Genomic DNA, 144,179 nt, shown 5'->3' with positions numbered 1-144,179 from the left:
GCACCCGGAGAAAACCCACGCAGACACAGGGGGAATGTGCAAACTCCACACAGACAGTCGCCCGAGGCCGGATTTGAACCCGGGTCCCTGGCGCTGTGAGGAAACAGTGCTAACCACTATGCCACCGTTCTGGCCTCTTGCGAATCACTGTTTTCCTTCGCTCCACCACTGGCGGCTGTGCCTTCAGCTGCTTATGACCTAAGCTCTGGAACTCCCTCCCTAAACCTCTCCGCCTCTCTCCCCTCCTTTAAGACGCTCCTTAAAACCTACATCTTTGACCAAGCTTTTCCTGTCCAAATATCTCTATGTGGCTCGGCGTCACATTTTGTCTAATAACACTCCGATGAAGCACCTTGGGATGTTCTACTAAGTTAAAGGTGCTACATAAATGCAAGTTGTTGTTTTTAAAAAGAAACGCAACAGGTTTCCCCAATAGCCCAATGGGTGAATGCAGTGGACAGTGCAGTACTAAGCCACAAAGACCAAGTGGGATCCAATTCGGTCCCCGGTCTGTGCTAAGCTAGCTGATCTCAGCCATGGCAACAATGTTGCAGTACAATTCACGTCAGTGTCCCTCAACTGGGGGTGGGAGGAGAATGTAGGGGTTCAAATTCTTATCTGGTGACATCAACTCAAAAGTGCACACATATGGATGTTGGAAAAGGATAGTTTCAGCCTTGGTCATGAGGTTGCTCACGTCCATTCATTCACCCACCTCCTGCCACCACCAGTTTAACAACTTGTTGACACTCATTGTCCAGGCTCACAAAAGTGGAGGAACTGGAGGGTGCTAGTGCCCGAGTTACCTTAGCCTAAGTTAGAACCTTCAGGAGAAGAGTGTCAAATTATAATAAGTCACCGAATCTTTGAAATAAAACCACCCTTGACAGTAAGATGACTTTGATTCCAAGTGGTGGGGTTGCTAGAATTGGCCTCAGTGCCCCTGGGTTCGGGAGGTGAAACAAAAACCAAGACCACGGTCCCGGACACTCCTGTTGATTGCCATGACCCCTGCTGTAAGTGTGCATGTATTGGACAGAATTGAGTTTGGCTCTGTTCCCACCCCATGGTCAAAAGGCCCATCAATGCTCACTCTCCACTTGCCTGGATGAGTGCAGCTCCAACAAGCTCAACTCAAGAAGCTCGACACCATCCAGGACAAAGCAGCCCGCTTGATTGGCACCCCATCCACCACCTTAAACATTCACTCCCTCCACTACTGGTGTACCGTTGGCTGCAGTGTGTACCATCTACAAGATGCAATGCATCAACTCACCAAGGCTCCTTCGGCAGCACCTCCCAAACCTGCGACCTCTTCCACCTAGAAGGACAAGGGCAGCAGGAGCATGGGAACACCACCACCTCCAAGTTCCACATCATCTTGACTTAGAAGTATATCGCCGATCCTTCATCGTCACTGGGTTAAAATCCTGGAACTCCCTACCTACCTTCACCACACGGGCTGCAGCGGTTCAAAAAGGCGGCTCACCACCACCTTCTCAAGGGCAACTCGGGATGGGCAATAAATGCTGGCCTTGCCAGCGACGCTCACATCCCATAAACTAATAAAAAGTCAATGCCACACAGGCAAGGTACCAGATGACAACCAAGAACTAGTTCCCACGAAACCATACCCCAACAAAGAGTCAATGCCCTTAGGTGAGTGCCAAAATTTCAGAGAAAATGGGCAAGAGAAAAAATCCCAGGTGCCTTATTGTACAGATACAATACACCCTTAGAAATGCATGACCAGCCTCTAATGGATAGAGAGGACCATGTGACATTGTTAAGTAGCAAGCCTGTTGCAAGCACAGAACATGAATTTCTCAATGGTATGGACAGACCCATATACATGGCACTATTATCTGAAAATTATGAAAATACATACATAAGCATCTGGGTTTAAGGTCTTGAACACAGCACCTGGTTAGCACTTTGTGGTTTCTGCAACTATTTATCAGATGCCACAAGAACTTGATCATTTTATAAGGCCCAGAACTTTGGGTCTCCATGGGTGAGTACGCACGGGGTACGCACCCGTAAGCCCAATGGAAGTGCCGGTTTCCTGCATGCGCGGGAAACTGGCACTTCCGTTCCCCTAAAAGCAGGGGTTAAGAGGTCGAACGCGTGCGCGGGAGGCTGCGCGTGCGCATCGAACTTGCGTTTATTTTACAGGTTTTCCCGGGGGGGTAAGTCTGCAGGAGTTGGACATATAAAAAGCAGGCGTAAGGCCTGCTTTTTACAAGGTAAGTGGTGAATTAATTAAAATTAAAACATTTTTCCACAGGTTTATTATTTTTAAATACTTTAAATAAAGGTAAGTTTATTTTTAGCCCCGTTAGAAAATAAAATTATTTTTTTCAAAAATTTAAATTGTTTAAAAGTTATTTCATGTAATTTATAGTTTATTTTAAAAATGTGTTTTTTTTTTATTTATTTGAAGATTTAGTGATGTTTTGGGGCCCATAGTATTTCTAAGTTTTGACAGCTCTTCCTGTCAAACTTATGAATGGGCATTTCCCTGCTCCGATTGGCTCCCCATGGCCCACGTGATCCCAGGGGACGCAGAGAACTAACTGCGCCCCTGGGATACGCAAGCATTGCGCGCCGGCAGTTGGAGCAGGCCCAGGATCGGAATTCCACGGGGGCCCACAGCTCAACAGCCGGCGCGCAAGCTAAGTGCAGGTCAGGGGCTTACACCCGCGGGAAGCCCCCGACCCGAATTTCTGGGCATCTTAAAGCATTATATGGACAATGCACCACATGAACTTATGCATGATCAGTTCTTAGCTCCAAGATATGGTTAAAATGTTTTGCCACCTCTGAATTTTGAGTAGAGGAATATGGGAGTGTAAAAGTCATGTTGAAAACAAGCCAGGATTTTCCTCTCGGCACATGCACGCACTTACCACATTTTCATTATTACACATCTATTACAGTACAGCCCTCAATTTCATCCAAAACGCTAACCTATTTCTCGCTTTCAGATGCTGACTGACCTGCACACTATCAGTAGTCTGTTTTTATTCTGGCACATCCTCCAATACCCACCTTTGGCCCAAAATTTAAAAAGGGATAGTTACTGGTCCATTACACGGCTGGTTTCTAAAACTATACCTGCACCAGAAAGCATGACAGTCATCACACCGCATTTACAAGGTTGTCAGAACAAGCAAGGCTCATCAAATAGTACCTATTACTGTAAATTCATCTAGAAGGGCACATTCTCAGGCTACGAGACTTTCCAGAACTCCCATAATGAGGTATAGTAACAGAATTTCTAAACCAATCAATAGGTATAACTGCAAGATTAAATTTATACATAGTTACCATTGAGGTCTGGACTTAGGAACTGAACCCATGAAGGGTAACTCCACTAAAAGATTTGTAAAACTTCTCGGGGCCGGGGAAGGATTTACATGCAGGTCAGATATTGCAAACAAATGCAGACCTCTTCTCCAAAAACCTGTTCTCCTATAGGGCAGGGAGAAGGGACTGGCAGTGTGTCAGGGCTGCAGAATGTAGGAATTTGTGGACAGTAAGACTGTCCTAGATAGCCAAATCTGTGGGAAATATCTTTGCCTTGAGTCACTCCAGCTCAGAGTCACTGAGCTGGAGCACAGGTTAGAGACACTCCAACAAATATGGGAGGAGAAGGAATATCTGGATAGTTTACTCCAGAAGAGTTAATGAGTGGCTGAAAGACTGGTGTGGGAGGGAGGGGCTCCCTTTCATGGGACACTGGCACCAGTACGGAGAAACGAAAGAGCTGTACTGCTGGGATGGCCTGTACCTGAACCAGGTGAGGATCAAGGTTCTAGCAGAAAGGATAAATAGGGCTTTAAAAAAAGAGGACTTAAAACCAATAAAGGGGAGGGGGGTTGGGTAGAAATAATAACCTAAAGATAAGAAAAAGGGATGAGAGCAAAAGGTCAGCGTACAAAAAGGAATAAAGATAAATACGCCGGCTGCTGAAAAGGTTATAGGGAAAATAATGAAATACCTAGAAGGACATATTAAATTACCTGTTATGGCAAAGTACAGAGCATCAGCAACAAAAAGTGGGAGAAAAACACCTTCAGGGCATAAGGGCAGGGTGGGGACAGTTACCCAAATAAGAGTTTTGTACATGAATGCATGTAGCATAAGGAATAAAACAAGTTAGTTCGAAACAGAAATTCAATTTAAAAGGGTATGACGTAGTAGCCATTTCAGAGACCTGGCTACGAGCTGCATATAACTGGGAGCTAAATATTCCAGACTACAAGATCTTTAGAAAGGACAGGGAAGTTGGGAATGAATAAAAGACACAGTTACTACAGTAGAAAGAAGGGTTATCAGCAAGTGCGAGCAAGCAGTGGAAACACTATGGATAGAATTAAGGAACAGCAAAGGATGCAAGACTCTGGCAGGAGTTGTCTACAGACCTCCTGATAGTACTGTTAACAGTTCAGCCACTTTCTACTGTCATAAATCGCAACTTCTACAAGAAGTAACTCAGGAAGTACTACTGGACGGCCAGCTGAGGGCGCCATCCGAGGAGTATAAATACTCGGGCGTGGGCCCAACTTGGCCAGAGACAATCTGGAAACAGGAAGCTAGTGACTACTAACTAGACCTCCATGTTTTGTTACAAGTTGATTAAAGCCTTGCTTTATGTTCAACCAAGTGCATAGTGCATCTTTATTACGTCAAGTACTACAAACAGTACATAGCTCTAAACCTACAAGAGGCAAAGGAACAGAGTGCTCATGGATGGGTGGGGGAAGAAGAGGAGGATATAGGGATATATCAAGAGGTTGTGGAGTATCCAATGGAAAAGAAAGTCAGGCAGGGTGTAAAGCGGGCTGCCGATTCTCTATTGCCTGTTTTGCGCTACTGTCCATATCCAATTTCACCCCCAATGCCTTTGACCTTCCCAATGTTGAATTGCAATAAGTTTTGACTCATCCAAGACTCGCAGCAGAAAAACAATTGACAGGATGAAGGAGGTAGTGGAGAGGCAGAGCTGGCATTCAGGTGGAACCTGACCCAGTATCTGATATGATGCAAAGAAATAGTTGAATGCCAAAATAGATCATCAAGGGAGTTTTCTGCAGATCTAGATTTAGAGTCATTAAGATAATGTTTTAAAAAAATATATCCAAATTAGTTGAGCTGATATGCAAGTTATTTCATTTTAACATATCTCTACAGACTACTCTACATTTAGTGGGTGCTAAAAGGTGCACAGGTTTGCAACAAACTTGGTAGATTTTACAGTAATGTAACATGTCACCTCTTTACCACTTTGCGCACCTTTGTACTGTCACCGTCTGCCGCAAGGTGGCTTGATGGATAACACATTGGTGTTTTGTTCTCTTCTGGGATGTAGTTATATTCAAAGTAGTTGCATATGAGGTGGCATAACAGGATGCAGCTGCAGACAACTGTAACAAGGCCAGATGTCTCAAGTTTGGCCACACTCTTGACTGGGAGCAGATGTACTGGGGTTCCAGTAAATAAGATATCCCATTTTTCTTGAGGATTGCCACTCTTCGACCAGGTGCTCCAGCCACCTACATCACTTGCTGGATCTCCAATGTAGATCTTGTGTGGTCCATTAATAGTTCAAGAGTGATTTTTACTATGTAAATTTTGACAGTTGTTACATAGCTATACATAAGGCAAAGGCCCAACCAGCAAGACCATCACTGTATAGGCAAGACTGCTGTTATCCCAAACATAGCTGAAAGCCAGTGACCATAGTCAAATTATCTCAACTGCTCCAGCCATGCATTGTTCCACAGCCAGACCTGCTAGTGTATTCTCCTCTTTGCCAAACTGTACAGTGACTTCACACGATACAGTTATGTATTCTCTTTTTAAGGGCAATAAAAAGAACCTATGAAAATCAAATGGAAGACACAGCCTAATTTACCTAAATTATCCTTCAGTTCTCCCTTAGAAATCAACATTGGAAGCAATGCAGCACGTTAGCAGAGAAGTTCCATCTTTCAGTGAAACAGTTTTTCCCAGCTTAGTGGCACATTAATATGGATATGTTAATGGAAGCTTTACTGCTAGGTCACAGTGTGATAATATACAAGCTGAAATACATTCCAGACAGCTCCTGCACATGGATTCTGGCTGACTGTTCCAACAATTTTGTTCCTTATAATACTGTTCCAGTTTCAGAATGCATATTTATTTTGCATTGCTCAAGCGCTAGACTGAATGAGGATTTAAAAATAAACAATCCCAATACAGCAAATTGAAGGTTTAAAAACATATCCTGTTAGGTTTTTGGCCTCCCCAGAACTTGGTATTACTAACAAATAGTAAGGGTGGTGCATGAGATAAATGATAGGATGAGCACTGATGGGTCTTTTCTTAATGAGTTACACCCAGAGAACTAGCCCCAAAAGCTCCAACACGAACTTCCAATTACTGTACAATGGAGAGGCCACCATGCCTCATCAGTTAAGTACCACTGTGGTTATCTCCAGCAGTTCAAACATCTCCCAAACGGTGGAAAATTAAAGATTTATTCCAGCAAGATTACCACAATTCTAAGAAGTGTGAAGGTACAAGGAAACAGAGTCGTGCCATCATGTTTGCCTTTTATCCAGGATTCACCGTGCAGTTGAATGATCTAGAACTAAACAGGACAAGAATGTTGTTCTCATTGAACAATATCTTACAACCAACAGCTTATAATGTTACAATTAACACAAGAGTAGGGAGAGGGGACAGGTTAAAAAACAATTATATGGCTTGTTAACTACAGAGAAAATGTAAACCTTGTATTATTAGACAATGCACCCATTTTAACAGAATACTGCATAAATTACCGCAGTAGTAAATCGGAGGGTCTAACATGGTTACAACAGCAATCCCAAATCACCTGAGGGCTTGATAGCTCAGGCAAATTATATCCCAAGGGGTTGCCCTTGCATGGTTATCTGGGGTAAATAATGAAGAATTAAACACCTTGTTACACTAGATCTATTTATAGATTAGAATCCCCAACTGGCCCAACACACAACTCAACTACATATACTGCTTGTTCAATGATACTGTGGAAATTTGAAAAAAACTGCAACAAGTGTTAAACATTAATGCTAATTAGCTGTTTCCATTTCTTTATGCTGATTTAATACTCTTATGATCCTCATGATCTGAGGAAATATTTTATACCTGAATATCAACTGTCTTATTTTCTCAATGGATGCTGCCCGACATACTGAGTATCTCCAGCGTTTGTTTTTTTTAAACTTTTGCTCTCTCTCTAATGAGAAATCTTAATATTGGAATTCTCCAAGTTTCTCTCTACACTATCTTTTACTCTTGGTCAATATGTATCCCTCAATCAACATCACTAAAACAGATTATTTGGTTATTATCGCAGCGCTGTTTGTGGGACCTTGCTGCGTACAAATTGGCTGCCATGTTTCCCTACATTACACTTCAAAAAGTACTTCATTGGCTGTAAAGCGCCTTGGGACGTCCTGAGGTTGTGAAAGGCACTATATAAATGCAAGTTTTGTTTACTAAAAACAGCCATCTATTTATCTGGTTCTAGGATATTCTCTTTATTTTTCACTGCTTTGCATGTTTTACCTTTCTACATGTGTAATTCTCTGCGAGTTATCCTGTTCCCTTTCTGTTCTCTCATGTTCCTGCAATCTCATTACTGTTGCTATAACTTTGAAGTGTTCAGTCAGCTCACCAACACACAGGAGAATGCAGACTGATAATATTTCTATGACGACTCTCTCAAATCACCACCAGAACTATTCTAATTGCTTATACAGGGCAACTGATAGTGAAACTAGTCTTTGTAATCAAATCATAATCATAATCAACTTTATTGTCATTGTTAGTGCACAAGTGCAGTACAACGAAATGTAGGCTTGCGGCTCCCGAGAGTGTACATTTAGATTAAGACATTTAAACATTCAACATTCATTTGGCTTGTAATACATTAACATAAACATAACCATAATAAAGTGCATTGGCAGGTGTGCAGGCTTTAGAGTTTATTTGTGGAGTTCAGTAGGATGACAGCCCTGGGAAAGAAGCTGTTCCTAAATCTGGTCGTACGGGTGCGAATGCATCTGTAGCGTCTCCCAGATGGCAGGAGGGCGAACAGACTGTGGCTGGGGTGGGTAGGGTCTTTGATGATGGTCCGTGACCTCCGTAAACAGCATTTCTGGTATATGTGCTCTATAGCCGGGTGCCGGTAATGCGTTGGGCAGTTTTGACTACCCGCTGCAGGGCTTTCCGGTCATAGTAGCTACAGCTGCCATACCATACTGTGATACAGTTCGTCAGGATGCTCTCTATTGTGCAGTGGTAAAAGTTAGAGAGGATCAGGGGTGACAGGTTACATCCCTTCAGCCTCCTTAGGAAATATAGGCGCTGCTGGGCCTTCTTCACCAGAGAGAAGGTATTGAGGGACCAGGAGAGGTCTTCCGTGATGTGGACTCCGAGGAACTTAAAGCTGTCCACCCTTTCCACCACAGCCCCATGGATGTGGATGGGGGTGTGACTTCCGCCTTTAGACTTCCTGAAGTCCACAATGATTTCTTTGGTTTTCTTGATGTTAACAGCCAGGTTGTTATCGGCGCACCACTTCACGAGATGCTGGACCTCCTCCCTGTAGGCTGACTCATCGTTGTTGGTGATCTGGCCTACTACCGTGGTATCATCCGCAAACTTGATGATGGTGTTGGAACCATGAACAGCCACACAGTCGTGGGTGAAGAGGGAGTAGAGGAGGGGGCTCAGCACACATCCTTATGGGGCCCCCGTGTTCAGGGTCGGGGGGGGGGGGGTGGAGAGGAGGTGTGGTTACCTAATTTGACAGACTGGGGTCTGTTTGTTAGGAAGTCAAGGGTCCAGTTACAGAGGAAAGTGTTCAGGCCAAGAGTGTGGAGTTTGGTGGCCGGCTTGTTGGGGACAATAGTGTTGAATGCTGAGCTATAGTCTATGAACAGCATTCTGATGTAGGTCTCTTTACCATCTAAGTGATTCAGTGCAGAGTGTAGAGCAGTTGTGATTGCATCCTCCGTTGATCTGTTTGCACGATAGGCAAACTGGTGTTGGTCAAGAGAGGCAGGAACACTGGCTTTGATGTGAGCCAGGACCAGTCTCTCGAAACACTTCATTATGATGGGTGTGAGTGCGACAGGTCGATAGTCGTTCAGGCACGTCACAGCCGTTTGCTTTGGCACAGGAATAATGGTAGCGGTCTTGAAGCATGTAGGGACTACTGCCTGGGCCAATGACAGATTGAAGATGGCGGTGAAAACATCAGCCAGCTGATCAGCACATTCCTTGAGTACCCGTCCAGGGATGCTATCAGGTCCAGCAGCCTTTCGTGTGTTCACTCCGCGTAGAACACCCCTTACGTCGGAGGTCGACAGAGTGAGCACCTGGTCTTCCGGTGGTGGCAAGGCTTTGGTAGCCGGCTCCCTGTTGTCCCTGTCAAAGCGAGCGTAGAAGTTGTTAAGCTCCTCCGGAAGGGAGGCATCGCTAACCTGGGGGCTGGTGTTTTTGCTCTTGTAGTCAGTGATGGACTGGATGCCTTGCCACATGCGCCGGGGGTCCGAGTTGTTGTGGAAATGATCCTCTATCCGCAGTGTCTGTTTCCTTTTGGCAGTCCTGATACCCTTTTTTAGGTTGGTCCTAGCTGCACTGTAAGCCGCCGCGTCGCCAGATTTAAATGCTGCGTCGCGTGCTTTTAACAGCGAGCGGACCTCTCCGTTCATCCAGGGTTTCTGGTTGGGGTATGTCCTGATATTTTTATGGGTCGTGACGACCTCGACGCAACTGTTAATGTAGAATAGCACTGTGGATGCGTATTCCTCGATGTCATTATGGGCAAACATGCCCCAATTAGTGCATTCAAAGCAATCCTGAAGCTCAGAGACTGCCCCCTCTGGCCATACTTTCACTGATCTCACTGATGTTCTCACTCTTTTGATGAGCGGTTTGTATGCCGGGGCTAGAAACAGGGAGAGGTGGTCAGACTTCCCAAGGTGGGAGCAGGGAATGGCCTTATAAGCATCTACAATGCTCGTGTAGACTTGATCCAGTGTGTTCTCCCCTCTTGTGGGGCAGGAAACATTCTGGTGGAATTTCGGTAGTACAGATTTTAGGTTTATGTGATTGAAGTCTCCCGCGACGATAAAAGCTCCATCTGGGTGCGCAGTTTGTTGTTCGCTGATGGCCCTGTAGAGGTCCTTCAGTGCTAGTTTGGCATTAGCGTGTGGTGGGACGTAGTGATGATAACAGCCGTGAATTCCCGAGGCAGGTAGAAGGGTCTGCACCTTACCATGAGGAATTCCAAATCAGCCGAACAGGATCTATCGATTATGTCAGTGTTACTGCACCAGGCATTGTTAGTGTAAATGCACAAACCGCCTCCCTTGCTCTTACTGGAGTCTGCAGTTCTGTCGGCGTGGAAGACCGTGCGTCCTTCTAGCTGGATGGTGGTGTCAGGGATGCCGTTGTTCAACCAGGTCTCTGTGAAGATCATGGCGCAGCATTCCTTTGTTCTTTTCTGTGAGGAGAGATCAAGTTTGATCTCATCCATTTTATTTTCTAGTGACCTGACGTTGGCCAGGAAAATACTTGGGAGGGAGGGTTTGTGTGGGGCCCTCTTCAGCCTATTTTGGATTCCGGCCCTCTTACCCCGCTTCTGCTTGTGTTCCCTGCGCGGTCTGCGCCGACTTCCGACTGGGGAAGGACGCCACGCTGGTCCTGGGGGTCAGGCGATGTCGGGAGGCAGATCGACGGCGCCGAGTGTGAGCCGCACGCAGTCGGCCCCGATATCGAGGAGCGTCTGCCGGCTGTACAGTTGGTCTGCCCTCAATTCCCATATCAGCAGAGTCCAGAAGAGACTCAAAGAGGGTAAAAACGCTCAGTCTCGGGAGAGACAAAGCCGCTGCGTCCATGCGCGCCGCCATTTATTTTTAAATTTATTTTTTTCCATTCCATCATTCCCCCAAATTAGCTTGGCAGCCATTCTAGCGAGTAGTCCACTGGTCTGCCCCATGGATAGTGTCAAACCTGGGCTTCCGGGGGATTTGGGTAGCAGTGGCTAATATGCTGCCATTCTTTCACCTCTGGAACATGTGCTGAATTCTAGCCCAGACTATTTGATAAACACTCTGATTTTGGGCAATCTCAATCATATTCCTACAGATTTGCCAAATAAAACTGCTCACAAAATTGTCACTCTTTCAGAATAGAAATGGCTGGTGTATCAGTGGAAGTGCCAAATGGGTACTGTATGGGGGTGATTTTCTACTTTAGGACTGAAGAGTTATGAAAACTATTTTTAGTTGTAAACAAAGACACAATGTGATGCATTGCTCCATGTCAACACGATTGATGTCATCAACACATGGTTCTCCTCCCTTCTCAAACAGGTTGTCAAATACTCAAAAAGCGAGTTGCCCCTTACACACACTGATTGAAAGAGCAGAGTGGGCTTTACTCTGCATTTGGTCAATACTCTATAGTAAAGCCCACTTTTAAGACGGGTTCCATAGCAAAATGGTCATGCCTATAAGCAGACTGAACATTCAGTGAACCAGAACTTGAACCTTTACATGTACCTTCATTCACTAGGATAGCATGTCACAGGACTAACAATTCCTGGAGACCAACTGAAGTACCCACCATGCTCTCCTGTCTTTGCCAAATTCTTCTCTTTCTGTACCTAACTTGCCCCGTTCCAGCAATATCTGGACCAATAATTCATCAAAAAAAGGTTAAGCAGTTGACACTTAGATGATCCACCATGAGCAGAGTGGTGAAGAATCTCATTAGTTGTCTTGTGCAGCATTAGTGAAACTTTTCCTGATGGGGTCCCTGCTTTTTCACCCCAGTCAACACCATCATAAGTGAATACATGAGGTACAAGGATGGGAAGCAAGAAGCTGTAATTGTATTCAGTGGATCAGATTACATAAAGCACAAGGGCAACCTTCAACCATTTAACAATCTTTTAAATCTGAAGATTAGATATTACCTTCAATTATCTTCCAAATATTTCCTGTTTATGTGATACAGCCTTGTACTTTTGCACAATTAGTATTTTGCAAAGTTCCTTCTGATCCCTCATGTTTCAAGTTAATTTCTCTAGTCTCAAGAGGTTCCAAACACCAGGAGTGATTGACACAAATCTGTAACAACGTTGGTCTGAACTAGACAGAAGATAATTGACAAAAAACAGTCAGCTAAAAAAGAAAATACACACCTATCAGCTTTGGAAAAGAAAATAGACAGGTTAATTGTTTCATGATGACCTTCTTCAGCCCTGATGAAGAGTACAAGGAGGCTCAACGAGAAACACTGATCTGTCTCGTCTCATTTCAGGTGCGGATTTCTGTTTTTATTTCAGATTTCTAGCCTGCTCAGTTTGTCTTTTTATTTCTGCAAAAAAGTGTAATTTATCTCAAGCATTAGATATTTGCTTTGAAGCCTGGCTGTGATCAAGAACTCTATTTGTAAAATTGCAGAGAATAACCTGCATCCAACTATGTCATAGCACAATAAAACTTACAACTCTTTCAATCTTACAAGTGCCTTTGGGTAGCTGACTTGAACCTACCACCAAACTGGTAAAAGCTTACGTTTTCTGACGCCGTTCAATGCAAACGGCAGCTTTTTGGGCACAGTGGAAGTGCAGCAGTTACTTCTTTTCAAATGGATTCATGCCAAGTGCTCTTTAACATAGGATCTGGTGTATTCCTTTCTAAAAGCGATGCAGTGTATACTGCATCACAAGGCAGGACATCTATAATTACAAGGTTTTGCTCATGGCCAATTCCAGGTTTATAACAACAGAGATTATATTTTCCATATACCCTTGGGGTTTTGCTTAAATACACAAAAAGTATTCAAGTTATGTTCTTGCAGTTCGATACGTCAGTCAACTGAAATATTTTCTTGTACAATTTATTATCTAACATAGACTATGGTGTACAATTTATCTTTTTACAGCGATTACTTATTAACTATAAGTACTAAGTTAATGCAGCGTTAAGAGTCAGATAAGTACTGAAGACGGTTTAGATTCCAATACAAGAAGCACAGCCTGACCCACAAACAGTGTACATGAGTAATCCCTAAGTAAATGAACACTAGCAGAACCCTAACTGTTTTGTCATACAGTTAGCAAATTATTCACAAGGCACTCCCTCAAACTTTGCGCTTTACTCTGGTTCAATTGATTTTATCTAGATACAGAAATACTGCTGGAGTGCTTTATACTGGTCAAATGCCAGGCACTTGGGAACGATCCTGATCAGACATATCCACCAGAGAACCACATTTGAAACTTTGCCTCATAAAAGAATCTTCAATTATCTGCATTCATTTTCTGCTTGCCATCACTTCCCACATACCTCATTCCCCAAAGCTGTGTGCAATTTAATGAAAGGAGGGACATGCTGCTTCGGCCCGAGCTTATATCAACAGAAGCTGAAGTTCACATTTTTGCTTATAATTCACTCGAGGAATTTCAGGCTGTGTCTTCATGCTATAAATTGAAAAAACCCTAACAATAAACATGTGAAATAATGTGGAACTGTTTCTGTATACTTTATTAGCTTTACATCTTAGTTAAAAACGCAATACAATGCTGACTTGTAGTTTCATATTTCTATGTCAGCATGTATTCATGAATTAAAAATAGCTTGTCTGGTTCCCCTAATCATTTAATTAGTAAAGTTGCTACCCAACATGGAAATGAGTTGCACACAAACCAGGTGAGGCCCAGTTTCAATTTCTGGTCTTTGTTGAGTTTGTTGATGCCAGTGGCAGTGCTAGGTACAATTGTTGCCCTCAAGCACTCCTGGGATGGCGAGGAGGGGATGGAATTAGTCAGGGTTCTCATTCCAGATCGCTGCCCTATCTCACCTGCCATAAGTGCACACGTGTAGACAATTTACACTCATATAGGGCCTTGTAAAATGTCAGAAGACACTTCACAGAGAGGCTGATCTGACCCAAAGAAGGAGTTGGGAGAAGCATTGGGTGTGGGCAAAGAGATTGGTTTCAGGAGGTTTCTGAAGGTGGGAGGAAATTCAGCTGTGATGCTGCTGTACTCCCCCAACCCCGTGACATAACTGTAGTGTATGTACCTTTAAGAGGAACTATGTTTTTTTGAGGCCCCTGTGTACTGTAGTACCGGTAGTGACCACTCGGGTATATAAGCCTGTATAGCGTCTTGTATAGTTAGTTCACCTCCAGACTTTGTTCAGTAAACATTTGTTAAATCAACTCCTGCATTCCATGTCTCCATTAACACACGGATTCAACAATAACAACATACCGTTACTCACTGCCTTCGGAACCTGTGGAACCAGACCCCAGCTGGAGGCATCACATTCAGGAGAGAAGGAAAGAAAACAAAGCTGGGGGGAAAAAACCCAACAATTCCTTGCCCTATTTTGCTCTCCCACGTTAAAAAATGGAACAGGCAACTCAGTAGCACACAGCAGAATGCGACTCTCCAAACCCAGTCTCAGGCACATGGCCTTGTCTGCCCAGCAGCGTCAAGACTTATTGTAACACCTCTACTGCTACTCTGGCTGGGATCGGTTAACTCACCACAAACCTGCTCTGTGCAGATGATTTCCACAGTAGATAAATAGTAATAATAATGAAATAATTAATAAAAATAGCAAGTGTCAGCCGCGGCTCAGCGGTAACACTCTCGTCTCCGAGTCGCCATCTTTCGGATGAGAAGTTAAACCGAGACCCCATCTGCTCTCAGGTGGACATAAAAGATCCTGGCACTATTTTGAAGAGGAGCAGGAGAGTTCTCTCCAATGTTCTGACCAATATTTATCCCTCAACCAACATCACTGAAACATCTGGTCATTATCTCATTGCTGTTTGTGGGACCTTGTTGTGCACAATTTGGCTACCTCATTTCCTACATTACAACAGTGGTACACTTCAAAAGTACTTCATTGGCTGTAAAGCACTTTGGGGCCTCGTAAGATCGTGAAAGGTGCTATAAAATACAAGTTCTTCTTAATAACAACTTGTATTTATATAGCGCCTTTAACGTAGTTAAATGTCCCAAGGTGCTTCACTGGAGCGTTGTAAAACAAAATTTGACACCGAGCCACATAAGATATTAGGGCAGATGACCAAAAGCTTGGTCAAAGAGGTAGGTTTTAAGGAGCGTCTTAAAGGAGGAAAGAGAGGGAGAGAGGCAGAGAGGTTTAGGGAGGGAATTCCAGAGCTTAGGACCTTGGCAGCTGAAGGCACGGCCACCAATGGTGGAGCGATTGAAATCGGGGGTGCTCAAGAGGCCAGAATTAGAGGAGCACAGATATCTCGGCGGGTTGTGGGGATGGAGAAGATTACAGAGATAGGGAGGGGCAAGGCCATGGAGGGATTTGAAAACAAGGATGAGAATTTTAAAATCGAGACATTGCTTAACCAGGAGCCAATGTAGGTCAGCGAGCACAGGCTTATGGGTGAACGGGACCTCAAGTTTATGGAGGGTAGAATGTGGGAGGCCGGTCAGGAGTGCGTTGGAATAGTCAAGTCTAGAGGTAACACAGGCATGGATGAGGGTTTCAGCAGCAGATGAGCTGAGGCAAGGGCGGAGACGGGCGATGTTACGGAGGTGGAAATAGGCGGTCTTGGTGATGGTGCGGATGTGTGGTTGGAAGCTCATCTCAAAGTCAAATATGACACCAAGATTGCAAACAGTTTGGTTCAGCCTCAGTTGCCAGGGAGCGGGATGGAGTTGGTGGCTAGGAAACAGAGTTTGTGGCAGGGGCAGAAGACAATGGCTTCGGTCTTCCCAATATTTATTTGGAAGAAATTTCTGCTCGTCCAGTACTGGAGTCTGACAAATTAGATACAGTGGAGGGGTCGAGAGAGATGGTGGTGAGGTAGATCTGGGTATCGTCACTCATTTATCACTCCTATCCTCTCAGACCTGCAATTCTCATTCTCAAATTCCAGCATGGCCTCACTCCACCCTACCCCTGCAACCTCCTCCAGACTTACTCTTCCTCCTGCACCCTTAGGTCATCCAAGTCTGGTCTCCTGTGCATCCTACTCTCCCCTCTGTCTTACTATTGGTGGCAAAGCTTTTAGCTGCCTTCGGCCCTGCTCCCTCGAACTCCTTTCCAAGACCCCTCCATCTCTCGCTCCTCCAAAAACCTTCTCAAAACAATCTTTCCTCCGAACCTTCAACAGCCCCATCTAAACTCCCCCTCCTGGCTCGCTGTTTTGTTCCTCTTGCTACGACTCTGAAGTGGTGTGGGACATTTTGGATGTTACATAAATATAATTTGTTGTCGGATAGCAAATTTACCAGTTAAGTTGGGCAAAATATTTTAATTTGTGAATAAATGTTGACATTTAATAAATGAATAAATTAAACAAAGTCTGTACTGTGAAGGTCTGTGGTTTTAAGCAAGGTTGTTGAGCATTCTATAAATTAGTGAGGCCGTTCCACTGTCCTACTGGTCAGATGTGCCTAAACCTACATTAACCCTGGCCATGGAGAAGTCTGTAGATAGACCGTCACATAGCCTTTCAGCTGAAACATTAAATCTAGCAGAAGTTTGGCAGGAGAGAACACAAAGATACCTGGAATGGGAATCCTCCATTCTCCCCATGACCAATTACTTTAACAATGCTTCTTACTAGTATAAAATAAAACCAGAAAATGCTGAAATACTCGGCGGGGTCGGACAGCATATGTGGAGAGAGAAACAGATTAATGTTCCAGGTCAATGGCCTTTCATCAGAACTGGAAAAACTTAGAGACGCAACAGGTTTTAAGCAGAACAGGGGCAGGGAAAGGTGTGGGGCAGGGGAGGGAAGAACAAAAGGGAAGGTTAGCAGTTTAGTTGAAAGATTATTAAACAAATCATGGAGACGTTGCACTGGTCTATTACTTCCAGTGATCTAGCACTAAAGTAAAGAAATAGAAAGTACTTGCATTTACACAGCACCTTTCACAACCTCAGGACATCCCAAAGCGCTTTACAGCCAATGAAGTACTTTTGAAGTGTAGTCACTGTTGTAATGGAAGAAATGGGGGTACTGTGGCATTGTGTTTATGTTACTGAACTAGTAATCCAGATGCCTGGACTAATGATCCAGAGACATGAGTTCAAATCCCACCACAGCAGCTCACCGCCACCTTCTTGAGGGCAATTACGGATGGGCAATAAATGCTGGCCTTGCCGGCGACGTTCACAACCCATGAATGAATTTTAAAAAACACAGCAGCCAATTTGTAAGGTTCCATGAACAGCAATGTGATAATGACCAGATAATCTGTTTTTAAGTGTTGTTTATTGAGGGATACATTTTTTATTAGCCAGGACACCAGTTTAACAGCCTCGGATTAAAGTCTCATCTGAAAGATAGCATCTCCGACAGTGCAGCACTCCCTCAGAACTAAAATGGAGTGTCAGTCTGGAATATGTGCTCAAGTCTCTAGAGTGGGACTTGAACCCACAACCTTCTGGCTCAGGCAAGTGTGCTACCAGCTGAGTTCAATTCCCTTCCTAAAAATAGTTCTAAATACCAATAGACAAACACAAGTATGTTATAAAGGCAGAAAAAAAAGAGTTATTTAAAACAATAACAGGTTACACAAAACATCACTGACAGTTGCCTGTACAAACAATAACTTTTGAAGTTTATCGTCAGTAACAAAACACTGCTCCACGTCACATTACCCAGCATTAAGCAGTATTGTCTACTAAATTCACACAGGGGATTAGCACCAACGTAGAAGTTCCTGGAAGCAAATCAAAACAAATCCAAGATGTTGACTGGGTATTCGAATGGCATACCCTTTTGGAAAGTATACTTTGCATGATTTAAAAAGAGAGACACTCAAAATAGTAATCTAGTCACCGTCCAAATAAAAAGGTTCAATTCAAAAACAAAACTAGTTCAAGAATTCATTCTGTACAAGCCTCTCTTGCAGGCTTTCTACGACCTTTTTCTATAAATATAAGAGCAGTAAATTTCTTTTCTTTAGCATGGGGCAGATATTGCGGGGAGGTGGGAAGGGGGAGGAAAGGGAAGAAGAAGAGTGGCTTCCCAACTGAAGTCAAGATAAGTCTTCCCTCTACTGGCTAGGTTAGTAAAGGCCATGCGTCACCAAACCATATAGACCAGAGGTCCCAGGTTCGATTCCAGATCTGTGCTGAGTTCACTGATATTAGCCAAGGCAAAAGGGTAATTAGATTCAGTGCCCCAGAGCTATAGAGGGACAATCAGCCAGGGTTGCTACTCCTGATCATTAGCCAGTGGCCTGTACTGGAAAATGCATACGTATGGAAGTCAGGCGAAGATGGAGTTGAACTGTGATGCTCCCCATGCCATGGTAAAATAGCCTGCTAGCACTCGACATACGCAGGCATAAGGACTAAATATTTTTTTAATGATTTATCATGGCATATTTTTAATAATATAAATTAAGTGGAAAAATAAAATAACATCCTGTTCTGCCTTTACAATATACTTGTGTTTAAACAAGTGCCAATGACATGATTCAGTCTGGGAGGAAACATGGCGAGTGAAATTCTCATCAACAAAGATACAGTAATCAAGAGTGCTTCAATGAGCAAGAGTTATTTGCTCTGCAAGTACATTCAAACTCACTCACAGTCAGACAACTCCTCCAAAACAGCTCCCAAATGTCATCATCAATAGCCAAATTTAAATGAAAAGCAGAAAGCTGAACCACATTTTAACGCAAATTCACTGATTTTCAGGGGTACAAACTTTGCAACTCTTTACAATGAAAATGCTTATCTAGCTGGTGCTCTGTAGTGTACGTCGCAAGAGAGCAACATCTTAGTGCCTCTCTCCCACTTTTACATTTGCAATGGGCAGTCAGTCGGTGGCTTCACTGGGATAAGCAAGCTGGCCTCGCTCACAGCACAGAGTGTAGCTGACAGCGAGACCAGGTCACAATCACTGAAGCTGCTTTCAGTGTTATTTTAATTTAGATTCTAGGAGCCCATCATCTGTGAACCGGCTCCCGACGTGTATGCTGTTAAATCTGTTTTCCATAGCCTGGAAGGAGACTCCAAGGTAAAACTGGGTCTAATGGCCTGCTGGTGGGCAGATTTAACAGCATAAACACCAGGAGTCAGCTCATGGATAACAGGCTGCCAAAATCCAAATTTCATTAGAGCAGTGAGAAAGAATAGATTCCATATCTCTCAGAAACATCTCAAAGCACTTAGCACACAATGAACTACTTTGAAGTGCAGTGACTATTATGTAAGCAATCCCAAAATCCCAGTTTGACCTCATAATATGGATTGACAATACATGCAAAGGCCTACAAATACTCTACTGAAGTACAATGTACCGTTTTGCAGCAAAACTCTTCCCTCCAAGCCACATAACAAAGGCACACAGCAAAATGTGGCTGCCAGAATGAATACAATCAAACATTTGTGGTAGTGATACAATTAATAGTTCTACAAAAGAAAATAAGTCAACTGGGATTGTGCCTTGACACAATAATAAATCACAAAATGTTGAAACAGAATCCCAATTCCTTCACTGCATCATAGCCTTGTCACACACTCCTAACCATCCTCCGTGGTTCAGAATTTAAGCATACACTTTTCAATTAATTTAAAGTAACCATCAGATCTTGGGGTTCAAGATCCAAGAGTATCATCCAAGATCCTTTTCATAGAATGATACAACACAGGAGGCAGCCATTCAGCCCATCATGCCTGCGCTGGTTTTTTGAAATGGCTACCATTTAGTCCCACTCCCCTGCTCTTTCCCCATAACCCTGAAAATATTTCCTTTAAATATATATCCAATTCCCTTTTGAAAGTTACTATTCTGTCTGCTTCCCTTTTGAAGTAATGCATTCCAGATCATAAAAACTCGCTGAGAAAAAAAATAGGATTATCGCCTTGCAATTCACCAAGCCGTATCCATTATCAGAGGGGCAGCCATAAATGGAGAGCTTGGGCATATCAGACATCAGAGAAATTTCTTTAATTTAGACCTTGTGAAAGTAGAGAATATAACCCATGCAAAGAAGTTTGGTGAGGGGTGGGTGAGAAGACAGAAACATAAGCCACAAGAGGTTGTGCCAATACCCATTATCACTCTACATTAAAGAGTCAATTGAGAGCAGCCAGTTGCAGTAACATTAGATATTATAATCGCAGTAAGTCATCTATTACCACACAATGTTCGACTTTATGTTGCAAAACACCTCTGCACAGGTAATGCCCATGGAATGAAACAGAAAACAACACTTGGCAAGTGCTTGAAGTTTCAGTCTACCCATAGGTAAATGGGCAGAGCTGTTACTGGACTCTTCCCCCGCCCCCCCCCCTATGCAACTTCTCAGCCCATCCCTATCCATAGTCGTTGCATTTATTGTGGACTGTCTCTGTTTGGAACATAATCATTCCTCCATCTCACACATTCATGGGTTTCTCCTTATTTTATTCTTTTAATTCTCTCATTCATTCCCTTCTTCTCCAGCACACTCCCCAGGTCTCCCTGTTTGAGAGGGTGGGGGGAAAGTCTCCTATCCACTGACCCCTTCCCCTTCTCCCCCTTACCTCAGTTTCAGGTTTGCCATGAAATCGGACATGTTGACCGTATCCAGCAGGACAAAGTCTGCTTTCCCGAACTCCAGGCTCTCCTGCTCCGCCATAGCTCCCCTTGTCTCTCGGCAGCGCAGCCGGACCGGCAGGAACAGAAAGAGAGGGAAGGAGACTTTCTTAATCCCGGATCCTCCTCCTGCTGCTGCTGCTCCTGAGACTTTTCCCACAGGTTTCCTGCAAATCCAGTTGCAATTTTTTTTGTTTAAATTGGAATGATTGGCAGAGTTTCAGTCCCGGTTATTTGATTTTTTTTTCCTTCTTTTTTTGCTCTCTCTCCTCCTCTCACAGCTTCTTTCCTTTCTACCAACTCCTCCGGAGCCGCACCTCACCTGGGCGAGAGTGTCAACGCATAACGTGCGCGCGGCCCTGGCAGCTGGGCGGGCGCTCACAACTGTGCGCGCGACTCTGAAACTGGGCGCGCGCTTCTGAAGCTGGCGGGCGCACGGCCCTAACAGTTGGGCGGGCGCGCGCTTCTGAAGCTGGCGGGCGCACGGCCCTAACAGTTGGGCGGGCGCGCGCTCACAGCTGGGCGGGCGGACCTGGCAGTTGGAGCAGACGGGGAGGTGGGTGGGGCTTGTTTGCCCTGTAGCCCCGCCCCCCTGGCCCCTTTGCTCAGGTATGGTAGCTGCTGGGTTTCAGGAGCCTGCAAGGCAAGTGAGGGGGGTGGATTACAGTTTGATTAAGTTACTTGGTTACTTACCCTGTTCCTGGGACTAGGGACAGGGTCACTGGCAAGGCTTGTTGAAGCTAAGCTAGAACCAGGCCTGGTTAATACCTGGAGGGGTGACCATCAGGGAAGACTAGGTGCAGAAGGTCACGGAAGGAGCCCCGGGAGGGGCGGCTGGTGAGCAGGCCCAGGCGTTGGGCTGAAGATTGTCGGACAGGAGGAATGGTGGAAATGGAATGGCGGCGCGCACAGACGCAGCGGCTTTGCTTCTCCCAGGACGGTGCTATTTACGTTTAATGTTAATGTTATTAGTACTGGACTCATGGGAGCTTGCAAGATCACATTTCATTGTTCATGTACTTGTGCACTGTACAATGACAATAAAGTTGAATTATTATTATTACTTAAGTTGGTAGCACACTTCACCTCTGCGTCAGAAGGTTGTGGGTTCCTAGTCCCACTTCAGGGACTTGAGCACATAAAGCTAGGCTGACACTCCAGTGCGGTACTGAGGGAGCGCTGCACTGTCGGAGACATAGGGCTGGATTTTGTCAATGGGGGCGTGATGGAGGCCCGCGGGACTCCCACTTTTTGGGTTGTAGTCCCGCCTCCATCGATTTGTCGCCAACCCACACGATTTTCCCTTGATTGACCTTGTTGAGCTCAGCAGGCCAATTAAGGGACACCCGGTTACAGGTGACATCAGGGATTGACATTTCATCTGTCAAGAGCTTTTGACAGATGAAATATCAGCGTTTGACAGCTCTGTGGAGCTGTCAAACACTGACAATCTGGCTTCTAACTTGAGTCCTTCTCCACAGACTCAGTTAGAAATCTCTCCAGAACAGAAAGCAGAATGCTGCAACTTTTGACAGCTCGCAGCCATTCTGCTTTCTGTGCCGGTGAGATGAGGGTCTCCTGAGACCTGAAGGAAGGAAGCCTGCATTAGTAAGTAAAGGTAAGTAAAACTTACTTAAACACTTTACACACACCAAACACACTTACCTCTGCACTCATGCACCCATCACTCACCTGAACACCAGACATCTCGACCCCTCGGTCCGCCTCGCTAACTTGGCGTGGTTTGGAGCCGTCGGGCAGCCCACACTTCAGGGCTAAAAATAGGGATTGGGCCAAAAACTGCCTGTTAACAGGCAGTTAATTGGCACTAATCCCCTTCCTGCCTCGGGGAGGCGGCTCCCAGCACAGGTCGGATACCCGCCTCCTGGGACATTGGCACAGAGGCGGGTTGGGGGCGGGAAGGGTTCGTGCCCCCCGATTCTGCAATTTTCCCCCCAGTCCCGCCTCCAAACCCGCCTCCACGGGGCTTGGAAATTCGAGCCCATTGTCTTTCGGATGAGACATTAAACCGAGGCCCCGTCTGCTCTCTCAGGTGGACGTAAAAGATCCCATGGCACTATTTCAAAGAAGAGCAGGGGAGATATCCCCGGTCTCCTGGCCAATATTTATCCCTCAACCAACATAACAAAAACAGATTATCTGGGCATTATCACATTGCTGTTTGTGGGAGCTTGCTGTGCGCAAATTGGCTACCGCGTTTCCCACATTACTCCACTTCAAATAGTACTTCATTGGCTTGAGGTGTACAAAATTATATGGGGCATAGATAGGGTAGATAGAAAGGAACTTTTCCCCTTAGTAGAGGGGTCGATAACCAGGGGGCATAGTTTTAAGGTAAGGGGCAGGAGGTTTAGAGGGGATTTGAGGAAAAACCTTTTCACCCAGAGGGTGGTTGGAATCTGGAACTCACTGCCTGAAAGGGTGGTAGAGGCAGGAACCCTCACAACATTCAAGAAGCATTTAGATGAGCACTTGAAACACCATAGCATACAAGGCTACGGACCAAGTGCTGGAAAATGGGATTAGAATAGATAGAGCTTGACGGCCGATGCAGACACGATGGGCCGAAGGGCCTCTTTCTGTGCTGTATAACTCTATGACTCTATGGCTGTAAAGCGCTTTGAGATGTCCGGTTTCGTGAAAGGCGCTATATAAATGCAAGCCTTTCTTTACTTATGTTGCCTGGGCTGGGGAATTTTAGCTATGAGGAAAGATTGGATAGGCTGGGGTTGTTTTCGATGTCCCTAAGGGAAAATCTCCAGAGGAGGCTGAGGGGAGACCTAATTAAGGTGTATAAAATTATGAAGGGCCTAGATAGAGTGGCTAGGAAGGATCTATTTCTCTTAGCAGAAGGGTCAATAACCAGGGGGCATAGATTTAAAGTTTTATTGGTCGGAGGTTTAGCAGGGATTTGAGGAGACATTTTTTCACCCAGAGGGTGGTGGGGGTCTGGAACTCACTGCCTGAAAGGGTGGTAGAGGCAGAAACCCTCATCACATTTAAAAAGTACTTGGATATGCACGAAGTGCCACAAACTACAGGGCTACGGACCAAGTGCTGGAAAGTGGGATTAGGGTGAATAGCTCTTTGTCGGCCGGCACAGACAAGATGGGCTGAATGGCCTCCTTCTGTGCTGTAAATTCCTATGATTCTATGATTATTATAAAAAAACAAACTGGTTCCATTCGTGCAGAAGTGCTTTGTGGTGAGGTTTGGCTTTGGGTTGGGTGATGGAGATTCCTTGGAGATTTTCCCTTAGGGACATCGAATTGTCCAAAAATCCAACGTTTTAAAAATACCATGCACTAAAAGGTATTTTTATTCCAATGCTCTCCCGGCCAGGCGCCCAGCTTCCACCCGCCGTAAACATAAGCTCATCCAAAACTCTTCTGCCTGTATCCTCACTCACACCAAATCTCATTCACCCATCGTCCCATGTGCTCACTGACCTATATTAGCTCCTTGAAGGAACGCTTTGAATTTAAAACTCTTAACTTTGTGTTCTCCATGGCCTCGCTCCCCTCCTATCTCTGTAACCTCCTCCAGCCCTACAACCCCCTGAGAACTCTGCGTTCCTCCAATTCTGGCTTCTTGTACATCCCCCCACTCCCTTCACTCCTCCAGTAGCGGCTGTGCCTTCAGCAACCTAGGCCCTAAGCTCTGGAATTTCCTCCCTAAGCCTCTCCGCCTCCCACTCCTCCTTTAAGATGCTTTTTAATGCCTAACTCTTTGGCCAAGCTTTTGGTCACCTCTCCTAATATCTTCTTTGGGTCAGTGTCAATTTTTGTTTGATAATGCTCCTGTGAAGTGCCTTTGGACGTTTTAGTACGCTAAAAGTGTGATATAAATGCAAAGTGTTGTATTTATAACTCCGTACTGCCAGAGGGGAGACTGGTCCACAGACAATGCATATCGAAAATTCAGGCGCACATTGCCCGAATGTCCAACATACGCTGTGGTAAGGGTGAGGGGAGAAGGCTCCTCACTGGCTGCACAGGCGTATAAAGTTACCTCTTCTCACCCACATGCCTTTTAATTGCTTTATTTTGTAAAATATCTGTTCAGTTCCCACTTGAATTTGCTGACACCATCATTGCAGCCAAGGTATCAGGTGGGTTACCCTCCGCTGTACTCTCTCCAATGCCAGGATGCCCTTGTAACATGGAGCACAGCGGTGTACACAGTCTTCCAGGTGTGGCTGGTCCAGTGTTTTGTATAAGTTAATTAGCACTTCCTGCGATTTATCCTCTACTCCCTTTGACTATACATCCACAAGTTTTGTTCACTTTCTGTACTGCTGATGGTTTCAGCAAGGTAATCTTGAGTACTTCCGGCTACCTCGCCTGTGTTGTGTCCTGTAAACTAATACATTTTAGCTTCTGTTCCTACTTATTCCCCTTGCCCAGTCGCATCAGCTTCCATTCATCCACGTTAAACAACATCTACCACTTGTCAGCCCAATGTCTTAATCGTTCCAATTCCTTCTATTTGATCCATTTGTTTTTATTATTTGCAAGGCTCCAGTTCGATTGTATCAGCAAAGTTAGATATCATTGTCTCTGTCCTCACTTCTGGCCCTAGCACTGATCCCTGTTCATCCCACTTGTCACTTCCTTCCTTACTAATTCAGCTCCATGTGGAACTACCCTCCGTTTCCTCTGATTCACCTAAGTTTTGCTCCATTTCAGAAACTCTCTCATTTTACACCATTCAGTCTTGTAGACCAATTTCCTGTGTTTCTTGTGTTAAACGTTTTCATTAAAATCTAAGGGGGAAAAATTTGGTTGTTTGGCGCTAACGGGGCGCAAAGCAAACAGCGCCCGGGCGCAGCACCGCCAACGCCTCCCGCGAAATTCAGCGGGAGGTTAGCAGCGGCGGTAACCGTTCGCGCCATCACCATGCGCAGCCCCCCGCTCGCGCCCTGGTCGCGATCTTCGGTACCACCCCCTGACTTACCGCCGGACGCTATGTCCGATGGGGCCAGGGGGGCCTACCTGCGGCCGGGGCGGCGCTATTTAAAGGCGAGGTGCCAGGCGGCCATTTTTATTGCTGGCCGCCTGCCCCTGCCTCCGCCACCGTCCCTAGCCTCCTCAGCACCCCCGCGGAGTGCCGGCTGCGCTCCATGAGCCCAACACTTCTCTTGAGTGCCGGGCTCTTTTGCCAGCACTCCAATCCTGGTGGCCCAGCTTAAGAAGAGGAGGAAGGCCTGCAATACTGCGGCATGTAGCACTGTATTGTTCCCTCGCAGCACCCCAATAGGGAGGCGGGGCGCTTCCAGTAGCACCCCGCTTCCCTCTTGGGGCGCTACCAGTCAATTTCGGCTGCGGGGGCGCTAATTTTTTGGGGGCACTAAAAGTAGCGCCCCGGCGAAGTTACCGCCTCAAAGGGGGCGCGACTCAATTTTTCCCCCTAAATATATAATGTCCAGTGAGTTATCTTTTCCCACCAGGTCTATTATTTCTTCAAAAGAACTCCAATAGGTTTCACAGCCATATTGATTCCTTCTTATTAGTCCATATTTATGTTGCTGCTTCCTCCTTCAAGGTGCCCTCAAATGTTTTGCCTCTTACAGGTATGAGGCACACTGTACTGTAGTTTACCTTTTTGCTTCTATTTATGTCTGCTGCCTATAAATTGGTATTAGGTTTGTTCTTATGTAATCTCAGGCAACCTCCCTTATTTCTAATGATTCACTAAAGATCTCCACCAGTACATGACCAATTTCAGCAGCGACTTCCTTAAGTATGCTACCACACAAGCCAGATGATTTTTCTCTGTTAGGTGTTAGCCTTGGTTCACTGGTAGCACGCTCACCTCTGGTCAGATAGATCATGGGTTCAAACCCCACTCCAGGGGCTTGAGTATGTCATCTCAGCTAACACTTCTGTGCAGTACTGAGGGAGTGCTGCACTGTCAGAGGTGCTGCCTTTTAGATGAGATGTTAAACCGAGGCCCTGTCTGCCCTCTCAGGTGAATGTAAAAGATTCCATGGTGCTATTCAAAAAAGAGCAGGAAAACGCCCCTGTTGTCCTGGCCAACATTTAGCCCTCAACCAAGATCACTTGAAAAACAGATTATTTGATAATTTACAGGAAACTTTCGTTTAAACGGAGGTTAAATGTCCGGAACGCTCTATCCACTGGCAAAATTCAGGAGTCGGTTCAGATAAGTTTTTTTACTTTTCGTTGCTTTTTTTCCTCCAGTCATGGCTCTGCAAGCGTCTAGCTGATGCTGTTGCTTAGCTACAGAGACGCTTGCAAGCTGCGCCGACTGTTTTGAAGCTGTTGCTAAGCAACAGGGTTTGTTGCTTCAGACGGAGCTCAGAAGCTCCGTATGTTTTAACATTAGCGCTGGTTTCTCCGGCAGTGTTGATCGACCGGCACCAGCTCGGTCCCGTCAGTGCCGGATACCAGAAAGTTTCCTGTATATTATTTCTGTTTGTGAGACCTTGCTGCGCCCGATTTGACTGCAGCGTTTCCCTACATTACAACAGTGACTACACTTCAAAAGTACATAATTAGACGTTAAGCGATTTGGGACATCCCAAGGTTGTAAAACACACTGTACAAATACAAGTTCTTTCTTTAGTGTATCCAACTTGACCAACATCTTGCTTTATTTGTAATTTCTGTCATTCTTAATATTCCTTTTTTTTGCCCTGGAAATTCTATCTCTGCAATAGGAAGGCAGGCCAAGGCTCCATAAACAGGAAAATGCCATTTAGGATATCTACTATCCCTTAGTTACTCAATATTGTAACACCCTTGGGATTCTTCAATGGTCCTACTGTTTTCTTGACCACATGTTTCTTCAAATGTATATTTGTAATGCCCTGCATATTGTGTTTTATATTCCATGCAATTTTATCTTTTTTTTTATTTTAGCTCGCCTGTCCCATTTCTTAATTTCCTTTACTTTATTCTTATGTTCCCCTCTGTCCTTGGTTCTGCTTGATCACAGTTCATTTTTTTTTTGCCTTTGTCGCTCACATGGGTTTCGACCTTCCTCTGCTGCACTTCTTTCCCAGTGGGATATGGTTACTTTCTTAGTAATGCATTCCTGCAGTACTCCATTTTCCTCCATACTGATCTCTTCTAACATCATGTTCCAGTCCAGTCCTCTAAGCTTTCTCCTCAACCCCTTTAACATCCACCTTTCTAAAGTTGACAGTCTCTTCTGCAGTTCACCCCTTCTCCATTATAAGCATAACACAGCAAAATTGATTAAAGGGGCTGCATAGTCACGCAGAACCATTTCAGCCTTGTAAGAATTGTTTATGACAGATGGGAATGGCTGAACCCCCAGCTAGAAAGAAAAGAAAGACTTGCATTTATATAGCGCCGTTCACGACCAGCGGTCCCAAAGTGTAGTGTAGTCACTGTTGTAATGTAGGAAATGCAAGAGCCAATTTGCGCACAGCAAGCTCCCACAAACAGCAATGTGATAATGACCAGATAATCTGTTTTAGTGATGTTGGTTGAGGGATAAATATTGGCTAGGACACCAGGGATAACTCCCCTGTTCTTCGAAATAGTGCCATGGGACTTTTTACGTCCACCTGAGAGAGCAGACGGGGCCTCGGTTTAACGTCTCATCCAAAAGACGGCACCTCTGACAGTGCAGCGCTCCCTCAGCACTGCACTGGAGTGTCAGCCTAGATTTTTGTGCTCAAGTCTCTGGAGTAGGACTTGAACCCATAACCTTCTGAGCTGAGGCGAGTGTGCTACCAACTGAGCCACAGCTGACACTAAATTTCATTCTTAATATTTAAGCAAAAGATCCAATTTTCATTGGTACTGAAAGAAACTACTAGAGCCAGGAAAATATCTCTCGTATGGGGACATTTTTTGAAGATTGGCTGAACGAATGACTATTTAGTGTCGCGGGTGCATACTGGCTCCCCCTTCTGGTTTGTACTCAACATTGCAGCAAGAAGGGCATGATTTTGAAAACCAGTCTCATCAAGTTCTGTGCTTTTTGTTCAGTCCAGTATTTCTAAGCAGGTTGTCCTGTGGAACTGGAACAGCGGTTAACATTACATGGACAGAGGGGTAGTATGAGAAGGTAAAAGTACCATACTTACGAGAATATAGTCGCCCCTGCATGTAGGCTAGGGTCACCGACTCTGGTTGGATATATTCCTGGAGCTGTCATCACATGACATTCTGCCTCCAACCGCCCCACCCCCACACTCCCGCCATTGGTCACCCAACATGCGTACATCAATTGGAAAGCGATTGGACTCTTCATTACCCGACTGAATGATTCTTGACTCTCAAACTGCATTTTTTCCCCATGTCCAATATTTTTAAAACTAGTGAATCATAGAAATTTATGACACAGGAGGAGGCCATTTGGCCCATCATCTCTGTGCTGGCCGAAAAAGAGCTCTCCAGCCTAATCCCACTTTCCAGCTCTTGGCCCATAGGCTTGTAGGTTACGGCACTTCAAGTGCATATCCAAGTGAGTTCCAGACCTCCACCACCCGCTGGGTGAAAGAAGTTCTCCTCAACTCCCTCTAATCCTTCTACCAATTACTTTAAATCTATGCCCCCTTGTTATTGACCTCTCTGCTAAGGGAAATCAGTCCTTCCTATCCACTCTATCTAGGTCGCTCATAATATTATACACCTCAATTAAGCCTCCCCTCAGCCTCCTCTGTTACAAAGAATACAACCCCAGCCTCTCCAATCTTTCCTCAAAGCTAAAATTCCCCAGTCCGGGCAACATCCTCGTAAATCTCCTCTGAACCCCCTCTAGCACAATCATATCTTTCCTGTAGTGTGGTGACCAGAACTGTACGCAGTCGTCTAGCTGTGGCCTAACTAGTGTTTTATACAGTTCAAACATAACCTCCCTGCTCTTATATTCTATACCTCGGCTAATAAAGGAAAATATCCCGTATCCCGTATGCCTTCAATGAACAAAAGTGTTGAAAGAAAATTAAAAGAAAAACACCATTTTTTTTTTTAATGTGCCAATGGTTTTTCTCCTTGGTTCCTGCAGCAGTCCTGGAGATGAGTCTTTAACTCCTGGCGATCCAGGGCAACCCTGGAGGGTTGGCAGCCCTAATGTAGGCCTCACACTAAGCTTAATTCCGCTTCCCTTGCATGGAAAGAAAGGAGCTTGTACATAGGCCACGTCGAAAACTTAACCTGATTTTATTGTTTTGTAAATGTACAATTTATATGTAAGTTAATCTGTAGCACTAATTCATTTAACTCTGGTGTACAGTTTGACAATTTGTGCTATTTTTCTACATAAAACATAAGGGACAGTAATATAGAAATTGCATTAAGTGAGGTCCTTAATAGCAGATACACCCCATTACTAGATTAATATCCTCTAATATTAATAATGTACAACACCATGCACACCAATTTTCAATCAGAATTTTCACTCAATTAACCCAATTTCAATTGTTCCTGGGTCTTCTTTGCCTTTTGCGCCCCAATATCTCCTTTTATAATATAGATAATCCTGTAACTAGAACATGTAATGACCCTAGAAAGCCATCTTTTCTGCAAAGAACAATAGATTGTGCCTGTGGTTCGATTAGCCAACTTCAGGCTTTCAAGCCCTGTCAGTGCTCCTGACAGACAGCACACGAGTGTCGGGGATGAGCAATTTAACCCGCATTGACTTAATTATGCCAAAAATACTAAAAGCTTACGGGGTGGTGTAAAGATTTTGAAATGACAGTATGATTTAGGTTGACTGGATCCACTACGTAAAGGTCCTATTGATGTTTTTAGTCCAGTAGAGTGAATTTATTTTTCTCTGTGCATTAATTTTCATGAATGGTTAAGGTAATTACATAAATTATTAGTTGCGCTATTCATTGCCATTAAACAGGTTTTAAAATAGCCATAATTGAAGTAAACGTCGACCAATGAGTAAAACCATAATGGAAAAAGCAACATGACATTTAACCTGTCAACAAGCCATTAAGGGGTATCACAGAGGACCCCAACCCCATCTTCATCTGACATTCACGTTCCAGCCACAACCACTGGACAGTGATAAGAAATAGGAAGCCTGTCTGCTTTTCATCCTCCTTTCACTGAGGCAATTCTAGTGCCGTCATCCCTCTAAGATCAGCTAACACAGCACAGGCCAGGTTTATATACCTGGGACCTCACTGCTAAGAATGGCTCAGTAACATACCACACAGTGCATGCATCTACTGAGCCACCAAGGGAGCCCAACAAAATATCTGTGCTAAAAAATGGGTTCTGAAACAATGGTGAGGAAGCTGCCTGGGAAATGTTGGTTAATTCAAAATATTAGCAAAATAACCTTGACGTCAGCACCCCTAACTACAGTAAATGGAATCGCAATGCTACATTTTTTTCAATAGAAACGTTATTTATTGTTGTGAATCCAAGTGATGAACCACAATGATACATGATTTATTTACATATCTCTTGTTCATAGTTTCCTGCCAAGTAACACTCTGAAAAACAGAGGAGGGTAATTTTGACTGTAGATGATTGTGTAAAATGGGTGATTTTGGCTCAGCCACCTGTTAAGTGCCTCTCCTGATTTTAATTTTCATTGAAGTCATGACCTTGTTTGGCAACTATGGCTCCTTTGGTTGAATTAGGAAAAAATCTTCCATAATGAGAACCAGGGAGTGTCGGAAATGGAAATATGTTGTAAGAGCACCAGGGAGGTAAATGTGAATAGGCCTGTTAGACAATCAGCAACCTAACTTTACTCAAAGGAGCCATTCCAATTTGAAAGGTCTGGAATCTTTGTATATTGGAGTGGGGATAAACTAGATGAAGGAAATGATCTTGTAGGCTATCCCTGTAGATAAGGGAGTCGAATGGAAGGACTTATACGTGGCATTTTGTGGCTTGCCAGCCATCTTGATGTCCTAGATACCAACGTCCAGGATCACTTAGCACGCTGCTTAATCCACCTTGGCTCCCTTCTCTTCTGACAGAGATAGGTTCAGTGAGTCTCTCATCTACAGTTACACATTTCTTGGAACTGGCATACGCATCCCATAAAAAATCCAAGATCTCTCGATCTAGTTCCATAGCTTCCAGCTTTTTCATGAGGTTGATTGAGGCACTCGGCCTAAAGTAGGCTGACCATTTTCCGGGAACAGTCCCCTGATTAGGTACTGTGTCCCCAGGCAAACAACGTCCCTGGAAGGGTCCCCAGTTCAGGAAACTTGTTCCCAAATAGAGCCATAATCATTGGTCCGCTGGTCGGCAGGAGTTGAATTTTAACTTTATTTTTGATTGACCTGCTGTGCGTTTTCAGCTTTTCTGTTTTTTTTATTTTCAGATTGCCAGCATTGGCTGTGTTTTGCTTTTAGTTTTGTTCCCAACTGATGGCTGAATGGGTGACTAAGACCATGTGATGGGGTTACTGCGGAATGTGACAGGCATCAGTAGTAGAGTCAATGATGGAAGGAGAGAGCAGAGCGGGTCGCAACCGAATCAGAAAGAAGCACGGTGGAGAGGAAATAAAGTGAGTAGCACAAGAGAGAAAAAGGAATGCTTTCAGAAAGTGAGGCAGAAAGAAAGAGGTGAAAGCAAGGAAGAACAATCTTTGTAGGCCTTTATTCTCTTGTTTGAGGTGCTTATTTTGCCTGAAGTGTTTGGTGTCCTTGGTTTATTCTGCTATCGTGTGTGGTGCGTAGGAACCTGCTGTTTTTCTCATGCTGTGTCCTTTTAGCGTGAGAAAAAGTGGTGTTGCACTAATCTAATTACACTGCTTCACAGGCCATTGCCCAAATATAGATTATGTACCTGCAAACGTGTTACAGGGCATTATTACTTCAAAGGGTTCAGAAGTCATTATGAACAACAAAAATAATACTTGAGTGGCTCCTCAATGCCATTTGAATCCCGAAGTGTGTTACTGCCTGGAAACAGATTCCTTTGTGTAGAATCCTTCGAGCTGCATAGCGATGTAATGAGCTAAGATCCCCCATGGCAGACACTTGTGAGTACAGCCCATAATTCACACTTCAGTGACATTCTACCATCTTACAATTACCATGGGAATTTTTATTTGACCATAGTCACAGAGAAATAACTTACTTTAGCTATATTAGAGTATGGTAGTAACTCTAATTTGTTATTATAATTGATCATTTATATCGAACTATTTAAAAGCCTAGGATCTTGTGCATGTCTATTACACATCACAGAATCATAGGGGGAAAATTGAGTTGCGCCCCCTTTGGGGCACTAACTTCGCCGGGGCGCTACTTTTTGCTACAGCCTCTCCTTATTTACCCTATCAAAACGCTTCATAATTTTGAACACCTCTATTAAACCTTCTCTTAACCTTCTCTGCCCCAAGGAGAATAATTCCAGCTTCTCTAGTCTCACCACGTAACTGAAGTAAAAAATCAAAGGCTCACATGACATGGGGCAAAAATTAGTGATTGTCTGAACTGAGTAACTATCTTTTCAGTCACCATCAACTCTCTAATGACTAACCATGAACCAATCAAAAGCAGTTCAACTGAATCAGTAGGTAACAAATAAGCAGAAAACAGACCAACCAAATTTGTTCAGTTGTTTTTGAAAGCTACCAATCCTGAACTGGCAAATAAAATTGTCAATAAAGTGATTTTGCAATGTTCCTTTGAGCCACCATCTTAAATTTTCAGCCAACCGTAAAAGTAGCATTTATATGACCATACAAAAGAATAAGCAATAAAGTGCTTATTCTTACCCATAGAGTCACCTGTATGTTGGAGCAAAACTGCTTCCTTGGAGAGGTCCACTCCTAGGCCTAGGGCTCAATTTGGAGCACTTGTCTGGAGCTTCTGCCTTTGACTTGGGATTCACTGAGGCCAAAACCAGTCGCATTGTTGCATACACAGCATATTTTAAATTATGCCACCAGTTATGTTTCTACCACTGTGGCCATTATGCCACCGGTTACGTTTCTGCCACTGTGGCCATTTTCTTGTGTCTGTGGCCTTTTCTGAGCCTCAGCGAGCCACTCCAGTGTACCCAGATGAACTGTTTCCTTCCCCCACTGCGGCTAAACACCAGGGCCCCCCTGTCAGTGCGGCCAAATCTGAGGAATCTCCTCCAGTGCTGCCAGTCCCCAAGAGCTCCCCAGGGCTGCCAAATCCTAGGACCCACTTTCCCTGTGCTATGAAATCTCAGGACTCCCACTCAGTGCCACATATCCCCATTGTTGCCAAACCTAGGACTTCTTCCCCAGTGATGCAAAACCATGGGACACCTTCATTGCTGCCAAACTTTGGGACTCCCTCCATTGTTGCTAAACTCTGGAACTTCTCCATTGCTGCCAAGCTCCAATATCCCCCATTGCTCCTACACGTGACTTAGCTGTCCCAAATGTTAAGTTGATCCTGAATGTTCCCAAACCTCAGCACTTCCCAGTGCAAAAGACCTCCCCACAGAGTACTTTACAGTATCGCCTCCTCCATCCCACCCATTGTGTGGTCCCAGATGCTATTCCCCCAGTGCACCCTAGGTGTAATTCCACCCTGTGCTGTCAAACCTTATACTTTAAAGTGTCATCCTTGGCTCAGTGGTAGCACTCTCGCCTCTGAGTCAGAAGGTTGTGGGTTCAAGTCACACTCCAGAGACTTGAACACATAATCTAGGCTGACACTCCCATGCAGCACTGATGGGAGTGCTGCACTGTTGGAGGTGCCATCTTTCAGATGAGACATTAAACCAAGGCCCTGTCTGCCCCCTCAGATGGACGTAAAAGATCCATTGCATTATTTGAAGAAGAACAGTAGAGTTCTCTCCAGTGTCCTGGCCAATATTTATCCCTCAACCAACATCACTGGAACAGATTATCTGGTCATTTGTGGGACTTTGCTGTGCGCAAATGGGCTGTTGTATTTTGTACATTCCAACAGTCAGAATAGTCAGCATGGATTTTGAAAGGGAAAGTCTTGCTTAACCAACCTTATTGAATTTTTTTGAAGACGTAACAGAGAGAGTAGACAATGGTAATGCAGTAGATGTAATGTATCTGGATTTTCAAAAGGCCTTCGATAAGGTACCCCATAATAGACTGATGAACAAGGTCAGAGAATGCGGAGTCAGGGGACAAGTAGCAGAATGGATTGCTGGCTGGCTTCAAGACAGAAAGCAGAGAGTAGGGGTAAAGGGTAGCTATTCACAGTGGCAGAAGGTGGGTAGTGGTGTTCCACAAGGATCAGTGCTGGGACCACTGCTGTTCACAATTTACATTAACGATTTAGACTTTGGAATCAAAAACACAATTTCTAAATTTGCGGTTGACACCAAATTGTGGGGGATAGTCAATACTGAGGAGAACTGCAACAAATTATAGGAGGACATTAATAAACTTGCAGAATAGGCATATAATTGGCAAATGAAGTTCAACACAGATAAATGTGAGGTATTACATTTTGGTAGGAAGAATAGGGAGGTCACTTATCACTTGGAGGGTGCGAGTCTAGGTGGGGTAGAGGAACAAAGGGATCTCGGAGCACAAATACACAAATCACTAAAAGTTGCGACACAGGTTAGGAAGGCCATAAAAAAGGCAAACCAAGCACTCGGGTTTATTTCTAGAGGGACAGAATTGAAAAGTAGGAAAGTTATACTAAACCTGTATTGAACCTTGGTTAGACCACACTTGGAGTACTGCATGCAGTTCTGGTTGCCATATTATAAAAAGGATATAGAGGCACTGGAGAGGGTGCAGAGAAGATTTACAAGGATGATACCAGAAATGCGAGGGTATACATATCAGGAAAGGATGAACAGGCTGGGTCTCTTTTCTCTTGAAAAAAGAAGGCTGAGGGGTGACCTAATAGAGGTCTTTAAAATTATGAAACATTTTGATAGAGTGGATACAGAGAGAATGTTTCCACTTGTGGGGAAGAGCATAACTAGAGGCCATCAATATAAGATAGTCACCAAGAACTCCAATAGGGAATTCAGAAGAAACTTCTTTACCCAAAGAGTGGTGAGAATGTGGAACTCGCTACCACAGGGGGTGGTTGAAGCGAATAGTATAGATGCATTTAAGGGAAGGCTGGACAAGCATATGAGGGAGAAGGGAATAGAGGGTTATGCTGATAGATTTAGATGAGGAAAGATAGGAGGAGACTCGTGTGGAGCATAAACGCCGGCATGGACTGGTTGGGCCGAATGGCCTGTTTCTGTGCCGTATGTCCTATGTAATCCTATGTAGTGACAACATTTAAAAAAAACAGTACTTCATTGGCTGTACAGCGGTTTGGGACGTCCTGAGGTTGTGAAACACGCTGTACAAATGCAAGTTATTTCTTTCTTTCTGTAGATCTTCTAGGTCCCGAGCTCCATGAGTGTTAAATCTCAAGAGTTTAATAACCTTGCTTGTATAACAATGAAAAGAGTACGCAGGAGACAGAGTTCAGTTCACAGCCATCACTTTCCAGAGAATCTTCTCAACTTCATGCACTCTATTTCCCATAGTGCATTGCACATCACAACTACGGTAAGCTATGTGGGACAATTCAACTACAACATTCAAAATACACAACAATGAGTACTTGAAACCAAAGTTTGGAAGTCTGCTTTTGAAAGGCTTGACAGCACATTCTCACCGAGATTTGTTCAAAAGTCTGCTGTTGTTAAAAATGTAATTGAACTTTCTTCTGCACCAATTACACCAGTAAACTCCTGACCAAGAGTTCATGTTGCCCTTTTAAAAAATTTATTTCCATTGATGTTTCGTGCAACGGCTTAAGCACAGCTGTGCCACAGTCTTTTGTGGTGTTTCCAGTCACAGTCCCTCCAGATTTGAGCCTGCGCTTTAAGAGGCACTCACCAGGGAGTGAATCCCCTATGCGTTATGCAGGCTAGTGCACTGTCACTGCTAGCTGCAAGATAATGCATCCCCATCCCCCTCCCCCTCCAGCACCATGGTGGAGCACAAACCTCAACACAGCAACCATCTGGGTGAAAGATCTGTGGAGCTATGGCAGCCAGCGAAGGTGGGAGTACCAGGCAGTCTGGAACCCAATTGTGGACCCCACACAAGACCCAGACAAACGTCCGCAAAAGTAAGAGGGGAGCTGTGGACATACACATGCCTCGCGATGAGCCACAACACACAGTGCACCAATCCTACAAGCGCCATCAGTGGACTCGATAGCAAAACCAAGGAGCCATCACCAAATGATCCAACACAGCACATTGCCCTAGAATGCCGCACCGATCCTTCAGATGTGACCTTCGGCCTCCTGCTGAGGTTAGTGCCGGAAAGAGTGCATTGCACAACAGATTCTCCGCTCCACTCTTGTAAATTAGCAGGCAGCACCAAAATACTGGTGCAGACTGTGTTCTTTTTGCAGGAGGCCGTTAGCCTTGGCCCGCGCTGCTACTGGCAGGTTTCCGACCTACTCGAGTTTCTAGGCCATGGTGTCTAATCATTAAAACCTAGCACTCCTCCCATGGCTCAGCCGATAAAGACAGTGTCCCTGATATTCAGGTTGTCCCGATTTCCCACTGTAAGTGTTGTGTATGTCCCTTTAAGGGAATAACTGGTCTTAGACTGCAGTACCGGCAGTGACCACCCCTGTATAAAAGGCCCTAGCAGGCTTCTGTAGTTTCAGTTTCAAGCTGCCTCTTGTTCAGTAAAGTACCTGTTAACTGTTCTCCCGAAGTCCGTGTATTATTGAGGCGCGGACTTTACAGTGGCGACGAGTAAGTTTGAACTCACCTGCAGTGTGGCATCATCTCACGGGGATCTCGCCTGAAAGGAAGGTCCTGGAAGGTCGTAGTCTGAGCAATGGGCGTCGACTGAGGGCAACTGCCCAAAGAATCCATCGGTGTTTGGAGAATTGCGGGAGAGACTGTGGTTCCAGCGAATCGTGCTGGTAGCAGGTAGCGCGCTGACCCTTCCGGACTGCGGCGGGCTCAAGCTCGATCGAGCGGCTCTACAAATCAGGCCACGCAGTGTCGCCGGGAAAAGAAAACAAGAGAGAGAGGGTGGAGCGCACAGGGCGCGGTCGGTGCTCGAGAACAGGACAGCGGAGAGAAACTAAACGGGGGGGAAGGAAAGCGAGACACGCCGAAGCTGCGGGTCGCCGCCATTACCCCGTAGAACGCTAGGAGCAGCGTGGCAGTAAGGGGAAGAAGCAAAAGCGCGGGAGGCGCCATTTTATCCCGTTGGGGAAGAAGCAAAAGCGCGGGAGGCGCCATTTTATTCCATTGGGGAAGAAGCAAAAGCGCGGGAGGCGCCATTTTAAATCGCCCAAGATGCCGAAAAGTGGCAGCATCACTGCGTTCGACAACGAGGTAGAAGACTGGACCACGTATGTAGAAAGAATCGAAGTGTACTGCAAGGCAAATGAGGTGGCTGATGGAAAGAGGGCGTCGGTATTATTAAATCTGATGGGTGCGAATACGTACGGCCTATTGCGGAATTTAATTACCCCAGCTAAACCAATGGAGAAAAGTTTTGAGGAGATTGTTCATATCTTACAGGAACACCTAAGCCCTACACCACTGCTGATAGCAGAAAGATTCAAGTTCCATAAAAGAAACCAGCACAAAGATGAGAGCAATGCTGACTATCTTACGGAACTACGCAAGTTATCGAAGCACTGCCAGTTCGGAGCAGGACTGGCAGACACCTTATGGGATAAGTTTGTCTGTGGGCTCCAGAGTGAAGGAACCCAGAAACGACTACTTTCGAAAAAGGACCTGACGCTAGAACAGGCTTTCAGCGTGGCAGTATCCTACGAAGCAGCAGCACGGGGAGCTGCGGAAATACAACAGAAACTACAAGAATACAGCGCTAACGAAATGGCGTATGGAGCCGAAAAGTGCTATCGCTGCGGCAGAACAACCCATGAGTAGAAGTACTGCTGGTTTAAAGACAAAATATGCAGGCGATGCGGGAAGATGGGACATATAGCAAGAGTCTGCAGGTCGGGAAAGAAGACCAACACGACAAGAACTACTAAGGAACAGTACAGGAAAGTAAAGAAACTGACAGATAGTAGTTCAGAAGATCAGGAGAGTGATAAGGACTCCGGGAGCAGGCGACTAAGTTGTTTAAAGCTACACAACGTGATCGCAAAAGAAGATCACCGAACCATTTGGGTCACCCTCATGATAGCAGGGTCCCCAGTGAAGATGGAATTGGACACAGGATCAGCCCTAACTGTCATGAATCGATGAGACTACGAGCGGCTATTCTCACACATACCCTTAAAGGACACATCCATTGTATTGAAGACATACACGGGGCAAAAGGTCTACCCCAGAGGAAAAATAAGGGTGCCAGTTGAATATAACGGAAAGGAAACACAGAAACTATACATGCATATACTACGAGATGGAGGACCACCATTATTGGGACGTGAATGGATCCGAAGACTACAATTGGATTGGCATTCCATTCTGGCACTAACTGTGACTGACAAAAAAGATGATGACGTCGCACCTGGACGTCTGTCACAAATTCTATCTGACGAGGAAGAGGTGTTCCAACAAGGACTTGGGACTCTAAAAGGAGTAAAGGCAACCATAAAGATTGAGGATAACGCAACCCCAAAATTTTTCAAGGTCAGACCGGTGCCATACGCGATACGCCCAGCTGTGGAAGCTGAACTGGAGAGTCTGGAGCGTTCGGGGGTGCTGTCTAAGGTGGACTGGAGCGAGTGGGCCACACCCATCGTTCCTGTAATGAAGAAAGCATTGAGCAGCACGCCTGGGGAGCCAAGGAAGGTTCGCATCTGTGGGGACTTCAAGGTGACTGTGAACCCAGCCCTGCACACAGTACAGTATCCGCTTCCGCGGATAGAAGATATTTTCGCCTCACTATCTGGAGGGAAACGTTTTACAAAGATTGACCTGGCTCAAGCGTATCTACAAATGGAGGTGGAAGAAGCATCTTGGAAATACCTCACGATTGTAGGGGGTTTCTCTTGCTCTTTCTGGTCTCCTGCCAGGCTTCGTGCAATAATTACCCTTGAGTGGTTCGACCCACTCCCCCCTACGGTTCTAGACCTTGGACTTAGGTGCAGAGAACAGTAGTGCAGAGAAAGAACTCAATAGACCAGGTTGAATAGCACGAAATGGATGCTTTTATTTTTAAACAGTTTGAAGCATTACAAAATACATGTCATAGGCACAGATTAAAGTTACTACAATCATGCACAAATTTATGAACTTGACTCTATGGAAATGGGGAACACACGGCACATCGAAAAAGGGGAAACACATTACGATTTCCCTTAACTCCCTCCCCTATACCTAAACTAAGTTTCGACCTGGGGAACTTGGGATCATGCTCACCACTCTCGAAATCGCGAGAAAGGGGGTTCGCAGCCTTTTTGGCACCGCTTTCCGTCGTCACGTGGATTTGGAAATTTCTGGCGCAGTCGATATTCTCTCCTCCCTCGAGGCGGTGGGGTAGACCCAGCCTCGATGAGCGCTCGTTAAGGTTGAGATCCACCAAGTCAATTTGGGTTCATGGAGCAGACCCAGATGCAGGCTATGCACTTGGGAGAATCGTGTGGCATCGATCGCCGGTTCTCCAGAGGGTTTCTTCTCCGTCGGCCTGGGTCGTCGATGATCTCCCGACCCCAGTACCCGGGCCACCCTCGTCGTCTTCTCGTCGTGGCCGAGCCTTGTTTGGCTGAACACCGACCACGTTGTCCTTTTACCGAAACCGTCCGTCTTTAAAAAAAAACGAAAACGTTTTCATCGATCTGCCGAAGTGGAAGAGGCGCCGATCCGGGCACCGTCCGCCCTTCGTTCGTTCCTCGTAGAAGAAAGTTCTTGAAGAAATGGAAGCCTGAAGTCGCCCAACAAGAAGCCGTGGCAGTGAAGAAGAAGTTGTTCAAGTAACCCGGAGTCCGAAGTAACTTAGATGGACTTTCAATCCATAGTTATACTCTTTTGGGACAGTCTTATCTCCCGCCAAATCATAGTCCTGTCTTTGTATTAATTTTGGCGGGCAGAAATCTCTGCAGGGGCGCTTTGTCTTGTAACGGAGCCGGTGATAACTTAAACTGGCCTTCCTGGCCGATAATGTCTTTCAATGTCTTTTGCATTGTCACCGTGGCTCGGTTCGCATATTGATCGGTCCGGACATTTTCCTTGATGGCTGCTAAACGGTTTTTCCTTTGTACGATAAATGGGTATAAGTGTTTTTTTTACATTGTCCGCCCATATCTTGATGGGCCCCATCCTGTACTTATAATCCATTGAATATGTATGCTGTTGCTCTGAGTTTCGGTTCCCAGAGACTGGCTTTCGTGGGCTCACTGTCTTCAATCCACAAGCCTGTCTGGCTTGCAGTAACAGAAATAAAATGGTTCATAAACTGATCACGGGGCCTGGCGGCCATTTTGTATGCCCTTTTATCAAAGGTTTTTCTGTGCAAGCTTACTTTGGTCAATAAACAGTCTTAATTTTATCCAGTTTTCTTGCGTGATTTTTGCTGAAAATTGCGAATCTTACACGATAAACACTCACAAAGGCCTTTACCAGTACAATCGACTGGTATTTGGGGTAGCATCGGCCCCGGCTATGTGGCAGGGGGCAATGGAACAAGTCCTGCAAGGGATCCCGGGGACCCAGTGTTATTTGGACGACATCCTGGTTACGGGCGAAAATGACAATGAACACCTTGCCAACCTGGAACAGGTGCTCACGAGATTGCAGGAATATGGGCTACGAGCCAACCATCCCAAATGCGAGTTCTTCGGGAGACAAATCTCGTATTGTGGCCACATGATTGATGAGGAAGGGTTGCATAAGTCGCCGGACAAGATTGAGGCTGTAGTCAAGGCTCCAGCACCAGAAAATGTGTCGCAACTGAGGTTGTTCCTCGGGTTGGTGAACTACTACCATAAGTTCTTGCCGAATTTATCTACAGTTCTGCACCCACTGAACGCCCTCCTTCAAGCTGGTGTAACATGGAAATGGAGTGATGAGTGTAAGCGTGCCTTTCAGGAATGTAAATGCCAAATCACTTCAAAAGAAGTATTGGCCCACTACAACCCAACACTACCGATTCGGTTGGCATGTGATGCGTCACCTTACCGCATTGGAGCGGTGCTGTCGCACAAATTCCGTGACGGTTCAGAGAGGCCAATAGCTTTTGCATCGCGCTCGCTAACCTCAGCCGAGCGTAACTACGCCCAGATGGACAGGGAGGCCCTCAGCCTGGTGTGGGGGGTTAAGAAGTTCAATCACTATCTGCACGGGCAGAAATTCACTCTACTGACTGATCATCAACCCCTGGTCTCAATTTTTAACCCAAAGAAGGGCGTTCCGGTGATGACGGCGCAACGGCTGCAAAGATGGTCACTTTTTCTAGGGGCACATCAGTATGACATAGAGTACAAAGGTACGAAACAACATGGAAATGCTGATGGGCTGTCGCGCCTACCGTTGCCTACGGCGGAAGAAGAACCTGCAGTGGACCCGGTGGAGATATTCCATGCGACCATAGTCGAATGTTTGCCTGTTACAAACGCAAGTATTGAGAAGGAAACCCGAAATGACCCGACACTCTCTCGGGTCTATGATTTGACGGTGAAGGGATGGCCAGCATATGGCGACTCACTGTTGCCAGCATTCTCGCCAAGGAGGGAACAGCTGTCAGTGTGCCGGGGAACCTTGATGTGTGGATCCCGAGTGGTAATTCCACCCAAGTTGAAAGATAGAGTACTCAATGAGCTTCACGAGGGTCATCTGGGAGGGGTAAAAATGAAGAGCCTAGCCAGGGCGTTTGTGTGATGGCCGGGAATCGATAAAGAAATTGAGGATATGACCAAAAGATGCACAGGATGCCAGAAGGTCCAAAACGCTCCACCACAGACCCCGCTACATCCATGGGAGTGGCCCTCATCTCCATGGCAACGGGTACACATTGATTTCGCTGGTCCATTTATGGACTCAATGTTTCTAATTGCTGTGGACGCCCATTCGAAATGGCCAGAGGTCATTAAAATGTCCTCCACCACCACGGAGAAAACTATTGCAGTCCTAAGGACCATCTTCGCCAGGAATGGGTTGCCAGAACAGATCTGTTCTGACAATGGCCCACAGTTTGTGTCTGAGGATTTCCGGAGGTTCCTGAAGAATAATGGGGTGAAACATTACACATCTGCCCCATATCATCCAGCCACAAATGGATTGGCTGAGAGGTTTATTCAGACCTTTAAAAAGGCCATAAAGGCAATGTATAATGACGACATACCACTGCAACACAAGGTGGATAACTTCCTGTTTGCTTACCAGAATGCGACACATGCAGTAACCAACCAAACTCCAGCCGTACTGTTTTTCAACCGGAGACTAAGATGTCGCTTGGATTTACTCAAACCAAACATAAGACGAGATGTGGAGGATAAGCAGTTCCAGCACATAAATGAGAAGCCAACCAGGAGCTTCAAGATAGGGCAATCAGTCTTGGCCCGCGACTACCGAACAGAAAAATGGCAGCCAGGCATGATATGCACACAGCAGGGACCACTAATGTACACAGTGGACGTTGGAGAGAGCATCGTGAGACGCCATGCTGACCAGATTCTAGAGTCACAGGAACAAGCCAAACCTGTACCACAAGCATGTGCACCTGGTAATGAGCCCGAAGTACAGATTGCGTCTACCTCAGAAGCAGGGGTATTGGAAGCTGACGAACCAACCAATGACAATGAGCCAGAATTGACTCCACCGCCAGAACAGGATACTCGAGAAAGGCGCTATCCAGTCTGGATCAGGAAGCCTCCTCAAAGACTGAACTTATAAATGACTATTTCAGTTGATGTATATATTACTGAGAAAATTGTAATTGTAATTAGTTATTATTTAGTTGTTAAATGAATGTTATGTACTGTTTATCTAAAAGGGGAGGAATTGTTGTTTATGTACCTTTAAGGGAATAACTGGTCTTAGACTGCAGTACCGGCAGTGACCACCCCTGTATAAAAGGCCCTAGCAGGCTTCTGTAGTTTCAGTTTCAAGCTGCCTCTTGTTCAGTAAAGTACCTGTTAAACTGTTCTCCCGAAGTCTGTGCATTATTGAGGCGCGGACTTTACAGTAACCTTGTCAGGAGATTGGCGGAACCCTGGTGAAACAACATAAATGGCTGAAAACTACCATTTCCCGCTGAAGTTATGGCAGGAGCTCGGGAGAGCTCCTGTGGAATTTCAGGGCCAGTGTGTAACTGAGCCATCCAAATCATTAAGGAACTAAGTTTGGCTCCTAGTTCTTAATGAGTTAACTGGTCTTAGCCAGGGTGCCAATTAGAGCAGTACACTTGGCCTAAATGCCCCATAGCTAAAACATCGGCCGCAGTCCCTGCTCCTTCTTGCTATCCTGTGACGCTTACTGGAAAGTGTTCATGTGTGTGGAAGTCGTATGAGAACAGGAGTGGGCTAGGCTGTGATGCTCCCTCTCCAAGTCACATAGCTTGCCATTGTCTAGGCCCACATGTGGGGAATGGCCACTTAGCTGAGGGCTGGAACTATCTGTGAAACTGTACGGTGGCACAAGTTAGTGCCTTCAGCATAGGAAAGGGGAAATTGGAAGGAAGGATTAAAAAAAATTGAAGGCAGCCAGAAGGAGGGCGACAAAATGAAGGAGGCAAACTTAATGTACTATCTCCCTCTCTCTAGGTACCCCCAGGCCATACACTATTCTCTAGTCCAAAGACGTGTAGATGACCTACTCCTAGCCTTCTGCTAATGCTACCCTTGAACTAACTGCTGGGAGTTCTAATTTTTGCCTCTTCCTGAGAGGTAACATCTAGTCTCTGCTCACCATCTCCCGCCACAGCATGGCTGAGATTGGCACATCGCCAGGTGAGTAGTCTTAGGGTTTGAGCCTATATTTGAATACTGAGAAGGATCCCCTCCAAGTCACACACCATCCTGACTTGGAAATATATTGCCGTTCCTTCATCGTCGCTGGGTCAAAATCCTGGAACTCCCTCCCTAACAGCACTGTGGGAGTACCTTCACCACACGGACTGCAGCGGTTCAAGAAGACGGCTCAGCACTGTTGAGTCTGTGTGTCCCAGTTATGTTTAGGATCAATCACTGGACACAGGCAACAAGAATAACTTTTAACAGGTCTTTACTATTCGGAGGTCAGGGCTGAGCTGCCCAGCAAATCCTTACACAACACTTATATACCGGTGTGGTCACCGCCGGTATTACAGTATACAGCAGCCAAGAGAAAGTAGTACATCTCTTAAAGTAGTTCTCTTAAGGTGGAACAGGTTACATACACCACAATCCTCCCTTTTTAGCTTAACAGTTATATCCCCATTTAACATAACATAATAACATATATACAACTTCATGCAAAACAGTTCAAAGATTCAGTCTCTGAGGAGGCCTCCTGATTCGAGTTGGATAATGCCTTTCAGGGGTCTCTGATTCTCGTTGTTGGGGTGACTCATCTAGTTGGTCTCTTATGGATTGGACATCATCACCAGGTACATTCACTTCTGAGGTAGATGCTTCAGGTTCACTAACTTCTTCCACGGTTGTCTCTGCCGTAACCATGGGTTCGACCCTTGTTCTCGATTCTACCAGTTGGTCAGCATGACGCCGTATTACATTTTCACCAACATCTACCGTGTACATCAGGGGTCCTTCTCTGGCCCGAATTGTTCCAGATTGCCATTTCTCGTTTTTATAATCCCGGGCTAACACTGGTTGTCCTATTTCGAAACTCCGAGTGGTCTTGTTATTTATATGCTGGAACTGTTTGTTTTCAACTTCCCTCCGCACATTTGGTTTTAACAAGTCCAACCTGGGCCACAACCTCCTGTTATAGAACATCATGGCAGGACTTTGGTTTGTCACTGCATGGGTGGCGTTTCGATATGCCAGTAGGAATTTGTCCACCTTGTGTTGTAGTGGAATCTGATCTTCGCTCATGGCCTTTATCGCTTTTTTGAACGTTTGTACAAATCTCTCGGCCAACCCGTTTGTAGCCGGATGATATGGGGCAGAGGTATAATGTTTCACCCCATTCTTCTTCATGAATCTCTGGAATTCTTCTGACACGAACTGCGGTCCGTTGTCTGAACATATTTGTTCTGGCAATCCATTTCTTGCAAATATCGTTCTTAACACCGCGATCGTCTTTTCCGAGGTAGTGGTAGTCACCTTAATCACTTCTGGCCATTTAGAATGTGCGTCCACCGCAATTAAAAACATGGAGTCCATGAAAGGACCAGCAAAGTCAATATGTACACGTTGCCATAGGGTTGAAGGCCATTCCCATGGATGCAGCGGTGCAATCGGAGGTGCATTTTGCACTTTTTGGCACCCTGAGCAGCTTTTTGTCAGCTCCTCTATCTGTTGGTCAATACCCGGCCACCAAACATAAGCCCTAGCAAGGCTTTTCATCTTGACTCCCCCCAGATGACCTTCATGCAGTTCCTTTAGAACTCTCTCTCTTAACTTAGGAGGAATAATCACCCTTGTTCCATACATCAATGTTCCTTGACAGACGGACAGCTGTTCTCGTCTTGCTGAGAATGCCGGTAACAGTGGATCACCATGTGCTGGCCATTCCTTCACTGTCACTTCGTAGACCCTATCAAAGGTATTAATGCTCCCATGTTTAGGCATCCTTGCAATTTTTTATTTATTTATTTTTAAAAAAAAATTCTTTTTCTCAAAATGGCGGCTTCCCGTGCTTGTCTTCTTCCCCCGCCTACTAAAATGGTGGCTTCCCACGCTTGTCTTCTTCCCCCGCCGACTACAATGGCGGATTCCCGCGTTTGCAATCTTCCCCCGCTGGCTGCAATGGCGATTGCCTTGCTGCTGCCGTTCTCGCCTCCCCAGCGGTTCTCACTCCCCGACGCTGCTTTGCCTCGCAGCCCCGCTTGCAGCCCGGTCCTTTACACCGGCTGCGTTTGAATTCTCCGTGGCTCTCGTGCCTTAAGCTTCTCAACTCCCCGACGCTGCCTTGCCTCGCAGCCCCGCTTGCAGCCCAGTCCTGTACACCGGCTGCGTTTGAGTTCTCCGCGGCTCTCGAGCCTTAAGCTGCCCCAGTCGCTGCGCCTCTCGGCCTCGATTGCAGCCCGGCCCTTTCTACCGGCCGTGGTCGAGCTCTCCACCCTTATTCCTCCGTTTTCCCTCCCCTACTCCACAGCCAACGCGGCCGACTTTCTGCTCGTGTCACTGATCGGCTTACCCACCACCGTGGTAGAAGGGATGATCACTGCCTGTCGCTGATGGAGGGCTTCGTGGTCAGAATTCTTTTTCTTTTTAATCCGGGTTCTCGATGCCTCCTGTGCAATGGTGCTCAGCAGGATGATGAGGGCGGATGCCTCTTCTCGACGCCCGTTCTGAGGACGAAGCTGCCTTGGATGTAAAACTGCCGCAGGGTAAGATCGGACTCGTCGCCACTGTTGAGTCTGTGTGTCCCAGTTATGTTTAGGATCAATCACTGGACACAGACAACAAGAATAACTTTTAACAGGTCTTTACTATTCAGAGGTCAGGGCTGAACTGCCCAGCAAATCCTTACACAACACTTATATACCGGTGTGGTCACCACTGGTATTACAGTATACAGCAGCCAAGAGAAAGTAGTACATCTCTTAAAGTAGTTCTGTTAAGGTGGAACAGGTTACATACACCACAAGCACCACCTTCTGAAAGGGATGGGCAATAAATGCTGGCCTTGCCAGCAACGCCCACATCCCATGAATGAATTTTAAAAATCACATGGAACTCAAGGTAACTGGCAATAGCATTTGCTTTTCACTTGCCACAGTAACATTGAAGCTAAATTCAATACATAGGGGGGACCTAATGCAGTAAAGATTTTGGTGTCCTGCCCCACGGATTCTGAGGGCTAAGTGAGACTTGGAGGTCAGCCTGCCTAAGTGAGCTTCTGCTTTTCTGATCATTCAAATAAATCGCCTGAAAATCAGGAGTGGCACAAATCAGGTGAGCTGAACTTTGTGCCCAATTCTCCGGTCCGCATGTTACACGCCTTGCAAAATGTAATCTTGAAAGCCAACAGTCGGAGTCCCAGGCTTGGTTACGTTTACACTCTGGTTTCAAACAAATGGGAAGTTGGAGTGTCAGGCACAGCACTGGGTCTGTAATTAAGTTTGCAAAGTCTGCAGGTATGGTAGTGTAGTGGTTATGTTACTGGCCTAATAATCCAGACAGCATGAGTTCAAATCCCACTATGAATTTGAATTTAGTTTAAAAAAGCTGGTGAACTATGAAGCTGTCAGATTGTTGTAAAAACCCAACTGCTTCACCAATGTCCTTTAGGAAAGGAAACCTGCCGTCCTTACCCGTTCTGGCCTATTTATGAGTCCAAAATCACACCAACGTGGTTGACTCTTAACTGCCCTCAGAAGTGGCCTAGTAAGCCACTCAGTTGTATCAAACCGCTACCAGTGGTTCAAGAAGAAGGCCCACCACTTTCTCAAGGGCAACTCGGGCTGGGCAATAAAAGTTGACATTTCCAGCAACACCCAAATCTCATAAATAAATAAAAATAAAGTTAATTGGACAGAGGGATAATAGGGTAGGAGAGGATCTATCTCAGGTCATATGTCCTACTTTCTGGTGACACTGGTAGAAACCATGTGAATGGCTGATTGCCTGCCTGCACAGCAGAAGTTCAGGCCTGCAGCAGTGGCTCAATTTCCACCCCCAATTTTGGCCACAGACCTCTGCCAAGTGGTAGGCCTACGCCTGAAGCACACCAGTACTGGTAATGACCTGAACGCAGAAGTACAGGTGGGTTTAGGTCATGTCAGGCAGACATGTACTTCAGGTACACTCCACCTGATCGTCGTCGTACGTATCTTCATACTGTTCCCTTTGGGGAACTGTATGAAGTGGTGGAAGGATTTCTGGCCGCGATTAACGCTCCTTCCATGACCGTAACCATCTTCATACCAGCCATTAGTGTAGTGTCCGTGTGTAGATAAAGACACTGAAGACAGGAGTTGGTTCATAGGTATTTACTAAGCAAGTCTGGGGGGGGTTCTAAAGGATATACACAATACACAGGCTTATATAGCCCAAGTGGCAATTACCGGCATTACGCACACCTGGGGCTCTTAAAGGCACATACACCACAATTGCTCTGAAAGGCACATACACCACAATTCCTCCCCTTCTAGCTAACTAGTACATCATATTTTAAGTAATTATTAATTACATGTTATATGCAAAATAATATACATTGCTGTATTAATTAATTATAAGTTAGTCTCTCAGGAGGCTTCCTGACTCGGTCCGGATAATGCCTCGGGGGTGTAGTAGTTTCTGGTGGTGTAGTAGGTTCTTCTGGCAAGGCTGATTCGGCTTGAAGGCCAGTGTCGGGTTCATCGGGTTCCAGTATCACCGGATCGGAGGTAGATATGGGTATCTCTACTTCATCGTTAGATGTATAGCGTGGTGGTGTAGGTTGTCCTTTTTCGGATGACTTGATGATTTGGTCAGCATGGCGCCTTATTATGCTTTCTCCGATGTCCACGGTATACATCAGTGGTCCTAGTCGTGTGCAGATAGTTCCAGGCTGCCATTTCTCGGTACGGTAGTCCCGGGCCAAAACCGGTTGGCCTATCTGGAAGGCCCTAGTTGGCCTTTCATTCATGCCCTGAAACTGCCGGTTCTCCACGTCCCTTCGGATGTTGGGCTTGACCAAATCCAGCCGGCATCTTAGGTTTCTATTGTAGAACATCATGGCGGGAGTTTGGTTTGTAACCATATGTGTTGCATTCCTATATGCAAATAAGAAGTTATCCACCTTGTGCTGAAGTTTTATGTCTTCATTACCCATGGCCTTTATGGCCTTCTTAAAGGTCTGGACAAACCTTTCAGCCAATCCATTGGTGGCGGGATGGTATGGGGCGGACGTGTAGTGCTTTACCCCATTGTTCTTTAAGGACTTTCTGAATTCTTCGGACACAAATTGCGGTCCATTATCAGAACATATCTGTTCCGGCAGCCCATTCCTGGCAAATATGGTCCTTAATACTGTGATGGTTTTTTCCGTGGTGGTGGAGGACATCTTTATTACCTCCGGCCACTTGGAGTGTGCATCAACTGCGATTAAGAACATTGAGTCCATAAATGGACCAGCAAAGTCGATGTGCACCCTTTGCCAGGGAGATGAGGGCCACTCCCATGGATGTAGAGGGGCCTGTGGCGGAGCATTTTGGACCTTCTGGCATCCTAGGCAGCTCTTGGTCATGTCTTCGATGTCTCCATCGATACCTGGCCACCATACAAACGCCCTAGCTAGGTTCTTCATTTTCACTCCACCCAGATGCCCCTCGTGAAGCTCCTTTAGCACTTTATCCTGGAGTTTGGGTGGAATCACCACTCTGGATCCACACATCAAGGTTCCTCGGCACACTGACAGCTGTTCTCTTCTTTGTGAGAATGCTGGCAACAGTTGTTCTCCATGTGCTGGCCATCCATTCATTGTTAAATCGTAGACCCGTGAGAGAGTAGGGTCATTTCTGGTCTCCCTTTCAATGGCAGAATTTGTCACCGGTAGACATTCCACTATGGTAGAGTGGAATATCTCTACTGGGTCTACTGTAGGTGCCTCTTCTATCGTTGGCAACGGCAGGCGCGATAAACCGTCAGCATTCCCATACTGTTTTGACCCTTTGTATTCAATGTTGTATTGGTGTGCCCCTAGAAAAAGGGACCACCTCTGTAGTCTTTGTGCCGTCATAATGGGGACACCTTTCTTAGGGTTGAATATAGAGATGAGGGGTTGATGGTCAGTCAGCAAGGTAAATTTTTGTCCGTGTAGGTAATGGTTGAATTTCTTCACTCCCCATACCAGGCTGAGTGCTTCCCTGTCTATCTGGGAATAGTTACGCTCAGCTGAGTTCAATGAGTGTGACGCAAAAGCTATCGGCCGTTCCGAGCCATCAGGGAATCTATGGGACAATACCGCTCCTATGCCGTAAGGGGATGCATCGCACGCCAGTCTGATTGGTAGTGATGGGTTGTAATGAGCCAAAACTTTCTCGGATGTGATTAAGTCTTTACATTTATGGAAGGCACGTTTACAGTCTTCGTTCCATTTCCAAATCACTCCTGTGTGTAGAAGATCATTAAGAGGGTGTAGAATAGTTGATAAGTTCGGTAAAAATTTATGATAGTAATTTATTAATCCCAGGAATGACCTCAATTGTGAAACATTTTCAGGTGCTGGGGCTTTTATAACTGCTTCAATTTTTTCAGGTGACTTATGCAACCCTTCCTTATTAATTATGTGGCCACAATATGATATCTGATTTTGGAAAAATTCGCACTTGGGGCGATTTGCTCGTAGGCCCCGTTCTTTCAGCCTAGTGAGCACCTGCTCCAAATTGGCAAGGTGCTCGTTGTCGTTTTCTCCTGTTATAAGTATGTCGTCTAGGTAACACTGAGTCCCCGGAATCCCTTGCAGGACTTGCTCCATAGCTCTTTGCCAGATAGCTGGAGCTGATGCTACTCCAAAAACCAGTCGATTGTACTGGTACAGGCCTTTGTGTGTGTTTATTGTGAGATACTTTTTAGAGGTCTCCTCAACCTCCATCTGTAGATATGCCTGTGCCAAGTCAATTTTTGTGAAACGTTTTCCTCCGGATAGTGAGGCAAAAATATCTTCTATCCTCGGAAGAGGACACTGTACCGTGTGAAGGACCGGGTTTACAGTCACCTTAAAGTCCCCACAGATGCGAATTTTTCTCTGTTCCTCAGAGTTATTTTTCAATGCTTTTTTCATGACTGGAACGATGGGTGTTGCCCATTCGCTCCAATCTATTTTGGATAATACGCCTGCCTTTTCCAAATTCTCCAGCTCTGCCTCGACTGCCGGACGTATTGCGTATGGCACCGGTCTTGCCTTAAAAAATTTTGGAATTGCTGCATCTTCCACTTTTATTGAGGCGGTGATGTCTTTCAAGGTTCCTAGTTTCTCTTGAAACACTTCTTTGGCGTTGGCCGAGATGTCTTTTAATCGTTCAGGTATGATGTCATCATTGTTTTTTTCCTTACTGGTCACCGTCAGTGCCTGAATGGAGTGCCAGTCTAAACGTATCTTCCTTATCCATTCACGTCCCAACAACGGTGGACCACCATCTTGTAGAATGTATAAATACAACTTTTGTATTTCTTTGCCGTTGTATACCACAGGCACCTTTATTTTTCCTTTGGGGTATACTTTCTGCCCCGTATATGTTTTTAAGATAATGGATGTGTCTTTTAGAGGTATATGCGAAAATAGCCTCTCGTAATCTCGTCGATTTATTACGGTTAGAGCTGATCCTGTATCTAGCTCCATTTTAACTGGGGACCCTGCTATTATGAGGGTAACCCAAATGGTCTGGTAATCTTCATTGGCAATTACATTATGTAATTTGAGAGAGCTTAGTCTCTTGTTCCCGGAGTCGCTATCGCTCTTCTGGTCTTTGGAGCTACTGTCCGTCATCATTTGTACCTTTCTGTGCTTTTCCTTATTGATTCTTTTCCCGTTAGTGGATTTTTTATTTTCAGATCGGCATACACGTGGAATGTGTCCCATCTTTCCGCATCGCCTGCATGCTTTTTCTTTGAACCAACAATCCCTCTGGTCATGGTTGGATCTGCCGCAGCGATAACATCTCTCGAAACCCCGTGTCATTTCATGGGTGCCGAAGTCCTGTGGCCTTTGCTGTATCTTTGCCGCTCCTATTGCACTGAAAGCCTTGTCCAGTGTTAAATCTTTTCCAGAAGATACCTTTTTTTTTGTTTCTACACTTAGGGGATCGCAGATGAATTTGTCTTGCAGAGAATCTGCCAGTCCTGCCTCGAATTGGCAGTGTAGGGTATCAACAATCTCCTCAAAATTCTTGTCCATCGGTTCGGCTGGAGTGATTAAGTTGCGTAACAGTTTGTATGTTTCTGCGCCCATTAGATCCAGAAGCACTGAAGCTTTTTTTTCATCTTCTATTCCATTTGCGGTGCAATACACCTCCACTCTTTCTACATATGTGGTCCAATCCTCTATCTTGTTATCAAAAACATCAATATTGCCAAAGTTAGGCTCTGTTTCGTTATCAAAAGCATCAATATTGCCAGACTTAGGCATTTCAAAAAAAAGATATGGCGCTTCCCGCGCTTTTTTTTTTCTCTCTGTAGCAACGATATGGCGCTTCCTGCGCTTTCCCGCCGCTGCTACCGATAACAACGCTGTTTTACTGTGGTTTCTGTTTATTCACTGTTGGAGACTCGTTCCTGACGGAGGTCTAAATGCTGATCTGCTTGCCGCGCTGGCCGTCTCCCGAGTGCACCCTCCCAGTCCGCTATTGCTTGCCTCCGATTTCGCTGCCTGTCTCAGCTGTAGAGCCCGCCGCTGGAGCCCCAGCCTGACGCCCAGGAAGGATTAGCGCAGTACCTGCCACCAGCTCAGCCAGCTGGTGAAACCACAGTTTCTATTACTTCCTTGAGTCTTCTGGACGCTGGAGGAATCGATGTCCTTGAGGTGCTGCCGAATTGCAGGTAAGTCCGTTTCCACCTCGTCGCCACTGTAGTGTCCGTGTGTAGATAAAGACACTGAAGACAGGAGTTGGTTCATAGGTATTTACTAAGCAAGTCTGGGGGGGGGTTCTAAAGGATATACACAATACACAGGCTTATATAGCCCAAGTGGCAATTACCGGCATTACGCACACCTGGGGCTCTTAAAGGCACATACACCACAATTGCTCTTAAAGGCACATACACCACAATTAGGGTGGTTAGTCCTATGGCGGGAGGGTTTTACGGGCTCCCACAACCCATACGGGGGGGGGGTGCCACCCACACCCACGGACGCAAGTATCCCGCTGGATGTCAACCCAGAATTTAGAGCCGGGGCTCCGACTCCACTTGCCGGGACTGTCTGGAGCGGGGTTCGAAACCCTACGCCTTCTGGCCCAGCGGCGGGGATGCTACCGCTACGCCAAAGGCCCACTCCACTCCACCTGATGGGTGCCCAGGAAACAACTGAAGTAGACTAATTGCCCAATAATTTCCCGGTTTATCCCTGACTCCTTTCCAGAAGAGGGTGTGACAACCCTCAAGTCCTCTGGCACAATTTTCCTTTCCAAAGAATTTTGAACAGTTATAGTCAGATTCTCTGCTATTTCTTCCCTAGTTAACCTCAGGCTCCTCAAAAGTCAACCATCAGATGCTGGGCAGTAATTTGGTTAGCACAATCTCTCTTTGGATAATAATCTCTACTAGCTGTTTTACACTCACCTCTAATGTTTATTACATAAACAAATACGTTATCTGAAATTGCTCTGTCCTACAATAAAGGCCAGGGTCAGGCTGGGATTTCACAATCTCCTCCCAGATATACTTGGGATTTCAAATCAGCAGAACTCACAAATACTCTGAGGAAACTCAGAGACTCTGAATTGATTTAAAAACTCAGAATCTCTGTGATCTCAAAAGACACCTCCTCTGTGAAAACTGAATATATTAAGTTTGTGTCTTTACTTCTGCCATGCCCAATTACTCCTCACTTGTGCTATGTGTTTCACAGGTCCTACCTCCTACAACTCACCATCTGAACACCCCGGAATGGACGTACCTGTGCTGATGCTTACAACAAGTGGGGTGAGTGATGCTGCTTACTCTGAAGTGCTGGGCTGGGTATCACCTAAGGCTGGTGCTCCAGGCACCTCACGGGCACTTATGGAAACATGAAAGGAATGACCCCTTCTAACATAGTTAGCATGGCTATAGTGGAGCTGATAAATGAGGTACCCTTAGTATAAAAAACTGATCTCATGCTATAATGCAAGGTCAGCCTATTTGTATGAAATCGCAGCACTCCCAATGCAAGCGTACAATGAAGGAGCAGGTTATCCAGCACCAGTAGCTCTTGAAGGCTGCTGGTGACCCTGAAAGCAGACTTTCTCTTGAAAAGGGGGAGAAATGATTGCAGCAAACACATGTGGAAGAGGAACACCATTTAATGAAACAGCTTTGTAGGTGTTGCCATAGAAGGTCCTGTGGAGAATTGTAATCCTGTTTTGGAGGTGAGCTCTGCCTGCAGTGATGAGCAGGGCCAGAGCAACCTGGATGGAGGTCTCACCTGTGCACTGAACTTGGGAGCAGGTGAGGTAGAAATCTGCTAGTTTCTCCACATAAGCCCCTCATTCCTGGTACCATTCTTATAAATCTCCTCTGCGCCCTCTCCTAGCTTTTGACATCCTTCCTAAAGTGTGGTGCCCAGAACTGGGCACAATACTCTAGCTAAGGTCTAACTGGTGATTTATAAAGATGTACCATAACTTCCTTGCTTTTATACTCTATGGGCTGGATTTTAATACTGGAGGTGTGTAGGAGGCGAGACTACAACTTTCGGGGTTGTAGTCCCGCCTCCATCGAGTTGTGGCCAACCCATGCGATTTTCACTTGATTGACCTTGTTGAGCCCGACAAGCGGGCTCAGCAGGCCAATTAAGGGCCACCTGGCAACAGGTGACGTCACAGATTGACATTTTTAAAAATTCATTGATGGGATGTGGGCGTCGCTGGCTAGGCCTGCATTTAGTGCCCATCCCTAATTGCCCTTGAGAAGATGGTGGTGAGCCGCCTTCTTGAACCGCTGCAGTCCATATGGTGTAGGTACACCCATAATGCTGTTAGAAAGGGAGTTCCAGGATTTTGGCCCAGCAACAGTGAAGGAACGGCGATACAGGTCCAAGTCAGGATGGTGTGTGGCTTGGAGGGGAACTTGTAGGTGGTGATGTTCCCATGCATCTGCTGCCCTTGTCCTTCTAAGTGGTAGAGGTCGCGGGTTTGGAAGGTGCTGTTGAAGGAGCTTTGGCGAGTTGCTGCAGTGCATCTTGTAGATGGTACACACTGCAGCCACAGTGCGCCGGTGGTGGAGGGAGTGAATGTTGAAGGTGGTGGATGGAGTGCCAATCAAGCGGGCTGCTTTATCCTGAATGGTGTCGAGTTTCTTGAGTGTTGTTGGAGCTGCACTCATCCAGGCAAGTGGAGAGTATTCCATCACACTCCTGACTTGTGCCTTGTAGATGGTGGAAAGGCTTTGGGGAGTCAGGAGGTGAGACACTCGCCGCAGAATTCCCAGCCTCTGGCCTGCTTTTGTAGCCACAGTATTTATATGGCTGGTCCAGTTCAGTTTCTGATCAATGGTAACCCCCAGGATGTTGATAGTGGGGGATTCAGCGATGGTAATGCCATTGAATGTCAAGGGGAGATGGTTAGAGTCTCGCATGTTGGAGATGGTCATTGCCTGGCACTTGTGTGGTGCGAATGTTACTTGCCACTTGTCAGCCCAAGTCTGACTGTTGTCCAGGTCTTGCTGCATATGGACACGGACTGCGTCAGTATCTGACAAGTCTCGAATGGTGCTGAACAGAGCTTTTGGCAGATGAAATATCAGCGTTTGACAGCTCTTTGAAGCTGTCAAACACTGACAATCTGTACTCCAAGTTAATTCCTTCCTCTCAGGCTGATTTAGAGATCTCTCCAGAACAGAAAGCTGAATGCTGCAACTTTTGACAGCTCGCTGCCATTCTGCTTTCTGTGCCGGTGAGATGAGGGACTCCCGAGACCTGAAGGAAGGAAGGCTGTAAAGGTAGGAAAAGGTAAGTAAAACTTCTTTAAACACTTTACACACACCAAACACACTCATGCACACATCACTCACCTGAACACCGGACATCTCGAACCCTCCAAGCCCTTTAGCCCGACGGTCCGCCTCGCTAACTTCGTGTGGTTTGGAGCCGTCGGGAATCCCACACTTCAGAAATAAAAATAGGGACTAGGCTAAAAACTGCCTGTTAACTACCTGTTAACAGGCAGTTAATTGGCACTAATCCCCTTCCCGCCTCGGGGAGGCGGGTCCCAGCACAGGTCGGGTATCCGCCTCCTTTGAAACTGGCATGGAGGCGGGTTGGGGGCAGGATGGGTTCTTGCCCCCCGATTTTGAGATTTTAACCCCCCACACGCCTCCAATCCCACCTCCACGGCCCAATGAAAATCCTGCCCTAGGCCTCTGTTTATAAAGACAAGGATCCCATGTGCTTTTTTAACAGCCTTCTCAACTTGTCCTGCCAGCTTCAAAGATTTGTGTATGTGAACCTTCAGGTCTCTCTGTTCCTGCACCCCCTTTAAAATTGTACCATTTAATTTATATGGCCTCTCCTCATTTTTCCTTCCAAAATGCATCACTTCAGTGTCTCTGCATTAAATTTCACCTTCTATGTGTCAACCCATTTCACCAGTCTCTTTATGTCCTCCTGAAATCTGTTACCATCCTCCTCACTGCTTAATGCATTTTCAAGCTTTGTGTCATCTGCAAACTTTGAAATTATACCCTATATATACCCAAGTCCAGGCCATTAACACGTACATCAAAACGAGCAGTAGTCCTAATATCGACCCCTAGAGGACACCACTGTATACTTCCCTCCAGTCTGATAACCAACTGTTCACCACTACTCTCTGCTTTCTGTCTCTTAGCCAATTTCATATCCACGCTGCCACTGCCCCTTTAATCCTTGTCCAATTGTAGGACTTTCTAATATACACATCGGGGGGAATTTTGCCAGACCTGGGGAGGCGGGTATGGAGGCGGGACTGCCAGGAAAATGGCAAAAACTAGGAGCGGGTACCAAACCCGCTCCCAACCCGCCTCCGTGCCATCTTCCCGGGAGGCGGGTCCCCGACTCGCGCAGGGACCCATCTCCTCGAGGCGGGAAGGGGATTACAGCCAATTAACTGCCTGTTAACAGGTAGTTAAGAGGCAGTTAAGAGGCTTATCCCCATTTTACCCCTTCAAGTGCGGGCTTTCCGACGTCGGGAAACCCCGCCAGAGTCAGCGAGGCAAGCAATGGGTCTGCGGGGGTGAGAGGGGTCGAAAAGACCGCTGTGGAGGTGAGTGATGGGTGCAAGTGTGGAGAGGTAAGTATGAGAGGTGAGCGTAAAGTGTTAGAATAAGTTTACTTACCTTTGTTTCTTTCTGCAGGCTTCAACCCTTGGGGATCCGGAGGTGCCTTAGCTCAACGGCAGAGCTGACAGAATGGCTGCTGCATTCTCAGATGCAGCAGCCATCTGATTTCTGCGGTGTAAATAGGTTTTGGTGATCCTCAGTAAGGGCTCACCATAAAACAGAGATTGTCAGTGTTTGACAGCTTCTCTAAGCTGTCAAACGCTGACAATTCATCTGTCGAAAAGTTTTTGACAGATGAAATGTCATATACACTGACGTCCTCTGTCACCAGCTTTCCCTTAATTGGCCTGCTAAGCCCGCAGGGTGGGCTTAACAAGGTCAATCAAGGGAAAATAGCGTGGGTTGGCCGTACATCATTGGGGGCAGGACTGAAACCCGACAACCAGCAGTCCCGCCCCCCCCAACGCGCCCCATTGATAAAAACCAGCCCATCGTCTCCTTATTTGAATGATGGTGCAATCCTTCCAGGATTTCCCTCCTTTAAGTTAACCTTGCTTCCCTGCTCTTGTTTTTGTGTTCTGTCCAAGATACCCTTCGATGCACAGGACTGAAAGAGATTCAAGAGGCCCAGTCACTCAGAACACATTACAAAATAAACTAGCAATGCAACATTTACTTTGTCAGTAAAAGAAGACTGTACAGTTTACAGGTTCTCTTTGGTGGAGCCTACAACCAGCATCTGTACATTTCTGCATGACCATCTGATTGAGCGGGAGAACCATCACGGAGAGCACAGCCACTCCAGGCCCTATGCAGCAAAGTCCTCCTTGGCCAAGGTCTTAAATTTATGCATAGCTTCCTTAATGAATGCTGCGACTGGGACTCCAGAAACCCTGTATTACTCAGTGAGTTACTTAGTCATCAGCCTGGGTTGCAAGATTGCTTTCTGACAAGGGAACTCAGCGGTGCAGATTTTTGATGTAGTTTTGCACTCTGATTGACATCAATGGGGGCGATTTTGCCAGCCCTGGGGAGGCGGGTAAGGAGGCGGGATTGCTGGGAAATGGCAGAATCTGGGGGCGGGTACCCATCCCGCCCCCCAACTCGCCTCCGTGCCATCTTCCCAGGAGGCGGGTACCCGACCCGCGCTGGGAGCCGCCACCCCGAGGCGGGAAGGTCGAGAGCTGGAGTGACAGTTTGAAGGTGGAGAGCTGGAGTGACAGTTTGAAGGTGGAGAGCTGGAGTGACAGTTTGAAGGTCGAGAGCTGGAGTGACAGTTTGAAGGTCGAGAGCTGGAGTGACAGTTTGAAGGTCGAGAGCTGGAGTGACAGTTTGAAGGTCGAGAGCTGGAGAGACAGTTTGAAGGTCGAGAGCTGGAGAGACAGTTTGAAGGTCGAGAGCTGGAGAGACAGTTTGAAGGTCGAGAGCTGGAGCAGGCAGTTTGAAGGTCGAGAGCTGGAGAGGGCAGTTTGAAGGTCGAGAGCTGGAGCGGGCAGTTTGAAGGACAAGAGCTGGAGAGACAGTTTGAATGTCGAGAGCTGGAGAGACAGTTTGAAGGTCGAGAGCTGGAGAGACAGTTTGAAGGTCGAGAGCTGGAGAGGGCAGTTTGAAGGTCGAGAGCTGGAGCAGGCAGTTTGAAGGACGTGAGCTGGAGCAGGCAGTTTGAAGGTCGAGAGCTGGAGCAGACAGTTTGAAGGTCGAGAGCTGGAGTGACAGTTTGAAGGTCGAGAGCTGGAGTGACAGTTTGAAGGTCGAGAGCTGGAGAGACAGTTTGAAGGTGGAGAGCTGGAGCGGAACCCGGTTACCAGGACGCCAAGTTGGACAGCCAGGGGTAATGTGCAGGCCAGGTGTGTGGAGGAAACCGAGGGGAAACATTGAGAAAGACAGAGGAAACATCGAGAGAGGCCGAGGGGAAACATTGAGAGAGTCTGAGGGGGCACTTTATTTAATTTAATTAATTAATTAATTAATTAATTAAATTTATTTAATTATAAGTTGTGAGTTCCTCACGATGCTCTCCCAGTACGGCCACCCTGTAGCCAAAGATTATTCTAGATGCCTGGGTAGAAATATCAATGTAATTACTGTAGAAATTACTTTTTTTACATTATTGCTTGTTCATTTTATGTGCTGTCTTTTTATGTCTTTTATTTATTTTCTGTCTGCTTTATTTATATTTTAAAGTATGTATGCGTGTATATGTCGGTATGTGTTTTTTGTGATGGCGCCGATGAAGATGGCTGCCGTCCTTGCGAGCTCCGTGCGTACCAGGCAGCTCAGTGTTCTTGCTGCTTGGTGCTCTTGGCTCGTCAAGAAAAAAGCATTTCACTGACTAGATTACACTTCTTGTATTTAGTTATGTGACCAATAAAATTGAAATTGAAATTGAAATTGAAATTGAAATTGGAAGGGGATTAGCGCCAATTAACAAGTAGTTAACAGGCAGTTTTTTGGAGAATCACTATTTTCAGCCCTGAAGTGTGGGCTTCCCGACGGCTCCAAACCACACCAGGGTCAACGAGGCGGGCCGTCGGTCGGAGGGGCCGAGATGTCCGGTGTGCAGGTGAGTGATGGGTGCAAGTGTGGAGAGGTGAGTGTGTGAGGTGTGTGTAAAGTGTTTTAATAAGTTTTACTTACCTTTACTTCTTCCTGCAGGCTTCCTTCCTTCAGTTCTCGGGAGTCCCTCAGCTCACCGGCACAGAAAGCAGAATGGCCGCTGAACTGTCAAAAGCTGCAGCCTCTGCTTTCTGCTCAGGAGAGATCTCTAACTGAGTCTGAGTGGAAGGGCTCAACTTAGAGGACAGATTGTCAGTGTTTGACAGCTTCACAGAGCCGTCAAACACTGACATTTCATCTGTCAAAAGCTCTTGACAGATGAAACATCACTCGCTGATGTCACCTGTAACTGGCTTTCCCTTAATTGGCCTGCTAAGCCCGCTGGGCGGGCTTAACAAGGTCAATCAAGGGGAAAATAGCGTGGGTTGGCCACAAGTCGATGGAGGCGGGACTAAAACCCGACAAGTGGGAGTCCCGCCTCCAAAAGCTCCCCATTGAGAAAATCCAGCCCAATTTCTCTTTGTCTTCACAAGCCTTATAAAAACCTTTCCCTTCGACTCTGTCTTTGGTCTCCTTTCCTCCACCCCCCTCCCCCTGCAAATTCCTTCACTCCTACTTGGTGTTCACCTCTCCCATTTCTACAGTGCTCTGAAATATTATTTTACATGTTGGGTACTATATTAGTGTAAGTTGTTGTTGCACAAACACAGCTGCTGTGTTAAACGAGAGGGTAACTGCATCAGCTGTCAGATGCTATGACCCTGAATGTGGGAGGAAGAAATTTAACCTGCGATGCATAATAGAATAACCATCTACACACACAGTGCTGTCCCAAATATAGTATGATGACCTCTCTTGGAAAGTTAATGCCTAGCAATGAGGACTACTGTTGGCAAACTTCATGACACACAAGTTTAGGTATCTGAAGGCCCAACGCCCACTTCCAATTACCATTTGCAAACTTCACAGGCTGAGGACATGACTCAGACCTATGGGTTGCTTATTTATCATGTTACCAGAACTAACAACATTGCTTTTTGCCGGACATGAAAGCCCAATTTTTACCTGTAACAAGTGACAATGTAAAATAACTTAGAGTGAACAATGTGCATATTCTGTTTTGATATGGGGAATGATATCGGGTACGGTAGCATAGTGGTTATGTTATTGGATTAGTAAGCCACAGTAAACATGAGTTCAAATCCCACCATGGCAGCTGCGGAATTTAAATTCCGTTAATAAACAAATCTGGAATAAGAAACTACCAGATTGTCGTAAAAACCCATCTGGTTCACTAAATGTCCTTTAGGGAAGGTCCTTACCTGGTCTGGCCTATATGTGACTCCAGACCCACAGCAATGTAGTTGACTCTTAACTGCCCTCTGAAATGGCTTAGCAAGCCACTCAGTTGTATAAGGTGGCTCACCACCACCTTCTCTAGGGCAATTAGGAATGGGCAATAAATGCCGGCCTTGCGAATAAATTTTGAAAAGCATCTTTGGTTGGGAAACAACATTGAAAAACAAGGAACAGGAAAAGGCCATTCAGCTCATTGAGCCTGTGATGCAATCCGCTCTGTCACAGACTCAATCCAATCCGTAAAGTTTCCTGAGAAAGATTCTGCTAAATTTTGACCCCTTACTTCCCTCACCCCGACATTAACCAAAACTCAGCTGCCTTCCTAGACCATGATTCACAAAAGGAGGCCATTTGGCCCATCGTGCCTGTGCTGGCTCTTTGAAAGTGCTATCCCATTGGTCCCACTCCCCCACATAGTCCTGCAAAAAAAATGTTGTTCAAGTAAATATCCAATTCCCTTTTGAAAGTTACTATTGAATCTGCCTCCACTGCCCTTTCAGGTAGTGCATTTCAGATCATAGTAACCAGCAGCCCAGAGTCTTTCATTAGCAGTTCAAAGATCACTGTGTGTCACAAACATTCAATTGTCTCTATCTGCATTGATCACTATAACTGTAAATCCTATTCTTAACCAGATATTCAGGAAGCTCTTTCTTAAATAGGATTAATTGCTTCAGCTGAAAACTGCTTTATATAGCCAATGGTTCTTTGCAGAAAAAATTCTCTTAATCCGAAGTGTTGCTTGAGGCATCTTAATTTTATGTTTGCATAATCTCGTTCAGCAGGAAGCATAAATAGGCCCTCCACATTCTCCATGACATGACGATAAGGACACCTCCCTTCCCTCCTTGGTTCTCATTTAATTAGACCAGAGTTTACATCATCTTTAGTCATGAATCTAAACTGTTGTGACTCTAAGGTACTAAGGAACTGTTTAGATTAATTCATTGTGCAATCTGACTAAAGACAATTTGGAAAGTTATACATAAGTAGGATTGAAATTTATTAGCCTACTGTTTGACAACTGATGCTGTTCCTCTGGCTCTAAACCAAACATGTAGCTATCTCCACATTATGGTCAGATGTAATGGGTCAGCCTGGTTACCAGTATATGGACCAACATAGAAGCAAGAGAAGGTATGGTTCCCTCAACTTGGCTTAATTTCTTTTATTCCAATCAGTTTTTGAGCTTTGAGATTCTTCCCTCTTGACAAGATTTGTAGTGTGAGAGGATGAGATGCATTCGTACATCCCCCACTTTCTTCGCTCCACCACTGGCGGCCGTGCCTGCAGCCATCTAGGTCCTAAGCTCTGGAATTCCCTTCGTAAACCTCTCCGCCTCTCCACCTCTCTTTCCTCCTTTAAAAAGCTTCTTAAAACCTACCTCTTTGACCAAGCTTTTAGTCATCTGTCCTAATATCCCCATCTTTGGTTCGGTGTCAACAGTTGTCTGATAATACTTGGGATGTTTTACTATGTCAAAGGCACGGTATAAATGCAAGTTGTTGTTGATGGATTCCTCTTTGCTACAAAGACTTCTTGGAGATTGTGGAATATTTGCTGTGTGGTGCTTGTCAAGCTTCTCAGTCATGCCCATAAACTTATTCTAGATTAGGAGAACAGCTTCCACGTGCTTCCACTGTTTGCCCTGGGTCTCCAGCTGCTGAATTAAAAAGTAGATGTTATATGAAGGAGGGAGGATATTCTAAATGCCATTTTGTGGGGAATGCTGGGGTAGGCACCATATCAAGTGATTTTATCAGAAAGCAAATAATCATTAAAATAAGAGCAGCAACTTGCATTTATATAGCGCCATTAACGTAAAGAATGTCCCAAAGCATTTCACAGGTAGACATAAGAAGAATTGGTGTTGAGCCAGAAAGGGAGAGGTTAGGAGGGGTGACTGTAGGCTTGGTCAAGGAAATGAGTTTTGAGAAGGTTTTTAGAGGAGGAGAGGGAGGCGGAGAGGCAGAGGAGTTTACAGAGGGAATTGCACAGAGTAGGACCCAGCCAACTGAAAGTTCTGCCACCAATGATGCAACGAAGGGAGAGGGAAGACAAAAAAGCCCAGAAGCAGAGGAATGGAATAATCTGGTGGGGAATATAGCTTTAGAGGAGATTGCAGAGATAGGTGGAGTGAGGCCATGGCAGGATATAACAATGAGTAGGTGTATGTTAAATTTAATGCTTTGGTGGATAGGGAGCAAATATTGGTCAACTAGAATAAGGGACTGGGGTACCCTGGCGAGCAGGAGGCCAGAGCTCTGGCCTCTAGATACTGGGGTACTTGCATCTGATGGGAGTGGAATGGTGACACCCCCCCCACCACATATCATCTAGTCAGGCTAACAACCTGTCCACTTCATTATAGAAACAACCCAGAGCACAATTTGCTCGATGTAAAGCAGTGTAAGAAATGGGTTGCTTCATGTGTTTTTAGGCACAGAACAGCAGGGGTCATGGGGGGCGGGCAAGAACGATAGGATACAGACAGTAGAGGTTTGTACATGTTGGAGTTTATGGATGGTGGAGGAATGGAGGTTACCAAGAGATTATTGGAATAATTGAATCTGGAGATGCTGAGCTATGTATGAGGGTTTCAGCAGTGATAGGGCTGGGGTAGAGGCGGAGGTAGGAAATGTCGCGGAGGCGAAAGTAAACAGTCTTTTTTGTGCAGAGGATTATGGGATCTGAATCTAAGCTCAAGGTTGAATATGCTGTGAAGGTTTCCAATGGTCTGTTTGAGACAGTGGCCAAGGAGGAAGAAATCAGTGGCAAGTGAATGGAGTTTGTGGCAGGGGCCGAAGACAATGGCTTCGCTCTTCCTGATATTGAACTGATAATTATGTCATCATAAAGTTGCTTCATATATGCAGGAATGTTTATTTGATGCAAATTAAATTTATTGCTTACTTTAGCAGCTAGGTTTTATAAGGTGTGAACTAGTTTCTGTATTCGAAGACGATGGACTAGTTAATAAATAATCCTGACCATCCTATTGTATCCCAGAATTTCATAAGTCAGCATTAAGTCAGATAATAGTCTGTTTAATGACAGGAGCTACATCATGTAACATGCAATGACTGATTTTGTTGTTGTGGTGTCAGAGATATGGGCAGAAAATCTAGGCTGACACTCCAGTGCAGCACTGAGGGAGTGCTGCACTGTCGGAGGTGCCGTCTTTCAGATGAGACGTTAAACTGAGGTCCCGTCTGCCCTCTCAGGTGGACGTAAAAGATCCTATGGCACTATTTCAAAGAAGAGCAGGGGAGTTATCCCCGGTGTCCTGGCCAATATTTATCCGTCAACTAACACCTAAAACAAATTATCTGGCCATTATCTCCTTACTGCTAGTGGGAGCTTGCTGTGTGCAAATTGGCTGCCAGGTTGCCTACCTTACAACGTGACTACACTTCAAAAGTACTTCATTGGCTGTAAAGCGCTTTGGGACGTCCTGAGGACGTGGATGGCGCTATATAAATGCACATTCTTTCTTCTTAAGGTTGAGTACAGAAAACGGGTATTTGCAAAATTAATACTGTTGCCGTCCAGCAGAGGGAGCGATCAGATAGGAAAATTCACTTCAACCATAATCATTATTAAAACGCAAACAACAGGAAACCAAATGCAATGTTATTGTACTGAATTGGTGTTCGTATGCAGAGAAAATATAACATCAGAGAAATTTGCACAGAAGGCCGTTACATTTTGAAGTGTCCTTCACTTGGTACTAGTGTGTGTCACTCTTGGGTTCTGTGGGCTGATTCTGTAACGTGTATTTTTAGCCCCAATAAAAGGCTGAGTTTCAGTTTTGTCTTTAATCAGCTCGAGGCTGCTCCCGCGGATGGGAAGTGTCATCGATTCTCACCATTTGATTTGGGTCAAAGAGAGGAAAATAAAGAGGCCAGCAGCTTATCCAGATCTCACCTGCCCTGGAATTCCAGGTGAGTGTTGGGGTGGGGGCTTTAGTGTGAATGGTTATTTCATTTTTGATTTAATCCCTGGCGAGTCTGAGAAGATGTAAAGTATAAAATGGCTGCTTTGTTTAAAAAAGAGGAAGTTTGTTAAACAGCATCGAGGACATTTTATGAAATTATTTTTCTAATGGTACAGATCTCTTCTGGTTTTATTGCAGTATCTAGTTTGGCTTCTTGGTAAATGTTGGTACCAATATTCATATTTCCTACATTCTCCAATCAGCACAGTAACATTATTTTGTCAGATATTTGAAGAACATTTTAGTTCTTCAATTGAAACTTGCTAAATGTGCAATGAGCACTGATACTTTAAATGGTATTGTTTTAGCTGCGAATATCTGGAGACTTTTCAGGCTGATCTATGGGTTATTTACATCTGTTTAACTAGATTAATATATAAGAGTTAGTTGTAGTGGAAACTTTTTAATTATTTTACAGACAGAATTTGTTTGTATGCTTGAATAGTTGCGGTCCAGTATTGGAATAGATTTCTTATTTAGAATGCCACTTGCAGTATGCCCAACAAGCTGTTGGCACCTACCCCCAGAGTCTCGGGCACCTACCCCCAGAGTCTAGGGCACCTACCCCCAGAGTCTAGGGCACACGGGATTGGGGGGGGGGGGGGGTGGAGGCTGTTCTGCATATGTAGTTGTATTTTCAGCCACCATTTTACAGTATTCAGAAAAAAATCTAAATGTGTGCAAAAAGTTTAATTTATCACAATAAAACTCCCTGTAGGCTGAATAATATAAAGTGTATTAATGATCTATAACTTTTTAAACACAGCAGCATAAGATGTCAGCTATGGATGAGTACAACTGTGGTGCGCAGTTATGCAAATAACTGGTTTATTTTGTATTATATGTACAGTACTACAATAATTGTTCATGTAAGGTGTATTCATGCCACCACTTTTGCATCGATGCAAAGTAGTTTTGGGTGCACATTGCTGCAAAAGTGGTGGATAACTCGGAAAGCCCTGAGCTTGTGTTGTGAGACCCCCGCAGGTGACCATATCAAGCCAGTTTAATATCTCAGATTGTATATGCAGTATAAATCCAGCCATAGAGATGGTCCAATAAATAAGTTGAACAGATGAAAAAGCCCCCTACCCATAAAATATTGGATGAACACTCAAGTCCCCCCTTCACTTCTCATTGGACAATTATATCGGCAACTTAAGACTTTGCACCGTGGATCCTTGAAAATTTGAGATTGGCATGACATGTCCCAATTATTGGCCAATTAAGGTTCTCTCAATCAACAGCTTCAGCTTACCTAAGAAATCCTTAAAATTCTGTGGATATGCTACTCTGCATTTACCTCAGCAGATAAGACTTTGTAGTTCAATTACTTGAAGTTACCTAAGGCTCTCTGAATGATGTTTGAATGTTACCTCATTGAATGGTCAAAACCTACTGGATATGTGACCCAAGACTTCCTGATCAGCCAATCATGGTTCAGAAATTGTTGAATGTTTATTGAATGTTTGAACTGCCAAGATCATTATGGGTTGACAACTCAACATCCCCCAGATTGGCTCAAGGTCCTTGGGTCAATACTCAAGATTTGCCCAGCCAAATTCTAAAGGTTTCCTTGACTGCTGGTGCAAGACATCCCCCAAATCATTACTCAAATCATCCCAAGCAATTGTGTGAGTCTTCCAGGGTAAACACATAAGGTTACCACATCATTACAATAATAATTGCTCAAATAATCAACCATATTGTTGCCATTTGCAGTAGAAAGTTACGACGTCGCTCATGATTTCAATTCACGGGGCCCATTAACTACTTCTAAGGGTGCTGTTCCTTTATAGGCCAATCTGATTAAACTATAGGAACAGGAGTAGGCCATTCAGCCCCTTGAGCCTGTTCTGCCATTTCATTAGATAATGGTTGATCTGTACCTCAACTCCATTTACCCGCCTTTGATCCATATTCCTTGATACCCTTACATAGGATTACATCGGCTATACGGCACAAAACAGGCCATTCGGCCCAACCAGTCCATGCCGGCGTTTATGCTCCACTCGAGCCTCCTCCCGTCTTTGCTCATCTAAATCTATCAGCATAACCCTCTATTCCCTTCTCCCTCATATGCTTGTCCAGCCTCCCCTTGAATGCTTCTATACTATTCGCTTCAACCACCCCCTGTGGTAGTGAGTTCCACATTCTCACCACACTTTGGGTAAAGAAGTTTCTTCTGAATTCCCTATTGGCTTTCTTGGTGACTATCTTATATTGATGGTCTCTAGTTCTGCTCTTCCCCACAAGTGGAAACATGTCTCTATCCACTCTACCAAAACCTTTCATAATTTTAAAGACCTCTATTAGGTCACCCCTAAGCCTTTTTTCAAGAGAAGAGACCCAGCCTGTTCATCCTTTCCTGATATGTATACCTTCGCATTTCTGGTATCATCCTTGTAAATCTTCTAAACCTAATAAAAATCTGTCGATGTTTCAATTGTCCGCTGGCATCCACAGCCTTTTGGGTAGAGAATTCCAAATTTACGCTAACATTTATGTGGAAAAAGTACTTCCTGATTTCACTCCTGAAGCCGAGGCCCTAATACAGATCCCTGAGGAACACCACTTGTCACATTCCGCTAAACCAGCGGAGTATGTCTAGGTTTTATTTCTGACTCTGGTTCTGCACTCAACTCTATAGCTTAATCCCATTCTCTATTTCAGTGCGTGTTATTTTAAGACCATGGTATTTATGTAAAATAAACAGCAGAACTGAGTTAGATAAGGAAATATTTTCAGTTGGTTTTCTCAATTTGCTTCTGTGACTTCTTAAATGTTCAAGAGGATATTGACCATAGAGAAACAGTATTGGCTACATTTATTTTGGGTTCTGCTTACCAACAGCACTAGTTCATTCTTGCATTCAAGTCCTAGATTATTCACCCAGACTTTTACTATTCTTTTACTACAACAATGTTACCCTTTCAGAATTAGATCGCACTAAGAGTATAAATTAATGGTATAAGCTAGACTGTGTTACACTGAGCTAAGTAGACTTTTTTCCTTAACCTCTGTGAAGTGCCTTGGGATGCTTTTTTCTGCGTTAAAGGCACTATATAAATATAGCTAGTAGAATGGACCTCTGGGTAGAGTAGTGGAGGTGAAATTGTGTGAAGTGGGGGCTGTGAGCTGTTTCTGGCTGGATGAGCTAGGCTGGGCAGAACGACCTTCCTCACCTGTATCTACATGGCCATTTTGAAAAGCAGATGTTTATAAAGTTATGGCTTATGAGTCGAACCTAGTTCAGTAGGTTCTAAGTTATAGTTAAGTGACTAAACCATTCTGATTCTAGTGTTTAGACCAGCTTACTGTACACAGCTCAGTTTAAATATTTATTCACAGTATGGTGTAGACTTCAGAATTGTTTTGATGCTGAATGTACATATTCTGTATACCATTTGACATTATTTTTGCTGGTGATATTTCACAATATAATTTTACGGATATAAACATTGTTACGTGTTAAAGAAGTTTGACATTATTTTATTTATAAAATGTTAATTCACTGCATTTGTAAGAGTTTTTAAAAAATAAGTTTTTAGTTTAATTTTTTGACCAAATAATAATTAAAGAATCAGCTGATCGTGCTTCTTTCTGACCAGTCTCTGGGTCAGCGGGAGTGACAGGTGTGATTGACAGCTTTCACTGTAGCCACCACAGCCCTGGGAATGGGTCAGTCTGGACATGGGGGAGGGGCGCTGACAGAGAGCTCACTGTCCTACTCGGGTTGCCAACTCTGGTTGGGCGTCTTCCTGGTCATCACATGACCTCCAACTGCCCCGCCCAGTCAAACATCCTTTTTTATCATCTCCAATATTTTTATAACTAATAAACAAAGGTATTCAAAGAAAATGGAAAAAAACACACTTTTTTTCCAATTTTCCTTTTGATGTTTCTCCAGTGTGTTGCTCGCAGCAGTGACCTGGAGATTCATCTTTCACTCTTGGAGACTCCAGGACAATCCTGGAGGGTTGGCAACTGTAAGTCCTAGTCTTCTCAGCCCCTCTGTGTTTGAAATAGGGCCTCCGGTAGGATATTGGGGCTATTTCTCCACTTGCAGTTAATTTAAAAAATAAATGATTTCATTCTAATTGACTGTTAATGAGGTAATCATTGTATTGGTGATTGTACCACCAGTGAAGGCGGACAACCTTTGTTTGCATTAAAATATCACAGCTGTGCATTTACAGATAGCGTAAGATCTCTTGGGCTGAATTTACACTACTACTGCAGTGTCCAGTGCAAAGCTAAGAACGTGCGGTGTGAATCTGGAGTCCGGGCAGCCTCTGAATCCAGATTTACACTACAACTTAAGTGTACATGTGACTCAAATGCAGTGCACATGTAGCCTTACAGAATGTCCAACTTCCGTCAGTCTGCAGTTGATCGGGATCCGAAGGGTTCCTGCTGTCCATACTCCTTCCAAAAGCAGCTGTTGTTTCTATTGCTGCTGGAAAAGTTTGAATTTGAATCACACAAGGGAATTTTTAAAAGCAGTACAACTGTAATGATAGGTTTGGAAGAGAGATTTGTTTTGATGAATTCACTCTTCCTTTCTCAAACTCAGAAAAAAAATTGGCAAAGCGCTTATCCTGACTTGTTTGCGAGCTCTTTGCTTTTGAGTTTTGTGAGGTTTGTACACGCAGCTAATTTCTTTGTAATCTAAAAGGCAGGAGAAAAAAATTATCTTCTTTTGAAGGATGTTTAATCTCAATTAAACATCTTTTCTTCCTGATCTATTACAGCTTTGGCAAAACAGAACCCAATGGCCTTGCAGGATACTAGCTGAGCCCGCGGTGTGGCTTAGAGATAAGGCATGCAGCATTAGTTCATGGGCGGTACTAACAGGGCAGTTCTCCCTTCCTTGGAACAGTGCCGGCTTATAGTGACGAGACGGATAGTTCTCCAACACCTGCTCAATGTTAGCTGCTTTGAAAGTAACAGAATAAATGAGTGACCAGTGTTTTGTTGTACTGAATTTTTGGGTCATGTATGTGCGTGTTCTGTACATTCCTGGAGGCGGCAAGAGTAAACTTACACCGAGTAATCTTGATAAGATGAGTCAATTTTGAAATGCACTTGGAGAGAGAATATTGAATCGGAAAGGAAAAATCATATTGTGGGGTTCACATGAGACCACAAGAGTGAAGATTGAGCAGTTTATCATCTGAACCCCAAGTTTCTGCTGCACTCTAAGTGCATTTGGGTGTTACAGCAACTAGGCTGAAGAGGGTTGCAGGTCAACCCAAGGAAACTTTTTCAGCCAAGAATCTCAATCCCTCCAGCATGCTACATTCTCACTGCAATAGGTTTGAATTTCGAGACCTCACAAGCTACTTATTTTCTGTCTTTATTGAAAGAAGTACTTTATATTGAAAATATTTCTCCCTCGTAGTAACAGCATTATTGTCTTTTAATATGTTGTCCTGGTTGGAACAGAGTGGAAGCTTGTCAATAACATAGGCTACTGAAAGTCAAAGAGACAGTTATCAAAATGGTGGCTAAATCAAGGCCTGTGTGTATAGATAAACAGAAAGATAAGTAGAGTCTTGGCTGTGTTGACCAAGGTCCACTTTCCTTGATCTCACAAAAGTAGTGAAACTGCTTACTGTATCTTTACAGTGCGTAACATCCTGCCCCTTCAACGTTATGACAGGGTTGAGGTGTTACGAGTGACAGTTATATAGGGCTGATTGCTCATTTTTTATATGTTTGTGTACTATATGTAGGACAACAGAAAAGGAACGGCCTCTCTATAAATGACTGATATATTATATTACTGTCTACTCTGTGTCTGGAACTTGTGACAATCGCTGGTATCTCAGATCTTATCAACAGCACAGATCATAGCATGTTTAACTGTAAACTAATATGGTTATTTCACAGAATCACACGTTAGCTGTCCCGGTTTAACTGTTTAAGGACTGGCTCAGGCATTTCTACTGGATTAAATTGGATTTCCTGAGTTTATTCTAAAAAAAAATATGATGGGGAAAACTATTGCATGGTCATTGCATCATGAATGCACTCAAATAGGACACACGGGGAATTGTGTGAATAATTGGGTTCGACATTGGCCTTTCATCTCAAGGCCACGCGTTCAAATCCAGCCCAGACTGCTGGGATGAAAGCGAGGTACCTATGTGAAATCAATTTGGGAAAGATTCAACCCAGATCCTGGTAGGCATGGAGCTACAACACAAAACTGGCCCTAATTCAGAAATAATTGGCATTGTCACTTACAGTTTGTGTGGCGAAATATCACATTGGTGGCGTAATGAGTACCCTTCTAACGTGTGGCTGAAGCAAATTGGTGTATAGTGGAGGGAGCTTCATTCTCCACATAGTTGTGCTCTGCCTGAACTGACCGTGCTTGATGTAGACACTGGGTGCCTGAAATAGAATGTGTCCCACTTCACTAACATCCCTTACCCTGGTAAGTACAGAAAGTAGCATGCTGGTGATCTTGCTACACATAGCGACCAGAACAGTCCTGCAACATGCTTTTATATCCTTCTGTAATATTATTTTATAATCCAAATTAGTTTTGTGTATTTGACAATGCCACATCTGGGGGAATGGGAGAGGAAGATCGGTAGGGATAGGAGGGACAAGTTACTGTGGTGATTGGGGTAAGACTGGGCAGAGTAATGATGGAGAAGAAAGTGTTCTAATATGGAGCGATGTGAAATTGAAATAGAAAATACACAGCAGGTCAATTAGCATCTTCAAGAGAAAGGTAAGACTAGTCTTTCTACTGTATTCTGTTTCAGACTTTGAGATCGGTTGCATTTTCCATCCTTGCTTCAGATTTGTGCCGTGTGCAGGTTTTTAAAAAATCATTTTATCTTTACAGTGGATTGAATTACATAGAATGTACGGCACAAAAACCGGCCATTCGGCCCAACCAGTCTGTACTGGTGTTTACACTCCACACGAGTCTCCTCCCATTCCATCGACCTCATCTCAGCCTTTCAGCATATCTTTCTATTCCCTTTTCTCTCATGTACTTAATCTAGTTTCCTTTTTAAAGCATCTAAGCTAATTGCCTCAACCACATTGTAAAGGAACCTTAGGGGGAGAAGGAGCCCAGAGAAACAGGAAAAGAAGAAAATAATTGGTTTAGGACAAAGCACCCGTGGGTTACAATTTTTTATGCTGCATGAGGACGTTTTTTTCTATTTGATTTTCTGAGCCAAAAACTATGGCATCTCTTCATCTCGCTCTGATCATTGGGCAAGACACCAGTAGAGGAAGATGGTTTACTAACAGCCTGCACAATATATATGAGTTATTTTGAACAGAAGCATCTTCTCTATCCTTTATTTAGTAGTTAGATTAACACTAGGAAAATAAGCTTGTTCAGGGGTTTAAAGGGAGAAACTGTTTCCACTGGCAGGAAGGCTGATAACCAAAGGACACAGATTTAAGATAATTGGCAAAATAACCAGGGGGGAGATGAGGAGATTTTTTTTTAACAGCAAGTTGTCATGATCTGGAATGCACTGCCTGAAAGGATGGTGGAAGCAGATTCAATAGTAACTTTCAATAAGGAATTGGGTATATACTTGAAAAGGAAAAATGTACTGTGCTATGGGGAAAGAGCAGGGGAGTGGGTCTAATTGGATAGCTCTTTCAAAGAGCCGGCACAGACATGATGGGCCGAAAGGCCTCCTTCTGTGCTGTAAAATGCTATCGTATCTAAGTGTTTGGCTTGAGTAGTTTTAAAGTAATTTGAGACTTCAGCTGGAATTATTTTAATTGTAACGATTACCATATTTCAGTTATTAACTATACTAGAGGACCTCACGCGTTGCTCACAGGTTGAGGAGAAGGTTGCACGGTGTGTGTGGGTTTGTCAAGTGTGGGGGAAGCCAGGACACTGGATGGTGGTAGTGTCAAGGCTTCGGGAGAGGGCGGTGTTCGGTTAATATTTGGTGTGTGCCAATGGCAGGTTTGCACAGAAGCTTTCTCTGCGCTTTCACTTCTGGGAATATATCATAACCCACTCATTTCAGCATTCACAACTATTGAATAGTACAAAAGAAAGAAAGACTTGCATTTATATAGCACTTTTCACGATCTCCGGACATCTCAAAGTGCTTCACAACTACTTTTGAAGTGTATCACTGTTGCGAAGTAGGAAACAAAGCAGCCAATTTGTGCACAGCAAGCTCCCACAAATAGCAATGAGATAATGACCAGATAATCTGTTTTGGCGATATTGGTTGAGGGATAAGTATTGTCCAGCTCTTTTAAATAATGCCATGGGATCTTTTACATCCACCTGAGAGGGCAGACGTTGCCTCGGTTGTGAATGTGATAATTACCCTCAAGTAGTTTAGTAATAAAGCAGTTATAGGAACTATGCAAAATGATTTAGTAAAACATTGAATAATGCTAAAACAAAATGGTTAGTAAATTAAACATTAAATATAGACTGTGCTGGTGAATTACTCCACCAGCCATGATGATTCCTGTGAAATTGGGACTGAGACAGAGAGTCGTCTGTGGAGGGCAGCTGGTCAGAGTTGAATAAAGGAGACTGTGAAGATGGATCAATATTCTAGAATTATGGCTTGATCACATCTTGAGCACTGTGTTCAATTTTCATCAGTAAGACATAAGGGAAACATTCAAGCAGATAGGATCCATGAGACTGATCCCTGGAATCAAAGGAATGAGTTATGAGGAAACTCTGAGAAACTGGGGCTCTATATTTATCTTTGAAAGGAGATGATTGACAGCAGACCTTGTAGAATTATATCAAATATTAAAAGATAAAGTTAATCTACTTCAAAGGTTGCCAGGGTACTAGAACAAGGGGGCATAGGTTAAAACTGGTGAAATGAATGTTTAGGACTAATGTCAGGAAGAACTTCTTCAGGCAAAGAGCGATCAGTACTCAAAGGTCTCCCTGGTAGAGTAGTGGAGGTGAAAATCTTAGGGGGAAAAATTCGGTTGCTTTGCACCTCTCGTTAGCGCCCTCAGAGGGTGCTAATGGGGCACAAAGCAACTAGCACCCTGGCATGGTGCTGCCAACGCCTCCCGTGAAATTCAGCGGGAGGTTAGCGGCGGTGCTAACCGTTAGCGCCCTGCGGCACTGCGCCGCCGGTGATGACGTCATCGGCGTGCGCAGTGCCTTGGCCGCGATCATCGGTAGCGCCCCCTGATTTACCGCTGGACGCTATGTCTGATGGGGTCAGGGGGCCTACCTGCAGCCGGGGCAGCGCTATTTAAAAGCGAGGTGCCGGGCGGCCATTTATGTTGCTGGCCGCCTGCCAGCACCTGCCTCCGCTGCTGTCCCTGGCCTCCTGACCCGCCCCCCCCAAGGAGTGCCGGCAGTGCTCCATGAGCCCAGCAATTCTCTTGAGTGCCGGGCTCTTTTGCCAGCACTCCGATCCCCGGTGACCCAGCTGGGCCCCGGGTCGCGCTGCGCAAGGCCCCTCCCCTTTTAAGAAGGGGAGGAAGGCCTGCAATACCGCGTCGTGCAGCAGCGCATGGCGCTGCGGCACGTAGCGCGGTGATAATCCCTCGCAGCGCCCCAAGTGGGAGGCGGGGCGCTTACAGTAGCGGCCCACTTCCCTCTTGGGGCGCTACCACTCAATTTCGGCTGCGGGCGCTATTTTTTTCCAGGGCGCTAAAGTAGCGCCCTAGCGAAGTTAGTGCCCCAAAGGCGGCGCAACTCAATTTTTCCCCCTTCGACTCATTCAAGAGCCAGTTAGATGATATGATGGGGAAATGAACTGAATAGCCTTCCTCATCTGTACACATCTTGTGACCGTTGGAGAACAGGAAGCATTAAATGGGTGTGCTAGAGTCAGTGATGGCATAGACTGCACATGGGCTCTGGAAGGAGAGGGCATGATGGGTCCAATTGCCAATTCTTGTTCTGTGCTTTCTTCTGTTCAACAAGATTATTGGAATTTAATCTGCAGTGGATTAGTGGGAAGCCACACTGCTCTGTATGTTAACAGTCTATGGCAGTCAAATCACTGTGTTAGTAATTCAACTTCAGCAAAAGGAATACTGTCCCTTTAAAGGCATACCGTCCCTTTAAAAATAACACTACTCTGTTAAAGGGAATACTGCCCTTTGTAAAAATACAGGTCCTTTAAATGCAATTATGAAATACTACGGTACACTGCATTTTCTGAAACCTCTATTTCCAGTAATCTGCATGTCTGGCATCAAAATATCTAGCTTATATTCCTGTAAATTTGTACCTGCATTGATGCTCGTCCTATGCCGTTTTCTAACTCTGGCGTCACACGCCCACTGCTGTGTGTTATGAGTCACTTCCTCAGCTGGTTAGTCAGCTCACACTAATGTAATAATGGCCGCCTTACATAAAAGGGGGTAAAAAACACTTTTTAAAAAAGAAAAGAGGGGAAAATTAATATTCTATACTTAATACCACATAGTCCAGTAATGCACCATAGCTGTGTATGGGTGGAGAAGGTGGTGAGGCAGGAGAAAGAGAGGGTCAACCCAGGACTTTATATAAATGGCACTTGTGGCTGTATCAGTATTGCCTTTTACAGTGCAGGTCCTAGCACTTGACTGTGCACATGTCTGGGTTCTCCTTGACTGCTCTTTTTTTCACACTTCATTTGATTTCACCTCTTGAAAATGTCCCACGTTTGCAATCATTAAAAAAAAATGTTCTTTTCTGCACCTTGCCTCATTCAGAGACTGTTGAAAATGGAGCCATTTTCTGTGGTCAGACATGTCCCTCTTGTATTACTGTAAACCGAACCCATCTTCTAATGAGGTGCGAGTTTGGAGGCGTCCTGTTATTTTTGTGCTTGTACATGGTTATACACTCAAAAAGCTTTGGTCCTATTTTTTTCTTTGATTGAACTGCCCTGCAGTAAGTTGGTTTAGATACAAGCACCTGACTATCCCTAAATCTATAGCAATCTGTTTCATGGCTTTTCATGGAGATTCGTAATGATTTACTGCAAATTTTTCCATTGACAAATAATAGGAAACAAAATGAAAAAAAGACTTGCATTTATATAATGCCTTTCACGACCTCAGGACGTTCCACAGCGCTTTAATGAAGTACTTTTGAAGTGTAGTCACTGTTGTAATGTAGGGAACGTGGCAGCCAAATTGCGCACAGCAAGGCCCCACAAACAGGAAGGTGATAAATAACCAGAAAATCAGGTTTAGTAATGTTGGTTGAGAAATGGATATTTGTCATTTGAATCTTTTATGTCCACCTGAGAGGGCAGAAGACAGACGAGGCCCTTCTGTTAAGTTTAATTTGTTATCTTATGGGGCCAGGAGAAGCAGGAGTGCTCCCCCGGGCCTCACAAGGAAAGTCACAGCCTTCCCTGTCCTGGATTTTCCCCTGCCCCCCCCCCCCCCCCCCCCCAACCCAACCCACTTCTCCTGTGAGATCCTCCTGAAGCCCCATCTCCACCACTTACCTAGAAGCTGGTGGGTGGTCATGTGTCGCCTGATCGTCACCTGCGGGCAGCCGCTCTGCACCCTCTTCACACCCGTGCTGGGCAGCCCTTCGAGCCTGCTCCGCCATTCAGTGAGCTCATGGCTGATCTTCTGCCTCAACTCCATTCACCGGCCCTATCGCCATATCCCTTGATGCCCTTATTAGTCAGAAATCTATCAACTTCTGTTTTGAATATACTCAATGACTGAGCCTCCACAGCCCTCTGGGGTAGAGAATTCCAAAGATTCACCACCCTCTGTGTGAAAAAATTTCTTCTCATCTCAGTCCTGAATGGCCTACCCTTTATCCTGAGGCTGTGGCCCCTGGTTCTAGACTCCCCAGCCAAGGGTAACATTCTCCCAGCATCCATCCTATCAAGCCCTGTAATAATTTTGTATGCTTCAATGAGATCCCCTCTCATTCTTCTGACTACAAGAGAATACAGGCCTAGTTTACTCAGTCTCTTCTCATACGACAGTCCCGCCATCCCAGGAATCAATCTCGTGAACCTTCATTGCACTCCCTCTATGGCAAGTATATCCTTCCTTGGGTAAGGAGACCAAAATCGTACGCAGTACTCCAGGTGTGGTCTCACCAAGGCCTTATATAATTGGAGTAAGACTTCTTTACTCCTGTACTCAAATCCTCTTGAAATGAAGGCCAGCATACCATTTGCCTTCCTAATTGCACATTCACTTTCAGTGACTCATGTACAAGGACACCCAGGTCCCTTTGAGCATCTGCATTCCCCAATCTTTCACCATTTAGGAAATACTCTGCCTTTCTGTTTTTTCTACCAAAGTGGATAACTTCACATTTATCCACATTATATTCCATCTGCCATGTTCTCGCCCACTCACTGAGCCTGTCGCGATCCCCTTGAAGCCTTTTCACATCCTCTTCGCAACTGACACTGCCACCTAGCTTTGTATCATCAGTAAATTTGGAAATGTTACATTTAGTCCCCTCATCCAAATCATTGATATAGATTGTGAATAGCTGGGGCCCAAGCACCGATCTTTGTGGTACCCCACTAGTCACAGCCTGCCATCCTGAAAAAGACCATTTATCCCTACTCTTTGTTTTCTGTCTGTTAACCAATTCTCAATCCATGCTAGTATATTACCCCCAATTCCATGTGCCCTAATTTTGTTCACCAACCTCTTGTGTGGGACCTTATCGAAGGCCTTCTGAAAATCCAGATACACCACATCTACCGGTTCCCCTTTGTCTACTCCACTAGTTACATCCTCAAAGAACTGCAATAGGTTTGTCAAACAGGATTTCCCTTTCATAAATCCATGTTGACTGCCCAATCTTACTATTAGTTTCTAAGTGCCCAGTTATTGCATCCTTTATAGATTCCAGCATTTTCCCAACTACTGATGTGAGGCTAACAGGTCTGTAGTTCCCCGTTTTTCTCTCTCTCCCTCCTTTCTTAAATAGCGGGGTTCCATTTGCTATCCTCCAATCTGCAGGAACCGTTCCATAATCTATAGAATTTTGGAAGATGACAACCAATGCGTCCACTATTACAATGGCCACCTCTTTCAAAACCCTAGGATGTAGGTCATCTGGTCCTTGGGATTTATTGACTTTTAGTCCCATTAATTTTGCTAGTACTGTTTTTTTACTAATAATAATTTCTTTAAGTTCCTCATTCTCCTCACACCCTTGGTTTTCTCGTATTTCTGGGAGTTTTTTTGTGTCTTCCTCTGTGAAGACAGAAACAAAGTATTTATTTAATTTCTCAACCATTTCCTCATTCCCCATTATAAATTCTCCCCTCTCTGACTGTAAAGGACCTACATTTACCTTCGCCAGCCTTTTCCTTTTCACATACCTATTGAAGCTTTTACAATCCGTTTTTATATTTTTCACTAGTTTGTGCTCATTTTCCATTTTCCCTTTCTTTATCAATTTCTTGGTCCCCCTTTGCTGATTTCTAAAAAGATCCCAATCCTCAGGCTGACCACTTTTTCTGGCAACTTTATAAGGTCCCTCTTTTGACTTAATACTAGCTTTAATTTCTTTTGTTAGCTATGGTTGGATCACTTTTCCTTTTGGGTTTTTATGCCCTAGAGGAATATATGTTTGTTGCAAATTATGTATTATTTCCTTGAATGTTAGCCATTGTATGTCCACATTCATACCTTTTAGTGTAGTCTCCCAATCTACCATGGCCAACTTGTCGCTCATACCCTTGTTGTCTCCTCTGTTTAGATTGAAGACCATAGTTTCAGATTGGACTACGTCACTCTCAAACTTAATATAAAATTCAATCATATTATGGTCACTTGTCCCTAAAGGCCCCTTTCCCACAAGATTATTGATTATCCCTTTCTCATTACACAGTACCAGATCCAGAGTAGCCTGTTTCCTGGTTGGTTCCTCCACATACTGATCCAGGAAACCATCTCGCATGCACTCCAAGAATTCGTCCTCCACACCATTAGCGGTAGATTGATTTGCCCAGTCAATATATAGATTAAAGTCCCCCATGATTACCGTATTGCCCTTGTTACATGCACTTCTAATCTCTTGATTGATACTGTGCCCTACATTACCACTACTATTTGATGGCCTATACACAACTCCCACCAATGTTTTCCGCCCTTTGCTGTTTCTTAGCTCCACCCAAACTGATAACCATTCTACATCACGACCTGCCAAGCCAAGATCTTTTATCTCTACCACACCGATCTCATCCCTTATTAACAGCGCTACGCCACCTCTTTTTTGTCTGTCCTTCCTAAATGTTCAGTGATGCTGTTGGTGTAGGTATGGGGATCTAGTGGTGAAGGTGTACAGCTGCAGGCAGTGACTTTCACAGAATGGTGATGCCCAAATAAGAATTGCGTGACATACATAGCAAATTTAACATAATATAGATGTCATCGGTGACACAACTTATGGATGACCTCATTTACTTTCTGTGCCAACAACCGCCACTGAAAACCATAGTTAACATTATTTCACGGTTGATGATTCCCTAGTAACCCTGAAAAAATACCAAAATGACTGGCAGCCACTGCACTTCACCTTCACAACACAGCATTTCTGCTTTGAATATTTTCGTAACCAGCTTCCTGTCCCAGTTATGGGGCCCTTGGGGAACAGGTGGGAGCAGCAATTTTTGAGACTGTTTCTTGCAAGTCTAGCACCTGTCAAAAACCTGCAGGAGATTGGGACCAATTCTACGCCATGTGCTACTGCGAGTACTGAAGGGATATTTACTAGTCCTAGCCCCTTTAGGGCTACCCCGGATCAGGCGTATTTCTCAGACGTTCACTTTCAACTAAAGTTTGAGGTAGCTGAATCCTAAAGACGCTTAATTGGGTCTAAAGGTCCGGGCTATCTCTCCCTAAAGAAAAGGAACAACCCGAAAATGTTACCATCCTCCAGATAGCGCTTTTAATAAGTTTAGCTAGACTGTAACGTCCCGGATATTGTGAGAGTCCGGAAAACTCCCTCAGAATTCTGTAACTCTTCACCAAAGAATGTAGAGATTGAGTTCATGAGTTACTGATACAGAAGACTTATGTGAGACAATTCTAAAAATATAGAGATTTATTAAAAAGAACCGACATGCAATTTACAGTTGATGAATCAGTCAATCGCAACATTAACAGTTCTAAAAAGAGAAAAAATACTATCTTATTATTAACAGAGAATCTTATTTTTAAATCTTAACTTTGTTACAGTATTACAGTTCTTAAAGTTTTCTATATAGGATATCCATCAATATCAAATACCTTTGATCCCCGAGGTACAAAGAGTTGGAGACTACAGAGCCGCCTCTGTAGCCGAGAATCGCTTTGCTCGATTAAAGTGAGTCTGATATCCCATTTGATTGTTCAATATTTATATCCTTTTTCAGTGATATTTCCTTTAAAGTTTCTGCTGACCCAAGTTAATTATCCCTATTCATCTTTCTGCCGACCTCTGCAATTCTTACTGCCACATCAGCTTGTAATATTACAGAATCTTGTCTCATCTCCAGGTGTTCTGAGTTTGCCATATAGAACGGTGTGAAAGGCAGGTGTTCCTTATTTTATGTCATCTTTACGAGGGCAGATGGTCCTTATCTTATGTGCCATCTTTACGAAGTTTAAATTAGGACACCTTATCCAGGGTGAACCATTGTTTTTATTTACAAAGGTCAGCCTGTCGGAGCCATGCACCTTCTGTTTCAATAAGGTTATTTATTCAGGGTCAACAACTGTCTTATCTCAATAGCCAGAATTCTTTCATAGCTATTTCATAGTTAGGTTTCTAAATTTCCAAACGCAGCTTGTCATGTTTTAGTAAGGCCAGAATTCTTTCATAAGATAGATTATTTTCCTGAATAGGTTACATGGCTCATTCCTTCGTAGTACAACGGTGACCATGCAAAGCACAGTTACTTCGGGACACACCAGCTAAATGTGTAATAGTCCCCAATTATTGTGCTTTTTATTTCTTAGCTCACTCTATTACTAATTTAATTTTGAGTGCAGTTTAGATAACATAACCACCAGGAAGGCTAATTTATCAAGGGGATAGTGAACAAAGGAGTGACAAACAATGGTTTGTTTATTTTATTTTTTGTCTTGTCTAACCTTACAGTTGTCTAACCTGTGCACTTTCCCTCAGCGACACTGGCTGAGTTGGTAGCACTCTCATCTCTTGAGGCAGAAGGTTGTGGGTTCTAAGTCCCACTCCAGAGACTTGAGCACAAAATCTAGGCTGACAGTTCAGTGGAGTATTGAGGGAGTGCTGCATTGTCGGAGGTCCCGTCATTTGGATGAGAGCTTAAACCCAGGCCCTGTCTGCCCTCTCAAGTGGATGTAAAAGATCCCATGGCACTATTTTGAAGAAGTCGGGGAGTTCTTCCCGGTGTCCTGGCCAATATTTATCCCTCAATCAACATCACAAAAAACAGATTATCTGGTCATTATCACTGCTGTTTGTGGGCGCTTGCTGTGTGCAAATTGGCTGCTGCGTTTCCTATATTTCAATAGTGACTTTGAGTCAAAAAGTACTTAATTGGCTATAAAGCACTTTGGGATGTCCAGAGGTCGTGAAAGGCGTTATATAAACGCAAGTCTTTTACTATGCAATACATTTAATCTCTGTGTTTCTCATTTGCAGAATGTATTCGGAACCTTCCCCGATTTGTTGGAGCAGACCCAACTTCCTCCTTGTCTTAGATACATACCTGCATTCCAGGTTAATGCTGCTGAGAGTGATACTCAACCGTGTGTTTCATTTCTAGGCCAGGCCATTAACCCGTTCGCCACCAGGATTAATGAGAATGCTTCTCCTCCTTGCATTGATGATGTTGGCTAAGTTTGTCACAAGAAGGAAAGAACTGGCATTTACATATTGCCATTCATGACCTTAGGATGTCCCAAAGAGCCATCTTAAAAGCTACAAGCTAGTTAGCCATGTTTCAGGATTTCCTGATAAGTTTAGAGACTTCAGGAAGCCCAGTGCCTATTAAGAGGGGAAAGTTTCACTGATGTTTTAGTATAATGGCATTGTATTCTCTCAAATATATTACAGAAGCTCATCTCATCTCTCAGCCTGACTCTTCTTTTCCTGGGTGTTAGCTGCAGATCAGAAGCTAGTGCAATTTGCGTAGTTTTCAACACAAGAGTAGTCAAAATGCTAGATTCTCCAAACAGTCAAACTGTATTGTGATAACAGTAGAAAGCTACACATACTGTAACGAGACGGAAGAACTTCACATTACAGAAATGATAGGCCCAGCTCCACCAACAGGACATCTGTAAAGACTCGAGTACAAGGATACTAAGAGTGAGACTACTGGTAACATATGTCAAGAAAACAAGAGAAAATTGTGACTGTACTTGCCCAGGGTGAAAACATTAATTTCAGGACTGTACATTGAGATTCGAGCTACTGGGTGGGGCAGGCAAAGGCAAAGGTGGTTTGCAGATTGAACTAGAAGCTGGGCTTTGATTGACTGTATTGGTTAATAATGGAAATATAAACTTTGATTTTAAATCTAAACTTCTCAGCGGTGTAATTCTCCTTCAGTGCTGGTGTGCTGCCTCTCTCCGTCTGCCTAGCAGTGAATGGAAGTTTCCAAATAAAAACAGAAAATGCTGGAAATACTCAGCGGGTCAGGCAGCATCTGTGGAGTGAGAAACAGAGTTAATGTTTCAGGTCAATGACCTTTCATCAGAACTGGAAGAAGTTAGAGATTTAACAGTTTATAAGCAGGTACAGAGCCAGGGAAAAGGGGGTGGGGGAGGAGGAAGGAACAAAGGGGAAGGCCTGTGATATGTTGAGGGGAGGAGTGATTAAATGACAAAAGGGATGATGGTGGTAATGGGACAAGTAAAGAAATAAAAGATGGGTCCAGAGGAGGTGTAAATGGTTACAACAGATTAGCAGAGGGGGACAGAAGTTTGCAGCTGGTTACTGTAACCACTGCTCTTGTAGTTGGCATGTGCCCAACTCCAGCACCATTCAAAGGTAGACTCCGAAAGTGCGGGTGAGCAAAGTGGAACTGAGTGAAAGAGCAGCTATCACAATAACCAGCTGGCAACTTCCTTCAGTATTAGGCAGGTGTGGGGAGAGAGAGAGAGGCAGGATATTGGAAGTGATTTAAAGTGCTGGTGAGCGGAGAAACGGACAATCCTCTGTAACTACTTGCAATTTTTGCCAGTTCCCGAGCAAGTGCCCATGATTTTCACTGTGCTAAATTACTTTCCCTCGTCATGCCTCCCTCCATTTTGTCTCCAGGTCAGGCTGTCACAACTGCCAGTGTGCTGTGTGCACCATGGGAAATGGAGCCCCTCTGCCAGTGGACAGAGAGCTATAATGGCAGCTTGCCCAGCCCACTCACCTACAAAATAGCAGCCATATTTTTACAGTGGTATTAGTAATTTCGTAACGTGGCTGGGGAGAGGGATCTCTTGGGGCCTACCTCCCCTCTACCTGTGGCTCTCGGCGTGCTGCTCTGTGTGTATCTCTTGGCTTCTATCCTCTGAATTTGTGACATGGCTGCAATGGAGTCTGGAAATAAAGAAAGAGTTTGCATTTATATAGCGCCTTTCATGACCTCCGGACACCCCAAGTGCTTCACAGCCAATGAATTACTTTTGAAGTGTAGTCACTGTTGTAATGTAGTAAGTAAAGGAAACATAGACAAACAGCCTGTGCCTCAGTTCGTGTTCAGTAGCAGCTGACCAGTCAAGGCAGGACAATCTGTGATGCTTATATATCTTAGGCTGACCGTGCGTCCCTGTTTTCAGGGGACAATCCCTGGATTAGGTACTTTGTCCCCAGGCAAACAATGTCCTCGGAAGAGTCCCCGTATAGAGTCTTTGTTTTTTTAAAACGCAAATGTACAGAAATCCCAGGGGGGGCTTCTTGGTCCGTTCTCGCCCGGTTTGAGCTCAGGAATGGATTCCAGGCGCCGGTTGAACGGAGGCGACAATGGTGGCCCTGCCTTCCCACAATGCAGTGTGGCAGAGAAAAGGCCCCATCGATAGCTCGGGCCGCCCTGCACGCTGGGGATTGAGCCACCTGACCCCGTGTTTCGGCCAATAGTGACTGCCCGGAGGGTGGAACCTTTAAAATGCACCGGAGAAGCTGAGGATGCAGTGAGGGCTGGTGGGCAAGTGGATTTACTTTACCTCAGATTAGTATGGTGCATTGTTTTTTTTTTACTCGATAAGGCAAGCTCTAAAGTCTCCCATCGGGAAAAGGTTTCTGAAACCTTTTGAGGCAGAGGGTGTTTCACACCTTTGTATGGAACAGATTTAAAATAGAGAAGTTAAAAGTTAGGGTATTCGGGGATGAGTATACATGGTACAGCACTATTGCCAGAACGCATGCAAGATTTGAGATTCAGTGTAAAGTGAAAATGGCATTGTCTCCACGTGTATTTCACTAGCAGAAGCAACAAAGTCAGCATGCCGGTTTTCTTGAAACGCATCATGGCTGCTTTGCTGTGCTCCCACCTTGTGTGTCCCCGGACTCGGTTTAGAAAATATGGTCACCCTAATATATCTGAAACCGCCCGGCCCAAAACAGCCCTGGCAAAGCCGGGCTCCCCCAGCTAGTCTGATATAAAGGCCTTGCGTCACTGAGGTAACAGGATGGAGTTCAGGAATAGGAGCTAAAAATAGACCTGGTAACTATTATTGCCCAAGATATGATTAGATATAAGGGCCAATTTGCCCTCCCTCCCCACTGGGCAGGCTAAGCACGGTAGAACTATGCGGCACCTGTCCAGGCTGAGCTGCACCCAATTTGGTGGCGCCGCCAATTAACATGGCTCAGTCGCACCCCAGGCGCAGGCCTGCCCCATGGGAGGGCCTTATGCTGGGAAACGGGACAGGAGGACAGATACAGGCTTGGCCATTGTCCTCTGGGCCTTCTGACTGCTGTAGGAGAATATCAACCAGAAGGCTTCTTGGCCCCAAAGTTCACCTAGTTCTGCAAAACAATAAAGTGGGGCACCTACCTTTTGGACTTGCTACCTGTGCTAGGCTCCTCTACCTGGGCCCCCGAGCATCCATTGGCTTCAATGGAAATAAGAATTGGGAGAATTGCAGACTCACTATGACCCGTTTTACACTATTGCACAAAGTCAAGATCTACCCCAGAGTCCGTTGTTTTGATATAATCTGCTGCCTGGGGCTGAGTGGCCTGCTTAGTTTTCTAATGTTTGGTTAGAGTGCGTAAAGGACAGATGCTGATTCTGTTGGAAGTAATTTCAAGTCCCGAAAAAGTGATAGCTCTGTCTGCTCAGGTGTAGTTCGAAATCTCTCTCTTTGCACTTTCAGGAGCGGGCGCCTCTCAAGGCAGCTGGAATACAAAGGGGTGGAGATTATGTTATAGTTATATAAAGTTCTTGTTAGACCATATCTGGAGTACTGCATTCAGTTCTGGGCACCACACCTCAGGAAGGATATATTGACCTTGGAGGGGGTGCAGTGCAGATTCACCAGAGTGATACCGGGGATAAAAGGGTTAAATTATCAGGACAGGTTGCATAGACTAGGCTTGTATTCCCTTGAGTTTAGAAGATTAAGAGAGGGACTGACTGAGGTGTTTAAGATGATTATAGGAGTTGATGGGATAGATAGAAAGATACTATTTGCTCCGGTGGGGTAGTTCAGAACAAGGGGGCATAGAGCTAGGCCAATCAGAGGTGATGTCAGAAAGCACCTCATCACACAAAGGGTAGTGAAAATCTGGAACTCTCTCCCCCCAAAAAGCTGTTGATGCTAGGTTAATTGGAAAATTTCGAAACTGAGATTGAAAGATTTTAGTTAGGTAAGGGATATGGGCCTAGAAATTGACTATAGCCCCGTTTGGGGCGCCAGCCTTGCCAGGGCGCTAAAAGTAGCGCCCCAGAAGCATTCGCGGCTGCCCGCCGGAAATTCAGTTGGAGCGCCCCAAAGGGAAGCGTGGCACTACTGGAGGCGCCCCGCATCCCTCTTGGGGCGCTGCAACTGAATATCGTTGCGCAACGTACCGCAGCGCCACACGCAGCGGCACGTCGCGCTGCGGTACTGCAGGCCTTCCTCCCCTTCTTAAAGGGGAGGGGCCTTGTTCTGCGTGATCTGGGGCCCAGCTGGGCCACCGAGGATCGCGAGTGCCAGCAAAAGAGCCTGGCACCGAGGAGAAGTGCCGGGCTCTTGCAACGCAGCCGGCACTCCGCGGCGGGCGGGGGGGGGTTAGGAGGCCAGGGACGGGAGCGCAGAGCGGTGCTGGCAGGCGGCCAACAACAAAGATGGCCGCCCCGCACCTCCTTTAATTTGCGCCTCCACCACCGCAGATAGGCCCCCCTGAACCGGTCGCACATAGCGTCCGGCAGTAAAGCAGGGGGCGCTTCCTAATATCGCGGCTGGGGCATCAGCGGGGCGCTGCGCACACAGATGACGTCATCGGTAGTGGTGCAGCGCTAACGGCTAGTGCCACCATTAGCATCCCGCTGAATTTGGCGGGAGGCGTGGCCAGTGGCTTGCGACCCACTTAGCGCCCTCTTAAGGCGCTAACGGGTGGCGCAGCCACCTGTATTTCTAGGCCATGGAGCCATGGCAGGTAAATTCTGTTAAGATATAGATCAGCCATGATTTAATTGAATGGAGGAACAGGCTCAAGGGGCTGAATGGCCTACTCCTATTCCTATGTCTTGCTGACAGCCATCAACCCAGCACGTCTTCTCCATTGTTGCTTTCTGAATGCATGTTTACACAAGGTTATGGAGGAACTGTATGTTGGAGAAGTGCTATTGCAGACCCAGGGGAGCTCTGTGGTCTGGTATCTCCCAGTGGTAAATACCATATTAAAGTTACTGTCCCATAAGAACATACAAGAAATAGGTTATATCCCCTTAACTAAAACAAACCATTTTGGTTCCACTCTGCGTGGAATGGAAATGGGCCATCAAGAAAATCACTTCACCCAGGCGGAAATCAGGGGACAGTGGGTTAAAGGAAGACACTTCAATGCAGTGCACTGTCAGAGGTGCTGCCTTTCAGATGAGATGTTCATCCAAGGCACCTTTTTGCCCTCTCAGGTGGATGTAAAAGATCCCACAGCATAATTTCGAAGAAGAGAACGGGAGTTCTGGTGTCCTGGACAATATCTCTCAACCGACATCACTGAAATAGCTTATCATTGCTGTCCGTGGGACCTTGCTGTGCATAAATTGGCTCCTGTGTTTCCGTACATTGCAACAGTGACTGCACTCCAAAAGTACTTCATTGGCTGTGAAGCTCTTTGGGACGTCCTGAGGTTGTGAAAGGCGCTATAGAAATGCAAGTCCTTCGCTTTCCTTTACTTCAGGGCAGAAGTTCAGTTTTAATTAAGTCAGACATGGGTGATGATAACAAGCCTGTCAAAGCCCCTTGTAGTTTAGTCTCTTATTTGGTGAAAAATTACTTTTCATGTTCTGTCAAATTGTACTGCCATTAAATCTGCTCTGCTTGAAATGTGTTCATAATGGTTGCCTTTCAGAGGCCATCGAAGTGCTTCTCAAACCTCCAGTTTTTATTTTCAGTGCCAAAGAGGAAACTACTTTTCCAGTCATTAGTAGACTAGACTGGTAAACATTTCTGGTGAGTTCTGTTCTGTTTAGATAAACCTGGTGTCAGACAGCTACATACAAACATATTGTGCAGCATCCAGATTTCGAATGGCTCTGACTTCCTGGCCTAGAAATTCAGTGCCCTTAGCGCCGATTTTGCGGCGCTAGAGGGCCTAGCGCTGCAATTGGCGCCGGCGCCTAAATTGCCTGGGGCCCTTCCGCCGCGGTAGACCGGTAGCGCTGCGCCGGCACCGATGACGTCATCGGTGTGCGCAGCGTCCCGGTTGCCATGCCGACGGGCCCCAGCGCCGAAATTCAGTTGCGGCCGCCTCGCCCGTGGCAGCCGCAACTAAGACTCTGGCAACAGAGTCCAACATGTTTTTGCGCCGGCGCATTAAAGGCCCCGCGGCGGCCGGCCGCTTTCCCGCCGGCCGCCTGGCCGCAGCTCCCTCCCCGGACTTCCCCCCCCCCCCCCCCCGGAACAGAAGCAAGCCCGGCACTTGTCCGAGGTGCCGGGCTCATTTTTAAAAAGATTTTCGCGGGCCGCGGCCGGGTGCAGGCAGCTCCTCCTTAAGGGAAGGAGGAGGCCTGCACTTCCCGAACCTGCCGCACCGCAGCGGGCGCCGCAGCGCCGGAATAGCGCCGAAATTCAGCGCGTAGCGCCAGTTTTCAGGCGCAAACACCTCTCAGCAGCGCCGGCAGCCGTTTGGGCGCAGAACTATTGAATTTTGGGCCCGACCAGCGCGACTTAGCTCCGGCACTAACTTCCGGCGCTAAAGCCCTGGCTGCGCCAAAACTCAATTTCTAGGCCCCTGTCTCTGAGTGCCTGGGATCGTTCCCCTCCTCTGGCCTCTTAAGAATCATCTGTGTGCAGTCACCTGCAGCAGGGCATGGATTGCAGACTCCTACTGCTACACACAGGAGGCATGATGCAATCTGTCTGAAATATTTGCATTTAATTCAGCCATTGACTTTACCATGACCCTGTTTATTCAAGATTGTGTAACAGATAACAGACACCATGTGCAGTAGAATCACAGCATATTTTATCCAAAATTATTAGAAATATTAAAAGTTAAATTTATTCTTTTTGACATGAAGCTTCGGTTCCCACGTCCCGTCGCCCCCCCCCCCCCGCCCCCAGTTGTTAAGTCTGTGTGTTATATTGCGAATTACTACACAGACCACAAGAGTAAACTTTAACAGGTCTTTACTAGTTGAAGGTCAGGGCGGAACTGCCCAATAAATCCTTACACAGCACTTATATATCGGTGTGGTCACCGTCGGTATTACAGTATACAGCAGCCAAGATAAAGTAGTGCAACTCTTAAAATAGTTCTCTTAAAGGTGGAACGGTTACATACACTACAATCCTCCCTTTTTAGCTTAACAGTATATATGTTCCCCATTAAACATAACATCATAACATATATACACAACTTCATGTAAAAACAGTTCACAGATTCAGTCTCTGCGGCGGCGCCTCCTGCGCTTCCTGACTCGGTCCGGATAACGCCTCGGTGGTGTAGTAGTTCTCGGTGGTGTAGTAGTTTTCGGTGGTGTAGTAGGTTCTTTTGGCAAGGTCGATTCGGCTTGAATGCCAGTGTCGAGTTCATCTGGTTGCAGTATCACCGGATCGGAGGTAGATACTATGGGTATCTCTGCTTCATCATTAGGCGTATAAAGTTGTGGTGTAGATTGTCCCTTTTCGGATGACTCTATGATCTGGTCAGCATGGCGCCTTTCAGGGGTCTCTGGTTCTTGTTGCGGGGGTGACTCATCTAATGGTCCTTCACTGGACTTAACAGCTTGAACTTTCGTAACTTCAGAACCAGCATTGTTGACTTCTACAGGCTCGAGTACCTTGGGAAGTTTTTCTGCTTCCAGACTGATTTGGCTCAGTTCGGAGGGACCACCTGCGTGACCTGGTAGGGGTGACAATAGTTCAGATGAGTCATCATCTTCTGCTTCCTCTCTATTGTCTTCTATTTCCTCCATCACTTCAGCTTTTGCCTCTGCCACCAATTCCCTGAGTGGCTTATTACTGCTGACACTGCTCACAACAGGGTGCTCTTTCTTCTTAGCTTTCAACTGATCGATGAATTTGACATATTCCCTTTCTTGCTCCGCTTTGATTCGTTTGGCCTCATCGCGCAGACGGTTTGTGTGTTCCTGTTCCATTTTCTCAATCAGCTGCTTCTGCTGTCTTTCCAGAACCTCCCACTCTGTGTCAAAGAACTTTTTCGTTGCATTCATCTCTTGCTCAAAACAGCGAATCATTTGTTCTAATTGCTGTTGTAGTTTGAGATTGAATTGAGTTCGAGCCCGGTGTTCCTCAGAAATGTGCATGCCTGTAGACTGGACAGACTCAGAATTCTCTGTCAAACTATGTTGTTGTTGTTCAGTGGAATTCTGTTCTGATACTTTGTTCTCTTCTGAAGCATTTATGCACTCCTTCGTTTTTCCGTCATTAGTCTGCAAGTCCATTTTAGACTTGTCTTTTGCACATGGGCTGACCTTACCATCATCAGTTCCAGAGTCTGAGCTGATCCTGGGTAGGCGGCAATCTTCCTCGCCGTCAAAGAAACTGCACGGCTCGAGTCTTCCCTCGCGATCGGACGTGATGACAGTTCTGGTGACGTTGTAGTAGTATTCCATATCCTCGTCAGAAGACGTGCTTGGATCATCGGCTCCGTCTACCTGCCCTTGAGTTGACTGCTCTCCTCTTTTCTTCCCCGAAGGATCTCGGCAGAATGGAAAATCCTCTTCACCATATGACTTGCCACCATAAAAGGGAGTCAACCCGAAAAATGTAGTTGAGCGGGCCCGGGCACTGCGTCGGGGGTACCTCCTTTTGTTTGAATCATTATCCTGGGCTTTGAACCCGTCACCATCCTCCTGTGAAGTCTGGTTTCCGCACTGCAGCACGTGCTTCTGAAACAGGTTTTTCACCCTTTGTAGACTTTGTTGCACGTTGGACACCTCAGGACTTCCCGCTCATTTTCTGGACTTTCCATCATTGCTTTTAGGGGGTGCCAGTCCATATTTATTTTCCTGATCCACTCCCGTCCCAGAAGTGGTGGACCTCCCCCTCAGGTAGTACATATAAGTCCATTCCTTGGTGCTCTTTGCCCTTGTGTCTCACCTTGACTTTTATCTTTCCGATGGGGTATACTCTTTGCCCCGTGTATGTCTGCAATACTATCTCCGTATCCCGTAGGGGAATATGTGTGAATAACTTTTTGTAATCTTGCTTATTCATGACCGTCAACACCGATCCGGTGTCCAAATCCATCTTCACGTGGACTCCTGCTATCTGCAGTGTGACCCAGATAGTTTGTCGGTCAGCTTCCTTACTCACGTTGTGAATTCTCAGACTACCCAGTTCCTTGCTGTTGGAGTCCGAATCCGAATTCTGTTCATCCGAACTCTTCTCAGCCACCTTATGTACCTTTCTGCACTTTTCCTGCGGTGACTTTTTGTTGCTGGTCTTCTTTCCTGACCGGCATACTTTAGCTATGTGACCAAGCTTGCCACATTTTCTACATTCCTGGTTTTTAAACCAGCATTGGTTCTGATCGTGTGTTGTCTTTCCACAACGATAACATTTCGTTGTACCCAAAGCCATTTGATCTACGCTGAGTACCGCTGCCTTCAGCTGCATTTCCGCAGTGCCTCTCGCTGCGGCTTCGTGCGATGCTGCAATAGTGACAGCCTTATCAAGTGTAAGATCATTCTCTTCGAGCAGCCGCTTTTGTGTTCCTTCTTTCGACAATCCGCACACGAATTTGTCTCTCAGTGCCTCTGTCAGGTTTTCCCCAAACTGACAGTATTTCGCTAACTTACGCAGTTCAATTAAGTACTCCGCGTTGCTTTCCTCTTTCAGTTGCGTTCTCGCATAAAATTTAAATCGTTCCGCTAACATCAGCGGTGTGGGGTTCAAATGATTCTTCAGGACAGCAACAATATTAGCGAAAGTCTGATCCGCCGGTTTAGCTGGTGATAGAAGATGCTTCAATAGCCCGTATGTCTTCGCACCCATTGAGTTTAGTAAGGTTAGTGCTTTATCTTCATTTGATATTTTATTTGCCTTACAATATATCTCTATGCGTTCTACATACGTGGCCCAATCTTCAACATCGGGATCAAAATCGTTGATGTTACCACGCTTAGGCATCCTCGCAATCTTCTTGAGAGACAAAAAGACATTTTTCTTTTATTTTTTTTTTCAAAATGGCGGTTTCCCGCGCTCGTCTTCTTCCCCCGCCTACGAAAATGGCGGCTTCCCGCGTTTGCCTTTCTCCCCCGCTGGCTGTAATGGCGATTGCCGAATTGCTGCGTTCGCCCTCCCCAGCGGTTTTCGAATCGTGCCTCCCAGCCCCTCTTGCAGTCCGGTCCTTTCCCCCCCGGCTGCGGCTGAGTTCTCCGCGTTTTTAAAAAAATTTCTCCCGCGCTTACGCTGTCCCGGTCGCTGCGCCTCGCGGCCTCGGTAGCTGCCCGGCCTTTTTCACCGGTCGCGGTCGAGCTCTCTCTCGACGCTGTTGCGTCTCCCAGCCCGCTTGTAGCCCAGTCTCTCACACCGGCTGCGTTAGCATTCACCGCGGCTCCCGTGCCTTACGCTGCCCTAGTCTCAGCGCCTCTGGCCCCGACTTCTGTCCGGCTCTTTTCCCCCCGGCCTTGGTCGAGTTCTCCGCCCTTATATCCTCCGTTTTTCCCTCCCCCACTTCACAGCCACCGTGGCCGACTTGCTGCTCGTCGCTGATTGGCTCACCCACCACCGTGAAAGAAGGGATGATCACTGCCTGTTGCTGATGGAAGGCTTCGTGTCAGAATTCTTCCTTTGCTCTGCAGACCCGAGTCTTCTCTCAGCAGAATGATGAGGGCGGATGCCTCCTCTCGACGCCCGTTAAACTGCCTTGGATGTATCTCTGCCGCAGGGTAAGATCGTACTCGTCGCCACTGTTAAGTCTGTGTGTTATATTGCGAATTACTACACAGACCACAAGAGTAAACTTTAACAGGTCTTTACTAGTTGAAGGTCAGGGCGGAACTGCCCAATAAATCCTTACACAGCACTTATATATCGGTGTGGTCACCGTCGGTATTACAGTATACAGCAGCCAAGATAAAGTAGTGCAACTCTTAAAATAGTTCTCTTAAAGGTGGAACGGTTACATACACTACACCAGTGATTGCTGTTCCAATAATTGATCAAACCGTCACAATTTGCAACATTTTTGATTCAGTTCTCATCCCTATTACTGGTCAAATTAAAATGAGATCACTTGCTCCAAATCTGCACAATGAGCACGAGCATACTGACCCCTCCCCTACCCACTCGTACTGACCCCTCCCCTACCTGCATATACTGACCCCTCCCCTATCTACACATAAATCCCCACTCCAGAGACTTGAACACATATAGGCTGACAGGTCAGTGCAGTACTTTGGTAGTGCTGCACTGTCAGAGGTGCTGTCTTCTGAAAGAGATGTTAAACCAAGGCCCTGTCTGCCCTATCGGGTGTGTGTAAAAGATCCCATGGCCCTATTCGCTGAAGTGGAAGGGAGTTCTCCCGGTATCCTGGCCAATATTTGTCCCTCGACCAACCCCACCAAAAACAGATGATCTGTTAATTTATCTCATTGCTGGGAGCTTGTTGAGAGTAATTTGGCTGCCATGTTTCCCTACATCACAACAGTGAAGACACTTCAGAAGGACTTTGTTGCCTGTGGTTCTTTCTTTTCCTGATATGAATGCAAGCCGTTGTTGTTTGATCTGTATTCTGCACTGAGCTCCATGTGTTCTTTGCATTTTGGTTTCTGCTACACTGCAAACCACCATGGACAAGCTACTGTAGAAACTGGAATTTACGTCGCACCTGTGTACACAGCCTAGTACCGATAATTCAAAGCCGTTGTTTGTCATCAAAAATTTGAATGAATCAATTGCATTAAAATGACACAGTCACCTTTTTAAGTGCAAATCAAGTTACAGTACTCAGCAATTCAATTGAAGCAAATTTACAGTAGACTGTAAATTGCTGCTGTACTTTTACTGTTACTTTGCTGGGGGAAAAACACCACTCATTCACTTACAATTAGTCAGATATGACAGTTAAGGAAGTGTGATTTCTTTGCTGGTTTTCACAGTGTTTTGCTGGTGAAACAAATTTTATGCTGTTTGCAAATGGCAAGTTGACTGTCAAGATTTCCATATTAATGTTGAAAAATCAAATTAAAGGCACTATGTAAACTCAGTTTGACCGTACTTAAACCCTGCCTGAGGAAAACTGGTTCAAATTATTCTCACGCAGATAATGAAGTGTATCTTACCAGTTAGCACACTTGGCATGGAGCCTCACTCAATAAAAGGGAAGATTAGATAATCCGGCACAGAGGTCAGTGTGACCAATTCGCAGTCCTCCAACTTCTCTGGTTATTAATTGGTCATTTGGGAGGACTGTGACTAGTGTCAAGTAAGGCTTCATGATGACGTGTTAACTTCTAAACAAAAACCACCATAGTTACATGGCATGAGTTGTTTACAAAAGTTGAGATTATAAACCACCATCGGGTTTTATGAAGTTACTACTTCTATAAAGCTGGTGAGATCCGTGCTGGGTCCACTTTTGTTCTTGCTGTATATTGATGATTTGAATATAGAGCAGCACAATCTTGAAATCTGCAGAAGACACAAAGGTAGGCGGCTTGACAAACAAGTAAAGAGAACTGTAAAAGATTGAGAACCTAGACAGGCCAGTGGAATGGGCAGGCAGGTGGTAGATGCAATTTAATGATAAGTGAGGGGTGATGCATTTCGGAAATAAGAACAATGAATGGGAGTATACACTCAATGGAAAGAAACAAAAGGACCTAGGGACTGAAATATATAATTCCCTGCAAAGGCGAGTGCAAGTAATTAAGGCTATTTAAAAAAAAAAAAGGCCCAAGAGCTTTTGGGTTTTATAACAATAATAACTTACATTGAGATAGCGCCTTTACCGTAGTTTAACGTCCCAAAGTGCTTCAAACAGATTTGACACTACGCTACAAAGAGATATTAGGACAGGTGAACAAAAGCTTGGTCAAAGAGGTAGGTTTTAAGGAGCGTCTTAAAGGAGGAGAGAGAGGTAGAGAGACGGAGAGGTTAAGGGATGGAATTCCAGAACTTGGAGACTAGGCAGCTGGATGCACGGCCGCAAATGGTGGAGTGATGAAAATTGGGGTAGCACAAGGGTGATGGGTGAACAGAACTTGGTGCTAGTTAGGATACGGGCAGCAGAGTTTTGGATGAGCTGAAGTTTGTGGAGGGTGGAAAAGGTGGAAGGCTAGCCAAGAGAGCATTGGAATAGTTGAGTCTGTAGGTAAGCAAGGTATGGATGAGGCTTTCAGCAGCCGATGGGCTGAGGCGGGGTGGAGACGGTCAATATTACTGAGGTGGAAGTAGGCAGTCTTGGAAATAGAGTATAAGAGTACAGAAGCAATGGTAAATTTGTACAAAACATTGGTTAGGCCAAAATTAGAGTATTGTGTGCAGTTTTGGGCATCCCCTTACAAAGGATATTGTAGCCATAGAGACCGTACAGCGTAGATTCACCAGTCAATTTGGCATGGATTGCTCTAGCAAAGAGCCAGCACAAACAAGATGGGTTGAATGCTTTCCTTCTGTGTTGAGAACCTCTATGGTGAAGCTTTCAATTAATAAAATCTAACCTTGCTCTGCTATGCATAATTTTAACATATGCCATTTGAGATCAGGAAGCAGATTGGAAATAGCAGTGAATGAGATGAAGAGCACACAGTCGGTGATGGTACCTCAGAGTGCAGTGGGAACACAAATTATCCAAACTCTTTGCTGCCTGAACTGGCTGCACATCCCTGAGTGTAGATAATTTCATCAAACTGTGTATCAGTTTCTGTGTTGAACTAATGCTGTATACATTTTCTTGAGTCACAGTCATTGCACTCTGAAAGTAATTAATTGTGTGAAGTGTTTTCAGATATTTCCCACAATGTGATTAGAAGCTGTATAAATGCAAGTCTTTTTTTTTTAAATACAGTAACCTAGAAACTGGGCCACATAACACTTGTTTTTCAGGTGCTAGGCAGCCTACTAAGGTCTCAAAATGGCAGACAGGAAGCATGGGCACACTTCAGGTTGGAAGTGCGCCACCCGCCATATTGGGTAAGGACAAACAAGAGGCGTCCTTTACCCACGCCTGAAGCAGGTCTTAGGCCCTTCACATATGCAAATAAGGGGTTTAACTACTGCTTGAGGTCCCCGCTCCAACATTGTTTGCTTAGCCTGAGGCAGCCAGAACTATCGCGGGCTGCACTCAAGGAGACCAGCCCTAGGGAGCGCCTGTAACTAAAAAGGTAAGTAACTTGCCTGAATGTGGAGCCGGGAGGAGCAGGAGTACCCCACTTGACCCCACATCAAAGGACCCAATCGCCACTCCCGAGCCCCCACCCCTATCCTCAATCGCTGTATGTCCTGACCCCTGACCTTCCCCTACCTATTCCGACCCCCGATTGGGGATCCTTGGGTCCAAGCTGCAGACCCACTTGATTTCTCTTCGCACTTCCTCCAGTCTTTACTGGCAGGCTGTTGCAGCTATGAGGTATTGAGATAATGAGGTTTGAAGGTCAATATCGCAGGAGCCCCAGACCTCGCCATTCTGGTGCAAGGTACTTATCCTTTGCCCAAAAATGGGCACTCCCGAACTTCTGGGCCAGAATATTGAGAATCATAGATGATCAGAGGGGAGGGGCAAATTGGAAAAAAAGTAAGTGCTATCCTTTTCCAAATTCCCAGGGTAGCTAGAAACGTCCTTTAATTTGAAGATTTTATTGGAAGTATCAACTTAGCTCAGTTGCTAGCGCCCTCGCCTCTGACAGAAGATCGTAGCTTTAAGCCCCTCCCCGGGCTTGGGCACACAATCTAGGCTGCCACTCCAGTGCAGTACTGAAGGAGTGCTGCACTGTCTGATCAGCCATGCAAGGCTGTTCAAATGGATGTTAAAAGATCTCATGGCACTGTTTGATGAGGAGCAGGGAATTCTTCCTGAACCAACAACAACAGAGGAGATAGACCTTGATTTCCTCGTTGTTTGTGGGACCTTGCTGTCAAAAAGTAATTCATTGTTGAGTGAAGTGCTGAGGGATGTGATAATAAGGTGCTATATAAATGTTATTCTTTAGGGGGATGGGATTCAGAGTCTGTATTAAACACTGTACATTGAAAGAAAGAAAGACCTTGCAATTGTATAGCAGCTTTCACGGCCTTAGGACATCCAAAAGTGCTTTACAGCCAATGAAATACTTTTGTAGTGTAGTCACTATTGTAATGTAGGTAACACGGCAGCCAATTTGCACACAGCAAAGATCCCACAAACAACAATATGATAATGACCAGATAATCTGTTTTAGTGATGGTGGTTGAGTGATAAATATTGGCCAGGATACTGGGGAGAACGCCCCTGCTTTTTTTCAAAATAGTGTCAGTGGAAGTTTGACATCCATCTGAGAAGGTAGACGGGGCCTCGGTTTAAAGTCTCACTGAAAGATGGCTCCTGCGACAATGCAGCACTCTCTCAGTACTGCACTGGAGTGTCTCTGGAGTGGGCATGAACCCACACTGCATTATTAAACACTATACATTGGGTGGCAGAGCTCAGTGGCATTCCATTGGAATGTGTTAATAGACAATTGGTAGGATGTGGGTTTGCGCTCAGTCCTATTGCCCGCAATCTCTGCTGGGGTACCTTGAGTTCACTTCAGTTGCCTCCTTTCTCAGTGGGGCATGTGATCTGGAGGGGGGGTGCTTAACTGGAGCAGAGGAGACAAAAAATAGTGATGGGTTAAAATTCAGAGCTCATCTGACCTGATATCAGAAAGAAAAGTACTGCAACAAGAGAGATGCACAACAGGTCAGCACCTGGAAGAGAAAGACCAACGTGTTGGGTTGTGTGAAGGCTGCTCCAAACCTGAACCTGTCTACCTGTTTCAGGAGTTGAGTGCCTTTCCCTGCATTTCTGTTTTTTTTTGGATTCTTCTAATTATCGCTACTGCAGTAACCTGTTTACATTGAAGTCTTTGTAGCTGAAAACAGTGGACTAGTAAATCAGCCTGGGAATGCAGGCACACTGGTAGCTATTGTGTGTACGCTTCCAAACCGGATCTTATTGGGACATGCTCATACCGGCCAGGCCTGTTTTCAGTTAAGAAAGCTTCCTGGAATGAGGTATTACTATTCCTGTAAATCGGGAACAACAGCAACCAATGGCGACAGAGGTTTAGAGGATGAGGTCATTTGGTTTCTATGTTATTGGCTTAGCTTTTGGCTGCTTTCCAGCAAGAGAGAGAGAGAAACTGAGCAGCTTGGTAGCTGTTTTTTTAGAAACTGCAGAAATCGTTTCTCAACATTAGGAGAAGGAACTAATGTAATTCCGTCCCCTCTGTTCCAGCCTTTGGGTATGTATGCTACAGGTTTGCATTGTTTTTTGTTAAAAGCTCCAGCTGAGGGTGTATTTTAACTGGATCGAGGAGAAGTAGGATGTACGGAGCTATAGCCAGAAACCAGACCAGGAAATTGCTCTGAAGAATGTTTTTAACAAGGGGTAAACCATCTAAACAGTCACTGAAATAGTATGGAGGTTAACTGCATCATTGTTTCCAGATCGTTAACACATGTTTCTTCCCTTCCCTCCGCCAAAAAAAGATATGACTGGAAATTGTTTGGAGGCGATTTGGTTGCCAAAGGTTTTCAAGGTGTTTGAACCTCACCAGTTCTATCTCACAGTGGATATAGTTTGTGATTGTTGCATATGCCGGGACTGAAATACTCTGCGTGTTTTCTTTGGGCATTTTGGTGAAGTGTGATGTTGGCTAGCAGTGAGCTTGCTTCGGGTCAACACTCCGATCTTGTAGCCTTCTCCATTCTGCTTTCCTTAAAGGGCCAGGTATTGTTTTAGAAGACTGGTTTATAAATAGAGAGGCACACAATGACAGGATTACTGTTGCAACAGTTTCATTGTGTTGGCTGCTACCAATTTTTCACATTTTTAATTTAGAACTACGTTTTTTCAGTAAAAGTTGTACCATGGTAGATTTGCTGCAGTGGCACTTTGCAGCAATGGTCAGTATTCCAATGTGACTGTTAGAGGTGACTGTTCCAGCAATTGTGGCTGGCTGTCTTAAAAAATCTCCAGTGTGCTCTTTAAGAACTTGGGTTGAATCCAGTGAAAACAGTATTAGGTTCAGAGGGTGCAGGTAGTCTGCTGTAAAACCTATTTATTTCTGGGACCTGGTTTAGTACCCAGCCCAGACATGATATAAAAGACGCCTCTCTCTGCCGCTCTAAGGCTCCTAAGTGGAATGTGTGCAGGGAGTCTCAACCCATTTCCTCGTTGGCACAAGCCCACAACATATAACTGCCAACAACTTGAAATAAATTGGCACTAAATTGCCAGTTTCACTCAGAGAAACCACAGGCTGGCTGAAGGCGAGGGAATTTACACTGGTGCAGTACGGCTGCTCTTCTGGTGTTTTGGTAAAGGCCTGTTTTTGGGGAAATGGAACTTCACTCCACATCTGGCCTATGCCACACCAATCCCGGGAGTCAACAATGCCAGCATAGGGTGTCAAAAAATATTCCATTTCCAGCATGGACATTGCTCATTTTGACCACAAAGGATCACCAAAAAAAAATAGAAATTTAAACAATAAATGAAATTTGTTCTGAGCAAATGCATCTGGTGGGGAGTGAATGATCTACTGATAAATTTGGACATCTTTGATGTGAAAGTAGCAATTTGGGTTGTGGAAACAATGTTCTGTATGGCTCAGCCTATTGGACAAGGTGGCTTGTACGGAGCATAAACACCAGCATGGATCTGTCGGGCTGAATGACCTGTTTCTATACTGTAAATATTATGTAATGCTACCCCATTCATCTTTATTTTCTCCCTTCCCCTCATCTCCTGAAAGAATTAGCGCCTTGCTGCAGTATAATCGTACAGTTCCACGACTGTTGGCTGTGCTCCACACCCCCAGTATGTCGCCCAAATGGCCATTATTCATGTGAGCCATGACAGTGATTGCCACCAGACTATTCGATTACCGCAGGGGCCATCTCAGCCAAGTCTAAACCTGCCCCATTTCTCCCCAAATCTAGCAGAGGTCATTGGATAGCAATCAGGAACAGGAACCATAGCTAATATTTTTTCCTCTCCCTAACCAAGAGCACTGAGACCAACTGTAGAGTCTCTGCAGGTGCCCTGGCTGAGAATAATGAACTTAGTATAGACTGGGATTCCAACCTGAGACTTTCCTGTTCCTGGTCTATGAGGCTGAACTAAACTCATTGAGTCATTGGAAAAACCAATATTACCCTTAAATAAAACACAAATCCTGCTGTGCCAAATTCGCCTGTCTGAACTACTGGTGGATTTGACATCACCAGAAGATCTGCACGTGATTTGCGTGTACACGGTTCCTCAAAGGTCTATAGACGATAAGATCCATACTGGCCAACAATGCCAAAATTACACTGCTGGACAGTACAGGTGGGCCAAGAGTCCATGCCCATCCAAGGCTAAAGTAAAATGGCAAAACCAAAGGCCAGCACCAGCAAAACTACCTCCAGTGGTGGATTTGGTGTCTCGAGAGTCTGTTGTCTCATTTATGTTGCAGCGCTTCTTCTGAATGCTGGGTGCTAACTTGTAATCTACATTTATCTCTCAACCAACACATAAGAGATGATCTGGTCACTTATTTAATTGCTGTTTGTAGGAGCTTGCTGCGCACAAATTGGCTCCCATTTTTCCTACATGACAACAGTGACTACACTTCAAATGCACTTCATTGGTTGTAAAGCGCTTTAGGACGTCCTAAGATTGTGAAAGGCGCGATATAAATGCAAGTGTTTCTTTCTACAGTACCTAAAATAAAAAGCACATGGATTATGTATATTGTGAGGCAGTCTGTGCTTCCAACAGGTTGCCGTACATCGGCACTCTGAAGGGTTGCTTCATAAGGAATGCTGACAGCGGTGAGAGAATTTGCTGCAGCTTAGCCTGAGATCGCACCACAACACTCTCATTCCAATTTGAAGCCAACTCCAGATTTGCTAGTTTGAGGAACTAGACTTTGCAGTGCTGGTTAAAATGGCTCAGCACCAAGAGATTGAGAAGCAGCAAGTCTGCATCCTTCCATGGACAGTGGAAAATGCTTCATCAAGTACTATATATGAGCCGATCAAAACCACCAAATGTAGAAAGGGGGCCCAGAGTTTAGGCCCAGACCCACTCTGAACCCTAGAAGTAATTAGAGCCTAGAAATGACTGTTTGTGCTGTTAATGCTATTAGGCCCAACCGGTCTATACTGGTGTTTATGCTCCACACTAGTCTCCTCCCACTCTATTTACATATCCTTCTATTCCTTTCTCCCTCATGTACTTATCTAGCTTCTCCTTAAAAGCATCAATGTTGTACTATTGGTGATATTAGTGGATGAGATCTTGACACCGTCAAAATTCTGTTCACAACTTTAAAGGAGGTGTTCCAGTCCCCCTCCAGGGACTTTCTAGGCTGACACTCCAGTGCAGTACTAACGGAGCACTGTACTGTCGGGGGTGCCGTCTTTCCGATGAGCCGTTAAACCAAGGCCCAGTCCGCCCTCTCAGGTGGATGTAAAAGATCCCATGGCACTGTTTGAAGAGGAGCAGGGGCATTCTCCCCAGTGTCTTGGCCAATATTTATCTCTCAACCAACACCACTAAAAAGCAGATTCTCTGGTCATGATTACATTGCTGTTTGTGGGATCTTGCTGTGCCCAAATGCGTTTCCTACATTATAACAGTGACCACAGCAATTGAAGTACTTTTTGAAGGTGTAAAGCGCTTTGGACATCCTGAGGTCGTGAGAAAATCTTTCTTTTTAATGCCTTGCTTTCACGTTACTAAATGGAATTGTGTGGAAGTTGCAGCCACCCTCACCCACTCTCTACTGGGGCCTGGCTTTGCAGTAGATGACAGGACACCAACTGTACAATTAAACCAGATATGCTAAGAGAGATAGAGCTTTCGAATACGCAATCCTCACATTATCTGCTCACAGTTTTGTGCAATTATCTTGCAATGAGGGACTTCACTTCCTAGTGTCGCAGTGGCCCTCAGGTAAGTGGGTCTGCAGGTCTCCTTAGAGCAGAGAGGCTAAGGGGAGATTCAATAGAGGTGTTCAAATTTATGTGGGGTTTAGATAGAATAAATAAGGATAAACTATTTCCACTGACGGGAGGGCCGATAACCAGAAGACATAGATTTAAGGTAATTGGCAAAAGAACCAGGCGAGAGGAGGAGAAATCTTTTTATGCATAGTTGTTCTGATCTGGAATGCACTGCCTGACAGGGTGGCGGAAGCAGATTTAATAGTAACTTTCAAATGGGAATTGGATAAATACTTGAAGGGGAAAAATTTCCAGGGCTATGGGGAAAGAGCAGGGGAGTGGGACTAATTGGTTAGCTCTTTCAAAGAACTGGCACAGGTACGGTGGGCCGAATGGCCTCCTTCTGCCCTGTATGATTCTATGTCTTCAGGCCACAGGTGTTAACTGGCCGGTCAATGTGATTAGCCACCAGGCCAAGAGGGCAGGGTGAACTCCTGCTGGATTTATTTTTCCTTTCTAAGGTCCATTTGTTGCCTACCTTTCAGGTCAGAGAGAGGAAATGGCAGTCAAACGCTCATCCCGACACACGGCTGAATCAGACATCAGGGATCAACAAGAACTTCCGATCAGCCAGATGGAGAGCAAACGGTCTGAGATCAGCGAACACAAACGCTGTACGAAGATGTGCCTCCCGGAGAAAGTTTTAACTGAGGGAACGGCAAAACAAGAAACGGATGACAATGGGAGCAAATATTCATACATCGCACAAGCGACAGGTAAGCGGAGAGTCCTGTTGTTTGGTAGCATTGGGCTTAAATTACATCAGTCACTGAGCAGAGGGTTGGTGGAAGTCTGTTGATGTCACTGATGGGGGCAGGTCAGCATTTTTTCAATATGCTGTAATGAAGCTCGTGGGTGCTGCACACTTTTTTTAAAAAAAAGTCGACAAATGTGCCTTTGTTCTCAAATGAATTTTTTTCTTGCCAAAAGGGTAAAGATCATTAACTATTTAACAGTAACGAGCCATACTGAAACAGAAATGGAAACTAATCCAAACCTATCATTAACATTGTGTCAACAGCAGCAAGTGATGAGTGGGCTGTTGGAATTAAAGGACATCACCCACTGCTTCCCTTTATGATAGAGACACTGTATATAGAGGAAGCATTCAGATTCATTCTGGTTTTGTGTTTTCGAATATTTGAATGCAAATCCAAAGTCAGTTTAAAAAAAAAAAAAAAAAAATCAGTTTTTATAAATGTTAACATGACCAATACCTTCCCAGACTATCAGAAAAAAATCAACAGGGGAACTGGAAATATAGACCCATCAGTTTATCAGACAATGAGAAATTCACAGACTGCTAGCCCCCTGGACCACCAGGTATTTGGTCACTGAGGACTTATTGTCCCCTAGATTGCCAGTGAGTCAGATGCCACTGGCTCAGGAAATGCTCCTTTTTTCCCAAAAGAAATTAAAATGAAGTTGAGGCCTACACAGCACGATTGACGTAAATTAGATTGGATAGCTTCTTCCGTTTGGTCTAGTACGGCACTCCATAGTAGTGCTAACTGCGGGCTGCCTTTGTGCAATGGTTAACAGGTTATTTGTCTTTATAGGTGTGGGGAACCAGAAGCTCATTCCCAGTTGTGAGAAGCCGCAGTTTATAGCCACACCTAACAGTTACAGGTAAGAAACTTTTAAACATTTTGCTACTAGTCCAGAAACAGCTGTATTGACGATGCACTTAAAGAAGGAGAAGGGATGGCCAGTAACAGGACAGAAGCTACGTGTAATGGGATGGCACAGTGGCTCAGTACAGGAAACTTTGGTTTATCCGGAGGTTAACTGTCCAGAATGCTCGATCCACCGGCAAAATTCAGGAGTCAGTTCAGTAAGTTTTTTTTCTTTTCGTTGCTATTTTTTCACCAGTCAGGCTCTGCAAGGTCTAGCTAAAGCTGTTGCTTAGCTACAGAGATGCTTGCAAGCTACGGCCGACTGTTTAGAAGCTGTTGCTAAGCAACAGAGTTTGTTGCTAGATATGGAGCTCAAAAGCTCCGTATGTTTTAACATTAGCGCTGGTTTGTCCGGCAGTTTTGATGGGACGGCAACAGCTCAGTCCCGTCGGTGCCGGATATCACAAAGTTTCCTGTAATGCACAATTACTTAGGGATTAGCCTGGTCATGGTGAAAGAGAAATTCAGAAAGTAACACAGGTTAGGAGACCAGCCTGGTATTGGAAGGGTAGAAGGCCATCACAGTAGCACAGGTTGAGAAAAAAGCCTTGTAATGGAGGCTGGGAAGGAACATAGAATCAGGAGTAGGCCTTTCAGCTCCTCGAGCCTGTTTCGCCATTCTATCAGCTCCTGGCTGATCTGTACCTCAAATCCATTCACCCGCCTTTGATCCATATCCCTTCACATCATTGCCTAACAAAAACCTAGCAGTCTCATTCTTGAAAGCTCCAACTGTCCTAACATCCCCAGCCTTTTGGGGGAGAGAGTTCCAGATTGCCATTACCCTTTGTGTAAAACAGTGCTTCCTGATTTCACTCCTGAACAGCCTATCTCAAATTTTAAGATTATGCCGCCTTGTTCTGGATTCCCCCACCTGAGGAAATACATTCTCTGTAACTAACTTATCCAATTGTTTTGTCATTTTAAGCACCTCTATTAGATCACCCCTCAACCTTTCAAACTCAAGAGAATACAAGCCAAGTTTAAGCAACTTGTGTGTGTGTGTGTATACACATATATATAAAAAAAAATATTTAAAAACTTGCAAAGAAAAAGTAAGCAGTATTAGATTGAGAAAGTTGTAGCTTTGAGTTTGTAGGGCTGTACCGCAGAGCAAATTAAATATGAATTCTGTGAGAAAACCACAATAATAATCACGCTAATAATTAATTCTTTAACCAGATCTTTGTTTTGTTTTCTCAGTAACCGTGCAGAAAGGTTGAACTTAGAAAATGTTCCAAATAATGTGGCAAAGGTGGCCGAAGGGAAAGTGCCTCGGCCGCAACAGGACCGTGAGCTCAATAAATATCCCAGAAAGAAGCGTGGGAAGAGGAAATCCAAACATAAGGTCAAAAGGAAGGGCAAAGCTTCACAAAAGCAATCAAAGACCCCGGAGCAGGAGAGCTGCCCTCCAATACCAGTACAAGTACGTGGCAACCTTTCTCTGATGCCCATTTTATTATGCTTTAGTTTTAGACAGATCCTCAATATCCTTCTGCAGTGAACTTTAGCTGTGATTACAGATTTCTAAAATGAACTTTTCTATTTGATCAACATTGGAGTAATTCAGTAGCAAGTAAAGTGCAGTCGCCTTACCTATATTACTAAGTGCTCATTTGTATTCTGTGCAAATAAACCTTGCTTCCTCATTCCAGTCTTCTCCACTTACCCTCCTCCTAAAGGTGGTAAATTGTGTTTGTGAACCGTCCCCAGGAAAGAGACCCAAGGGAAGACACCCAGGGGAAAAGAGGCACTTCCCCCCGCCCCCTCCAGTATCGCACCAAACGGACATACTTTGTGCATATGTCAGTGACATATTCAGTTGTAAGGATCTTCGTAGCAGATCCTGGTTCCATAACACCTAGCAATCCTAGCGGGAGTTACTGGAGTGGGAAGCCGGGATGGTATTTCTCCTTCCTTAGCCTCAGGACACCAAGGCCAGTAAAAGTGCTCCCACTGTCCCTCCAGCTGAAGCTGGCTAACTGGGCTCAGATGATGTTAAATGACCATTAACCTGCTAAACCTTCACACTGGAACCCGATAAATAACAGTACGATAAATAAACACTGGAGGGCTCATTTTAACCTTGGGCGATAGTGTGAAATAAGCCACAATTGGACAAGCCGCCTGTTACACACCTCTTCTCTACCCCAACCCTCCCCACTCGATATTCGAAATGAAATTACCCCCTGAATCTCTCCCGTTATAAAGCTTGACTGATTTTTCAAGCGTGTGCTCACCGACTGCATATATCGTGGAAATTGCAAGTGCGCTGCCCATTAAGTTAACAGTGAGAAAATCCGACCACCCCACGATTTCCCAATGCGAATGTCCAGAGGGCAAGGCTCCACAAAGATAGAATGCGTGTGGAAAATCGACCCCTGTGAGTCAAAACATACAAACATGCAGCAAAACCTCTACCCGGCAATGACCAATTTCGTAATTGCAATCCTCGGTGCACCAAGAAACTCTCTCCATGGTCGCCAATTGTGGTTGGACATTTTCCAGAAGATTTTGTCACATAACCTCCAACCGATTTCCCTCCCTCACCACCACACCCCCCCCACCCCATATGCTCCCACCATTGGTCGCCCAATGGGTGTATCCTCACCGCGCCATCCCTTCCCAATCCAGGAAAGCGGACAGACTCTGTTACCCAATTGGATGATCCTTGACCATCAGAAAAACTGCATCTTCCCCCCCCCCCCCCCCCATCTGCAATATTTTTATGACGAATTAACCAAAGTGTTTGAAGAAAATGAAAAAGAAAACAATTTCTTTGAAATGCTCCGAATGAATTTTCTCCCGGATAGCTTGCAGCAATATCTGGGAAATAAAGTTTTAATTCCTGGAGACTTCAGGAGAACCCTGGTGGGTTGGCAACTCTAACCCTCTGTCAACATCTATCTTTGGCTTATTTTAAAATGGATTTTTGACCTTTTGTCTCATTTATTCTAAGGCTACAAGCATGGCCTACAATTTCGTGAAGCAAGCTGATGGTATGCTTGGCACATGACAGACCTCTGCCAATCCCACTCTTGGGTCTGTGACGTTGTTGCAGATTTATAATGGGTCTCCATCCCTCTGTTAATGAAGTTTAAATTTTTTTATTTGCAGGAAGATGACGCTGAAAACAGCACCTCCGATTTTTGCAGCAGCACCACCAGCAGTAGGTGTGAGCTTGAGCAGGCTCACATCAGCGCAGCTGGGAGAGATTCCCATGGGTTGTGTGGATTGGGCCTGCAGAACCGATTCAGGGAAGAGGAAAAAATTGAGAGTATGTACTTCAATATCAATCACTTCAATAGCAGAGTGAAGAACTCTAACGTCAGGCCCATACCCTCGTCGCCCATGAAAAATGGCGGTCTTGTGCATAATATGGACTATCCAAAAATGGCAGAGCGTAAATTAAACATGGACAACGTGTCACAGCCTGAATTGAACCAGGTTGTCCCAGATGAGACACTCGCCTGCCTCAAAAAGCAGGAACTTTGTTTGAAAAATAATGCAGCCATGCTCTACATCAATGATGAGGGAGGGGACACTGGAATACGTATTCCCGATTCGATAAGTGCAGAAGAGACCTCTCCACCACAGTTCTCTGCCTTCCACGCTGATGCTAGGAAGGGCTACGTTATCTCCGAGAGTTTAAAGTACTTGACAATGCATTCACCACAGTGGGCAAAATACTCTGAGGCATGGAAACAAAGGGAAAGGCTTCCAGACACCAATGAGGGCGTCCTTCAACATGAGGTATGTAATATACATACAAGGCGCATACTTACACTGTATCTTACTGCAATATAGATATCTGGTATTCCTGTCTGATTTGTGCCATCATGTAGAACATCCAGAGTAGAGGGAATGCCAAATCTTCTTCCATTTTGCACAAGTTCCGCCACTGATTCTCTACCATCTCTAGCTCAACAGTTATCTAGCTCTTAGTTGGGGAAGGAAAGGGAGATGGGAGCAATTTGATACATCAAAAAGACTCCCTTGAATGTTCCTATGCTATTCTGCTTTAGGAGGAGGGTGAGGTCTCTCAACCATTTGAGGGAGCAGCCAATGAGTTGGTCAATCTGATCCTCTACTTGCCCCCTAATGATTACTAAATGGCTTTAGTTGTGACGCAGGAGCAAGCTATTTGCTCTTTCTCTTGGGTTCTGAATGGAGCATGATGTTCAGAAGACCTAAAAGAGGGAAGATAGAATTGTATTTTGTATAGCACCTTTCACATCGTCGGGATGCCCCAAATTGCTTTACAGGCAATTAATTTTTTTAAATTGTAGTTGGTTTGTAGGCAAATGTGGTAGCCAATTTGCACACTAGGGGCTGGATTTTGTCAATGGGAAGCTTTTGGAGGCGGGACTCCCACTTGTTGGGTTTTAGTCCCGCCTCCATCGACTTATGGCCAAGCCACGCTATTTTCCCTTGATTGACCTTGTTAAGCCCGCCCAGCGGGCTTAGCAGGCCAATTAAGGGAAAGCCAGTTACAGGTGACGTCAGCGTATGACGTTTCATCTGTCAAGAGCTATTGACAGATGAAATGTCATCGTTTGACAGCTCTGTGAAGCTATCAAACACTGACAATCTGTCTTCTAAGTTGTGTCTTTACTGAAGACTCAATTAGAAAGCCTTCCTGACCAGAGAGCAGAATGCTGCAGCTTTTGACAGTTCAGCGGCCATTCTGCTTTCTGTGCCGGTGAGCTGAGGGACTCCTGAGACCTGAAGGGAGGAAGCCTGCAGGAAGAAGTAAAACTTATTAAAACACACCTCACACACTTACCTCTCCACACATGCACCCATTACTCACCTGCACACCGGACATCTCGGCCCCTCCGACTCCCGCAGACCGACGGCCCGCCTCGCTGACCCTGGCGAGGTTCGGAGCCGTCGGGAAGCCCACACTTCAGGGCTCAAAATAGGAATTAGCCAAAAAACTGCCCGTTAACTATCTGTTAACAGGCAGTTAATTGGCATTAATCCCCTTCGGCGGGACCCGGCGCGGGTCAGCTACCCGCCTCCTAGGAAGATGGCATGGAGGCAGGTTGGGGGCGGGTTGGGCACCCGCCCCCAAATTCTGCCATTTTCCCGGCAGTCCCGCCTCCAAACCTGCCTCCCCAGGGCTGGCAAAATCCAGCTCTAGGTCTTACAACCAGCTATCAAATGAATGACCAATTAATTTATTTTGGTGGCATTGGTTGAGGGATGAATGTTGGCCAGGACACTCAGCAAACTCCCTACTCATCTTCAAAAAAGTCCCATGGGATTTTTATGTCCATCTAAACAGACAGAAGGGGCTTCAGTTTGATGACTCATCCTAAAGATGGCGGGCAGGATTTTCATTGGGCCGTGGAGGCGGGATTGGAGGTGTGAGGGGGTTAAAATCTCGAAATCGGGGGGCACTAACCCATCCCGCCCCCAACCCGCCTCCATGCCAGTTTCAAAGGAGGCGGATACCCGACCTGTGCTGGGAGCCGCCTCCCCAAGGCGGGAAGGGGATTAGTGCCAATTAACTGCCTGTTAACAGGTAGTTTTTAGCCTAATCCCTATTTTTATTCCTGAAGTGCGGGATTCCCGACGGCTCCAAACCACGCCAAGTTAGCGAGGCGGACCGTCGGGCTGAAGGGCTTGGCGGGTTCGAGATGTCCGGTGTACAGGTGAGTGATGTGTGCATGAGTGCAGAGGTAAGTGTGTTTGGTGTGTGTAAAGTGTTTAAAGAAGTTTACTTACCTTTACAGCCTTCCTTCCTTCAGGTCTCTGGAGTCCCTCATCTCACCGGCACAGAAAGCAGAATGGCCGCGAGCTGTCAAAAGTTGCAGAATTCAGTTTTCTGTTCTGGAGAGATCTCTAAATCAGCCTGAGAGGAAGGAATTAACTTGGAGTACAGATTGTCAGTGTTTGACAGCTTCAAACAGCTGTCAAACGCTGATATTCCATCTGTCAAAAGCTCTTGACAGATGAAATGTCAATCTGTGACGTCACCTGTTGCCGGGTGGCCCTTAATTGGCCTGCTGAGCCCGCTGGGCGGGCTCAACAAGGTCAATCAAGTGAAAATCGCGTGGGTTGGCCACAACTCGATGGAGACGGGACTACAACCCCGGAAGTTGTAGTCCCGCCTCCTACACGCCTCCAGTATCAAAATCCAGCCCGGCATCTCTGACATTTTGGTGTATTACGAAGGAAGTGCTGCATTATCAGGCTAGGTTTGGTGCTTAAGTCCTGGAGTGGGGCTTCAACATACAAACTGCTGACCAACTCAGCAAAGCTATCACTTCACTCAGCTGGTAAGCTCTTGCCTCTGAGAAGAAAGCAACTTGCAGAAATTGGGAAGGGGCAAGCTATTACCTTTTGTGATTGCTAGCAGTAACCGGCGTGTAGTTTTGAAACATGGACGTTTTTTCTGGCTGACATTGCGTTTTCATGAATCAGACCTGCACTGAAATGGGCTTTTCTTTTACTATCCAGCAACTGAAGCCTGTGGACTATGAGTACAAAGAGAACTTGCAATGGTCAATCGTCCCCACTCGTCTGGGCGTTGGAACCTTTGGAGAGGTGTTTATGGCAAAGGATCACTCAACTGATTTCACCTGTGCTGCGAAAAGGGTAGGTTTAAGAAACTGGAAGTATTATATTTGGGGAAAGTATCTAGCCAGCAGTTGGGTCAATAGCACAAGCTGTAATATCTGTCTTTCCTACGTTGTTTAGGATTATAGCTCAGTGAGTTTACATGGTGACTAGTTGAGCCAAAAGGGCCCCAGGTCTAGTCCCCAGTCTGTGCAGAGTGGATCTTCACCAGTTTGCCTCTGCTCAATGTCCCGAGATTAAGGAAGGGATAATTGGCCAGAGTTCCTGCTCCTAATCATTATGCAGCAACACTTTATGGAAGTGTGCATGTTGGGTGAGGACAGGATTGATTTCAGTTGTGATGCCCTTCACAATCAAATAGCCTACCAGCACTCACTGTCAAGGCTTACTCATGAGAAATGGCCAATTGGATGAGCTACTAGTAGCCCAGCAAGGAGTCACCACATTTATGATGGGACGGAAGGAAATGTCTACTGTCCAATTGGCAGCACCGTGTCCATAGGAGCCTTGGATGAGGTTCTGTGGCTGAATCCTTTGACCTTAAAAAGGTTTGTGGCAGAGTAGAGGAGCCTTTGAGAAACCCTGAAATGCATCAAAATTAGAAAAATAACTGATATTTAGCAAACCTAGACTGTTCTTGCCAGGGGTAGTGGATTGTAATTCTCCTCCAACTCTTCCAGTGCACAGTATTTCATCTGTCTGTAACACTAGTGTATATCAATAGTGGCGCTTGTTTAAATCTTAATAAAGCTACCACCCAAACACTGTTAATCCCTCAGCAGCTTTTAACTTGCGGAACAGCATTCATAGCATTAATTGCACTGAATCCTGCCTTAGATTTCAGACTAATGGTACATCCTTGATATAAGCTTAACATATATACAAAGAACTAACCTGAGAATGCATTGTTCATTTAGTCCAGAGCATCATTTAAGACTTGTCTCCTTTTCCAGATTCATGTGAGCAATTTCAAACCACAGGAGTTGTTGACTTGGAGCAAGTTGAGCTCCCCGCAAATTGTTCCACTGTACGGGGGAGTACGGGAAGGGGAGATGATCACTCTGTTTATGCAGCTGATTCAAGGTGAGATACAAAACCTGGAATAAGCACACCTCATCTTACATTGTGAAACTACAAGTCCTGTGTCTGATTTTAATGATCATTATTGGATTCACATAGTCATAAAATGGATTAATGATCTATCCTGAGTGACTTGGGGAATATTTTTAGATATGATATGACATGATAATATCACAGCAACCATTTTAATTAGATTTTGTTTTATTGCGAAACTCTCCATCTCTCTCCTGTTAAGCTCCTCAACCTACCTCTGACCAAGCTTTTGGTCACATGTCCTAATGTCCCCTCCTTTAGTTTTGATTTGTCTGATTACGTTTCTGCGAAGCTCCTTGGGACGGTATACTGTTAAAGGTGCTATAAAAATGCAAGGTGTTTTAGAAAGACCATAGTACAGGATGCCACCAAGGTTAGATAGAGTAGGAGGGAAACCTGGAAACATCAGCAATTGGTGGTTAGATGGTGTCAAGCTTAAGTTTTAAAAACCTGTAGATTTAAGTAAGGGAAGACTGAGGAAGATGAGGAGTTCCACAGTTTTGAAATAAAAGAATAAACACAACTACTAGAAATATGAAACAAAGGACAAAGTTCTGGAAATGCACAGCAGGTTAGTCAGCATCTACTAGAGAAAGATAGGTTAATATTTGAAGTGTAACCCATCGCCAGCACTCCGCTCTGATGAAAGTACACCAAAAATGTTCACTTGTCTTTCTCGGTCAGACGCTGATTGGCCTGCTCTGGATTTTTGTTGTTGACTGCTTGGATCCATTCTATAATCGATAATATCCACAGTCCAGTACGTGTGTGTAGCTACAACTGGACCAGCTCGTGGACCCTGCTTACATTTGAGCATGGTTGAGTCCAAAGTGGAGTTAAGACAATGGGAAAACCTCAGTGGGCTGGTACTGTCCAATACCTGGATAAGGCAGCAGCTTATAACATTAACTCATTCCATGTGTAAGACCCATTGCATCACCAATGTGTAGTAAATGAATTTATAGGTGTTTTCTTCATATCCTGGAATGGCATTTGTGAGATTTCTTGCTTATTTTAGGTGGATCAATCGCACAGCTAATAGTGAATAAAGGGCCTCTTCCTGAAGCTGTGACTCTGCATTACACGGGACAGGTACTGGAGGCACTGGAACATCTGCACTCCCATGGAATTGTACACGGAGATGTTAAAGGTAAGGTGACACCTGGACAGTACTTCATATTCAATTCCCTTCATTATTATTGGTTCAGGTTTCCATCAGAAGGCACATTTAGTGTGTTATTGGCCACTGTGCACATTCGACATTCCCCCTCATCATAAAATATCTTTTACTCTAATCCTTTTGATGTAGTTGTACATTTTAAAAGCCGAAACTAGGCTTTCTTTTTGAACTAGACAATGCAACTTATCTGCTGATCTTGAAACGTTCTCTACCCTATGTTAACCATCCCTGTGTTATACTTTTCTCAGCGGACAATGTGCTGATATCACAGAAAGGTCTGGAGGTTTATCTCTGTGACTTTGGACATTCAACACAATTAACACCAGCGGGAAAGAGCACATTACATGGTAAGAATCAATGATACGGACATGCTGAGCACACTGGGATGGATCTTTACAGAAGATGAGCTCGGGAGGACACGAGGGGAAATAGGAGAGAAACTGGAGGAGGACGGGATTAGGGCTAGGGTTAAACACCGTCACTAACCTTTTGTCGGGGGCAAAATACTGATAACCATATGCCTATTTGTTAACTGGCTCCAGCAATGAGCTGGCGGGCTGTAGATGGAGGCCCTAAGATGCACGGAGCAGCATGCCTTCGGAGAGCCAAGTGTGAGGGGGAAGCGAGTCTGCCATGGGTCCCTGTGTTGGATTATGAGTAACATGGCTCTATTACTTACAGGGGTTGTTGCTAAATAGGCGCTCCTTCCGAGCATCATACCGCACTTTTCGGTAGGTCCGGTTGAGCGGAGGCTCGCACTGAGGCTTAACTGATAACAGCCATGTGCTCCACCAGCAAGTACCTTGACTAAGTAAGCAGGAATTTGTATTCATTTTGTCCCAACATGAGTTTGGCAGCCAATAAGTCCTTCCATTCTGACTGGACACTGATTACTTAAGTTTTTTTTCAGAATGTTTCAAATGAAATTGTTACCAAATAAAATGTCTTTTTACACCCCCCCCCCCCCCCCACCTTTTACAGGCAGTCAGTGTCTGGGTACGGTGACGCACATGGCCCCAGAGGTAGTTGCAGGCCGCGAATTCGGTGTTAAGGCGGATAGCTGGAGTGTTGCATGTATGATGTTGCACATGTTAAATGGCCACCATCCCTGGAAAAATATGTCGACGAATCAACTGCTCCTTAAGGTGAGTTTAAGCTGAAAACCATGCAGTAGCAAAACTACAGCTTTGCAGTAACTGGTGAGTACGATGGATAAAGATCCAATTTTGCGAACATAAGAAATAGGAGCAGGAGTTGGCCATTCTGCCCTTCAAACATGCTCCACCATTCAATGAGATCATGGCTGATCTTCTGCCTCAATTCCATTCACCGGCCTTATCGCCATATCCCTTGATGCCCTTACTAGTCAGAAATCTATCGACTTCTGTTTTGAATATACCCAGTGACTGAGCCTCCACAACCCTCTGGGGTAGAGAATTCCAAAGATTCACCACCCTCTGTGTGAAGAAATTTCTTCTCATTTCAGTCCTGAATGGCCTACCCTTTATTCTGAGGCTGTGACCCCTGGTTCTAGACTCCCCAGCCAAGGGAAACATTCTCCCAGCATCCACCCTATCAAGCCCTGTAATAATTTTGTATGCTTCAATGAGATCCCCCCTCATTCTTCTGAATTCAAGAGAATACAAGCCTAGTTTACTCAATCTCTTCTCCTACGACAGTCCCGCCATCCCAGGAATCAATCTCGTGAACCTTCGTTGCACTCCCTCTATGGCAAGTATATTCTTCCTTAGGTAAGGAGACCAAAATTGTACACAGTACTCCAGGTGTGGTCTCAACAAGGCCCTATATAATTGGAGTAAGACTTCTTTACTCCTGTACTCAAATCCTCTTGAAATGAAGGCCAGCATACCATTTGCCTTCCTAATGGCTTGCTGCACCTGCACATTCACTTTCAGTGACTCATGTGCAAGGACACCCAGGTCCCTTTGAGCATCTGCATTCCCCAATCTTTCACCATTTAGGAAATACTCTGCCTTTCTGTTTTTTCTACCAAAGTGGATAACTTCACATTTATCCACATTATATTCCATCTGCCATGTTCTCGCCCTCTCACTGAGCCTGTCGAGATCCCCTTGAAGCCTCTTCACATCCTCTTTGCAACTGACACTGCCACCTAGCTTTGTGTCATCAGCAATTTGGAAATGTTACATTTAGTCCCCTCATCCAAATCATTGATATAGATTGTGAATAGCTGGGGCCCAAGCACCGATCCTTGCGTTACCCCACAAGTCACAGCCTGCCATCCTGAAAAAGACCGTTTATCCCTACTCTTTGTTTTCTGTCTGTTAACCAATTCTCAATCCATGCTAGTATATTACCCCCAATTCCATGTGCCCCAATTTTGTTCACCAACCTCTTGTGTGGGACCTTATCGAAGGCCTTCTGAAAATCCAAATACACCACATCTACCGGTTCCCCTTTGTCTACTCCACTAGTTACATCCTCAAAGAACTCCAATAGTTTTGTCAAACAGGACTTCCCTTTCATAAATCCATGTTGACTGTGCCCAATCTTACTATTAGTTTCTAAGTGCCCAGTTATCCTTTATAATAGATTCCAGCATTTTCCCAACTACTGATGTGAGGCTAACAGGTCTGTAGTTCCCTGTTTTCTCTCTCCCTCCTTTCTTAAATAGCGGGGTTACATTTGAGGCTGCACTGTGCCATATTAATTGGAGCATCTATGTATGACCCTCATGACCATAGAACATATATATCAGAAACGCTGCCTACGGAGGGCACGGTCCATCATCAAAGACCCTACCCACCCCAGCCACAGTCTGTTCGCCCTCCTACCATCTGGAAGACGCTACAGATGCATTCGCACCCGTACGACCAGATTTAGGAACAGCTTCTTTCCCAGGGCTGTCATCCTACTGAACTCCACAAATAAACACTAAAGCCTGCACATCTGCCGATGCACTTTATTATGGTCATATTTATGCTAATATATATGTACAAATGTATGTTGAAATGTTTAAGTGTCCTAATCCAAATTGTACACTCTCGGGAGCCGCAAGCCTACATTTCGTTGTACTGCACTTGTGCACTAACAATGACAATAAAAGTTGATTTGATTTGATTTGATTTGATGAAGGCTCGATTTCCCAACTGGGTTGAGACTTCAGACTCAGATATGCTAAGTGGAAGGCCTAATTTCTCAACACGAGGGAGACAAAAGCCCAGTTCAAGCTGAGCCGTTGTTCATTGTACTGCAGCAGCCAGCTGAAGGAATAACATAGGACCATTAAACTCCCAAAGCTCCTCCCGCCCCCCCCCCCCCCCCTCCCCGAAAGCCTCTCGGGTACAGAAACTGGGATTCATTCCACGCAGCCACGGAAAATGGGGATTCATGCCATGCGGGTATTTCCCATCACATCAAAGAATAGTCAAAAGAAGGCCTTGAGGCACAATAGACCTTGTGAACTTCACTCAGCCCTCGAAGGAACCTAACTTTTGTTCAATTGTTTTTGAAGTCATTTCTCCACAGCTACAAGTGTGATTACACATTGCCACTGACTTCCTTTTCTCTCTCTCAGCAGATTGACACACAAGATCCTCCAGTGGATGAAATCCCGCCCACGTGCAGTCCACACACAGCTAATGTCATCAGGGCCGGTTTAATGAAAGATTCAACATACCGAGCTACTGTAGCAGAACTTCGTGCAGCGGTGAACAGAGCGTTGGCAGCACTGCGACAGCGTAAGTAGAGGCTGAGGCTCAATGAGCTGACTCCTTTATTGCAGCCGAGTACGTTTTATGGCCAAATCGTGCTTGGTTATGGCAAAAGAAACTGTAACATCCTCAATTGTTGCCAGGAATGCACGGCACTTTCTACCAGCAGCTGTCCGTGGCTTCCAGCCACCTGGGTTTGAGCTCGGTCCTGACTAACAGAATGAAACTCTCCTTTTCTTGCTATCAGTAAAGGTCCAAAGTGAGTGAGTTCGAAAATCTCAACCCAGTTTCTCATTGGCTCAAGTCTACAGCTCTGAGCTGCCTACAAGTGGGCACTAAACTGGCAGTCTCACTTACGGTAACCATGAGAAACGTAGTTGTGAATAATGATAATGTTGCACGCATGCAGTAGGAGGTGTCAATCTGAGGCTGGGGATAAGGCACACTGTTGGTTAAGTGTAGAGGGAGCTTTACCCCTGCCTCATCCCCGAGCACTAATATCCCTCAACTTGATGAGCACTGAAAAAAAACTACAGACATTTCAAAGCATAATCCACTGTTTTTGATAAACATTTCCTCCTTTTAAATTGAGAGAACTGTAAGACTCTTACTCTGTCTTGATAGTGCAATAATTCATCTCCATCCTGCAGGCTGCAACAGATGCAATTTGTACATAATACAGCCAGCGTTAGGCGTCCTGTGTCCAGTAAGTTTGTGTTATTAGTTGACCCAGGAAAGGAAACAGCATCATTGGGGATCGGTCTCCCGGTGGCCATTGACCGTTCTGGTCCAGATAAAGCTCGTCAGCCAGATAACTAACTTAAAGGAGGTTTTTTTTTTTTCAATACAAATATGCAGCCCGCAGCGAGTATACTTCCAATTAGATGTGAGTTTTTAAATGAGGGAGTTTCTGTAAACCCATCTGCTCAACACTTCCATTTAAAAGCTTCTTGTCATATTGTTAAATGAAAATATGTGGCATAAAGGCCAGTGCACAGGCTTAGATTCATGGATGTTAAATAGCCACAGTGTAATGGCGTTGTACGCCTGGACTTTGAGCTTTTGCTCCCTTATCTGGACCCAAGCCATTGAGGACAGTTACTCAGTGAAAATGAAACATGTTCCCCCAGCAAGAGAGGGAAATCTAAGGGTGATTCAGCCTATGCCACTTCATGCATCTTTTGATCATCAGGTAACATGGGCAGAGGTCCTCCTCATTTTGATGTCCAGAGAATGATGTGACAAACAGGGTTAATTTAAAGGTGGGTGGAAGTTGTCATGTTCCAATTAAGGCAGAGGTACTTGTTTTGTGTGTAATTATTGTTTGTTTTGCGAACTTTAATTTTTAATTTACCTTTGGTTTGTATTGCAGGAGTTATGGGTGGTCCTCAGCATAATCATGTCCAGAAAGTGACTTGTGCTGCTAATTCAGAGGATGGCAGCGGTAATGGTCCAGTGACCCCTCTGTTAGTGGATCAGAGCGCCGGATCCTGTGCTGCAAAAGGCCGGCCTCCTCCTGGATCAGAAGCAGTGCCAGCTGCCGTGGACTCAAACAAGCAGAGATTCCGCTCCCTGAAGGGAGATCCACTCAACATGGGCGAGGTGGCCTCCATGGAATCTCTGACCCAGAAAAGTTCATCACAAGTCTACCGAAGAAGACCACGACCAAAAAACTCCATCAGACTGGCCTGTAACTTTAGCCAGCTGCTTCTGCGAGATGAGGAGATACAGTTCCCTGAAGAAGTGGCTGAGCCTTTCACTGATGAGCAGAATCCATCCATTCCTTCACCGCTGTTGTCATTGTCTTCACCCCAGAACAGTGAGGCAGAGAAGAGACTCTTAGAGGAATATGGGAAGCTGCAGAAAGGTAACACATACTGCTTTCTGCCTTCTGAAATAATGACAGGAAGATGTTTCTTTTCTCAAGATCACAAGTATTTAAATGTTTTTGGAGTGACTAAAATGATAAACTCATTGTTTTATTTTGTGCTGTATGGTGCAGGGGCATTTGGAATATTTCTGCCAAATTTCACAAGGAAGCTCATTCCTAGCGGTCAGTACCCACAACCATAATGCTCACCTTGGTGAGCTGGTCGATGGTGTTTCACTGGTGCAGCCTGGGGATACGGCCTCCCGTCGCGATTCCCCTCGAGTTGAGTTCCTCACCTCAATCATCAGAGGAGATGCCGAACAAAGCCTAGAAACCTTGAGAGGGAGAATCGGAAAATGTGCAGTGCCGAGTTTTAGAGTGGCACAGGCAGGGGCCTGGGGGTTGGTCACCTGCCAGCCTGGAGGAAAGGGGTCTGAGCAGTGATGACACGTCAGAAGTACTTCATTGGCTATAAAGTGCTTTGGGATGTCCTGAGGTCTTGAAAGGAGATCTATAAATGCAAGTCTTTTTCTTTTTAAACGGACCGAGTGTAACATATCAAAGTTTGCAGATGATACTAAGATGGGAGGGAAAGTAGTGAGTGAGGATGGGAGGGAAAGTAGTGAGTGAGGAGGACATAAAAAACCTGCAAGGGGACATAGACAGGCTAAGTAAGTGGGCAGAGATTTGGCAGATGGAATACAATACTGGAAAGTGTGAGGTTATGCACTTTGGCAGGAAAAATCGTAGAGCAAGTTATTATCTTAATGGCAAGAAACTGGAAAGTACTGAAGTACAAAGGGATCTGGGGGTCCTGGTGCACGAAACTCAAAAGGTTAGTATGCAGGTGTCATAGAGTCATAGAGGTGCAGCAAGTGATTAAGAAGGCCAATGGAATGTTGGCTTTCATTGCTAGGGGGATAGAATATAAAAACAGGGAGGTATTACTTCAGTTGTACAAGGTATTGGTGAGACCGCACCTGGAATACTGCATACAGTTTTGGTGTCCATACTTAAGAAAAGACATACTTGCTCTCGAGTCAGTACAAAGAAGGTTCACTCGGTTAATCCCGGGGATGAGGGGATGGACATATGAGGAGAGGTTGAGTAGATTGGGACTCTACTCATTGGAGTTCAGAAGAATGAGAGGCGATCTTATTGAAACATACAAGATTGTGAAGGGGTTGGATCGGGTGGATGCGGGGAGGATGTTCCCGATGATGGGTGAAACTAGAACTAGGGGGCATAGTCTTAGAATAAGGGGCTGCTCTTTCAAAACTGAGATGAGGAACTACTTCACTCAGAGGGTGGTAGGTCCATGGAATATGCTGCCCCAAAAAGCTGTAGAAGCTACATCATTACATAAATTTAAAACAGAAATAGACAGTTTCCTAGAAGTAAAGGGAATTAAGGGTTACGGGGAGCGGGCAGGAATTTGGACATGAGTCTCGGTTCAGATTGGACATGGCCCTGTGGGTAGCGGAGCGGGCCCAGGGGCCGTGTAGCCTGATCCTGCTCCTATTTCGTGTGTCTAATTCTGTTAGATTCAGGAGATGGTTCTGTGATAGTAGATTGGCGGTTAGGATCAGATCAGCCATGATCTTATTGAATGGCGGAGCAGGCTCGAGGGGCCGATTGGCCTACTCCTGCTCCTATTTCTTATGTTCTTATGGAAGGAATATAGGAGACTTTTTAAGAAGTAACGGGTATCTCAATTCTAATTGTGAGTGCACTGTTCTCCATCAGTATTTCTTACTTTAGAAGCAATTATTATCCAGATCTCTACCATGGAGATGTCACTGACAGCTTGCTAACAAGTGCTGTGATCCGTTTAGTCTGAATGACTCTGCGGCTTGCAGTTGAAACTCTAATTTGATGCCTTGACCATTTATTTTCTAATCTGAGTCATTTGAATTCATGTTTCAGAATTTCTACTGTACAACCTATCCCAAGTATTTCCAGAAAAGCTGGAGGACCACATATTGGACACGTTAAGCAGCGACGCATACAGTATAATGGATGACTGTGACAAGGTATAACCAGCGCATTGACACTCCGCATGGGCCTATCACATTATCACTCACAAAGGTTTTTTTATCTAGGGCGACAAGCCAGAGTTGTGTCAACAATATGTAAACCAAAGTAGTTTTAAAAAATAATAACTGTTTGATCTCGTGAGACGTTTCACACAGGGAGTCAAGACCAGGGGAATAATTTTAACCTAATCTGCGCAGTGGGAAATTGAATGGAAAGTAGAATTGGGTGGGATGTAAAATGGGCAACCAACCCGAGCCCGTGAGTTTCTCATCAGGCGGATTAGATTCTGTCCTTTATTTATGTACAATATTTAAATGTTTTATTATCTATAGTAAAAGGAACAGTAGTTTGGGAAGCAGAGAAATAGTTAGTTGGAGCACAGGAATTCTTCTGCAGTACAGACTGAGGAGCTAGGAGACACCAAACTGAGATGCTACAGCACTAGTACTGGTGGGAGGGTGTAATTACAACACAGCAAGTTTCCATAGGCAGTTTCCATTCTAAATGTAGACATAGGAATTTATAATGGGGAAAAGTTGGCACAAAAGTATGACGACAAAAGCAAGAGAGTGCAAACAGGCGTAAGATTTTTAATACAAGATAGATAGATAAATGTATTTATCTGTCATGGATTAGAATGTAGGATTGGCAGGTGCTACCTACAAACTCCCAGCAGTTCACATGACTGTACCTGGCACTTCATTGCTAAGCAAATCTTCAGTGTTAGTTATCAATCCCAGCCTACTGTTGCTTATTTTGGCGCAGAAGCAGAATCTTTGAAGGGTTGATACTAAAGAATGTAAACATGGTGGCCTAGAAATTCACTATGGCCCCGCCAGCTGGCTAACGGCCAAAAGTTAGCGCTGGGCGCGGAGCCATGTGCGACCGTCAAATATTCACTTTTTGCGCCCCAAGTCGGAACCGGGCGCTATTCCAGGGTGTGCCCGCCCCCGCTTGGGGCGCTGAAACTGAATTTCAGTGCTCTAAGTGCCGCTGCGCCACCCGATGCGGTGCGGCAGGCTGCGGTACTGCAGGCCTCCTCCTTCTCTTAAGGTGGAGGTGCCTGCAACGGGGAGATCGCCGCTGGATTGTGCCGGCAAATGGGCCCGGCACCACGGAGAAGTGCCGGGCTCGCGGGAAGCAACCGGCAATGCCGCGGGGGGGAGGGGGGTGGAGGAGGCCGGGGAAGGAGGTGCGGGCAGGCGGCCGCCGAAAAAGCGGCCAGCCGCACTTCCACCTTTATGCGCCCCACTAAGGCTGCAGTAAGGCCCTGGTCTCCGGATGTTAGTAGCGGCCGCCACGGAGGAGGCGGCGGCAACTGAATATGGGCGTCGGGCCGGCATCGGGGCGGAAACGGGGCACTGTGCACACCGATGACGTCATCGGTGCCGGCGCAGCGCTACCGGCTACCGCCGCCATTACCACCGATCTCAATATCAGCGCAACCTCCTATACTGGCGCAGAAGCCCTCTTTAGGCGGTAACTGGGCGCAAAGCTTGCAGCGCCTCACTGAATTTCTAGGCCGGTGTTTTTAAATAACTATATGACATGACTGAACTAAAGCAGGCTAGCTAGCCCACAACAAAGAGGTTTTGTTAACTCCTAACGCTACATTGGTGTTTCGCGCTAAGAAATTCCAGTGCTGCACCTGACCTTTAACCTGAAATGTACCATCTTTTACCAGGATTCCCAGAAAGGAATGTTCAGCATGAGTGGTAACTACAGTTCTGGAATTCACTCAATGTCATGGAACAGTCAGACTGATGGACACAGCGCCAGCTTTAGTCTCAGTCAACGACTAGATCACCAGCAGGACATGCCAAGCCTCTTCAATGGTAAAAAAAAAACACTTTGAGAGAACTAGGCCTAGTAAGAACTCCCATTTGAAAACTGTATAGTCAGCCAGTGGAGGCCTATCGCAGTATCACCAAGCTGCAACATGAAAGAGTGTTTAGATGACATTGTAAACCATGAGCATGGGGTGACCAATATTATCTGAACCCTGAGGGAAGTAAAGTTAAGTGGGGGGTGGTCCTTATCAAGGTACACTGGGTGAAATTGGCTTGGGGCAGTCGTGCAAAATGGGCAAAAGTGAATCAGCCGCCCATTTTTCTTTTCCATTGACAGCAATGGAAAAAATAATTGGGCAAAGTGTAAAATGGGCTGCCGATTTGCTATCACACGTTTTGCGGTACCGCCCAAGACAAGTTTCACCCCCAAAGTATTAAATAACATAGATAGGTGACCCAGGATATCGCTTCACAATAAGTCAGGCCAGTAGGATAAAAAAAAATAAGCAGAGGTTTAAATGAGTGAAAAGTATTTAGAACTGTTCTTAGATAACTGTCTTTACTCAAAGTGCCAAATATTTGGAATAATCTGCCAGGTAGGATGGTGGAGTTGTGTACAAAATCCTTCTATATGTTGCATATTAATATACAGAGAGATTGAATCTTCCCTGATAGCAACCAGTAAAATAAACTCTGATATTACTTGCATGATTTGATTCTTGAAACCTTGCTGCAATGATCCTTGCAAGCAAATTAAAACAGTAAAAATCATTAAATCTCTCTCTTATGTACAGTTACATGCTCTGCGTGATGTCCAAAGGCAGTAACAGATCCTCGGCTTGAGATCTTGTTAATAAATCAAGTGATTTATGACATCAGGTTTAGTAAGAAGTAAATTTAAAACAAACATTTCTTCACTCAGCTGGTGATAGACATTTGGACTAATTCTGGAATGTGTTGCTGTCTTAAAACACATTGCAGACTGTGTGATGTTTCTCTTAAGATGTTAAGATTGATACAATGCATGACGTTTGGTGCTTAAAAAATTAAAACTCAAATCATTTATTGGCCATAATTCTCCTTGAGTTCTTTATGCTGTACTAATTGTACTGGCAGAAGGGGATTATAGGAATTGTGACGCTAACAAATGATAAGAACATTAGGAATAGGAGCAGGAGTAGGCCATTCGGCCCTTCAAGCCTGCTCCGGCATTCAATGAGATCATGGCTGATCTTCTGCCTCAACTCCATTCACTGGCCCTGTCGCCATATCCCTTGATGCCTTTACTAGTCAGGAATCTATCGACTTCTGTTTTGAATATACCCAATGACTGAGCCTCCACAGCCCTCTGGGGTAGAGAATTCCAAAGATTCACCACCCTCTGTGTGAAGAAACTTCTTCTCATCTCAGTCCTGAATTGCCTACCCTTTATCCTGAGGCTGTGGCCCCTGGTTCTAGGCTCCCCAGCCAAGGGAAACATTCTCCCAGCATCCACCCTATCAAGCCCTGTAATAATTTTGTATGCTTCAATGAGATCCCCTCTCATTCTTCTGAATTCAAGAGTATACAGGCCTGTGCTCATTTGCATGGCCAGATCACATTCCCAGTGTAGGCCTGCAGGGCTTTGCACTGAGAAATGGGGCAGGAGCTTAGGCACAGCTGTGGGACTGGCCCCTGGCCTCCTGGGCCTTCTGACTTCTGATAGAAAACAGCAGCCAGATGGCCACAAGCCTGAAGATTCATAGAGAGGTTGCAAAAGAAGATAGAGCTCACCTTCACAGGCCTCCCTTGCCTTCCTGCCTGGCCCCCCTCAGAGCTTAGGGGGTCCCAGGAGCACAGCCTATTGCTGGCTTCTCAGAGTGCTCCTCAGAATGAGTGCCCCCATTCCGTTGCTCCAAAAGGAAACTGAAGTGGGAGGGCCAGAAACCCCTCTTCCCATGCTTTGCACCTGTCATAAGCTCAGGCTACAAGATCTGCAGGGGCCACTAGTGAAAAAATATTAAAATCTAACCCGCTAACTGCACAAGGTTATTGATATGGCAATGCAGCGTTTACATTTTTTTTTGGAGGCTTGATTACAACTTGTCGAGACAGCTGAAACCGAGTCCCAGTGTTACTTGTGACTAAATGCAGCAATTTTCTATTTTAGGGGTTGAGGCCAGAATTCACACATTCAGTGGAGAGTGTCTGATTGTACATGATATGCGAAGGGCTACAGTTGGCCAGGTGGCCACCGGAATCAGTAGTCTGGTAAGTGATTGCTTTTTTGAGGGAGGGCTCATACAGTCCGCACCGCTTATAACTGGCATATTGGTGTTAATGTGGTTTGCCAGCTATAGGCGGTGTACGGTTAAAACATAATAGGTTGTACAGTACACCAGTCTCCAGTTTTAGGCCTCGTTTCCATAACGACTGAAGCTAGCGAACATATTCTCGACAGCAACATGGAATTCTTTTCATGGCCCGTTTCTATTGTGCCTTTCTCTCTCCCACTTCACGGCTCTATGCCTTGGATGAAGGGAAGCCATGTTGGAACTTGTTTTGTTCTAAACTGGAATCCAATTACCAAGACAATGGGCCGATTTCACATGCAGTGGTGGAAAGGTATGCATTCCATTAGTGCTTCACCTGCATAAGTCGGTAAATACAGGGGATTAATGAAGTGTGAATTTATTGCAGAACCTATTGAACTGCCCGAAATAACCGATGTACTTGATATGTTATAAGCGGCACGTTCATAATTGACTCCGATGGTATTGGCAAATGATCAACGTTATTTGCCCGACATAGGTGACTGTCTGTGCTAAGCGTGGTGGGACTGTATATAGATACATTCTCATTGGGAGAATTGCACTTTAGTCCTCAAAATGGTTAATAAAGTCTTGTAGCTAGAGTAACAGCTCTGGAGTAAAGATCCGAGGTTAACTGACCATCACCCATTGCTGCCCCTGGAGGGTTGGTTTCCTTCCTTTCTTCTCTCCTGGGATTGCTGCCTCAGTTACCTGGCTTCTGGTTTCTCATTCAAGTGGCAGTTCTTCATGTGGGAAGTTAAAATTTGAGTGTAAAAAAGTCATTCAAGCCGGATAGGGGGCGTGGGGAGAGGGGTAGGAGCCACAGCCGAGAAAGATCCTGCCTTCCCCAGCAGACATGAAGCGGCACATTTTTGAGCAGGAGTTGCTGGATAGTGATCAGACTGTGAGGTTTGAGCTGTCTCTGCTGGGCTTAGACAAGGGACAGGAAGGAGGGCAAAGCCAGCAAGATGAAGGACCCACTCCTCAAATCTCCTGGTATGTTACCAAATGATTGTGGTGTGCACCAAGGTGTTCATTGACTCACCATCCTGTCCTTTGAGGGGGTAACTGAAAGGAGATGATGGGGACATATTTTCACATTTATTGAGTTCTAATACAAGCTTCATTAATTTTTTATCTTCATTTTACATTATTGACCAAGAGACCTTAAACAGGGGACATATTTTCCTCTGTGTGTATGGATAAAGAAAAAATACCTAACTATACAAAGCCCTAGTTAGACCACACCTGGGGTGTGAACCACTGTTCAGTTCTGGGCACCACACCTTATGAAGGATATATTGGCCTTGGAGGGAATGCAGTGTAGATTTACCAGAATGAAACCTGGACGCCAAGGGTTAAATTACAAGGAGCGATTACACAAACTAGGGTTGTATTCCCTGGAATTTAGAAGGTTAAGGGGTGATTGAATCGAAGTTTTTAAGATTTTAAGGGGAGCCGATAGGGTAGAGAGAGAGAAACTATTTTTGCTGGTTAGGGAGTCTTGGACTAGGGGACATAGTCTAAAAATTAGAGCCAGATCTTTCAGGAGTGAAATTAGGAAACACTTCTACACACAAAGGGTGGTGGAAGTATAGAACTTTCTTTCGCAAACAGTAGTTGATGCTAGATCAATTAATTTTAAATCTGAGATTGACAGGTTTTTGTTAACCTAAGGTATTAAAGAATATGGGGCAAAGGTGAGGAGTTAGGTCACAGAGCAACCATAATCTCATTGAATGGCGGAACAGGCTCCAGGGGCTGAATGGCCTACTCCTGTTCCTATGTTCCTAAAACTTATAATGACAGTTTAGTAAAATCATTTAAATGTATATACAGGAAAATATAACCCAGACCTGTAGAAGGAAGTTTAATTTATAAGAGTTAAATGTTTGGATTCTAATTTGAAAGCACTAATGTCTGACTTGTTCCTCATTGGCAGATCCAGGTTCCTAGTTTCTCTCTGGTGAAGCAAAATGGACATCCTATTTCTCCTGACTTTGAAATCCCGGAGTCTGGAATTGACCTGAGATGCACTCCTGCTTCCAACTACAGCAATTCCTGGACCTGGAGGATTAAGGATGGAAACCTTCAGTTCAAATCTTAAAGCTTTTCTATACATATCTTCTGTATTCTGGGATTATAAATCAGATTTCTCATTTCAATCACTGAGGCTCAGATTCCCTCAACCCATTTGGACACCAAAACCACATAAATAATCCAAACCACAATTAGAGTCCACTGTTCTTGGTTTGAAGTTGTTTAAGTTGAATTATCTGGTTATTTTTAAGCACTAAATTCCCAATTTGTTGTGTCCTTTACATTGCCTAATTTGAATGATTGGATAATTAGAATTTTGTAGTGCAAGAAAATAACTTCTAATTATTAGTAAACTGTTTCCAAGAATAGTACCTCCCTGCTTATAACTGCATTATACCAGGACTGGTGAATTTTACACAGCTAAATAACTTCATTCCAATGAATGGGATCTCTCCCGCATTATTAGGGGGAAATAAAATTGCTGAGAGCCTGCTATTGTCCGGCAAATAACCATAATCAATTAAGCACTTTGGGTCGAATTTCCATGGGGCGTTCTCCTGTTATGAGGGGTAAATAAAGAGAAACTGTTTCCACTGGCAGAAGGGCTGGAAACCAGACAACACAGATTTAAGGTAACTGGCAAAAGAACCAGAGGGGAGATGAGAATTTTTTTACACAGCGAGTTGTTGTGATCTGGAATGCGCTGCCTGCAAGGGTGGTGGAAGCAGATTCAATAGTAACTTTCAAAGGGGAATTGGATAAATACTTGAAGCGGAAAAATTTGCAGGACTATGGGGAAAGAGCAGGGGAGTGGGACTAATTGGATAGCTCTTTCAAAGAGCTGGCCGCCTCCTGTGCTGTATGATTCTATGTTTATCTGCTGTAACATCAACAGGCGATCTGCAGAAATACCGGAGAAGCTTCATAAACATTTACGCCATTTCTCCAGGATTTCTGCAAATCATCTCCTATAGTTTTGGTAGAATCCCCGTGGATAGTCAACCCTGGTGTATTTACGTAAAAGTAAGTGGGAGATAAACGGATACTCTACAGCCTCTTCAAATTAAGTGGGCCTGTAACAGTATGATGAGCATTAAGCAATAAAATGCTAGGGTGGTACTGTATGATGTCGGGGTCGGTTACAACGGTGAAATCCTTTAACAAGCAACTGTAGAACTGACCTTCAGAAACCAGACTCCGCAGTTGTGCCTGTGTGATGATTGGCATCAGCTACGTCTGGTTTTGCTTTCATTCTTCAGTTATTTAAAGACCAACCGTTGTGCCCATGCACCCAGGCACAAGCTCTTCCAGAGCAGGTATCACCTCTATATAATCAGTTTGTACAAATGGGTTTTCAAAGGAGGTTTGAGCCAATGCTTTTTTTTCTGTAGCTGTTTCAATAATGTATTTTACAATAACTTTCAATTATGTTTTAGCATTATAGGCTTTGAATGTAACATTTGAACAATGCTTCTTTCCTTTAGAGTGTCCTTTGGTGTCACAGAGAAACAGAATCATCTTCAATTGATTCAAAATATACGGAGATATTACACTGAGCATTTGAGATAAGCTGAGCATATTGGCTCTTTGGCCACTTCAAGCTGTTCTTTTATTTGCCACTGATGCCACCATCAACTTTGATGGTCCAGTTACTGGTTGACCTTTATCTCCCGCCCCCCCCTCCCCGCCCCACCCAGTTGTGGTGGTTCCTTAAGCTGCTCACGACAAAGTGTTCTGTGGGGATGTAGCAGATAGCGCAGGCCGTGGAGGCTGAAGAGCAAAACTATTGGCCGCCATGCGGAGTCTGCCATCCCGTTGAAAGTGGCAAGAGGTGAGATATTCCACCTCGAGTGGGGTCATGGTGATGCACTCTTTCCCCATGAGAACCTTACTTTGTGTTAGCTGTGGTACAAGGTGGCGACGATGTCATAGGGATCTGCATCCTGATCACCTGCCCTTCCAAGATGCAGAACTTTAGGAAACAAGAAACTGCCGTGGAATGGGAGAAGGGAAGGAGAAACTGAAAGGTCTGTCCTTTCAGGAGAACAAACTCCTAAGCAATCATATTGTGTTATTTGTGTTCTGTGAAAGAACTAATGGATTCAAGATTCCTAAAACCTGTATAATACTGACTAAGTTCTAACAACAGTGGATCACAGAGGATTAGTACTGAGGTGGAGCGTTGGTAGATTGAGGGTAGGTGGGGTTGCAAGGATCCTTATCATACATGTCCAATATAATGAGTATCGTCTCCCTATTCCCCAACCTGCCCTTGGATACTGCTCAGTTCTGAAGTGATTTACCCAAGTCCATTTTACTCTTAACAGGTATCCTCAGATCCATATAGATATATTTAATAAGAAATAAATGCTGTGATATACTTCTGCATGTTAACATAGAGTAAGATGCATAGCAATATGAAACTTTTTTATGGGCTCACAGTGACCCGTGTGGGCATTTTCTATTTCCTGGGATTTATGTCAATCCCGGGATTTGTATGTAACCTTTATTTCACTGACTTCATTTTACAAAGTGGAATTGTTAAACTGCACCAGGGTCAGGCACCAGGACTTGAAAGAAAATTTCCAGTTTTATCAGTCTGTAAGCCATCTTCAGTCTGCAGGTCTGCTGAATGTTCTTATATGCTTTAGTCTGCTCGGCCTCACTCAGGGGAGTATATAAGTGTTGAGGTTACCTCACGGGTCTGCCATAAGTCTCTGGGATGTACTGAAATGGAAGTGCAGCTTCTCACTGTTTAAGGCTAGAACGTTTAATTTGTGGAGCTGTCCGACAGAACGGCTTGAATTGGTGATGGTGGAATTCAGGTTAATGGTGTGTATGGCTCAAACCAAACTGTTGGCTCACATTTAAAGGGTGGGTAGACACTGGTCATCAGTACAACCTATCATATAGCAGTGAAAAGCAGGGCTCATTCCCTCAATTGAGTTAAGCTGCCAATTGGGTATATGGGACATTTTTTAATATAATATTTTTAAATATAATATATATTTTTGAAGTTGTATTTCTTGAATGGAAAATACCACTCTAATGTTATAATAATATAGCTTTTATTCTGAAGCAGCACCTTTGCTGTACTGAAGAAGCTTGAGGAAAATTACACTAAACGATAACAATCTGGGCAGGAATGTATCTGCACTAACGGTGTCTGCTAATGCTGACGTTAAGGACAGTTTCAAGCACCCATCAGCCCTGCACATCAGTGGCTGCGAATAGTGAAAAGATGCGCCACGTTCCAGCTTCTGAGAAGGTGGTGCACAGCTGATACCCATTCACTACACCTAAATGTAATAAACAGACCACGGGCTTCTCTAGCTGCCAGTTTGATTGCCCGGTTTGTAGGACTTTAATAAGATGGGTGTGCCGGTTGCGGAGGCTCGACGTCCCACGGGTTCGATTTGAATTTTTCCATATCACTCCAGATCTGTTTCATCCTAAACACCAAAAAGCATTTTTATTTTGATCTTCCAGACGCTCAAAGAGTAACATTTGAGCAAAAAAGCTGATAAAACCTTAATGGTATTTCTATTGCTCTCATAACAAAGTATGTGGGAGTATAATCCATGCTGATATAATCCCAGGAGTGGGCCTACTAGTCAGAGCAGGCCGTGGAGGCTATGGATTAAGGCCTTTGACTGCTGTAGTGTGAGGTTTGCAATTTGTTCTGAGGAGAAACAGATAGCGGGATTCACTGTCACATTATCAAAACAGTTACCAGCATTATATTATATTTCTGCATTCCTGGGATAATATTAAATTACAGAAGATTTGTACAAAAGAAAAAATCTGATTTTAGTCAATCCGGGCTGTGTTAATATTCACACATTTACAGTAAAATCCACAGCTTGAACAGGGGGAATTATTTATGTAAAAACAGTTATATTAATTTAATGACACCTTGTAACTATTTAAGAAGATACATTTTCTGAGTAATCAACCTGCCCATTAAAAGTAAAAATGTTGGAGAAAATCCTTTTTATTACATCCTGATCTTTCTGGCTTCCCCTTACTCAAGGTAACCTCCATAAATCAACAGCACAGTGCAGTAGACCAACAGGATAAAATTTCTGAGCATTAGAAGCTTATTTGGATAATGAAGGTATAATTGAGGATGGAATGATCTTTTTTAAATGATTTAGATGGGTCATATAATACTGTTGTGAGATCCCTGGTGGACTGTTGCTAGGATTAATAGTGTTAGGCCCAAAGATTTTTGTGATTTGTTTTTTTGAAGTGTTCCTGCCGTGCTCACTCACACAGTGGAGTTTATAATTGAGTAACAGCTGTATATCCAGGGATTAATCCAGTGCTTTTATCTTTCAGTCACCTATTGACGCAGTAAAGTAATATAATGCATTCTCCATATGGTTTTAAAACCATATTTTTTGCTGATTTGCCAAAAAGCAGCCACTACTGAGAGGTTCTGTAAAGCTTATTATTGTATATACGGAGGTCATTCTGATTCCTCAGGCGTGTATGCTGGGTAAATCTCAGGGGCAAGCACGTGCTTGGAATGATTGCAGGCAGCTAGTAAATCAGAGGTATTTTCTCAATTTGAAGTAGATCATTTGTTAATTCATTATTGTAACAGCAATATCAAGCCTGCCTAATTCTCACCAGATTCTTTTTGTTCAGGATCTAAATTTCTTTCTTTTGCGAATGCTAGGGAGTTGCATCAAAGCACAGTTCAATTCCTGTCATTGTTTGATTGGCACTTGCCATTGTGTTGCATCATTAGTAACTACAAAGCACTTTTCTCCAAGGCTTTCTCATCAAATTCAATGGGTGAGAAAGAGACGGCAGAGACTGCACTTCAGAACAATCGTTGAAAATTCAAAATAGCACAGACCTAAAATAAAAGCCTGGATAGATTGTATGATTAGGAGGCTACTGTACTGCATAATTAGGGATGTGAGGACATTAGTAGTGAAGGTTTGTTGGATTAGTAGAGGATAGCTGGGTATGTGGCAAAGAATTGCTAGGTAGATCTGAGTAGCAGTTGGTTCGAAATGAAATTATCTGTTGTCTTGATCGGATGGAAAAAGTAAGATTGACAAGCTTAAGGAGACTTCAAACTTTTTTACTTCATAAACTTTACTGACTACTAATAATTAATGTACAGCTTAAGAGTCTGGGATACTATGTAATGTTACTAGTCATTTTCAGCATAATAATATTTAAAACATTTTACACAGTGAGTTGTTATGATCTAGAATGCACTGCCTGAAAAGGGTAGTGGAAGCAGATTCAATAACTTTCAAAAGGGAATTGGATAAATACTTTAAGGGAAGAAAATTAGCAGTGTTATAGGGAAAGAGCAATGGTGTGGGACTAATTGGATAACTCTTTCAAAGAGCCAGCACTGGCACGATGGGCCGAATGGCCTCCTGTGCGGTAAGACTGTATGATTCTATAATATGCTACAGAAAAAGATTGTATTTAATGAAGATACTTCAATGTGTGATGTTCTGAGTTCATCGCCCGATAATGCTCCCACCACTGGTGACAGACCTGTAATCACCAGTACTTTGCCCTTTGGCATACAGCTCAAAAGACCCACTTCGAGACATATATGAAAGGACAATTTGTACTGTTGGGTCTTTTTCATGCTTAAAGTAGATATATAGAGACTCACTCCCACCATTAGCATTTACTAAAATGCAAGTGACAATGCTACTATGACTTTCTAGACTTTTGTTTTAATCTGGCTGGCTGGTGCTGGTGTCACATTTCAAGGCCTGTACCCTTCCCTGTGCTTTATTGAATGTGTCTTAAAATGATTATGCTGCCAACTGGTGAATGTAACCTTTTTTGATGATTGTGGCCACAGTAACTAAGCGGTCTACTTTTATCCAACAGAAATCTGTGAAACGCTTATTTAATTTACCTGCACAAATGATACTTTGAAGTGAATTTATTTTGCAATTTCACGCTTTTTTTTCTTGAAATGTTTCCTTGCGGTTGTGGCACAATGTAATTGAATGATGCACAAAGTAAAATAATAAAGCATTTCTGAAGCTGTAGTTTTGACGTTTTGAGGTTCATTCGTGTTCTCGTTGGAGAGGTTGAAACTTAAGCCATCACCCCTGAGCAACACTGCAATCACCTGTTTGTAAGACTGTCTCCTTCAACTTTCAGTTCCATTGTCAGCATAAGGAAACATGGAACAAGAGGAAACCAAGTGATCCATTAAACCCAATCCTTCCAGAGCCTTAATTGTGCCTCTACCTGACCCGATGGAATAGTTCTCTCTGCCCCCCTAAATTAATCAAAGCTTCGGCATATCTATCTAGCCATATATATTATTCATACCTGACCAGTTACTTTCCTCGACAAGAAATCTTTATGTTCTAAGTGGTTTAGGAAGCATCCTGATAAATACAGCATTCAATCATCTTTGTCTACGCCAATACTTGTAACCATTCATCATATTGCTAGCTACATCTTCAGCCAGATTTTTTTAAGGTGTTACTGAGCACAGCATTAACCGCTGTGCAACTCTCTAAATGGTTCTCATTTTCATTGTCTAAGATGCTCAAACTACATGGGACTTTTCAGTTGCCAGTGCTGGTAACTAGACTGCAGAATTCTTTATTGCTCTGACAGTGTTGCAAAATCCTTATTTTCAAATCCCTCCATGGCCTCACTTGAACCTATCTCCACACTTTTCTCCAGTCATAGCAAGCACCTTCTCAAGTCTGACTCTACCATGGCTGATGGTTGTCAGCCAACATGACCCAGCCAGCACACTACAATGATCTTGCTAACCCCCCTCCTCCTTGCTATCTCTCTACCCACCTTCAGTAGCCTCCCTAAATCTTACCTTTGACCACTTCTTTGGTCACCTTCCCAAACTATCTTCCCTACTTGTTGCTTGGTGCCCACTGCTCTCCTTGTAAAGCACTTTGGGACATTTCAATATATGAAAAACGCTTTATAATTTTAAGTTGTCTGCAGATTCCTTTAGATCTTACACAGATGCCAAGGTGTTACATTTCAGCTTTCTTCATACTGTTTAGATCTAAATGTTGGAAAGACTTGGGAGAAGGATTATTTCCCCATGATCTTTCTGTTCAGAATTATACTGATCAAAAGTCCAATCCAGTGCAATAACACTTTGGCCCGGAATTTGCGGTCAGCGGTGTTCGCTGCTGGCCCCGAAGTATGCTCCGCACAAGGAACTCGCAATCCCTGCGTCGCGAACTTTGGGTTTTCCGACCTTCAGTTTTCGTCAGTTTCAATAATTTGGCTGATTACACAGATTGTTGGCTCTGGTGGGGGGGGGGGGGGCACAGCGCAGCCTGTTTCGGAGCTGTCATTGACTGACCGCAACTTCGGGATTTAATCCCAAAGTTATGGTCAGTTTCAAAGGCAGAATGACAATGAACGCTGCCAGTTCGCCACTATCCCAACCACAAATTCCAGGCCATTATAATATTACATACAATGAGGGGACTGGAGCTGTTCTAATGATGATGAAATGATTCTTTTAGATACTGTTTTAATTAAGCAAAACTATTCAGAATATTGCATAGAATCATAGAATGGTTACAGCACGGAAGAAGGCCATTCGGCCCGTCGAGCCGATGCCAGCTCTCTGCAAGAGCACTTCAGCTAGTCCCACTCCCCTGCCCTTTCTCCGTTACCTTCAGGTACTTATCCAACTCCCTATTGAAAGCCACGATTGAGTCTGCCTCCACCACCCTTTCAGGCAGTGCATTCCAGATCCTAACCACTCACTGAGTAAAATAGTTTTTCCTCATGTCGCCTTTGGTTCTTCTGCCAATCACCTTAAATCTGTGTCCTCTGGTTCTCGACCCTTCTGCCAATGGGAACAGTTTCTCTCCATCTACTCTGTCCGGACCCCTCATGATTTTGAACACCTCTATCAAATCTCCTCTCAATCTTCTCTGCTCTAAGGTGAACAACCCCAGCTTCTCCAGTCTATCCACGTAACTGAAGTCCCTCATCCCTGGAATCATTCTCATAAATCTTTTCTGCACCCTCTCCAAGGCCTTCACGTCCTTCCTGAAGTGTCGTGCCCAGAATTGGACACAATACTCCAGTTGAAGCCAAACTAGTGTTTTAAACATGTTCATCATAATTTTCACACTTTTGTTCTCTATACCTGTATTCATGAAGCCCAGGATCCCGTAAGCTTTTTTTAACTGCTTTTTCAACCTGCCCTGCCACCTTCAATGATTTGTGCACATATACCCCTAGGTCTCTCTGTTCATGCACCCCCTTTAGAATTGTACCCTCATTCTTTCTACCAAAATGTATCACTTTGCACTTTTCTGCGTTAAATTTCATCTGCCACTTGTCTGCCCATTCCACCAGCCTGTCTATGTCCTCTTGAAGTCTATCACTATCCTCCTCACTGTTCACTATACTTCCAAGTTTTGTGTTATCTACAAATTTTGAAATTGTGCCCTGTGAGGAGAGATTGAGTAGACTAGGCCTATATTCTCTAGAGTTTAGAAGAATGAGAGGTGATCCCATTGAAACATACAAGATACTTACAAGGCTTGACAGGGTAGATGCAGGGAGGATGTTTCCCCTGGCTGGGGAGTTTAGAACCAAGGGTCACAGTGTAAGAGTAAAGGATCGGCCATTTAGGACTGAGATGAGGAGAAACTTCTTCACTCAGAGGGTGGTGAATCTTTGGAATTCTCTACCCCAGAGGGCTGTGGAGGCTCAGTCGCTGAGTATATTCAAGACAGAGATCGATAGATTTTTGAATATTAAGGGAATCAAGGGATATGGGGACAGTGCAGGAAAGTGAAATGAGGTAGAAGATGAGCCATGATCTTACTGAATGGCGGAGCAGGCTCGAAGGACCAAATGGCCTACTCCTGCTACTATTCCTTATGTTCTTATGAGACAGGTCTAGGGGTTCATAGATGTAATGTATTATCATATGGTTTGTCACATGGTTTAGTATGAGCATGCTCAGTTCGCTTTGGCCTAGTAAAGCAAGCACATGAACTAGCAACTCCTCCTGTCCTTTGTTCTACCCATATATATATTAAATTTTTGGCCATGAGAATGGGATCCCAAAGCCATTTTTAGGGATCATGGAACGGCACAATGTTCAACCTTCGAGCAGAAAAATTTAAGGTACACAGGTAGTGTGCTGAGTCACACGTTCAGTGGGATCGGGACAATCATGACCATGCCTATGGAATTCATCAGAAGCCTCAGTGTGTATGACTGAGCTCGCAAACCATTCAGTTCTTACATTGAGTGGATGGAGATGTTTTAAAGCCAATAACACTTTTGAGACCGAAGGTGCAGATGAGAATGTTCAAGCTCAAAATAAAATAATTCGTGAACGTAAAAAAGGCAATTTTTCTAAGAGATCAGGCCAGATGTCTACAAAATGTTGACAAGCCTACTTGCACCAGGGAAAGCGAAGGATGTGTCGTTTGAAGACATTCTCGAGAAACTCGAAGACCACTTCGCCCCAAAGCCATTAGAAATAGCAGAGAGCTATAAGTTTGGTACCAGAAACCAAAAACAAAGTATCAATACATTGTAGCTTTTAAAAATCTGTCTTTGCATTGTAACTTTGGCACATTTTTGGATTGTGCATTGTGAGATAAGTTTGTGTGTGGACTGCTAGATGGCCGCACACAGTCCAAGTTACTGAACATTCCAAACCTAACGTTTGACATAGCATGCAAAATTGCCCTATCTATGGAGATGGCGTCTAAGAATGCTAGAGAGCTCCGTCCAACTCAAGTAATTTGTGCAGCTGAGGTCTACAGTCACAAAGCCACCGTCAAACCTACAGCTGTGAGACCGAGTCAAACGCATGTCGGTGAGAGCAGTTCAGTGAATTGTTATCGCTGCAATGGAAATCACTCACCACAGACCTGCCAATACAGAAATGTTAAGTGTTTTCACTGCCAGTAGCAAGGCCATATTTCAACAGCTTGCAGAGCTAGATCTAAAGCAGGAAGTAAGAACCATTCTAGTGGCAATGCAAAGCAGTGACAACAAAAGGGAGGAGTTCACAATATTGAAGTAAACACACCTGATGTTGAAGAAATAGGCATCTACAGTCTCTATGCCGCTAGCAGCAACGCTAGCAGTTGTAAGACTTATGTACAAAACTTTTGATCAATGAGCAATATATTGATATGTGTATCGACACGGTGGCGGACTGCTCTATCTTGAGTAAGGACACATATGAGAGTAAGTTTAAACAAATACCACTTACAAAGAGTACTGTAGAGTTAAAAACCTACTCCGGAGAAATCTTAGAGACATGTGGACAAATGGAATGTACAGTTCAATACAATGGCCAGTCAGTAAAGCTGCCTGTTGTAGCGAGCTACAGCAACAGGTCAACCCTTATACAAACATACGACTTAGGAGCAGGAGTAGGCCACTAGGCTCCTCGAGCCTGCTCCGCCATTCAATAAGATCATGGCTGATCTGATTACTCAACATTCCCGCCTACCCCCGATAACCTTTCACCCCCTTGCTTATCAAGAATCTATCTACCTCTGCCTTAAAATATTCAAAGACTCTGCTTCCACCGCCCTCTGAGAAAGAGAGTTCCAAAGACTGACGACCATCTGTTAGGAAAAATTTCGCCTCATCTCTGTCTTAAATGGGCGACCCCTTATTTTTAAACAGTGACCCCTAGTTCTAGATTCTCCCACAAGAATTAACATCCTCTCCACACCCACCCTGTCCAGACCCCTCAGGATCTTATATGTTTCAATCAAGTCACCTCTTACTCTTCTAAACTCCAGCGGATACGAGCCTAGCCTGTCCAACCTTTCCTCATAAGACAACCTGCCCATTTCAGGTATTAGTCTATTAAACCTTCTCTGAACTGCTTCCAACGCATTTACATCCTTAAATAAGGAGACCAATACTGTACACAGTACTCCAGATGTGGTCTCACCAATGCCTTGTATAACTGAAGCATAACCTCCCTACTTTTGTATTCAATTCCCCTTGCAATAAACAATAACATTCTATTAGCTTTCCTAATTACTTGCTGTACCTGCATACTCACCTTTTGCAATTCATGCACTGGGACACCCAGATCCCTCTGCATCTCAGAGCTCTGCAATCTCTCACCATTTAGATAATATGCCAAAATGGACAGTTTCCACATTTTCCCACATTATACTCCATTTGCCAGATCTTTGCCCACTCACTTAACCTATCTATATCCCTTTGTAGCCTATTTATGTCCTCTTCACAATTTACTTGCCTACCTATCTTTGTGTCATCAGCAAATTTAGCAACCATACCTTCGGTCCCTTCATCCAAGTCATTTATATAAATTGTAAAAAGTTGAGGCCTTATGGGCAAAGACTGGTTGAGAAAGTTAAAACTAGACTGGAAAAACATCTTCAGTGTAGAAGCTTCAAAGAAGTGACTTGACGCAAGACTGAACAAGACTGAGTATGTTTTCAGACTATTATGAGGGCATCACAGGCTATGACGCGCATATCCGCATCAAGTCCAATGCGAAGCCTGTCTATTGTAAGGCAAGGCCAGTCCCCTATGCATTGAAAAGTCAGGTGAAGGAAGAGCTAGCGAAGCTCAGAGAGAACGGAGTGCTAGTAAAAACTGACAAAAGTGAATGGGCTACCCCGATTGTGGTAGTGCCCAAAGCAGACAAAACTGTACGCTTGTGCGGTGACTACAAAGTAACTATCAACCAAGCAGTTGACGATGAACGGTACCCATTACCTACATCACAAGATGTGTATGCAGCACTCTCTGGGTCAAAGATTTTCTCCAAGCTTGACCTGTCGCACGCTTATGCTCAGCTGAATGTTGACAGAGAGAGTCAACAGTGTCTCACCATCAACACACACAAGGGACGGTACTCGTACACCAAGCTGCTGTATGGTTGAAAGTCCTCCCCCAAAATCTTCCAGGCTACGATGGATAAGATTTTGTAAGGAGTTCCAAATTGCTTATGCAATCAAGACGATGGGCTGATCGGAACAAGCAGCGAGGAAGAAAATCTAGAAGTGTTAGATTTAATGCTTCAAAGGTTGAATTCCCACAATGTCAAATTGAAAAGGAGCGAATGTGCTTTTGTGCAGCCTGAGGTTGTGTAGCTTGGTCTGAAAGTTGATGCAAATGACTTGCAACCAGTTAAGGAAACGGTTGATGTTGTCATCAATGCTCCAAAGCCACAGAACGTGTCTGAATTAAGATAATTCCTTGGAATGGTGCAGTACTATGCACGTTTCTTACCTGAGTTAGCAACCATGTTAGCTCCATTGCACGAGCTCCTCAAGAAGGATGTCCAGTGGAAGTGGACAAAAACGCAACAGGAAGCTTACGACGCTTGTAAGAGAAGTCTCTCTAGCGATACTCTACTTGTGCACTACAACACAGAGCGTGAGCTTAAGTTAGCGTGTGATCCTTCTAGTTACGGTGTGGGAGCTGCCATAAGCCACGTAATGGATGACAGCCAAGAGAAACCAATCGCGTTCACATCGTGAACCCTCACAGAGAGTGAAAGGAACTATGTGCAAATTGAAAAGGAAGCACTCGCCATAGTATTTGGAATCAAGAAATTCCAACAGTTCCTGATCGGCAGGTTGCCACATGAGGACTCATGTGTTGGGAGTGAAGGTGTGATTTTCATGCTAGGTGCAGTTGACAAAGGCTTTCCCGTGAATGCAACTGAGGTTGCAGATGAGACTCAAAAGGACTCAGTACTGAAAAGAGTGTATGAAAACACCTTGAATGGATGGACTGATCAGTGCCTGGACACAGCGTTGAAACTATTCCATAACCGTCGTACTGAATTGTCTTGTGAGCAAAGTGGGGAAACAGAGTGGTGGCACCTACTTCTTTGAGTTTGGAACCAAAACAAAACAGCCCGAAAACTGGTTCAACACCAAAACCTTCTGCAAGGAGATCAGGAAGGCTCCGCAAACCTGTTATTAAACTGGATTTGTAGTTCATTTGTAGTTGATTTAAAAGAAAAAAGCCAGGCGTTTTGTTATGTGGTACATGTAATGCTGGGAAAGGTGCGACCATAGTTTTGTTGTAGTTGAGAGGGGAATATGTACATTTTTTTAAGGGGGAAAGCAGTGTAATGTATTATCACATGGTTTGTCACATGGTTTAGTATGAGCATGCTCAGTTCGCTCTGGCCTAGTAAAGCAAGCATGTGGACTAGCAATTCATTGTGCCTCTGTCCTTCATTTGTTCTCCCCACATATTACAGTTGAATCCTTTGATACTGAGATAACCAAACTTTTACAGATTGCACAGGTCTACATTTTTAACCTCTTGGGTTTAGTATCACCACTTACTCCTGTGAGTGGACATGGCATCCCCTACAATCTGAAGAGTACCTTCACTGCCTAATATCTAGTAATCTCCTCCAGCCCTACAACCCTCCGAGATCTCTGCGCTCCTCCAATTCTGGCCTCTTGATCATCCCCTATTTTAATCGCTCCACCATTGGTGGCTGTGCTTTCAGCTGCCATGGCCCTAAGCTCTGGAATACCCTTCCTAAATCTCTCTGTTTCTCTATCCCTCTCTTCTCCTTTAAGACACTCCTTACAACCTACCTCTTCTGTCCTAATATCTCCTTAGATGGTTCGGTGTCAACATTTTTTTGATATCACTCCTGTAAAGCACCTTAGGATGTTTTACAATGTTAAAGGAGCTTTATAAATGCAAGTTGTTGTTGTAAATGATAGCATGATCCAGAGATCATAATAGTTTGTTCTGTTTATTGTATTATTACATGGTTTGGTATGAGCATGCTCAGTTCACTCTGGCCTAATAAAGCAAGCAGATGGACTAGCAACTCACCGTGTCTCTGTCTTTCATTTGTTCTACCCACATATATTACATTTTGGTGAGGATGCTGGGATCCCAAAGCCATTTTTAAGGATCATGGAAGGACATAGTGTTCAACCTTCGAGTGGACAAGTTTAAGGTGAATTTGTGACACCTAAACTGAATTTTTCCGATGTTTTACTGTTAATGCTGATGCAGAATCGTCTGTGCTTTGCCTTCGTGTGTTTGTATACACAGCAACAGCGGCGTTGATTCTCACAGGTACACAGGTAGCGTGCTGAGTCACTGTTCGACAGGATCAGGACTATCATGGCCGCGCCTACGGGAGTTATCGGAAGCTGAGCCCGCGAACCATTCAGTTCTTACATTGAGCGGATGGAGATGTTTTTTAAAGCCAATAACATTATTGAGACTGAAGGTGCAGATGAGAATGTTCAAGCTCAAAATAAAGTAATAAAGTAAAGCAGTTTTTCTAACGGAAATCGGGCCAGATGTCTACGGAACTTTGACAAACCTACTCGCGCCAGGGAAAAAGAATGATGTGTCATTTGAAGACATTGTTGAGAAACTCGAGGACCACTTTGACCCAAAGCCATTAGAAACAGCAGAGAGCTATAAATTTGGTACCAGAAACCAAAAACAAAGTGAAACCATCAGTCAGTACATTGTAGCTCTTAAGAACAAAAGCAAAATACTGCGGATGCTGGAAATCTGAAATAAAAACAGAAAATGCTGGAAACACTCAGCAGGTCAGGCAGCATCTGTGGAGAGAGAAACAGAGTTAATGTTTCAGGTCGACAACCCTTCGTCAGAACTGGGAAAAGTTGGAGATGGAGCAAGTTTTTAAGCAAGTGCAGGGGCAGGGAAAGTGGGGAGGGGAGGAAAGAACAAAAGGGAAGGTCTGTGATAGGATGGAAGGCAGGAGAGATTAAGAGACAAAAGGGATGATAGTGCAAGGCAAAAGGAGATGGTAATGGGACAAGTTAAGAAACAAAAGATGACTCTAGATGAAGTGTAAATGGCACTGGCAGAATGATTGACAGCTGCCATGTGAGAGAGAGAAAAAAAATGAAAAAAAAGATTGCGGCAGAAGTTATGGTCTGAAATTGTTGAACTTCATGTTGAGTCCAGAAGGCTGTAAAGTGCCTAATCAAAAGATGAGATGCTGTTCCTCGAGCTTACGTTGAGCTTCATTGGAACAGTGTAAGAGGCCGAGGACAGAGAGATCAGAGTGGGAGTGGAGCGGTGAATTAAAGTGACAGGCAACCGGAAGCTCTGGGTCACCCTTACAGACTGAATGGAGGTGTTCCGCAAAGCGGTCACCCAATCTGCGTTTGGTCTCCCCAATATAGAGGAGACCGCAGTGGGCAGTGAATACAGTATACTAAATTGCAAGAAGTACAAGTAAATCATTATTTCACCTGGTAGGAGTGTTTGGGGCCCTGGACAGAGGAGGTAAAAAGGCATGTGTTGCATCTCCAGCGCTTGCACGTGAAGGTGCCGGGCAAAGGGGAAGGGGTGTTGGGGGTGATAGAGGAGTGGACCAGGGTGTTGCGGAGGGAGTGGTCCCTTCGGAATGCTGAAAGGGGAGGTGAGGGGAAGATGTGTTTGGTGGTGGGATCACGCTGGAGGTGGCGGAAATGATGGAGGATGATCCATTGAATGTGGAGGCTGGTGGGGTGAAAGGTGAGGACAAGGGGAACTCTATCATGGTTCCGGGAGGGAGGGGAAGGTGTAAGAGCAGAAGCATGGGAAATAGAACGGACACGGTCAAGAGCCATGTCAACCACAGTAGAGGGGAATCCTTGGTTGAGGGAAAAGGAAGACATGTCGGAAGCACTAGTATGGAAGGTGGCATTGTCAGAGCAGATGCGGCGGAGACGGAGAAACTGGGAGAATGGAATAGAGACCTTAGCTCTTAGCTCTTAAGAATCTGTCTTTGCATTGTAGCTTCAGCACATTGTTGGATCGTGCGTTGCGAGATAGGTTTGTGCGTGGACTGGTGGATGAGCGCACACAGTCCAAGTTACTGAACACTTCAAACCTAAAGTTTGACACAGCATGCAAAATTGCCCTATCTATGGAGATAGTGTCTAAGAATGCTAGGGAGCTCCGTCCAACTCAAGGTCAACAGTCACAAAGCCACCACCAAACCTAAAGCTGTGAGACTGAGTCAAAAGCATGTCGGTGAGAGCAGTTCAGTGAATTGTTATCTCTGCAATGGAAATCACTCACCACAGACCTGCCAATACAGAAACGTTAAGTGTTTTCACTGCCAGAAGCAAGCCCATATTTCAACAGCTTGCAGAGCTCGATCGAAAGCAGGAAGTAAGAACCATTCTAGTGGCAATGCAAAGCAGTGACAACAAAAGGGAAGAGTTCACAATATTGAAGTGAACATACCTGATATTGAAGAAATAGGCATCTACAGTATCTATGCCATTAGCGGCAATGCTAGCAGTCGTGAGAAAGACTTCTGTACAAAACTTTTGATCAACGAGCAATATATTGATATGTGTATCGACACAGCGGCGGACTGCTCTATCATGAGTAAGGACACATATGAGAGTAAGTTTAATCAAGTACCACTTACAAAGAGTACTGTAGAGTTAAAAACCTACTCCGGAGAAATCCTAGAGACATGTGGACAAATGAAATGTACAGTTCAACACAGTGTCCAGCCAGTAAAGCTGCCTATTTTTGTAGTAAAACAGGCCAAATCTCATGGGCAAAGACTGTTTGAGAAAGTTAAAACGTGACTGGAACAATGTCTTCAGTGTAGATGCTTGAAAGAAACAACTCGACACAATGCTGAGAAAACTGTATGTTTGTGTGGTGACTACAAAGTTACTATCAAACAAGAGAAATGCATCGACACTGTCAACCTTAGGGATTATGGTGTGTCCTCCTCAAATTCGGCTGCCCTCAAAAGTTTGTCACCATCCTCCGCCTGCTTCACGACGACATGCAATCCGTGATCCTAACCAATGGTTCCACCACAGACCCAATTCACATACGAACCAGGGTCAAGCAAGGCTGTGTCATCGCACCAACGCTCTTCTCGATCTTCCTGGCTGCAATGCTCTATCTCACCCTCAGTAAGCTCCGCGCTGGAGTGGAGCTAATCTACAGAACGAACGGGAAGCTGTTAAACCTCCGTCACCCCCAGTCCAGATCCAAGGTCGTCCCATCCTCTGTCATCGAATTACAGTATGCAGATGACGCTTGTGTCTGCACACACTCTGAGGTCAAACTCCAAACCATCGTCAACACCATCACTGAAGCATACGAGAGCATGGACCTTACACTAAACATTAGTAAGACAAAGGTCCTCTACCAACCTGCCCCCGCCACACAGTACTGCTCCCTAATTATCAAAATCCATGACGAGGCCTTGGACAACGTGGACCACTTTCCATACCTCGGGAGCCTGCTGTCAACAAGGGCAGACGTCGATGACTAAGTCCAATACCGCCTTCAGTGTTCCAGTGCAGCCTTCGGTCGACTGAGGAAGAGAGTGTTTGAAGACCAGGACCTCAAACCCAGCACCAAGCTCATGGTCTACAGAGCAGTAGTGATACCCACCCTGCTGTATGCCTCAGAGACATGGACCATGTACAGCAGGCACCTCAAAGCACTGGTGAGGTACCACCAACGCTGCCTCCGCAAGATCCTGCAAATCCATTGGCAGGATAGGCGCACCAACGTCAGTGTTCTCGCTCAGGCCAACAACCCCAACATCGAAGCTTTGACCACGCTCGATCAGCTCCGATGGATGGGTCACATTGTCCGCAAGCCCGATACGAGACTTCCAAAACAAGCGCTCTACT

The 144,179-nt window shown here is 44.9% G+C and overlaps 2 protein-coding genes across 3 annotated transcripts in view; one reads left to right on the top strand and one right to left on the bottom strand.

Moving 5' to 3' along the window:
- LOC147101461 (unconventional myosin-Id-like) overlaps nt 1–21,115 on the bottom strand; it is a 561,768-nt gene extending 540,653 nt beyond the window's left edge. The window contains exon 1 of one of the 2 annotated variants that reach the window (XM_085966597.1): nt 20,604–21,115. In XM_085966597.1, the coding sequence (XP_085822723.1) occupies nt 20,604–20,698 (95 nt within the window). In that variant the 5' untranslated portion in view covers nt 20,699–21,115. The remainder of the gene's footprint in view (nt 1–20,603) is intronic. The other variant, XM_085966598.1, reaches the window with a different exon arrangement.
- Nucleotides 21,116–65,271: 44,156 nt separating this feature from the next.
- On the top strand, nt 65,272–132,566 carry map3k14a (mitogen-activated protein kinase kinase kinase 14a). The gene is made up of 16 exons (XM_085966596.1): nt 65,272–65,439; nt 102,731–102,961; nt 103,805–103,874; nt 105,125–105,347; nt 107,039–107,674; nt 110,390–110,527; nt 111,463–111,592; nt 112,641–112,772; nt 113,051–113,149; nt 113,784–113,947; nt 116,365–116,524; nt 117,870–118,364; nt 120,294–120,400; nt 122,089–122,239; nt 124,344–124,444; nt 126,428–132,566. Exons 1-16 carry the CDS (start codon nt 65,340–65,342, stop codon nt 126,590–126,592), a joined length of 3,102 nt encoding a protein of 1,033 aa, XP_085822722.1. The 5' UTR covers nt 65,272–65,339; the 3' UTR covers nt 126,593–132,566.
- The last annotated feature ends 11,613 nt before the right edge of the window (nt 132,567–144,179 follow it).

This window comes from Somniosus microcephalus, chromosome 24, assembly GCF_052327205.1.
Source record: "Somniosus microcephalus isolate GS21.2 chromosome 24, FLI_Smic_1.0, whole genome shotgun sequence".
Taxonomy (NCBI): Eukaryota; Metazoa; Chordata; class Chondrichthyes; order Squaliformes; family Somniosidae; genus Somniosus; species Somniosus microcephalus.
This window is presented reverse-complemented; position numbering and strand designations above follow the sequence as displayed.

What these genes read in the sequence shown, in the direction of transcription:
- map3k14a (XM_085966596.1), top strand. Translation starts at nt 65,340, where the DNA reads ATGGGAAGTGTCATCGATTCTCACCATTTGATTTGGGTCAAAGAGAGG. An exon ending in GTTGGCAGCACTGCGACAGC is followed by an intron (nt 116,525 to 117,869) that starts GTAAGTAGAGGC and finishes TTTGTATTGCAG; the next exon opens with GAGTTATGGGTGGTCCTCAG. An exon ending in TAATGGATGACTGTGACAAG is followed by an intron (nt 120,401 to 122,088) that starts GTATAACCAGCG and finishes ATCTTTTACCAG; the next exon opens with GATTCCCAGAAAGGAATGTT.